Source organism: Somniosus microcephalus, chromosome 10 (assembly GCF_052327205.1).
Source record: "Somniosus microcephalus isolate GS21.2 chromosome 10, FLI_Smic_1.0, whole genome shotgun sequence".
NCBI lineage: Eukaryota > Metazoa > Chordata > Chondrichthyes > Squaliformes > Somniosidae > Somniosus > Somniosus microcephalus.
The window spans coordinates 203,336,165-203,480,343 of NC_140996.1; the positions used below are offsets into that span (position 1 = coordinate 203,336,165).

Here is a 144,179-nt window from a genome sequence, read left to right on the forward strand (position 1 = left end):
GACCTGGGCTCGAATGATATGCACCACTCGCTCCTCCAGGTCTGTAAGGGGGTGCAGGTTCACCTCACCTCCTCCCGTTCATAGCTGCTCCCTCCTGTTGTGAGCAAGTTTGGCCTCCAAGAAAAAGAAAACATAGAAAAATAGGAGTAGGAGTAGGCCATTCGGCTCTTCGAGCCTGCTCCGCCATTCAATATGATCATGGCTGATCCTCTATCTCAATACCATATTCCCGTTCTCTCCCCATACCTCTTGATGTCTTTTGTGTCTAGAAATCTATCTATCTCCCTCTTAAATATATTCAGTGACTTGGCCTCCACAGACTTCTGTGGTAGAGAATTCCACAGGTTCACCACCCTCTGAGTGAAGAAATTTCTCCTCATCTCAGTCCTAAATGTCCTACCCCGTATCCTGAGACTGTGACCTCTCGTTCTAGACCCCCCAGCCAGGGGAAATATCCTCCCTGCATCCAGTCTGTCTAGCCCTGTCAGAATTTTATATGTTTCAATGAGATCCCCTCTCATTCTTCTAAACTCTAGTGAATACAGGCCTAGTCGACCCAATCTCTCCTCATACAACAGTCCTGCCATCCCAGGAATCAGTCTGGTGAACCTTCGTGGCACTCCCTCTATGGCAAGTATATCCTTTCTTAGGTAAGGAGACCAAAACTGCACACAGTACTCCAGATGTGGTCTCACCAAGGCCCGGTATAACTGTAGTAAGACATCCTTGCTCCTGTACTCAAATCCTCTTGTAATGAAGGCCAACACACCATTTGCCTTCCTAACTGCTTGCTGCACCTGCATGTTTGCTTTCAGTGACTGGTGTACAAGGACACCCAGGTCCCTTTGTACATCAACATTTCCCAATCTATCAGCATTTAAATAATACTCTGCCTTTCTGTTTTTCCTACCGAAGTAGATAACTTCACATTTATCCACGTTATACTGCATCTGCCATGTATTTGCCCACTCACTCAACTTGTCTAAATCGCCTTGAAGCCTCTTTGCATCCTCCTCACAACTCACAATCCCACCAAGTTTCGTGTCGTCAGCAAACTTGGAAATATTACAGTTGGTTCCCTCATCCAAATTATTGATATATATTATGAATAGCTGGGGCCCAAGCACTGATCCCTGCGGTACCCCACTAGTCACCGCCTGCCACCTCGAAAAAGATCCATTTATTCCTACTCTCTGTTTCCTGTCTGTTAACCAATTTTCAGTCCATGCCAGTATATTACCCCCAATTCCATGTGCAGTAATTTTGCACACTAACCTCATATGTTGGACTTTATCAAAGGCCTTCTGAAAATCCAAATACACAACATCCACTGGTTCTTCCTTATATATTCTACCAGTTACATCCTCAAAAAACTCCAGTAGGTTTGTCAAACACGATTTCCCTTTCAGAAATCCATGTTAACTTTGTCTAATCTCGTTGATATTTTCTAAGTGTCCCGTTATCACATCCTTTATAATAGACTCTAGCATTTTCACTACTATTGATGTTAGGCTAACCAGTCTGTAGTTCCCTGTTTTCTCTCTCCCTCCTTTTTTAAATAGTGGGGTTACATTTGCCACCCTCCAATCTGCAGGAACTGTTCCATAATCTATAGAATTTTGGAAGATGACAACTAATGCATCCACTATTTCCATGGCTACCTCTTTTAGTACTCTGGGATGCAGATTATCAGGCCCTGGGGATTTATCGGCTTTCAGTCCCATTAATTTCTCCAGCACTTTTTTTTACTAATACTAATTTCCTTTAATTCCTCCTCCTCACTAGGCCCTTGGTTCCCTAGCATTTCTGGGAAGTTATTTATGTCCTTTTCCGTGAAGACAGAACCAAAGTATTTGTTTAATTGCTCTGCCATTTCCTTGTTCTCCATTATAAATTCTCCTGTTTCTGACTGAAAGGGACCTACATTTGTCTTCACTAGTCTTTTTCTTTTTACATACTTGTAGAAGCTTTTACAGTCCGCTTTTATGTTCCTTGCAAGTTTACTCTCGTACTCTATTTTTCCCCTCTTAATCAACCTCTTGGTCCTTTTTTGCTGAACTCTAAACTGCTCCCAATCCTCAGGCTTGCTACTTTTTCTAGCAACTTTATATGACTCCTCTTTTAATCTAATACTATCCTTAATTTCTTTTGTTAGCCATGGTTGGGCCGCTTTTCCTTTTGTGTTTTTGCGCCAGAAAGGAATTTATAACTGTTGCAATTCATGCATTCGTTCCTTAAATGTTAGCCATTGCCTATCCACCATCATGCCTTTTAATGAAGCTCCCCAATCTATCATAGCCAATTCACTCCTCATACCTTCATAGTTTCCTTTGTTTAGATTTAGGACCCTAGTTTCGGATTGGACTTCTTCACTTTCCATCTTAAAGGAAAGCGTGTGAGTGAGTGTGCAGCTATGTGTTTGGCAGATGTGCCCACCATAGTTGAATAGCTGTTAATGTATGCAAGGCGTGAGATGTGGATGTAACTTTTAGTAGGTGGGCAAAGTTGGTGGGTGATTGTTGGGGATGTGGCGGTTTGTACAGTGCGTGTACAGAGTGAGGCTGAGATGGTGGCATGTAGAGGTTTTTGAAGCATGTACTCACCCTGGCCATTTGAGTGAGGGCGTTGAATTTCTTCCGGCACTGGGTGAGATTTCTGCAGACCACACTTCTGGCCGATACCTCCTGGCCAATCTCCCTCCACATCCTCCTAAAGGCCAGTGGCAATGGCCGCCTGCCAGTGTCCAGGAAGAGCACTGCCCGTCGGTGTTCCACGGCCGTGACCAGAACCTCCAAAGCGTGGTCGCTGAACCGGCTCTCTCTCTCTCTGGGCCTCTGATCAGCCATGACTTCTTTGAGTGAAGGCTTGCAGCTCCTTGCAGGCCCAGTTCACAAGCAGCAATGATCAGAGTGAGGCTGTGCAGTATGATTAAACCTTCCCTTAAAGAACTGGAAGGCGCCAGTCTGTCTGACGACTTTCTAATTGACAGCGCCAGAATTTGATTAGCGCTCTGAAGGTAACGCCCTGCTCTCCGACGTTAGTGCCCTAAGAGAAGTGCATAGCGCTTGATTTAGCGCTCCACTTCCTCCTTGGGGTGCGAAAACTCAATTCCGCGGCTTCCAGCGCTAATTAAAGTTAGCGCCCAGGCGATGTTAGCGACCCAAAATGGTCGATACCAAATGTTTCCACCTTATAATGTGTTCTTATCACAATATTCCATTGTTCACTATTTTAGCAGAGATATTAACCATTTAAAAAGGAGCATCATGCTAATATTCACACAGGGTAATTTCAAGGTCAACGGCACTAATGTAACAATTTTCAGCAGGTTGATATGTCTGATCTATAAGTGAGAATTGGGAGAACCGGGTACTTTTGTTTTTCCTTTCAGTTCCTATCTTACATAAGAAATAGGAGCAGGAGTAGGCCATTTGGCCCTTCGAGCCTGCTCTGCCATTCAATAAGATCATGGCTGACCTATCTCATCTCCACTTTCCTGCACAATCCCCATATCCCTTGTTGATTCCCTTAATATTCAAAAATCTATTGATCTCTGTCTTGAATATACTCAATGACAGAGCCTCCACAGCCCTCTGGGGTAGAGAATTCCAAAGATTCACCACCCTCTGTGTGAAGAAATTTCCCCTCATCTCAGTCCTAAATAGCCGACCCCTGAGATTGTAACCCCTGGTTCTAGACTCCCCAGCCAGGGGAAATATCCTCCCTGCATCTATCCTGTCAAGTGCTGGAAGAATTTAGCATGTTTCAATGAGATCACCTCTCATTCTTCTAAACTCTAGAGAATATAGGCCTAGTCTACTCAATCTGTTCTCCACCTTTCACTCAGCGAGTTTAGTTCCAGTGCCGGTCTCCAGCTCAGGCCCAGCTGCTATGTCACCTGATCACACTGAAGGAGGGATGGGTTGCCATTTTAGTGACAAGAAATTTGCCAATTGTTGCACAACCATGAGTCTCTTAAGATCCAGATGTGAGGAAGTCTTACTAATCAGCTTGAGTTTGAGTGAGTGAGTGAGACGGCTCAATGTGCATATTTGACCTCTTCTTGCCAGCTTCCCAAGCTTCACCCTTTACATAAACGCCACCTTGTTTAAAACTGCATTGTGCATATCCTATCGTGCAAGAAATCTTGCTCACCTTCTCACCAACTTGCATTCATTCCTCATCCCGCCCCGCCACAATACCGATCAAAGTCACAAATGACGAGTGACTGTAACCATGGTGCACTCTCCCTCCTCTTTCTTCTTGACCTCCCTACACTCTTAGACATGCCTGACCACACCATCCTCCTCCAAGTCCCTCCTCCATTGTCCAACTGAGTGGGACTGCCCCTGCTTGGTTCCACTCGTACCCATCCAGTCGTAGTCCTGAGATGAAGGGGTTGTCTTATGAAGAAAGGTTGAGCAGGTTGGGCCTATACTCATTGGAGTTTAGAAGAATGAGAGGTGATCTTATTGAAATATACAAGATTCTGAGGGGGCTTGACAGGGTGGACGCAGGGAGGATGTTTCCCCTCGTGGGGGAATCTAGAACTAGGGGGCACAGTTTCAGGATAAGGGGTCACCCATTTAAAACGGAGATGAGGAGGAATTTCTTCTCTCAGAGGGTCGTGAATCTTTGAAATTCTCTACCCCAGAGAGCTGTGGAGGCGGAGTCATTGAATATATTCAAGATGGAGATAGACAGACATTTGAGCTACAGGGGAGTCGAGGGTTATGGGGAGCGGGCGGGAAAGTGGCATTGAGACCAAGATCAGATCAGCCATGATCTTGTTGAATGGCGGGGCAGGCTCGAGGGGCCGAGTGGCCTTCTCCTGCTCCTATTTCTTATGTTCTTATGTCAGAGAATCTCCTGCAACGGCTTCTCTTCCTGCCCCCCACATCGTTACCTCTGATGTCCCCCAAGGATCTATCCTTGGCCCCCTCCTGTTTCTCATCTACAAGCTGCCCCTCGATGATATAATTCGAAGACATGGGCCTGGACTTTGAGGTCAGTGGCGAAATGACGGCGCTTGCCACTGACCTCGAAAAAAGCTGCCCACAAAGATTTAGCGGGCCCTACAGCGTTGATTTCCTCTATTCCAACGTGACTTTGAATTTGGCGCCATCTGTGGCATCTAGCAACGGTGCAGGCAGCAGGCAGGCTGATCAGAAAATCAGATTGAAGAATTCTCACGGACAGCAATTCACCTTTTAATCATTTTACAGAAAGCAAAATAAAGATTGTGACATACACATGGGATTAAGGTAGAAACTGAAATATTTTTTAAAAATTAATTTTTATTATTTTTAAAATAATGGAATTTTTATATGTTCTTCTGAAGGAATGACACTCCACACTTGTAAAATTAGCTTTTCAGGGCCAGAGAGGTTGTTCAGCAGTAATTATGACATAGTATGCCATTAAAACTCAGTTACACCTCATTCAACAAGGCTTAATGTTTTCAGTTTTTTACAGCAAGAACAGTGCGTAAAATGCTGAAGTTCATGTCAATTGACTGATTCTGTGTTGATTGCATCTGCAAGGACTGCAACAGCGCACCCTATGGAGGAGCAGGATATCCGTGAACTGTGCATGTGCAAACGCCAGAAGTTGCTATCAGTTTTACACAGTAATGATGGTGAGCGCTGACAGTTTTGCCATCATTACAACCACAAATTCTGGGCCATTATTTCAAGTTCCACATGTATGCTGATGAGACCTCTCTTGACCTCTCCACTGTCTCTGCGTTGTCAGACTACTTGTCTGATTTCCAGTCCTGGAAAAGCCTCAATTTCCCAGTTAAACATTCGGAAAAAAGAATAATAACTTGGATTTATATAGCACCTTTCACGACCTCAGGATCTCCCAAAGCGCTTTACAGCTGATTAAGTACTTTTGAAGTGTAGTCGCTATTGTAATGTAGGAAGAGCGGCAGCCAATTTGCACACAACAAACTCCCACAAGCAGCAATGTGATAATGACCGGATAATCTGTTTTTTTCAGTGATGTTGATTGAGAGATAAATATTGGCCAGGACACCAGGGATAACTCCCCTGCTCTTCTTCAAAATAGTGCCATGCGATCTTTTACGTGCACCTAAGAGAGCAGACGGGACCTCGGTTTAACATCTCATCCATAAGATGGCACCTCCAACAGTGCAGCATTCCCTCAGTACTGTACTGGAGTATCAACCTAGATTTTTGCTGTTAAGCCGCTAGACTGGGACTTGAACCCACAACCTTCTGACTCAGAGGCAAGACACAACTGAGACTGAAGCCCTTGTCTGTAACCCCTGCCACAAACTCCAACAGCCTCAGGCTGAACCAGACTGTTAGCAACCTCTGTGTCCTATTTGATAATACACATTATATATGAAAATGCATTTTATTTCATTAATACATGATGCATAGTTATCAAAATTGGAGAAATCCCAGGCATTGGTACAACAACTTGCACTGAGAATATATATAAAATATATTGTTGGTAAAATGTTATTAATTTAATATAGAACATACCGTAACACGGTAGCTTCTTTTCCCAGTGCCTGCTTCAGCGCTTCAACTCACGTCAACGCGCGGCGCTGATAAAGCCCCTTGATTTGCAGGCATGCTGGGAAATGTAGTTCTGAGCCTGCGCGGAGTGATGTGGAATCAGCGCAGAAAGACTACAACTCCCAGGGTACATTTCGAGAATAGCCGCAACAAAGCTGGCAAAAAAGTATCAACTAAAGGAAGAGTTTTTGGAAGAGCCCAGCGTTCGGGAACCTCCTGTGATACACTGTACCAAACTTATCACCCGGTTTAGGATTTTAAAATGTGATCTATGTTGAAGCTTTTCAATAAAGGGCTTCCAATATAATCTTACTTCTTTGCGATTATAACTTTCACCTTAAAATATACCGTGAGATGCATAATTCAGATTTCCAGCAGTATTTTGCTTTTGTGAAATGCATAGTTACTTTTGGGGGAAAAAAGCTTTTTAAAATCGCAAATGCAATAGTATTGGTTCACTTTTAATTGTAGACTTTTAATATATTTCTTCATATATTTGAGACTGTTGAAAAGAGTGTAAATGGAGTGTGATTAAAAATGAGTTAGAATCGCACTCATTTCAAGTTAGAAATGAAAAGTTATCATAATATTTTTATAGTGAATTCATGGTGGTTGGATCTTACACGGGACATCACCTCAGTTCGGGAATCCGGGAAGGAATACTACGAAAGACAAAAAATCGTTGAGTGAGTTGTATAAACTACATTTAAAACAAAATGTTTTTTAAAAAAATATTGAGGGCGTCTGTTCAGGAAGGACAGCTCGTCGAACATTTCGCTGGTTAATGTGCGGGATTGAAAAGCGACTGTGACCTGTTTTCTGGAACCTTCTTGACTTTCCTATTTAGGAGACGGATCATCCGGTGACAATAAATCCTAATCCGGTAAATTCGGATCAGGATTAAAAGGAGAGTCCGCCTTTTGCTACGGGTTGAAGCGCCGAGACCGAGTTGTGTAATCGTGCGAATTCAGTCCTGGCCTGGGTGGAAGTGGAGTTCCCGAGGAATCGGCTCCGGATCGAAGACATCTGTGCAGAAATGGCCCTGGTGAAGAGTGGCTGGCTGTGGAGACAAAGTGAGTTTTTCTTTTAATTCTTTATTCAAGTACAACAGTACTTATACAACTCATCAATTACAAAGTAAATCCATTACATCCATTGACCACAATAAGAAAAGAATAAAGCCTTAAAAAACAGCTTTATGGTTAACAATATAAATGCAATGATAATTTTTTACCAATAAATCAATAATATTTACAGTACAAACTACCACTATTTCAATAAACCAAAAAAAAACCATATCACGCCAGTTCTACTGGCATCGTTTACCCATTCAATCGTTCAATCATCCGTTCGTTCGCTCGTTCGTTCGTTCACTCGAACATAAGTAGTGAGCGTTTTTAATGTGTGGAATTCTTTTTTTGGAGGGGGGGGCAGTCTGAAAGGAATTATATTGCATAAATAAATTCTGCTGAATTTAAATTTCATCTAATATCTATGGACGTCTAAAACAAGTATTTAAATCAACCAGTAGTTGCAGTTTACAGTTACATTTTTAATATACAACATTAAAAGTTTTGCTATAAATTCAAAAGTGTTTTTTTTTTGCGAATATAATGTGTCCCCGCCCCCTCCCGTAATTTTTTGTTAAGGGGGGACAGGGATTTAATTTATTAGTCCATTTAAAATGAAGTTATTTATACTGAGCCACTTTTAAAATGCAGTGACAGCATCCAGTGATTTTCTTAAATTGCTCACTAATGTAGGAACACTATGACGGGCGAATAAAATGGGTTAAGAAAATCTGTAACTTTGTTGGTGTGTGTATGCAGGCTCAATACTTCGGCGATGGAAGAAGAACTGGTTTGATTTATGGCTGGACGGTAGCCTTGTGTATTATCAAGATGAAAATCGCCGTCAATTGGAAGATAGTATCCACCTAAAAATAAACTGCATAAATGTAAAGGCAGGATATGAATGCATAGGTAAGTGTTTTCTGTCATTTTGTATCTTTTACAATGTCTTGTTTCAAAAGACTCCAGAGATTTGAGCACAAAAATCTAGGCTGACACTCCAGTGCAGTACTGAGGGAGTGCCGCACTGTCGGAGGTGTCATCTTTCAGATGAGGCATTAAACCGAGGCCCCGTCTGCCCTCTCAGCGATCCCATGGCACTATTTCAAAGAAGAGCAGGGGAGTTATCCCCGTTGTCCTGGCCGCACGGTGGCATAGTGGTTAGCACTGTTGCCTCACAGCGCCAGGGACCCGGGTTCGAATCCGGCCTCGGGTGACTGTCTGTGTGGAGTTTGCACATTCTCCCCGTGTTTGCGTGGGTTTCCTCCGGGTGCTCCGGTTTCCTCCCACAGTCCAAAGATGTGCGGGTTAGGTTGATTGGCTATGATAAATTGACCCTTAGTGTTGGGATTAAATACGTGGGGTTACGGGAATAGGGTGGGATATGTGTTGATGTAGGGGTTACGGGGATCGGGTGGGATATGTGTCGGTGCAGGCTCGATGGGCTGAAATGGCCTCTATCTGCACTGTGGGGTTTCTGTGATTCTGTGATATTTATTCCTCAATCAACATCGCTAAAACAGATTATTTGGCCATTACCACATTACTGTTTGTGGGAGCTTGCTGTGTGCGCAAATTGGCTGCCGCATTTCCTACATTACAACAGTGACTACACTTCAAACGTACTTCGTTGGCTGTAAAGTGCTTTGGGGCGCACTAAGGTCTTGAAAGGCGCTATATAAATGCAAGTGTTTTTCTTTTTCAGTGAGCAAATTGAATACTATGGTGTTTTAGGACACTGGGACGTTGATTTGAATCCATTCAATACTATTAGTAAAAATCTCCTATGCGAAGTTTGGGCAGTCTCAATGCTTTTCCTAATGAGTGATGGCCCATAGCACATAAGTACCTGTAATTCAACACAAATTGTCTGTCTCAGAATAGTTGGTGTGAGAAATGAAAAGATTCACACTGCAGTTTAGGATTCAACAAAGGAGGACAAAGGGATTAATTAAGAAAGGGAAAATAGAATATGAGAGTAAGCTTGCAGGGAACATAAAAACTGACTGTAAAAGCTTTTATAGATATGTGAAGAGAAAAAGACTGGTGAAGTCAAGCGTAGGTCCCTTGCAGTCAGAATCAGGGGAATTTATAATGGGGAACAAAGAAATGGCAGACCAACTAAATACATATTTTGGTTCTGTCTTCACAAAGGAGGACACAAATAACCTCCCAGAGATGCCGGGGAACATAGGGTCTGATGAAAGGGTGGAACTGAAAGAAATCAGTATTTGTAGGGAAATGGTGTTAGGAAAATTGATGGGACTGAAGGCCGATAAATCCCCGGGGCCTGATAATCTACATCCCAGGGTACTTAAGGAAGTGGCCCTAGAAATAGTAGATGCATTGCTGGTCATCTTCCAGAACTCGATAGACTCTGGAACAGTACCCATGGATTGGAGGGTAGCTAAAGTTACCCCACTATTTAAAAAAGGTGGTAGAGAAAAAGCGGGGAATTATAGACCGGTAAGCCTGACATTGGTAGTAGGGAAAATGCTAGAGTCCATTATAAAAGATGTAATAGCAGAGCACTTGGAAAGCAGTGACAGGATCGGACAAAGTCAACATGGATTTACAAAAGGTAAATCATGCTTGACTAATCTACTGGAATTTTTTGAGGATGTAACTGGTAAAATAGATAAGGGAGAACCAGTGGATGTGGTATATTTGGACTTTCAGAAGGCTTTCGATAAGGTCCCACATAAGAGATTAGCATGCAAAATTAAGGCACATGGGATTGGGGGCAAGGTATTGACTTGGATAGAGAACTGGTTGGCGGACAGAAAGCAAAGAGTTGGAATAAACGGGTCGTTTTCCGAGTGGCAGACAGTGACTAGTGGGGTACCGCAAGGATCGGTCCTAGGACCCCAGCTGTTCATGATATATATTAATGATCTGGACGAGGGAATTGGATGTAATATCTCCAAATTTGCAGACGACACAAAGCTGGGTGGGAGGGTATGCTGTGAGGAGGATGTCGTGAAACTCCAGTACGATTTGGACAGGTTGGGTGATTGGGCAAAAACATGGCAAATGCACTATAATGTGGATAAATGTGAGGTTATCCACTTTGGTGGCAAAAACAGGAAGGCAGATTATTATTTGAATGGCAATAGATTGGGAGAAGGGGAAGTGCAAAGAGACCTGGGTGTTCTTGTGCACCAGTCGCTGAAGGTAAGCATGCAGGTGCAGCAGGCGGTTAAGAAGGCAAATGGTATGTTGGCCTTCGTAGCAAGAGGGTTCGAGTACAGGAACAAGGATGTCTTGCTACAGTTGTACAGGGCCTTGGTGAGACCGCACCTTGAGTATTGTGTGCAGTTTTAGTCGCCTTACCTGAGGAAGGGCGTCCTTGCCATGGAAGGAGTGCAGCGAAGATTCACCAGGCTGACACCTGGGATGGCAGGAATGACGTATGAGGAGAGATTGTGTCGATTGGGCTTATACTCACTGGAGTTTAGAAGATTGAGAGGGGATCTCATCGAAACCTATAAAATTCTGTCAGGCCTGGACAGACTAGATGCAGGAAGGATGTTTCTGATGGCCGGGGAGTCCAGAACCAGGGGTCATAGTCTAAGGATAAGGGGTAAGCCATTTAGGACTGAAATGAGGAGGAATTTCTTCACCCAGAGAGTGGTGAACCTGTGGAATTCTCTGCCACAGAGGGCGGTGGAGGCCAGTTCAATAAATATATTCAAGAAAGAGTTGGATATATTTCTTAAGGCTAAAGGGATCAAGGGATATGGGGAGAAGGCAGGGACAGGGTACTGAATTTGGATGATCAGCCATGATCTCATTGCATGGCGGAGCAGGCTCGAAGAGCTGAATGGCCTACTCCTGCTCCTATCTTCTATGTTTCTATGTTTTCTATGATGCAGTAATAGTGACATACTGGCCTACTAGAGTAAGAAAACTCCCAGTAGACTTGCCAACCGAGACAACTTTTCCTCTTCTTTGGGATTAAAGGGTCCTTTTCTCCTATGGTTGCTTTTCTGAGGTTGGCATTCAGGTATGTCATTGGAACAGAGTAGAATAGCCAGTTGTGACCAGTCCAGAAGTAAGGGGATATTTATGTTAAATATTTTTATGTTTATCTGGGGATGGAGGAGATTGAATGGTTCACGGAGCACAATGGAAACATGATAAATAAAAAAAATAATAAAGCTGTAGGAATATAGGCCTGGAGTTTCCCAAATCGGTGAAACAAGCGCAAAAGGTCGCGGAATTTCAAGCGCAAATTACATTCAGCACGAATCGAGTGTCCGCTATCTTTTGAGCAATTTTTTTTTAAATCACCGATTTGCGTGGGTTTCCTCCGGGTGCTCTGGTTTCCTCCCACAGTCCAAAGATGTGCGGGTTAGGTTGATTGGCTATGATAAATTGACCCTTAGTGTTAGGGGGATTAAATACGTGGGGTTACGGGGATAGGGTGGGATATGTGTTGGTGTAGGGGTTATGGGGATCGGGTGGGATATGTGTCGGTGCAGGCTCGATGGGCCGAAATGGCCTCTATCTGCACTGTGGGGTTTCTGTGAAGCCGGTCCTGCTTTGGGGAGTCAGGAAGTGAGCCACTTGCTGCAGAATGCCCAGCCTCTGACATGTTCTAGCAACCATGACATTTATGTGTCTGTTCATGATGAGTTTCTGGTCAGTAGTGTCCCCCAGGATGTTGATGGTGGGGGATTCTGCGATGGGAATACCATGCCATCGAATGTCAAAGGTGGGTGGTTAGGCTCTCTTTTGTTGGAGACTGTCATTGCCTGGGACTTGTGTGGCGCAAATGTTACTTTCCACTTGTCAGCCCAAGCTTGGATGTTGTCCAGGTCTTGCTGCACGCAGGATTGGCCTGCTTCATTATCTGAGGAGTTGCGAATGGAGCTGAACACTATGCGATCATTAGCAAACAGCCCTACTTCTGACCTTTTGATGGAGGGAAGGACATTGATGAAGCAGCTGAAGATAGTTGGGCCGAGGATGCTGCCCTGAGGAATTCCTGCAGGAATATCCTGGCACTGAGATGATTGGCCTCCAGCCACTGGAGTGTTTCCCCTGATCCTCATTGATTTCAATTGTACTATGGCTTGTTGGTGCTACACTTAGTCTAACACTGCCTCGATGTCAAGGGCAGTCATTCTCGCCTCGTCTCTGGAACTCAGCTCCTGTGTCCATGTTTGAATCAAGGCTGTAATGTCTGGAGCCAAGTGGCTTTTGGCCGAACCCAAACTGAGCATCAGTGAGCAGGTTAATAGTGAGTAAGTGATGCTTGATTGCATTGTTGACGACTCCTTTCATCACGTTGCTTATGATTGAGAGTAAGCTGATAGGATGATAATTGGCTGGGTTGCATCTGTGCTGCTTTTTGTGGACAGTACATACCTGGGCAATTTTCCACATTGTCGAGTAGATGCCAGTGTTGTAGCTGTACTGAAACAGCTTGGCTAGATGTATTTTTACAGAGGAACTCAATAATTATCCATTTTTGTGACATTGGAGCTGCTAGGATAACATGAGGCAAGATGATTGTAATGAAATGTGTTTGGCTTGCCTGTATTCGTTTTGCACTCATGTATATTACCCTCCCCCACACGGTGTATAGTTTCACTTCCTCTTTCCTGACTAACCTGGAATGTTCCAGGTCTTGGCTCTTGGCTCCGCCCCTGACTTCTTTTACATAAAGATCCCAGGATCTGTATGACTCATTCCTGCGAGCCAGTCAGTGTGTTGAGATGTTAGCTCTGATCTTAGTGATTAAAAGCCAACTTGTTAAAGTCTATAACTTCTAGTTTTGTGGTTATTGAAGGCACATCAATTTTAATCACTAAAGAATACTAGGATGTATCGACTCCTAAAACCAGAGCGTCTGGACTTGGATCCACATTCTGCTGAAGCATCAAATCAATTTGGACACTGGCTCAAATGCTTCGAACTCTTCGCGAGGGCCTCATCCGCTAGCGAGGTAGATAAACTGAGTCTACTGACTACTCGCGTTAATCATCGGATTTATTCGTTCATCCGGGACGCCACCTCTTACACGGAGGCCATCACTATCCTGAAGGCCCAATACCAGAGGCCAGTAAACGAAGTGTACGCCAGACATCTGCTGGCTACACGCAGGCAGCGACCTGAGGAATCAATGGACGATTTCTTACAGGGCCTAAAGGACTTGGTCCGGGACTGTAACTGCAAGGCCGTGACGGCCAACGCGTACTCTGACGAATTGGTCCGCGATTCCTTCATCACGGGCCTCAAATCGAATTATATCCGGCAGAGACTGCTGGAGAAGGAGGTCCTGGACTTAAAAAAGGCAGTGGCCACTGCGCGATCGCTGGACGTGGCCCAGAAAAACTCTGACTCTTATTCTTCCGGCCATGCGGCCCTCACCGCCTCGTGCGCGCCGAGGGGACCGCCATCTTGGAATCAGCCATCTTCCCCATCCAGGTCTCAGACCAGCTCTACACCGCCGGAGTCCCCACACAGAAGTTCACCCAGGAGTCCTACTACAGCGGCAATGTCTCGAGGCCCGAAATGCTACTTCTGCGGCCAGGCCAAGCACCCCAGACAACGATGCCCAGCAAAGGACGCTACATGCTTCAAATGTAAGAAAAAGGGGCATTTTAGCAAAGTCTGCAGGGGGAATCCGATTTCCAACTCCGTCACCGCCTCGTGCGGGCCGCCATCTTGGGATCCGCCATCTTTTCCCGACTCAACAGCCGTCCAGGGCCCAACAGTGGCTTCGATCACGGTGGATCAATCCAGGCCACACCCGTTGACAAAATCCATGATGGACATACAGGTAAACGGGAATTTAACGAAATGTTTAATTGACTGTGGGAGTACCGAGAGTTTTATCCACCCTAGCCTGGTACGGCAGCACTCATTAACGGTAACCCCTACACGGAGCAGAATTGCTATGGCTGCTAAGCCCCACACTTCGGACATTTTGGGCTACTGTGTGGTAACACTGACTGTAAAAGGCACGGACTACAAGGATTTTAAACTCCTCGTGATGCCAGAATTCTGTGTTAATGTAATCTTGGGCCTGGACTTCCAGTGCCACCACGAAAGTGTCACGCTAGCATATGGCGGGTCCCAGCCGCCACTCAGTCTGTGGCCTATCAACCTTAAAAATCAGCCCGCCCTCTTTATTCGCTAATCTCGCTCCGAACTGTAGGCCCATAGCGACCAAAAGTAGACGGTACAGTCTGGAAGACAGACACTTTATCAAGGCAGAAGTGGACAGACTCCTGCGGGAAGGCATTATTGAATGCAGTACCAGTCCGTGGCGTGCCCAAGTAGTCATAGTTAAAAATAGCGAAAAGAAACGGATGGTAATTGACTACAGCCAGACTGTTAATATTTATACCCAGCTGGACGCCTACCCTTAACCCCGCATATCAGAAATGGTCAAACAGATCGCGCAATACCGAGTCTTCTCGACTATCGACCTCAAATCTGCGTATCACCAGCTCCCCATTAGAACGGAGGACCGCCCATACACCGCCTTTGAGGCAAACGGACGCCTCTACCATTTTCTCAGAGTGCCCTTCGGGGTAACAAATGGGGTCTCGGTCTTCCAACGTGAGATGGACCGCATGGTTGATGAGAATAAACTACAAGCTACCTACCCCTATCTGGACAATGTCACTATCTGCGGGCACAACCAGCAAGACCACGATCTAAATCTTGCGAGATTTTTAAAAACTGCCCTAAAGCTGAATCTAACCTACAACGAAGACAAATGTGTCTTCAACACAACCCGTCTCTGTATCCTCGGCTGTGTGGTGGAAGATGGGGTAATTGGACCGGACCCTGACCGATTACGCCCCCCTAAAGGCCCCTGCCACACAATCCCAAAGCTTTAAAAAGGTGCCTGGGATTTTTTTCGTATTATGCCCAATGGGTGCCCAATTACTCTGATAAGGCCCGACCCCTCATTAAATCGACGTCCTTTCCACTATCAGCTGAAGCTCGGGAGGCTTTCACCAGTATCAAACAGGACATTGAAAGGGCTGCACTGTGTGCAGTGGACAAATGCATTCCCTTTCAAGTCGAAAGCGATGCGTCAGACTTTGCTTTAGCTGCGACCCTCAATCAGGCTGGGAGACCTGTGGCCTTCTTCTCCCGAACCCTTCAGGGACCTGAAATCAGGCACTCTTCTGTCGAGAAGGAGGCACAGGCTATAGTGGAGGCAGTGCGGCACTGGAGACACTACCTAGCCGGCAAACGTTTCACCCTGCTCACCGACCAGCGGTCGGTGGCTTTCATGTTTAATAACAAACAAAGGGGGAAAATCAAGAATGACAAAATACTCAGGTGGAGGATCGAACTATCCACGTTCGACTATGATATTATGTACAGGCCGGGAGCCCTTAATGAACCCCCAGACGCCCTATCGCGGGGAATGTGTGCCAGCATTCATACGGACAAATTACAGGGTCTCCACAACGACCTCTGTCACCCAGGGGTCACCCGACTATACCATTTTATAAAGTCCCGCAATCTGCCCCACTCCATCGAGGAGGTCAGGGCAATGACCAGAGCCTGCCGCACCTGTGCGGAATGCAAGCCTCGTTTCTACAGGCCTGACCGTGCACACCTTATCAAAGCCACACGGCCATTCGAGCGCCTAAGTCTGGACTTCAAGGGACCCCTTCCCTCTGCCGACCGTAACGTATACTTCCTCAATATCATCGATGAATATTCCCGCTTCCCCTTCGCCATTCCCTGCCCAGACATGACCAGTGCCACGGTCATCAAGTGTCTCTGTAATCTATTCTGCATGTTTGGCATGCCGAACTACATACACAGCGATAGGGGGACGTCATTTATGAGTGACGAACTGCGCCAGTTCTTGCTCTCAAAGGGGATAGCCACTAGCAGAACCACTAGCTACAACCCCTGGGGTAATGGGCAAGTGGAAAGGGAGAATACTACTGTTTGGAAGGCTGTCACGTTAGCCTTAAAGTCAAAAGGCCTTCCGACCTCCCGCTGGCAGGAAGTCCTCCCAGACGTGCTCCACTCCATAAGGTCTCTGTTATGTACAGCCACTAACGCTACCCCTCACGAAAAGATGTTCATTTTCCCCCGGAAATCTACCTCGGGCATATCTCTACCCGCGTGGCTGACGTCTCCGGGGACAGTACTATTGCGGAAGCACGTGAGAGGCCATAAAACGGACCCCCTTGTGGAAAAGGTACAGCTCCTCCATGCAAACCCTCAGTACGCCTATATCGAATACTCTGACGGGCAAGAGGACACTGTTTCCATAAAAGACCTCGCTCCCTCGGGGAGCGGAGAGAACGATGAGAGACTACCCGAGGAAGACCTACACCAAAAAGAGACAGGACGCCCAGAGGTATCAATACCCAATTTTAACCTGGAGGACACTGCAGATAACCTGGAAGACACTGCGGAGGCCCGGACAGCGGAGGAACCAGAATCCACTCCCCTAGAGGCACCCCAACCGGCTTTGCGCCGATCACTGAGAACCGCAAAACCTCCTGACAGACTCACTTATACCAACTTTTAAGAAACATCACCCCGATGGACTAAATCTAAAGAAGGGGTGAATGTAATGAAATGTGTTTGGCTTGCCTGTATTCGTTTTGCACTCATGTATATTACCCTCCCCCACACGGTGTATAGTTTCACTTCCTCTTTCCTGACTAACCTGGAATGTTCCAGGTCTTGGCTCTTGGCTCCGCCCCTGACTTCTCTTACATAAAGATCCCAGGATCTGTATGACTCATTCCTGCGAGCCAGTCAGTGTGTTGAGATGTTAGCTCTGATCTTAGTGATTAAAAGCCAACTTGTTTAAGTCTATAACTTCTAGTTTTGTGGTTATTGAAGGCACATCAATGATCCCTTGTACCATTAGCGTCAGTGGCACTGCTAGGTTTGTAGTCTGTTTATAGGACTTTTTTAGTTTAAGTCTTCAAGTATTAGTCAAACATCCAGTGGTTTTGACAACACAGATAAAGATGGTCACTTGGCCTTGAACCTGAGAGAACACCAATATTTCCAATAGCATCCCAACTGTCCATGTTGCCAGACCTATGAAGCTACTAATTGCTGTGGAGGTGACTTTACTATAAATGTAGCTGCAAGTCCTCTATATGTTTGTATTTCATGACTCACATATGCTCAAGATAAAGCCCCCTGTCGACTTTTGAATTAAAAAAAAAAACTTTCCTGATCGTTTAGTGAGCCTCAGGCACTGAACACTACATCCAGATCCTTCATAAAATTCTGCAACAGGACAAAGTAACAGTACTAGTAACCTATAAACATACACTGGCACAAGCAATTCTCCTGAAGCCTTCAGTGCAGATGTAAAATTCTGTCATTTTTCCTTTTTCTTTACTTCATCCCACACACTCAACCAACCTGATTACAGTATTTTCGAATGGAATAGTAAGTGTGTAGCCTAAGAAACAGTGCAGTATCAATTATTCTCAAAATCATGAAGACAATTATGTGACCAAGTATCATACTGCTGCTGTTATTCTGCATTGTTCAAATTTTACAAAATAAAAAAACACAAAACTAAGAACACACAATCCTAGCCAACATCAAAATGTTGAAATTGTAGTTAAACACGAGTTTACATTTTATGAAAAAGCATTTGCTTTTCCTCGCTTGCTCTCTCTTCTGTGTCTAACGCACTTACCTTTTTACCTTTCTCCCTGTCTGTTTCGTTCCTTTCTTTCTTGCCGTGCTTTTTGTTTTTTTCTGTGTTTCTCTCATCGGGGCCAATTTAAATTTTAGGCGCACAACGGGCGGAGTGAGCAATTTGAGGCCCGGGCATCGTTTGCATGCTGCCGGCGAGCTGAGGGCTGCGATAGGTTGCCAGTGTGAGAGGGGAGCAAATCGTCCGGCAGCTGCACAGGTTCAACTGGCAGTCGGAGCCCAAGTTGGGGGGGTGGTGGGGTGGAGGGAAGCAACTCCAGGGATTTGGGGGCAGTGGCCAAACTATATTTGTAGGACCAGGAGGAGCATTCCTGCTCCTACTGGGCCCACAAAATAAAAGTACCTTTGTGAGTGGTCTCCCGTGGTCTTTTTAAGCACCGCTCTTTAGGCCGCTTAACTCCAGTGCAAATGGGCGGATCATTGGCAGCGCACGTTCTGCCCATTTGTACCTCAAAATTGCAAGCGGGGTCCTATGAGCGCCATACTTCCTGCGTGAAGCAGGTGGGCCCCCTTGCCCTTCTCAGGGGCCTACCCGTGATGGTGGCAGTCAGACTGCCAGCGTGAACGGGCTGGTTAAGTGTCTTGTGCCATTTTTCGGGCTGCCGCCGTCATGGAGGCACTTAAAATCAGCTCCACCGATCCTCTTTTTCTTTTCCATTTCTTTCTTTCTCCGTTATCGCTCTTTCACTTTCCCTCATCTGCATTTCTTTTTCTTTTTCTTTCTTCTGCACCTGCACTTTGTTCATTGCTGTCAACATTGAGGACAGAATCACACTGTGTCTCTATGTTATTGCTGAATTGTGATTTGATCCCAACTCCTATGGTAAGCCAAAGAAGCAGAAAATAGATGCTCCAAGTGAACAATATCGGTGTTTTTCCCGCCTTCCCCCCTCCCCCCCCACCACAAGTTTTAGAAAAACCTATAGGCCTGGATTTTGCGGTGGAAATACAGTGAGGCTAACAGCGCTCACCGTTATTAAAGTGTAAATCACACAGCAACTTCCGGCGACCACACATGTGTAGTTAAATGCAGAAATCAGGAAGTTGCAGTCCGAGTTGCCCTGCTCCTCCAGAAGCTTCGCTATAACAGTATTTCGCCGAGATATTCGGCATTGAAATAGATAGAATGGCGTGAAGTTGCTGTACCTACATGATAGGTAAACACTAAACTCACCAGAAAAAGTTAGGGCTTGTCCATTCCAGTGCAAGTACATTTTTAATGGCATGATGAGTCTTAATTACTGGCAAACAACCTCTCTAGCACTGAAAATTAACTTTGACAAGTGTGGCGTCTCATTCCTTCAGATTTTAATTATTGTTGGAGATTTAAACTTAAAAAAAAATTTTTACTTTTTCTTTCTGTCTCTTTTATTGCTCTCTCTCTCTTAATCTCATCTTTATTTCCCTCGCTTTGTTTCGCTTTTTGTACCTGATTTGGTATTGAATTAACTATTCTAACTGACACTTCCTGATTCAGACTCTGCGTGACTCATTAACGATTCTTCAATCTGATTGGTTAAGGAGATATTCTGTTGCTTTCCCTGTTCACACAGGTCCCAGATGCCCTCTAGAGGGAGCTGTGCCAAAATGGCTTTCTAATCACAGCAAGTCCCAGTGCAAAAGCCTGTAGAAAGTCTGTGGGCAAGTGTAGTTGTAATGGACGGCTGGCGCCATTCGTTCGTTGCCAAGAGCAAAATCCGGCCCATTGTATAAATAGGATGTTGCACTTTGGCATCCAATGTAACACTAACAATTGTTAGGTAGATATTTCAGATTGAAGTTCCTTCTACTCTATCTGAACCTCAGTAGAAAGCCTCAAGTCACGCATGTGAATTTTCCCATTTTCCATGCTCCATATTCCCGTGACCGCTACTGAGATCGCCAATTTAGAGATTTGAGATTTAATTGAGAATGTATTGAATTATGAGCAGAGTTTTGCTGTGGTCTCATGCCAACTAGGAACTGGATGAGCTTTCCTGAACTGGTTTCACCAACAGCTCTTACCGTTTTCTCTCCCTCCGCACATCACCCATACTCAGTCCGATCCTGACAGTCTGACTGAAAATTAAAGATATTTTTGCTAGCCAAACATTGTGACTTTTGTTCTTTTCGCATCTTCGTTATATCCTTATGAATAATTGTCATTTTTTTTGCAAAGTGCTGTATGAGCCATCTATAAAAGCAACAATAAATTTCTGAGACTAGTAGTAATTTTCAATTGTGCTTTACCCCTACTTACCAAAATCTCATTTTCATAGAAGAGTTCTTCCAGGTTTCACTCTGGGGGGGTACAAATTCAAAGGAATTTATGTAATAAAATAATTTTCTTCCCCGAAGTTACCTCTGTTCTATAGCGGCATACGTTTGATGGGCGGATCCTAGGGCTGATAATGTTGTCTGCGAGGGTTAAATCCATCATTTGCAGGGCTGCACCTTAGCTAAGGTGTGTGCATCTTCACTTCTGGCAGAATTTAGCGCAGAACGTAAATGGGGTGTAAAACCGATGAATCCTTTTTCTTTAAATTATTGAAATAGTGCAAGCTCTGAATAATATTTTTGTAAAAGCTAATTTTGCAAACTGTTTTCCATGGAAACAATTAAGAGGCAACAGAGCACGCATTCCACTGTCTTTCACCTGTTTATTATTATTTTTTAATCATTATTATATCTTTTCTTCCGCAGAGGGCTTGCCACCTGAAGCAAGCAGTAGGGAATGTATGCTGATGATTTACCTAAGAGATGGGACAAAACTGGCACTGAGTGCAGACAGTGCTGATGATGCGTTGTAAGTATATCAGTCCCGTTCCCTTTCTGCATACGGATTATTGATGTACCAAACCTAATAAAATAACTTGTCCAGTGAAGTGTTGTGAACAAGTGGTAAATCTATTGAGCAGACTCCCCAGGGAAACAGAGGAAACAGATAGCGTTGATTCATTCAAAAGCAGATTAGATAGATTTCTTTTAGAAAATAATATTTTGGGATGCACTATGAGTAATTTGAGACATGACGTGGTAAGTTCAGCATGTTTAGGAGGAACAGATTACTTTGTATTTATGGTTCCCAAAGCTTTCCACCATTTGGGGTTTTCCTCGCCTCCTGTCTGGGTCTGTTGTAGACTAATTGATAGAGATTGATTGCCATGATTAGTCAACAGCTCCCATTATTGTTGTATCATGCGACTACCAGGATGGTAGAAAGTAAACTAGATGGACCATGGTTTTTTTCCGCCTAGCAGTTCCAATATTAATTATCAGCAGACTACCATACCATGTTTGCTGATGGTTGAAATTGCATGAAATCAAGGAGTTATAATAATAGGATAAGACCCTACAGTGGCCATTTGGTTACAAAAATACTAACTTTAAGAAGGAATACTGGGTGCAGTAGTGGAACCTTTGTCAACACTTCAAAGGGGGTGGCTCTGATCAAGAGTCCTGCAACCTACTGAGTGCAAAACTGAATACGGGGTTGCTCTAGAAAAAAAATGAATCTAAAATAATTGTAACGCATTAAGTTGTAGTATTTCTTCAAATTGTTTTTTCTTTATACTACAATGCAAGATAACATACAAAAAATGAATCTACTATTTAATCACTTGATTTTATTAACTATCTTAATTTTAAAACCACTTCTGTGCTGACATTTATAGTTTCCTTATATATCTTAGCCAGCAGTAGTAGGGAATGACATTGTCTGGCGAGAAAAGTTTGATCACAATCTCTCCGAAGCAATCAATGGCTGCCCTCAGTAGCTGGAAAACGTTTGCCTTGAAACTCATCTTTCTTGTGTAGGTGAAGGGATAAATTGAATTAGTGCTGGGAACTCCATGGTCCATTGAGCAACGAATGCTTTTTTTGAGGGCTCACCTGGTGACCGCAGCGTATAGTTAAGCCATACAAACAAATCAGAAAGCCCTGTGTTTGGTTCCTGATCAGTGTTGAGTTAGCTGATCTCTGCCAAGCTGAAGTGCTAAAATTAGACTCAGTGTCCCAGGCTAGGAAGGTTTAAAAAAAAAAAAGTCAACCATGATTCCCACTCCCGAACACTATACTCTGGCCCTTGCTAGAAACTGCACCCATGGGGATGTCAGGTGGGGGCAGGATCAGGCTTGGCTGCGAGACCTACACAACTGAATAGCCTGACCGTACCTATGCTCACACACGAAGAATGGGCGATTTACTGTAGGGTGCTTGTGAGCTGTGCGCTAAACCGTTCCTTTAGGAGAGGAGCAGGGACAATTGGCAATTGAAGGGAAATTTAAAATGAAGTGATTTTTGGAGCCTGGAATTTTATTTTTCTTCTCTCTTCCTCTCCTGAAGTCACTGACTCCTTATTGGTGTACGATTCCATACCTCTCCTAATTGGCCATTTTTCGTGTGTAAGCCTAGACAGTGTCTAGAATTTTAATTTGGAGGCAAGTAGGGAGCGGCGGGGCTGGAAAGCGGTCGGGAAACCTGGGAGAACAGGTTACCCGCAGGCCCTGCCGAATTTAACGGCAGGGCCTGATTAGCATTTTCAAAGCTCTGTTTCTCGCCTGCAGCCAGGGAAGCTGGCCGGCATGTTGGGCGGGTGGGCCTGTGGCACTAGGCCGCAAGGAAAAGGGAGGGAGGAATCGGGGGGAGGCCGGAGGAGGATCGGGGTTGGAGTGGCGCGGTCGGGAAGATGATCGGGTCTGGAGGGGGAGGCCAGAAGGTAATCGGGAGTGGGGGGCCGGAGGGGGGGATCGCATGCCAGATGGGGGGAGATCGCAGGCTGGAGGGGGGATTGGGGGCCGAGGATCGAAGGCCATAGGGGGTGTAATGATCAATAACATGTCATTCTATAGTGGACACTAGGTGGAGCCGTAGAGCTGTATATAGCTGTATGTATAAGACTACACTACCCAGCTGTATGTATATTAAGACTACATTACCCATGAGGCACTAGGCCACCCACAAGGCAGCAGTCAAGATGGAAGCCTCTACAGATACTGTACCTAGTCCACATGTGCTCAATAAAAGTGTCTAGCAAAAGCTAGCTGTGTTCATAATAAGTATGTCTATTTATTAATGAACATAAGATGGTACCAGGATGGCGAAGATCTGCTGAAAATTGTGAAAAGCAACATGGAGAATTTGAAGCCACCAGAGCGTTTGAAACTCACAGAAAAAATCGACTACAATTGGCAGACTTTTAAACAACAATTCGAACTCTACATTGCAGCCATCGGATTCAGTACGAAGCCAAACGCAAGGAAGATAGCGTTGCTGCTTACGGTTGCAGGCCCACAGGCGATAGAGGTATTTAATACATTTGTATTTAATCCAGAGGAGAACAGAGAAAAATTAGAATATGTGCTAAAAAAATTTGATGCACATTGCTCTCCCAAAAAGAATGAGACCTATGAAAGATACATGTTCTGTTCAAGGACACAGCAGCAAAATGAGACTTTTGATAGCTTTATAACTGATCTGAAACTGAAAGCACAGACATGTAATTTCTCTGAGCTGAAATCATCCATGATTCGTGACCAGATTGTGTTTGGTATTCATGATAAAAAAGTCAGGGAACGTCTATTGAGAGAAACCGAACTAAATTTGGAAAATGCAGTGAAAATATGCCAAGCCAGCGAGCTAGCTCGAAAGCACGCGAAGATTTTCAGTGAAATCAATAATGATGCGATTGGAATGAGTAATAATGCTGCTGTCGGTGCTGTGTCCTACAAGGCGAAGAAACGTGGGCAGAACAGAAATGAAAAGCAATCAGAGGATGAAATTTTTAATTGTAAACGCTGTGGTTACAAACACCAGTTAAGACAATGCCCAGCGTTTGGAAAAATGTGCACAAAGTGTAATGGAAAGAATCACTTTGCCAAACAATGCTTTTCAAAAGTAAAAACTAAGAAAGGGCAACGAGTTAATGTAATTGAGGACACTGATTTAAGTGAGACATTTTTTGTAGGAATGGTGTCAAGTGACAATATCAAAAAGGATACAGAAAATGTGCAGCCCTCAGAAATGGACAATGCTGAACATAAAGTTAATGCAGTAAAAGAGGACAAATGGATGATCCCACTGCAGGTAAATGGAGCATTAGTTACCTTGAAACTAGACACTGGGGCAAAAGCAAACTTAATCAGTATGAGTGACATTAACAATATGAAAGAAAAGCCCAAAATACAGAAAAAGTCAGTACTACTGAAGAGCTGTAATGGACAGAAAATAGATAGCTTAGGTGTATGCAGACTCAAAGTGACAGTCAAAGACAAAGTGCGTCATCTCATGTTTTCTGTTGTGGTTGAAAGACTTGATTCACTACTGGGTGACAAAGCTTGTGAGGACTTAGAACTGGTCAAGAGAGTCTACCGTATAAACTGTGCCATAAGCAGACCAGATGACTCGGTGGATTCTGTAGTGAATAATTTCCAGGATGTGTTCAAAGGATTTGGAGTTCTACCATTCACTTACAAGATCCAGCTAAAGGAGGATGCTCAGCCAGTGGTACATGCTCCACGAAGAGTTCCAGCACCCCTGCGTGACCGGCTCAAGAATGAACTGGACAGAATGACCACACTAGGAGTCATCAGGAAAGTCGAAGAGCCAACAGACTGGGTTAACTCCATGGTATGTGTAAAGAAAAAGAACAATGATCTAAGAATACGCATGGATCCAAAGGACTTAAATGCAAACATAAAACATGAACACTACCAGATTCCCAAGCGAGAAGAAATCACCAGTGAAATGTCAGGTGCCAGATACTTCACAAAGCTCGATGCCTCACAAGGATTTTGGCAACTAAAACTGGATGAAGAGAGCACCAAATACTGTACCTTCCACACACCATTTGGCAGGTATTGTTTCCTCAGAATGCCTTTCGGGATAATATCTGCATCTGAAATCTTTCATAGAGCGATGGAACACATAATTGAAGGTCTGGAAGGAGTTCGGGTCTATGTTGATGACATCATCATCTGGGGCTCCACACTGAAAGAACACAATGAGAGACTGACTAAAGTGCTACAGAGCATACGCCGGAATGGACTGAAGCTCAACAAAGCCAAGTGTCAGTTTGGCGTCCAGGAAGTCACTTTCCTAGGAGATAATCTATCTGGTAAAGGAATAGAGCCAGATATGGAAAAAGTAAACGCCATACTCAAAATGCCCCGACCCACTGACAAAAAAGGAGTGCTACGCATCATGGGGATGATAAACTTCATTGGAAAGTTCATTCCTAACTTGTCAGCCAAGACAGCCTGTCTGCGAGACCTGCTACATAAAACAAATGAGTTCGCATGGACAGAAAGACATGAACAAGAGTGGATAAACCTCAAAACAGTGCTGACAACCACACCTGTACTCACCTTCTTTGACCCAACAAAAAGAATCAAAGTGTCAACGGATGCATCAAAAGATGGCCTAGGTGCGGTCTTGCTACAAGCAGAGGGTGAAGATTGGAAGCCTCTACAGATACAGTACCTAGTCCACATGTGCTCAATAAAAGTGTCTAGCAAAAGCTAGCTGTGTTCATAATAAGAATGTCTATTTATTAATGAACATAAGAGGGGGGATCGGAGGCCTCCGGGATCGGGAGGTGTCCAATCGCGGGAGATTGGCAAGGCAGGGACGCTGGAGCCAGCAGCTAAGTGTAAAGGCACTTAACCTCCTGGATCCAGCAGTCCTCACTTCCCTTTAGCTGGCGGGTTCTCCGAGGCCTGGGAAACCCGGCCAGCCAGAGTTAAGTTTGAACTGATGGATCACCATGAGGCACGGAGTCTCATTATAATATTTAAATGAGCGGCTCGCCTTCTGCAAGTGGGTGGTCTGCCCACCCCTGTTCCACTTTCATTATAACCGGAAGTAGGCGGGTTGGGGCCGGGATTCCGTTTTTTATAACTCTGTAACCTCCCACCTGACCCAAACCCACCTGTTTTTTGGGGTTAAAATCACCTCCCCGTGAGTGTCAACAGCAGAGGCATCATGACTGAGACTGATCCTATTCTTAGATGATGCCTGTTTGTACGCTTTTCCAACAGGAGCCATTGCTGAGACATCAGGAGCAGGTCCATGCCCAATGTTCCTCTCCTCATCCCAGAGGCATTGATGCCGATTGTAGAATCCCTACTGAGATCAGCTACCTCATCAAACCTGGGACCTTCATGGTCTGTCAGTCTCTCCTACTCACTTGCTTAACTAGCTGAGCCATCAAGGGAGCCCATAGTTTTAATTTTTAAAACCAATTTGTAGGAAATGATGCAAGATGGACAAGACGGGGAGCATAACGTGAGCATCAGTGACCGAAACACCGCAACGTTTTGGCCATCTTCGTCCGGCAATGTTTTCAGATGCTGAGGCTTATTCAGCGCCTGATGTGCACAATGCCCCATAATGTGCAAATGCTTTAAGCGTGTGGAGCCTGTGCACTGACTGTTCCAAGGCTTATCGAGGTTACAAATTCTGTTCAAGTTAAAGGAGCTCTTGATTAATGCGGCTGGATCATCTGAAAATTGCCTCAATCACTCAATGCCTGTTTCAAATGAATGCTTTGAAGGAGGGTTGTAAAAATAATTTTATTCCCCCCCCCCCCCCCAACCACCACTGGATGATCCTCTCTTTGAAATAGGGCAACCCTTCATTGCAACACATCCTCTCACTTGGCTGCCAGAGGTTGATCGGTGAATGAGCTGTTCTGGCCTGTGTCATTTTTCTCCCTTCAAAGATGTTTCAGCATCAAGGGCAGCCCTTTGATTGCTGCTGGTGCCTGATAATGCAATTCCTGACCCCCATAGTGCTTCCAGCAAGTCAATTTCAAACACTAGGTGGACAATATATGCAGCATTGTCGGTGTCGCCCACATCCCATGAACAAGCAAAATTAAACGGCAGAAAATCACTCCCAGCATAGAATGCTCTGCGCCAGCAGTGCAAGTTCGTCAAATCTATCACATAATACCTTCCTCACAATTTAACCATTCAATATCTGATTCCCAAAATTCACAACCAACTTTCTAACATGTTCTCAGCACTTCACTGAATAACAAACCCAAGAAACAAAAGATTAAAAATCAGTGTCCCAAAGGTTTGGGCTCTGGGATGTACTTGCAGTGTTTAAATGTAAATGTCGTTGGCCGCAAATTTGCTGACCTCCGCGGGTCCAGGTCAGGCAATGTCGGTGGTGGGTCGCGACCCCGCTGCTGGCTCCATCCCGTTGTGTAGAATGAATTTTCCTTGATGGGGCTTGTTATGCCCTGATATACCTATCAATTCGTCCAATAAAAAGCGACGAGTTAGGAACGTAACTAAAGGTTTTTATTGACTAAATAACAGAGCCCACCCTCGTGGGTGATCGGGTCCAACAAGGAGGAATACCAGCCAGTCGACTACCTTTATACCTGGGCAGGTAGGTGGAGCCATGGGCGGAGTCGGAGGTGGTCAGCCCAGGTATAACAGCGCGACAAGAGGCGACCTCGTATCGTGATACAACAGTGATAACGGTGATAACAATACAACAGTGATAACTATAGTGTAACGATAAAAGTGGTTTACCACATTCACCCCTTGTTTAGATTTGAGTCCGGCGGGGTGAAGTGTACTACCAGTTCTGGTATGTCAGTCTGTCCGGAGGCCTCGTAAGCCTCTCCGATCGTCGCAGCGGCGGTGCTGCATTATCCGGTGTTAGTGCTGGTGTCTGCGTGGTCGGCGAAGGCTCGTGGGGTTCCGGCATGCCGTCTACCTGGGCTGGAATTGGGGGGGGGTGGTGGGGGGGGGTAAAGGTGGTGTCTCCGGAGTGCCCGAGGGTGCGAGGTCTCGTAAGGAGACAGTGTCCTCCCGCCCGTCTGGGTAAGCCACGTAGGCGTACTGGGGGTTGGCGTGCAGGAGGTTCACCCTCTCGACCAGGGGGTCTGTTTTATGGGCCCTCACGTGCTTTCGCAGCAAGACGGGCCCCGGAGAGGTCAGCCAGGTTGGTAGAGTGGTTCCCGTAGTCGACTTCCTGGGGAAAACAAACATTCGTTCATGGGGGGTGGCGTTAACGGCAGTGCAAAGTAGTGACCGGATGGAGTGCAGCGCTGTCGGGAGGACTTCCTGCCAGCGGGAGGTTGGGAGGCCCTTAGACTTTAAGGCTAAGAGGACGGCCTTCCATACCGTCGCGTTCTCTCTTTCCACCTGGCCGTTCCCTCGGGGGTTGTAGCTGGTGGTCCTACTTGCTGCAATACCTCTCGCTAGTAGGAACTGACGGAGTTCCTCGCTCATGAAAGAGGAGCCCCGGTCACTATGTATATAGTTTGGGAACCCAAACAAGGCGAAGAGGTCGTTCAGGCATTTAATGACCGTGGTACTGGTCATGTCTGGGCAGGGGAAGGCAAAGGGGAAACGGGAGTACTCATCGACAATGTTGAGGAAGTACACATTACGGTCAGAGGACGGGAGGGGCCCCTTAAAGTCGATGCTCAGGCGCTCGAAGGGGCGGGTGGCCTTGATCAGGCTTGCTCTGTCCGGCCTAAAGAAGTGCGGTTTGCACTCGGCGCAGGTCTGGCAGTTCCTGGTTATGGTCCTGACCGCCTCGATGGAGTAGGGCAGGTTGCGGGCCTTAATGAAGTGGTAAAGTCTGGTGACCCCGGGGTGGCAGAGGTCGTTGTGGAGGGTCTGAAGTCTATCACTTTGCGCGCTGGCGCATGTAATTCGTGACAGAGCATCGGGGGGTTCGTTCAGCTTACCTGGCCGGTACAAGATATCATAATCGTAGGTGGAGAGCTCGATTCTCCACCTCAAGATCTTGTCGTTCTTGATTTTGCCCCTCAGCTTGTTATTAAACATAAAAGCGACCGAACGTTGGTCGGTAAGGAGGGTAAATCGTTTGCCTGCCAGGTAGTGCCTCCAGCGTCGTACCGCCTCCACAATCGCCTGGGCCTCCTTCTCGACCGACGAGTGTCGGATCTCAGGGCCCTGTAGGGTCCTTGAGAAGAAGGCCACCGGTCTCCCCTCCTGGTTAAGGGTGGCGGCTAGGGCGAAGTCGGATGCATCGCTCTCGACTTGGAAGGGGATGGACTCATCCACTGCGTGCATAGTGGCCTTGGCAATGTCTCCCTTAATGAGGGAGAAGGCTGCGCACGCTTCCTCCGTAAGGGGGAAGGATGTGGACTTCATGAGGGGTCTGGCTTTGTCCGCATAATTGGGCACCCATTGGGCATAGTAGGCGAAGAGCCCCAGGGTTCTCTTAAGTGCCTTAGGGCAGTGGGGGAGGGGTAGCTCCATGAGGGGGCGCATTCTTTCGGGGTCGGGGCCGATGAGTCCGTTCTCTACTACACAGCCAAGGATGGCAAGGCGCGAGGTGTTAAACACACATTTCTCCTTATTGTAGGTGAGGTTCAGCCGTTGGGCTGTACGGAGGAATTTCTCCAGATTCACGTCGTGGTCCTGCCGGTCGCGGCCGCAGATGGTGACGTTATCTAGGTAGGGGAATGTGGCCTGCAGTCCGTTCTGGTCAACCATCCGGTCCATCTCCCTTTGGAAGACCGAGACCCCGTTGGTGACACCGAAGGGGACCCTAAGGAAGTGGTATAGGCGCCCATTCGCCTCGAAGGCGGTGTACTGGCGGTCCTCGGGGTGGATAGGGAGTTGGTGGTAGGCCGACTTAAGGTCGATGGTCGAGAATACGCGGTATTGTGCAATCTGATTGACCATGTCAGATATGCGGGGAAGGGGGTATGCGTCCAGCTGGGTGTATCTGTTTATGGTCTGGCTGTAGTCGATGACCAGGCGATTTTTATCGCCGGTCTTAACGACCACGACCTGGGCACGCCAGGGGCTGTTGCTCCCCTCGATGATGCCCTCCTTCAGGAGACGCTGCACCTCAGAGCTAATGAAAGCTCTGTCCCCAGCGCTGTACCGCCTGCTCTTGGTAGCGACGGGTTTGCAGTCGGGGGTGAGGTTAGCGAACAGGGAAGGTGGCGGCACCTTGAGGGTGGATAGGCTGCAGGTGTTACGCGGTGGGCGGTTTAACCTTCGCTGGTTGTCGACTGTGAGTGGGGGGAGGGGTCCACCGTATGCTAGGGTTACACTTTGGAGGTGGGATTGGAAGTCCAGCCCTAGTAGGACGGCAGCGCAGAGCTGGGGGAGGACGAGGAGTTTAAAGTTTTTATACTCTGTACCCTTAACCGACAAGGTCACAGCACAGTAGCCGCTAATGTCCGTGGCGTGGGACCTCGATGCCATCGAGATTCGGTTGCGCGTTGGCAGGACAGGGAGGGAGTAGTGGCTCACCGTGTCTGGGTGGATGAAGCTCTCCGTGCTTCCGCTGTCGAACAGGCAGGTCGTGGCGTGGCCGTTTACTTTGATGTCCATCATCGACTTGGACAGGTGGTGTGGGCGGGCTTGATCCAGAGTGACGGAGGCTAGCGTGTAGGTAAGCGAGTCGTTGTCGTCTGCGGGCGAGGCGGTCGTCGGGTCCGGGGGCCCGGTGGCAGTCGGGCGTGGTGGGTAAAATGGCGTCTCCCACGAGGTAGGACAAAATGGCGGAGAAGATGGCTGCCCCCATAACTCACATGAGGCACTATTGGGGTCGGTTGCCTTGATCAAAGATGGCCGCCCCCATGACTCACGTGTGGGGATACTGGCCTCAGTTGCTGTGAAAGAAGATGGCCGCCCCCACAGTTCGCATGAGGCACTGCTGGCCTCTGAAGATCCGCTCCTGCAGGCCTTAGAGAAGTGGCCTTTCTTCCTGCAGGTTGTGCAGGTAGAGTTCCTGGCTGGGCAGCGCGACCTCGGGTGCTTCTCCTGGCCGCAAAAGAAGCAGCCGGCGGCCCGATCGCGGGTGCCCGATGTCGGAGCTGGTACCGGGGGTGGCGGGCCCGGTCGGGTCCGGGACGCCGACGCTGAGGTAGGTCCCGGGGGCGGCGCTGCGAAGGGTATTGCGGTAGGGGTCGGGCCCGAGTCCCAGGGTCGCGAGCAGTACCTGGAAAACGCCTCCTGGTCCTGATGGGCCACCTCCAGGGAGAGAGCGAGGGCTTCAGCTTTGTCCAGGTCGAGGTCTTTAGCTTCAAGCAGTCTTTGCCGTGAGTAGTCGGACCGTAGGCCTTTCACAAAGGCATCGCGGATATTATCTTCCGTATTTTCAACAGCCGTCACCGCTTTAAAGTCACAGTTCCTGCCGAGTGCTCTTAGCGCCCGTAAAAATTCAGCTACAGACTCTCCTGGCTGTTGCGGGCGGGATCTTAGGAGGTGCCTGGTGTACATGTAATTTACCGGGCTGCGGTACTGCTGTTTCAGTAGGTTGATAGCGGCCTCGTACGTAGTCGTGTCCTGTATGAGTGCGTATACTCTCGGGCTCGCTTGGGCGTTCAGAAGTCTTAGTTTGGATCTCTGCGGGGCGCCGGATTCTTCCAGGTAGGATTCGAAGCAGTCCAGCCAGTGTTTGAAGTTGAGGGCTGCGTTTGCTGCCTGTGGGTTTAGATCCAGGTACGGTGGTTTGAGGGCTTGCAGCCAAGCCGGCTGGTGTGGCTGTGCTTCTGGGAGGGCTTCTGGCTGGCCAGTAGTAGACATCTTTAAAATTTAGTCAATAAAATTGATATACCTATCAATTCGTCCAATAAAAAGCGACGAGTTAGGAACGTAACTAAAGGTTTTTATTGACTAAATAACAGAGCCCACCCTCGTGGGTGATCGGGTCCAACAAGGAGGAATACCAGCCAGTCGACTACCTTTATACCTGGGCAGGTAGGTGGAGCCATGGGCGGAGTCGGAGGTGGTCAGCCCAGGTATAACAGCGCGACAAGAGGCGACCTCGTATCGTGATACAACAGTGATAACGGTGATAACAATACAACAGTGATAACTATAGTGTAACGATAAAAGTGGTTTACCACATGCCCGCCCAGTGCATTTCCTGGCCAATTAGAGAAAGCGGGTCTGGTGACGTCATCAGCCAGTTTCCTTAAAGGGACCATGTCCAAATTTATTTTGACATTTGTGCTGTCAGTGTTCTACAGCATTGAGGTGCTGCAAACACTAACAGTGACTGCACAGAGGCACAGGGCTGCACCCAAGCTCTCCCATGACTCCCTCCGAGTCACAGCATGCAGGGAGGTCCTCTTCCCTTCCAATGGGCAGAAGAGACCGCCCCAGGAGATCACCACAGCTCGGTTGCACATTGCATAGGAGGGCACTAGTAGGGATGTGGTTAGGAGGACCTGGGTGCAGTGCCACAAATGTTTCAATGATCTCAATAGATCAATAGATGTAAAAGCTTCTATAGATATGTGAAGAGAAAAAGATTGGTGAAGTCAAGCGTAGGTCCCTTGCAGACAGAATCAGGGGAATTTATAATGGGAAACAAAGAAATGGCAGCCCAATTAAATACATACTTTGGTTCTGTCTTCACAAAGGAGGACACAAGTAACCTCCCAGAGATTTCGGGGAACATAGCGTCTAATGAGAGGGAGGAACTGAATGAAATCAGTATTTGTAGGGAAATGGTGTTAGGGAAATTGACGGGATTGAAGGCCGATAAATCCCCAGGGCCTGATAATCTACATCCTAGGGTACTTAAGGAAGTGGCCCTAGAAATAGTAGATGCATTGCTGGTCATCTTCCAAAATTCTATAGACTCTGGAACAGTTCCCATGGATTGGAGGGTAGCTAATGTTACCCCACTATTCAAAAAAGTTGGTAGAGAGAAAACAGGGAATTATAGACCGGTAAGCCTGACATCGGTAGTGGGGAAAATGCTAGAGTCCATTATAAAAGATGTAATAGCAGAGCATTTGGAAAACAGTGACAGGATCGGAGAAAGTCAACATGGATTTACAAAAGGTAAATCGTGCTTGACTAATCTACTGGAATTTTTTGAGGATGTAACTGGTAGAATAGATAAGGGAGAACCAGTGGATGTAGTGTATTTGGACTTTCAGAAGGCTTTCGATAAGGTCCCACATAAGAGATTAGCGTGTAAAGTTCAAGCACATGGGATTGGGGGCAAGGTGGATAGAGAACTGGTTGGCAGACAGGAAACAAAGAGTTGGAATAAACGGGTCTTTTTCCGAGTGGCAGGCAGTGACTAGTGGTGTACTGCAGGGATCGGTGCTAGGACCCCAGCTATTCACAATATATATTAATGATCTAGACGAGGGAACTAGATGTAATATCTCCAAGTTTGCAGACAACACAAAGCTGGGTGGGTGTGTGTGCTGTGAGGAGGATGCCGAGAAACTCCAGTATGATTTGGACAGGTTGGGTGATTTGGCAGATGCAGTATAATGTGGATAAATGCGAGGTTATACACTTTGGTGGCAAAAACAGGAAGGCAGGTTATTATCTGAGCAGCAATAGATTGGGAGAAGGGGAAGTGCAACGAGACCTGGGTGTCCTTGTGCACCAGTCGCTGAAGGTAAGCATGCAGGTGCAGCAGGCGGTTAAGAAGGGAAATGGTATGTTGGCCTTCGTAGCGAGAGGGTTCGAGTACAGGAACAAGGATGTCTTGCTGCAGTTGTACAGGGCCTTGGTGAGACCACACCTTGAGTATTGTGTGCAGTTTTGTTCGCCTTATCTGAGGAAGGACGATCTTGCCATGGAGGGAGTGCAGCGAAGATTCACCAGACTGATACCTGGGATGGCAGGAATGACGTATGAGGAGAGATTGGGTCGCCTATACTCGCTGGAGTTTAGAAGAATGAGAGGGGATCTCATTGAAACTTATTAAATTCTAACAGGACTAGACAGACTAGATGCAGGAAGGATGTTCCCGATGGTGGGGGAGTCCAGAACTAGAGGTCACAGTCTAAAGATAAGGGGTAAGCCATTTAGGACAGAGATGAGGAGGAATTTCTTCACCCAGAGAGTGGTGAACCTGTGGAATTCTCTACCACAGAAAAAAGTTGAGGCCAATTCATTAAATATATTCAAGGAGTTAGATATATTTCTTAAAGCTAAAGGGATGAAGGGATATGGGGAGAAGGCAGGGACAGGGTACTGAATTTGGTTGATCAGCCATGATGTCATTGAATGGCGGAGCAGGCTCGAGGGGCCGAATGGCCTACTCCTGCTCCTATCTTCTATGTTTCTATGTTTAAGAAACATTCGTACAAAGCCACACTCAACCTCACCCTACTGTGTCTTTCATCACATCCCCATCACTCTGCCTTCCCTACACTATTCCTGCACATTCTTACTCACACCAACTTAACTTACACCTCCACCCATCCCTCTCTATCTATATTATCACATCCCCATCTCACTAGCCACCCCTCACACTCCATGTAAAGTTTCTGTTAATGTGGTGTCAAACATTGAAACCTTCATTTTCAACACTTTGTGTTCTTGGACAGATTTGTGTGTACCTTTGGAAGTGGCTTAGTGAGTTGCAGTGAATGGTGAGACATGACGTTCCCTCCCCCCCCCATCCTGCAATAGTGTGAGTGAAAGGAATGGAATGGCTTGGGCATTGTAGGGATGCTTTACGGTGTTGGTGTGGGGTGGTGCCAATCTGGCGCATCATGTGGCAGACAGGGTGTACAGCGTCAACTGAAATAAATCTGGCCATGGTGAGGCCATCCTTGGCCTGTGGTTGGGTGCTGGTGCCCTCTGTCCTGTGCAGTATCAGTTGATTGCAGAGAAGGTTCGTGTTGTTGTTGGTGCTGCTGGTGTGCCTGGTGCTGCTGTTGTTGGGGCTCATCGTGGTGGGATTCTGAGGACCAAGGTGAAAGAGTATAAAGGGCACCCATGCTGATGGCAGGTGAAGTGGAGATGACAGAAGCGATCTGTCAATGGTGAGAGGTAATGAGGTCAGACTGGATGGAGACTTGTATAAAGACTTGCAGCATGGTGAATCTCTTGTGGAAATTCAGTGAGGAAGAGCTTGTGGTTGAGGGAAGATATCTCTGTAAGGTGGGAGCTTTTACTTGACATTTGAAGCTGTCAACTCATCAGCTGATTCAATGGCCACTGACCTCCCACCTCAGCTTCACAGACGTGGTCTAGGAACAGCGTGAAATCCGTGGAAGAGCTGTCAAATTCAAAAGGTAAGTTGTTAAGTGGCAGTAAACTAGCCACTAATCATTTAAATTGGATCCCCTGCTGCTGCCTGTTGGGTCTGCTCAGCGCTGGCAGACCCGACATTGGGAAAATAGTGTGCGTGATTTAACAGCGGGTTCTTGACCCGCTGTCAATCAATTCACATTTAACTGCCGATCCGCCACCGATTCTCGTCTGCTGAGCACCAGCAAAATTCCGGCCAATGTTTTATTAAGGAATCAACAAAGGAGTCCGTTTAAACAAGGCCTGTTTGACATCTCACCAGTCTTTGTCCCGGTGCGGTCACTTTGCTGGTTAACGTCTGCATCCTTTAGAAAGGTGTAAAGAGGACAGATTGTAATGGCATTGCATGATGTTAATCAGCTGATTTTTACTTAATTGAAAGATAATCTTCTATACAGTGGGAGATTGCAAAAACGTGTCACAGCTTCAGCAGCAAAAATAGAAATTACACTGAATGTATTTCCATTCCAAAGGAGGTTATTGGATACCTAGTTTGATGCCTGGTTATTTACCTGTCTGCAGTTGATCAAATGCAGAACGCCTATTTATAACCTTCTTAAATGTAACCAGACTGCAATACAGCTGCTTCTTTGCTGTTTTAAAGCCTTCACTGACCTTATTCACATAAATGTGTCAGTCTCCTAATATTTTATTCCACAATGAGGTATTGCTTTTTATTAGATTACACCTTTCCCAAGTGTTGCTCTAGATACATCTGATATTTTTTCCAGACATGTGTTACAGTGGCTGATAGTTTTGAAATTGACATTGAATGTATTCACATATCTTGGAACTCACCTTGTCAAAATATAACTCAAATTGCAACCTATTACTACTGGAATATATGTAAATGCTCGCAACATGTGGAAGTGGTATTTTTCTGTTAAATTGTTTGCAGCTTGATGTCTAAGTGAGGTTCAGTAATAATAAAATTAGCAAACCACCGCTGCTGTGTCAAAAATGTTACTCAACCAAATTACATAAACCTGACAGCCCACATGCCAGAATAAGAAGCTGTTTTTTGAAATCCCCATGTTAGGAGAGCCACACACTGTTTTTTGCCCCTCTATCTCTTTTCTGTTGGAGAATTGTTTATAAATCATGATATCAGTTTACTATTATACTGTAAGATGTGTGTCACTGTGTGTATGCTGTAGAACTGATGTGCCATATAGTCGTGGGCAGAGTCACCAAGGGATTACACTGCTCATTTAATTTCCTTTTACATCTAGCTGTAACGTTTTGTTGCTCCAGGCACTGACTTACTTTCAGGCGATGCCAAAATGTAGAATAATGGATACTTGTAACACAACTCAAAAGATTCACTTTGGTGCAACGGCAGCAGCTCGGAGGAAATTCTGAGCCTCATAAACTGCACCTGAATCTTAAAACTGCATTATAATCTTTAAATCGCTCCCTCTTCTCCCCAAAAGCTTATCTGAGATTCGAAGACCTGTTAGAGGGGATCCCGCGTGTGAATCTTAACATTTGGTAGTAGAGCATTTGTTGCTGCAGTGCCATTCCCAAATTACACACAGGACCCCGCATGTAGTAAGAATTCAGAGTAGAAACATGCAAGAAATGATTGAGTTTTTAATTTCCGCATAGATAAACCCAATCTGAAAGGAAATGACAAGAAAGGGAATAGGCATATTTGCGTCATAATAGGATTTTTTGTTGTTTCTAAAAAAGGCACAATTTAAATCTGCCCAGAATATGAGGCCAAAATTCCACAAGGGATTCAGCGAGTCGCTCAACAGCAGAAGACTGGTGGAAAACAACGGAGACCCAATTGCACCAGGTCTCTATACCGTGTCCTGGAGTTTTCAACTTACCTTGGAAGGGTCCAGGGTTGCTAGTCCAATAACGTAGCCACTCGCCCACCATTCCCATTCAAACACGACGAGAGGAAAATCTGCTCCATTGTATTTTCACAAGTGTCGACATTTGTCATGCTGTACAGCCTTAGCTTCTATGACTGTACTCTGTAAAAGCAGTGGTGGAACTTTAACATTTTACCAATGTCAGGCTGAATCTGGAGCTACTTACTCAGTGTTTCATTACCTTCTCTCCACCCTCCTCCCGTGTAATTCTGCATGAGTTACCCTTGATTACCCTTTTAACATGTCTGCATTGTCTTTGCTGATTTCTCTGAATCCATATTTTGGACGGGAGCAGAACTCAGTAGCTGTACAGACAAATGAATAGTCCACTACCACTTTCTTTCACTATTGTAACCCGATTACACATCAGCTTTTTGTGAAAATTAATGCACAGAGGAAAATACAGTGCTTAATTTGTAATTACAAATATTTTGGAGGCAATTTCATTTTCTCATATTGGGGTAGAAATTCTTTTAGGCCTACTGTCGGAGCTTGCATCCAAAACCGGTTGAATTTAGGTCTTGGGGCCTCATTATTATTATTTGGACAAGCTGCCAGTGCCTGGGACGTACCTCCACAGAGCAGCTGGTCCATTTTAAGAAGACGAATATAGGGCCGCTTGCCTTGCTGGCATTAGCCCAAAGGTACGTCCCAGGAGGGGAGAGAGGTGGAGCGGCAATGAGGGAGGGGGGGGGGGACGATTAGTAATACTATGGAGTTGGGGAGAGTTCTCTTTGCTTCTCCTAGCTCCACAGGAGCGATTTTTCAAAAGTTTTTAAAAAGAAAACCTACCGACTGCCGAAGGATTGTGAGCGGAGCAGGCTGGCTTTTACTCGGCTCGTTGCTATCGAAGTTCCCAAAGGGGACCTAAAACAGGCGTTAAGCTCCCCATTTATATATGTAAGTGACTGAACGCCTGTTTTAGGTGACTGCCAGGGACGCCTGAAAAATAGCCCAGCCCAATATTGGGTCGTAATGAGGTCCAGTTTCTACCCCATTAGCCACTAAATGTTTTTCAGCATATGATATGCAACACTTCAATAAAATGATCATCACTGATTATATATTGTATAAATTTGCAGGTCTATCAGGAATTTCTTGCAGCTAGAGGCAGAAAGAGAGCCGTAGATTGTAGGCCTATATTCGTAATATGAATAATTTTCACACTTTGCCATCCCCATGTTTAAAATATTCCTCGCTGCAGTGCCTGAGGAGCACTTAGTTCCCTGGCGCTATAGAGAGAAAAAGTGGGTGGAGTCCTGTTATATACTGGGTCTCCGCCCCCTTTACAGTGTCCCAGGCTTTCCCCAATGATCAGAGCTTGTGGAATGTTAATGGGAGAGGAGAGGAGAGGGGTGTGTTCTTTCTATTATGACCAAGGAGTGCCCACTTCCAGTGTAGATTGGCGTGGGGGGTGGGTGGGTGGTAGGTGTGTGTGACCTAGTGCAGAATAGAATGCCCACGGTGATTTTTGGGAGAGTCGGAGGGTACTTTGATTCCCGAATTCCAATCAAGCCAAAAGACAGTGGTCAACAATTTGTGCTGGTGGGTGAAATGCCAGCTGGGAAATAAATCCAGTTAAGTCACTTTTCATGTTCTAGTTAATTACATGGTGTACTCCATCAGCAATATAAGTTGCAGTTATGCATTAACAATCTTTCATATGATAGCTTGAAAAGCAGCATTAAATGTTGATGTCCAAGTTCGTCATCCACTCTATAATCTATGGGGCTGGTTTTTGCCAGCCCTGGGGAGGCAGGTTTGGAGGCGGGACTGCTGGGAAAATGGCAGAATTTGGGGGCAGGTGCCGTCCCACGCCAGATCCCGTCTCCTTGGAGGCGGGAAACGATTACAGACACTTAACTGCCTGTTAACCGGTAGTTAACAGGCAGAAAATAGGATTATCCCGTTTTTGTCCTCATGTGCGCGCTTCCCGAAGGCTCCGAAACCTGCCAAAGTCACCGAGGCGAGTAGTGGGTCTGCAGGGGCCTGCGGGGCCCAAAAGTGTGCTGTGGAGGTGAGTGATGGGTGCAAGTGTGGAGAGGTGAGAGTATCTGAGGTAAGTGGAAAGTCTTAGAAAAAGTGTACTTACCTTTGTTTCTTCCTGCAGGCTTCAATTGGTGGGTATGCAGAGAGTCTCACACCTCCACGGTAGAGATGACAGATGGCCGTTGCATTCTCCAATACAGCAACCATCTAATTTCTACAAAAGAAAGAGGTTTGATTAGGTCTTGAATTCAAGACCTCATCAAACTACAAAGAATGTCAGTGTTTGACAGCTTCATAGAGCTGTCAAACGATTACAATTTTTGACAGATGAAACGTCATACGTTGACGTTCTCTGTAACCGGCTTTCCCATAATTGGCCTGCTAAAGCCGCTGGGCGGGCTCAACAAGGTCAATCAAGGGAAAATAGCGTGGGTTGGCCAGAAGTTGATGGAGGCGGGACTGAAACCCGACAAGTGGGAGTCCCGCCTCCAAAAGCTCCCCATTGGCAAAATCCAGCCCCATATGGTGATAGAGTGAATAGAAGCTATTCCACCAGGGAAGGATCTTAGCGAGAAAAGTTTCAGAAAGCGCTCCATGGTCTCATTTCATTTGTGCAAGATTAGTACACTGCACGTGCGATGCATGAAGACAAATTCTGCAAGATCTCCCCTTAAGTGCCTATAATCCGTCCAATTTGCAAGATAAATAGTGCTGACATTCAGTCAGTGTGCTAAACCATCTGCTGAGAAACACTCCTGCAATTTTATGACAGATGCTCAGTGGACTGGAAGATTAGAAATTTCAGAATAGCCCAAGTTTTGCTAGCTAGTATCACACAATTGCCACGAGCATAATGCTTAACACCAACAGCAATATCTAGGTTGTAGTCATCTTTACATCTTTACGTCCTCCTGTATGCCTCAGAGACGTGGACCGTGTGCAGCGGGCACCTCAAAGCACTGGAGAGGTACCACCAACGCTGCCTCCGCAAGATCCTGCAAATCCATTGGCAGGCTAGGTGCATCAACGTCAGTGTTCTCGCTCAGGCCAACATCCCCAGCATCGAAGCTTTGACCACGCTCGATCAGCTCCGATGGACGGGCCACATCGTCCGCATGCCCGATACGAGACTCCCAAGACAAGCGCTCTACTCAGAGCTCCGATACAGCAAGAGAGCCCCAGCTGGGCAGAGGAAACGCTTCAAGGACACCCTCAAAGCCTCCTTGGAAAAAGTGCTACATCTCCACCGACACCTGGGAATCCCGGGACCGCACAAAGTGGAGGAGAAGCATCCGGGAAGGCGCCGAACACCTCGAGCCTCTTCGCCGGGAGCAAGCAGAAGCCAAGCGCAAACAGCGGAAGGAGTGCACGTCAACCCAAGCACCCCACCCACCCGCCCCTTCAACCACTGTCTGCTCCACCTGTGACAGAGACTGTAGGTCCCACATTGGACTCATCAGTCACCTGAGAACTCATTTTTAGCATGGAAGCAAGTCATCCTCGGTTCCGAGGGACTGCCTAAGAAAAGAAACATCTTAACTTTGTACTCCATTTCCTTCCTTTATTAACAGTGTATGACATCACATTTAACATCACACATCAAGTACCTTGTTCATGCTTGCTGAGGTGGTACATTTAAATAGTATCAACTAACAGTGGAGGCTAGAAATTCCTGGCGCGTCACTGGAGGACTTCTGCCATTCTGTCCCCATCCTGACCCTGTCCCAAAATCAGGGGAGGAGGCTATTAGCATAAGAGGTGCCTGCACCTTTCACCGCCCCCCCCCCGCCGCCACTGTCTGAATTCTGCAGCGGGTGAGAAAGGAGTTGACCCCAAACAAACTCCTCCCCCAACCCAGATTGCACAATTTTTGCACTAAAAATTGGGTCGGAATTTCAGTTCAAAAATGGCCTTTATTTTTGCTGTTAATATATCACCAGATCATCGTTATAAGGTCTGCAGAAATCTTATGTGTGTATTCTTGATATATGTGGACAAATTCACAATCCAAATCCATGAAACAACTTCTGAAAATGAATTTGTTCTTGTGTGTGACAGGGCATGGAAGCTGGCTTTCCTGGAAACTAAATCCAACCTGGTAAGAATTGTTTTAAAAAAAATACTTAGTTTGCTATTTTATAACAAGGCTGGGTTTTTTTCAGATTGTACTGAGTATTCAGTACATTCAGTAGTCAAGTAGAGGTGAATGAAAATGTACATCTTTGAATTAATCCAAATTTGGATGGCCTGATCAGGGAGGTCAAAACCAGAATGCGGCTCATTTTGGGCTAGGATAAGGGTGGATTCAAATCTATCTTCTATCTACTTTTTTATTTATCTATATATATAAAGCGGCTCTTCTGTCTGTCATTCCGTCTGTCTGTCTGTCTGTATTGTATAAACTCGAAAGCTATAGAGCATACCTACACGTGTGTTACATCGAAAGAAAGCTTACGATTCCAGAACCGTCATAAGCGTATTTCCGTTTCAGCGAGACAAAAATTGCGCCCGCGGTATCCAAAAAACGTTCAACATTCTGCTCATTATCCGCTCATTAGCATCGAGTGACGTTGAGGTCGACCAATCGTACGGTCGAGCGACCCGACGGTCGACCAATCGCTGCGTGGTGGGGGCGAGTTCCTGGCGCGTGCGGGCGGGCCCCTCCTAGAGTCGAGTGACGGGACGATTGACCAATCCTACGCGTCGGTGACCTGACGGTCGACCAATCGGTGCGTGTGTGGGCGGGCCTTATCGTTCTGAACCGAGGTGAGTCCGCCGCCATCTTGATTCCAAACTTTTCATTTCTTTTTTCCCGCTTTCTGGGTCTTTAAAAAAAAAAGTTGCTTTTAAAAACACATATTGTTTTTAAAAAAAAAGTTTATTACTTTCTAAATCTTTTATCTAATCTCATTAATTTTCCTACCTTTCCCCCGTTTTTTGCAGGTAGGCCTCGAAGCCTGGGCGTCTGTTGCCAGCCATGCTGCATCCTAGGCAATTGTTTTGTGGCAAGCTCCTCCCACCCCCTCACCCCCCACCCCCCCCCGCTGGGCCCCGATTCCGAACCAGCAGCCAGCCATCTTGGTAAAGGCTGGCTGGGGCTTTCATTCGCGCTTGCGCTGCACGGCGCACGCGCACCTCCACACAGAGCGCGGCCAGAGGGAAGCGAGCAGGTTAGCGGGGGGGGGGGGGGTGCGGGAGCGGAGAGGGTTACCCCCGGCAACCGGGCTCGCCAGCCGCCATCAGCCGTCCTCAAGCCGCTCAGGCCCAGTCCCCGGAGATCGGGAGGCGGAGAGGGGAGGAGGCTTACCAAGGCAAACCGGGCCCGGCCCAGCCGCAATCGGCCCGTCTCAAGCCGCCTCAGGAGGGCGGGGCTCGGGCTGACCGGGGCGCTGCGCTTGGCATGTCTGTGCGTGGGGCGGCACGGAGCTCAGCGGAGCCATCGCCGGCAGAGGGGAGCGGGTCTGCTGGCTCCCCCCCTCCCTTTCCTCCCCCCCTCCCCTCCCCTTTCTCCCCCCCCTCCCCTCCCCCTTTCTCCCCCCCCTCCCCTCCCCCTTTCTCCCCCCTCTCCCCTCCCCCTTTCTCCCCTCCCCTCCCCTTTCTCCCCCCCTCCCCCTCCCCTTTCTTCCCCCCCTCCCCTTTCTTCCCCCCCTCCCCCTCCCCTCCCCTTTCTCCCCCCCTCCCCTTTCTCCCCCCCTCCCCCCTCCCCTTTCTCCCGTCCCCCTCCCCTCCCCTTTCTCCCCCCCCTCCCCTTTCTCCCCCCCCTCCCCTTTCTCCCCCCCTCCCCTTTCTCCCCCCTCTCCCCTCCTCTTTCCTCCCCCCCCTTCCCCCCCCTCCCCTTTCCCCCCCTTCCTTCCCCCCCTCCCCTTTCCCCCCCTCCCCTTCCCCCCCAGTCGTTTTTCCTCTCTTCCCCCCCCAGTCCGCTCTCTCTCTTCCCCCCTCAGTCGCTCTCTCTCTTCCCCCTCAGTCGCTCTCTCCTCTTCCCCCCCAGTCGCTCTCTCTCTTCCCCCCCCAGTCGTTCTCTCTCTTCCCCCCCCAGTCGCTCTCTCTCTTCCCCCCCCAGTCGCTCTCTCTCTTTCCCCCCCCCCCAGGTCCGCTCTCTCTCTTCCCCCCCAGTCGCTCTCTCTCTTCCAACAACAACATGCCCTCGAAAAAGCCTCGGCACCGCCAGGCACTCCAGCTAGCAGCTTATATTCCAGGCACATACAGTTACTTTTTGATAGGTACAACCCCACGTGATTATGAGACTGTGGCTGCAGTTAATGGTTTCTATGGAGTTTAATGCACAACCACCAGACCCCCGAGTTATACTGCCAATTTCCCATCCCTGTCCCAGTGCAGTGCTGAGGGAGTGCTGCGCTGTCAGAGGTGCCATTTTTCGGATGAGTCGTTAAACCGAGGCCCCCTTTATCCCTTAACATAACAAAAACAGATTATCTGGTCGTTATCACATTGTTGTTTGTGGGAGCTTGCTGTGTGCAAATTGGCTGCCGTGTTTCCCACATTACAACAGTGACTACACTCCAAAAGTACTTCATTGGCTGTAAAGCATTTTGAGACATTCGGTGGTCGTGAAAGGCGCTATATAAATGAAAGTCTTTGTTTCTTTCTTCCTGTGGATTGAACTGAAGTTATTAATAAAGGAGCTCTTTGAATATGGGCACTCGGCTTTGCTCACCAGCGGCTGATTTTTCATATTTGTAGACTGTAGTTGGGAGTGTCTGCTTTTTTCTAAGATTGAAAATACATTTTTGTTATCCTGGCTTGTGTGTTTAATGCAAGCCTTGTATTTTGCAATGTGTACAGTGGCGCGCCAGGAATTTCTAACTCCCAGTGTTACCTTCTGAACTGTCATGTAGATTGGATTGTTCCCCGCTCCTGTGTCAAATTCTGTTTTGTATTCTTGTTCCTCCAAAATGTTGCAGATAATGACCAAGACCACTGATCTGTAGTTTTCATGGAAAAATTGATGGAATTGTAAAATGTGATCCCTGAAAAATCCCATAATCTCATGTAATTAAAAAATGGCATTTTTCTTCTATCAGTCAACATAATTATAAACAGCTGATGGTTATTTCAGTTGTTTAGTTTCTGCGGTGCTCAATTTTTCCATTCAACAATAAAAGTGGACATTGGTTGAGATGTCATCCCCTGCAAAAAATTAAAACCCACTTGGGCTAGAAATTCGGCTCCTTTGCGCCTGCCGTTAGCGCCTCCAGGGGGCACTAACGGGGCGCAAAAGGCTTATTGCCCGGGGTGGGGGGTCAAAAAAAGCACCTCCCGAGAAATTGAGCACGGTGTTGCTGAGGTGCTACTTGACAGTGCCGGGCCGCCGCGCCACCGGCGATAATGTCCTCACCGTGCGCTGCGACCACTTAGCGCCCCGCCGTGTCCCCATACCGCCTCGCGGCAGAAATGTGGCTGCACCCTGCGAGGCTGCTGCAGCTGATGACAGCGCCAGCCTCGCGGGTCGCGAACCGGGCCGACCTCCGCTCGCTGGCCGGTATTTAAAGGGGAGGTGCGACCCGCGACACCATTTAATTTTTTTGGCCGACCTCTAGGTCAGCCCTCCGTGGCGTGCCATGGCGTGGTCTGTGGCCGCCATCGTGCAGCCTGGCACTGCGTCTCGACGCCAGGCTGCTGCCATGGCACCATGCCGCCCTGGTGGACTAGTGTGGGCCATCGGAGGCCCTGCAGAGTGCGCAGCGGCCCTCCCCTTTAACTGAAGAGGAGGGGTGTTGAAACGCGTCAGCGCTCCACCGAGTGCTGCCGATCGCACCCCGACATCGCCCGTTACCGCCCCAACAGGAAGTGGAGTGCCTGAGATTGCGCTCCACTTCTTGTGCAGGGCATTAAGCCGAATTTAGCGGCCGAGTCGGTACTTCCGCACCAGGCGCTAAATGTCCGGCCTTAACTCGGTTACCGCCCCCAAACCAGGTCCCTTGCAGTCAAAATCAGGGGAATTTATAATGGGGAACAAAGACATGGCAGACCAATTAAATACATACTTTGGTTCTGTCTTCACAAAGGAGGACACAAATAAACGCCCAGAGATGTTGGGAACATAGGGTCTAATGAGAGAGAGGAACTGAATGAAATCAGTATTTGTAGGGAAGTGGTGTTAGGGAAATTGACAGGATTGAAGGCCAATAAATCCCCAGGGCCTGATAATCTACATCCTAGGGTACTTAAGGAAGTGGCCCTAGAAATAGTAGATGCATTGCTGGTCATCTTCCAAAATTCTATAGACTCTGGAACAGTTCCCATGGATTGGAGGGTAGCTAATGTTACCCCACTATTCAAAAAAGTTGGTAGAGAGAAAACAGGGAATTATAGACCGGTAAGCCTGACATCGGTAGTGGGGAAAATGCTAGAGTCCATTATAAAAGATGTAATAGCAGAGCATTTGGAAAACAGTGACAGGATCGGAGAAAGTCAACATGGATTTACAAAAGGTAAATCGTGCTTGACTAATCTACTGGAATTTTTTGAGGATGTAACTGGTAGAATAGATAAGGGAGAACCAGTGGATGTAGTGTATTTGGACTTTCAGAAGGCTTTCGATAAGGTCCCACATAAGAGATTAGCGTGTAAAGTTCAAGCACATGGGATTGGGGGCAAGGTGGATAGAGAACTGGTTGGCAGACAGGAAACAAAGAGTTGGAATAAACGGGTCTTTTTCCGAGTGGCAGGCAGTGACTAGTGGTGTACTGCAGGGATCGGTGCTAGGACCCCAGCTATTCACAATATATATTAATGATCTAGACGAGGGAACTAGATGTAATATCTCCAAGTTTGCAGACAACACAAAGCTGGGTGGGTGTGTGTGCTGTGAGGAGGATGCCGAGAAACTCCAGTATGATTTGGACAGGTTGGGTGATTTGGCAGATGCAGTATAATGTGGATAAATGCGAGGTTATACACTTTGGTGGCAAAAACAGGAAGGCAGGTTATTATCTGAGCAGCAATAGATTGGGAGAAGGGGAAGTGCAACGAGACCTGGGTGTCCTTGTGCACCAGTCGCTGAAGGTAAGCATGCAGGTGCAGCAGGCGGTTAAGAAGGGAAATGGTATGTTGGCCTTCGTAGCGAGAGGGTTCGAGTACAGGAACAAGGATGTCTTGCTGCAGTTGTACAGGGCCTTGGTGAGACCACACCTTGAGTATTGTGTGCAGTTTTGTTCGCCTTATCTGAGGAAGGACGATCTTGCCATGGAGGGAGTGCAGCGAAGATTCACCAGACTGATACCTGGGATGGCAGGAATGACGTATGAGGAGAGATTGGGTCGCCTATACTCGCTGGAGTTTAGAAGAATGAGAGGGGATCTCATTGAAACTTATTAAATTCTAACAGGACTAGACAGACTAGATGTGTCCCTGATTTCCCACATAGTGCAGGAGGAGCATTTCACAGGGCCGAGCTGTGCTGCCATGACTTACCCTTTAATTAATTCAAATTAAATTAAATCCAATCAATACCACCAATTACACTACAATTAAACGATATACTCAAGGGCCCTTGTTTACTAGCACTCCCCGCTACACAACAGAGACCTTAGAAACTATAAACCACAAAAATGAAGTTTGAAAAAAGCGAGAAAGGGAGAAATACTCACCAACCAATCACTTACCTGCTTTCTGGTGATGTCACACTTCGATTACTTTTTACTTCTTTACACTCACCGGTCCGTTGTAGCCCCGGCTCACCTTTGAAATCTCCTGAGGTTTGGCGCTCTCTAGCCGCTCTCGCTCACCTCTGAAATCTCCTGAGGTTTGGCGCTCTCCAGCCGCTCTCGCTCACCTTTGAAATCTCCCGAGGTTTGGCGCTCTCCAGCCGCTCTCGCTCACCTTTGAAATCTCCCGAGGTTTGGCGCTCTCCAGCCGCTCTCGCTCACCTTTGAAATCTCCCGAGGTTTGGCGCTCTCCAGCCGCTCTCGCTCACCTTTGAAATCTCCCGAGGTTTGGCGCTCTCCAGCCGCTCTTGCTCACCTCCCAATTTTTGTTTCAGTTGAAGTCAATGGACATTAAAATCAGGGGAGATGTAAAACGGGCTGCCGATTTGCTGTCATCCATTTTACGCTATCGCACAAAGTCAAAATGACCCCTCTTGTCTCTCAGCTTAAGAAGGTCTCACATTCGATACTTGTTCTGTGCTGAGAGAGATAGTTGATCACAGCTAGGGCAACTGTAAGGGCATTATAATTGGCTGCACTGCCACTCTGTTAAGGTGAGCGAAACAGACAAGATTTCTGCTTGTAATCTCTCCAGGGGCCCCAGTTGGATGTGCATTTGTGTGGACACTGGGCAAAGGCAGGACTGGGTTTGGGTCTGATGCCCCTTTGTGGTCAAATAGCCTACCACGCTCATGGTCAAAGCTCACAAATGAAAGGCCTCTTGGGTGAGGCACCTGTGGGTTATTAATAACTGTAGAACTGTACCCTAGTGAGGAAGTCCCCATAAATAAAAGTCACCTTATATGAAAGCATAGAAAACCAGCGCAAAATAATCAGTGGCTCTATGTTTGATTTCCTCAATGCAAGCCTGGATGTTCCTTGAGGAATCTAATACTAATTAATATAAACCTTAAAAACCTGAAGGTTTTACACAGAATCTTTAATGAAGAGCTTTGGCACTACAATAGCAAGTAGACACTAGGTTCGTCTAGGTGACAACATTTTAATAATGGAATAATCATTAATCTAATTTCTTCCTCTCCCTCTGTTTTTCCCCTTTGGAACCTTGACACCTCTCTGGTGAGAGTGTGAATGGGAAATTTGCTGTCAAGCTTTTGCCATTGTTAAACTATAACTGGTTGCTCAGTCTTACACAAGAACAGAGAAGTCACCTGGCCTTCTGATTTTTCCTTTTTGCTCATTGCTCCTCCATGATACAACAGCTTAGAATGTAACATTTTCCACCTGGGAATCATGTGTGTTGCTCTATCGTGTTGTTCCACATCTAAATATTGTTTTATAATAACAGGAGCTATAAAAGCTGTCTTCTGCCGCTCCTAGTTAATTTATTATAAATTTGCCCAAATAAAGCAGTTCATTCATACAATAATAACATTTGATAAAAGAAGGCAGCTGTTTTCAGATTTTTTTTACTTCAGAGGCCTAAAAATTCAGAAATTGAAAAGCTAATCATTGATTCTAGTTATTAGGCTTGTGAAGACTTGGCACTACATGCTGTCACAGGACACTGGTGCATGCTTTCCTTCCACCCCACTGTACCCCAGGACGCACCAACATGTTTGACCAGACTGCTGCAGGAAAAATTAATTATGAAATAAAAACAGAAAATTGCTGGAAATACTCAGCAGGTCAGGCAGCATCTGTGGAGAGAGAAACAGAGTTACACGTTTCAGGTCGATGACCCTTCGTCAGAACTGGAAAATGTTAGAGATGTAACCGATTTTTAAGCAAGCGCAGGGGCAGGGAGAGGGGGGAGGGGAGGAAAGAACAAAAGGGAAGGTCTGTGATAGGGTGGAAGGCAGGAGAGATTAAGAGACAAGCAGATGACCATCAGAGAGAAGCGCAGAACTTCTTCAAGGTGGGCATTGTTGGTCTATGGTTAAATACACTGTAATGCTATAAGTCACCACTACATAAATTTTAGATGTTGTCAAATCACCTTTCTCTCTATAAATTTACTTTGGATGTCTGGAAATGTTAGTAGATTATGTAATATTGCCAGTAAATGATTTAAATGCATAATGTTCACTGACAAATCTGGACATGGCAGAAGAAATTTCCTTTGCCTAGAAAATTAACATCATAATGGGGCAGTAATTCGGGTCGGTGGCTTGCCGCGCGTGCAAGCCCCCGATATGCACTTACCCGACGCGCCTGCCGTTCACCTCCAGGGACGCCTGGAATTCCATTTTGAAACAGAAGAATCCCGGGCAGCGTTTGACGTCACGCCGCCCAGGAGTGCAGCCAGCGCGAAGCCTGGAGCGCACTGTGCAAGTGAGACACGCTCCTTAAGGTCTCATTGTAGTAGGACACGCCCCCAATCTCTCCAAGCAGCTGCAGAGGACTTTGTATTTACACAGCTGCAGGGAAAGTAAGTTATCTGCTATTTTATGAATGTTTTGTGAACTTTTATAAAATTTTTAAAATGTTTACATTATTTTGAAGAATCTGAAGTAGTTTTAAACAGAATTAAAGCAATTTAAAGACTTTTAAAAGCCCTAAAAGAATTTTTTTAATTCCATTTATTTATTTAGCAATGTCGTCGTCATACGTGTCTTCACACTGTTCCCTTTGGGGAACTGTATGAAGTGGTGGAAGGATTTATGGCCGATATTAACGCTCATTCCGTGACCGTAACCATCTTTGAACCAGCCATTAGGGTGGTTAGTCCTATGGCGGGAGGGTTTTACGGGCTCCCACAAGCTATACAAGGAGGGGGGCCACCCACACCCATGGACGCAAATATCCCGCTGGATGTCAACCCAGAATTTAGAGCCGGAGCTCCGACTCCACTTGCCGGGACTGTGTGGAGCGGGGTTCGAAACCCTACCCCGTCTGGCCCAGCGGCGGGGATCCTACCGCTACGCCAAAGGCCCAATCCGATTAGCAACGTGAAATGGCTGGAATGAGCACAATTCACGGCATTAAAAGAACTCACAATTGAACTGATGATGACCTCAGCAATCTCCTCAACGAGGTGGAGGCGCAGCGCCTGCTCATCATTGGTAATGAGAAGTCCAAGGCGCCGCAAAAAGGACAGATGATAGCTTGGTCTTTCAAGTGGCAGCATAGGGCTCCAGTCACGGGGAGGGAAAAGGCGCAGGAAACGTATGGGTGTCACCTTTTGCGCGGAGTGGGCCTTTTGCGTAGCGGTAAGCATCCCCGCCGCTGGGCCAGAAGGAGTAGGGTTTCGAACCCCGCTCCAGACAGTCCCGGCAAGTGGAGTCGGAGCTCCAACTATAAATTCTGGGTGGACATCCAGCGGGATACTTGCGTCCGCGGGTGTGGGTGGCCCCCCCCCCCCCCCTCAGATGGGTTGTGGGAGCCCGTAAAACCCTCACGCCATAGGACTAACCACCCTAATGGCTGGTATGAAGATGGTTATGGTCACGGAAGGAGTGTTAACGTGGCCAGAAATCCTTCCACCACTTCATACAGTTCCCGAAAGGGAACAGTGTGAGGATATGTACGACGATGACCTCTTGCGCAATGCACCTCCTTGGACCCTCAGTCGCAGATGCGAGGGGGCAAATCGTGCAATTGTTAAATTTTTCATTTTATTGACATGTAAAATGTTGGCCCAGTAATTCCCTTCCAAACGCGCGAGTACGGTCGGGGTACTTACGCGTCTGTCCGGAGGAAATGCCGGTTTTCAGCATGCACAGCGCATGCGGGGAAAACGGGCATTTCCTGTCCTCTGAACGAAGGGGTTCAGAGGCAGAACGCGTGCGACTGTACAGGCAGCGCATGCGCAGTAAAATTCGCCGCTTTCATTCATGCTTTCAGTGAGGTCAAGTCCTTACAACTTACACATGAAAAAAGCATGAGTACAGTTGCTCCAGAGGCTGCGGAGGAAGATATTTCTTATCGTGGAGCTTCTGAAAGGCAATATTTTTGTTTGGGAAAGGGAGGAAAGTTATTTTAAGAAATGCTGAGGTAAGTTTTAAAGTTTATTTTTGTTTTTTAAAACGGGTTTTCAGTACTGTAGGTAGAAGGATCAATTGTGGCTATGTGAATTGGATTTGCTGTGTTTATTAAATGTAAAAATGACTCCAACATTTTTAAGAAAGAAACTTTTCATCAGTAATATATTTTAAGTAATTATGCATGTATGTCTGTATATATTCCTTTGCGTGTATGTATATATTCCTTTACTTATGTGTATGAATGTATGTATTTAATTATGACTTTCAGAGAAAGTAACTTATTGGAAAATCATAATTAAAATTATACATTCATACACATAAGTAAAGGAATATAAAACATACATACATATACGTAAAGGAATATATGCGGACATACATACATTATTACTGATGAAAAGTTTCTTTCTTAAAAGTGTTGGAAATGTTACATTACTCATTTTAGAACACCCATTTTCACATTCAATTCACACAGCCACAATTGCTCCTTCTACCTACCGTACTGAAAACCCGTTTAAAAAAAAAAAATTTAAACTTTAAAACTTACCTCAGCATTTCTTAAAATAACTTTCCTCCCTTTCCCAAACAAAAATATTGCCTTTCAGAAGCTCCACAATAAAATATATCTTCCTCCGCAGCCTTGGAGCAACTTTACACATGCTTTTTTCAAGTGTAACTTGTAAGGACTTACCCTCACTGAATCCATGAATGAAATCGACGAAGTTCACTGCGCAAGCGCTGCCTGTGCAGTCGCACGCGCTGTGCCTCTGAACCCCTTCGTTCAGAGGACTGGAAATGCCGGTTTTCTCCGCATGCGCTGTGCATGCTGAACGCCGGCATTTCCTCCGGCCAGACGCGTGAGTACACCGACCATACTCACGCGTTCAGAGAGGAATTACTGAGCCAATATAAATATCCACCTCACTGAAAGGAAATGGAATTTCCATGCCCTCTACCCCATGCCAAAGCATTGGACAGGCAAAGCATACCTGAGGTGTGCTCGCTCTGTCCAGGCTTCAGTGTATCTGAATTTGGTGGACTGGGCCATTAACAAAGCCCGCTCCCAGGTAGGGCCTCGCAGTGCTAAACGGGTGGAAACAGAAGCCCAGCTGCAGGATTGAGAGGCCTCCAGCTGCAGGACTGGCCACTGGTCTTGGGGCCTTCTGGCTGCTCTTCTCCAAAACCAAAGAACGGTTTGGATGGTGCGAGGAAAAGGCAGCACTTACCTTTTCAGCCTCTCTTGCCTTGCTGCCTGGACGCCCTCAGATCCTCCACTATAAAGGGGTCCCGGGTGCAAGTCCTCACGACTATTTGGGGAATCCTTAGAAATGGGAGTCACTGGCCTCTGCCCCATTTTCTGTCATTAGCACCTTGGAAATAAGTGTTTTGTGTTCCCATAGATTTTTCCACTTGACCACTCGGAATCAACTTTATAAAAAGCACATGTTCCCAAAACTGTCTACCTTTAGGCACCGTGTTTTTATCTCTCTCTCTCCTTAGATCCCTCTGTGTTGTGCACCATTCCCAGTTAAGAATATAAGAACATAAGAAATAGAAGCAGGAGTAGGCCATTCGGTCCTTCGAGCCTGCTCCGCCATTCAATGAGATCATGGCTGATCTTCTGCCTCAACTCCATTCACCGGCCCTATCGCCATATTCCTTGATGCCTTTACTAGTCAGAAATCTAGCGACTTCTGTTTTGAATATACCCAATGACTGAGTCTCCACAGTCCTCTGGGGTAGAGAATTCCAAAGATTCACCACCCTCTGTGAAGAAATTTCTTCTCATCTCAGTCCTGAATGGCCTACCCTTTATCCTGAGGCTGTGGCCCCTGCTTCTAGACTCCCCAGCCAAGGGAAACATTCGCCCAGCATCCACCCTATCAAGCCCTGTAATAATTTTGTATGCTTCAATGAGATCCCCTCTCATTCTTCTGAATTCAAGAGAATACAGGCCTAGTTTACTCAATCTCTTCTCATACGACAGTCTCGTCATCCCAGGAATCAATCTCGTGAACCTTCGTTGCACTCCCTCTATGGCAAGTATATCCTTCCTTAGGTAAGGAGACCAAAATTGTACACAGTACTCCAGGTGTGGTCTCACCAAGGTCCTATATAATTAGAGTAAGACTTCTTTACTCCTGTACTCAAATCCTCTTGTAATGAAAGCCAGCATACCATTTGCCTTCCCAATGGCTTGCTGCACCTGCACATTCACTTTCAGTAACTCATGTACAAGGACACCCAGGTCCCTTTGAGCATCTGCATTCCCCAATCTTTCTCCATCTAGGAAATACTCTGCCTTTCTTTTATCCACATTATATTCGATCTGCCATGTTCTCGCCCACTCACTGAGCCTGTCGCGATCCCCTTCAAGCCTCTTCACATCCTCTTCACAACTGCCACCTAGCTTTGTATCATCAGCAAATTTGGAAATGTTACATTTAGTCCCCTCATCCAAATCATTGATATAGATTGTGAATAGCTGGGGCCCAAGCACCGATCTTTGCGGTACCCCATCCAGGACAAAGCAGCCCACTTGATTGGCACCCCATCCACCACCTTAAACATTCACTCCCTCCACCACCGGCGTACTGTGACTGCAGTGTGTACCATCTACAAGATGCACTGCAGCAACTCGCCAAGGCTTCTTCGGCAGCACCTCCCAAATCCACAACCTCTTCCACCTAGAAGGACAAGGGCAGCAGGCGCATGGGAACACCACCACCTCCAAGTTCCTCTCCAAGTCACACACCATCCTGTCTTAGAAGTATATCGCTGATCCTTCATCGTCGCTGGGTAAAAGTCCTGGAACTCCCTACCTAACAGCACCGTGGGAGTACCATCACCACACAGACTGCAGCGGTTCAAGAAGGCGGCTCACCACCACCTTCTCAAGGGCAACTAGGCATTTCCAGCGACGCCCTGATCACATAAACGAATAAAAAAAAAGTCACAGCCTGCCATCCTGAAAAAGACCCGTTTATCCCTACTCTTTGTTTTCTGTCTGTTAACTAATTCTCAATCCATGCTAGTATATTACCCCCAATTCCATGTGCCCTAACTTTGTTCACCAACCTCTTGTGTGGGACCTTATCGAAGGCCTTCTGAAAATCCAGATACACCACATCTACCGGTTCCCCTTTGTCTACTCCACTAGTTACATCCTCAAAGAACTCCAATAGGTTTGTCAAACAGGATTTCCCTTTCATAAATCCATGTTGACTCTGCCCAATCTTACTATTAGTTTCTAAGTGCCCAGTTATTGCATCCTTTATAATAGATTCCAGCATTTTCACAACAACTGATGTGAGGCTAACAGGTCTGGAGTTCCCCGTTTTCTCTCTCCCTCCTTTCTTAAATAGTGGGGTTACATTTGATATCCTCCAATCTGCAGGAACCGTTTCAGAATCTATAGAATTTTGGAAGATGACAACCAATGTGTCCACTATCCCAATGGCCACCTCTTTCAAAACCCTAGGATGTAGGTCATCCGGTCCTTGGGATTTATCGACTTTTAGTCCCATTAATTTTGCTAGTACTGTTTTTTTACTAATTATAATTTCTTTTAAGTTTCTCGCCACATCCTTGGTTTTCTCGTACTTCTGGGAGGTTTTTTGTGTCTTCCTCCGTGAAGACAGAAACAAAGTATTTATTTAATTTCGCTGCCATTTCCTCATTCCCCATTATAAATTCTCCCGTCTCTGACTGTAAAGGACCTACATTTACCTTCACCAGTCTTTTCTTTTACACACAGTTGAAAGTCACGTAGGCCTTTTCACTCAGGAATAGTGCACGGTATAGAGTGATCTAATGAGTGAGGAACAATACGTTTGAAACATAGAAGATAGGAGCAGTAGTAGGCCATTCGGCCCCTTGAGCCTGCTCCGCCATTCAATGCAATCATGGCTGATCATCCAAATTCAGTACCCGGTCCCTGCTTTCTCCCCATACCCCTTGATCTCTTTAGCCTTAAGAAATATATCCAACTCCTTCTTGAATATATTTAATGTATTGGCCTCTACTGCCTTCTGTGGTAGAGAATTCCACAGGTTCACCACTCTCTGGGTGAAGAAATTCCTCCTCATTTCTGTCCTAAATGGCCTACCCCTTATCCTTAGACTGTGACCCCTGGTTCTGGACTCCCTGACCATCGGGAACATCCTTCCTGCATCTAGTCTGTCCAGTCCTGTTAGAATTTTATAAGTTTCAATGAGATCCCCTCTCATTCTTCTAAACTCCAGCGAGTACAAGCCCAATCGCCCCAATCTCTCCTCATACGTCATTCCTGCCATCCCAGGTATCAGTCTGGTGAATTTTCACTGAACTCCTTCCATGGCAAGAACATCCCTCCTCAGATAAGGCGACCAAAACTGCACACAATACTCAAGATGTGGTCTCACCAAGGCCCTGTACAACTGCAGCAAGACATCCCTGTTCCTGTACTCAAACCCTCTCGCTACGAAGGCCAACATACCATTTGCCTTCTTAACCGCCTGCTGCACCTGCATGCTTACCTTCAGCGACTGGTGCACAAGGACAGCCAGGTCTCGTTGCACTTTCCCTTCTCCCAATCTATTGCCATTCAGATAATAATCTGCCTTCCTGTTTTTGCCACCAAAGTGGATAACCTCACATTTATCCACGTTATATTGCATCTGCCATGCTTCTGCCCAATCACCCAACCTGTCCAAATCATCCTGTAGTTTCTCGGCATCCTCCTCACAGCACACACGCCCACCTAGTTTTGTGTCGTCTGCAAATTTGGAGATATTACATCTAGTTCCCTTGTCTAGATCATTAATATATATTGTGAATAGCTGGGGTCCAAGGACCGATCCCTGCGGTACCCCACTAGTCACTGCCTGCCATTCGGAAAAAGACCTGTTTATTCCAACTCTTTGCTTTCTGTCTGCCAACCAGTTCTCTATCCAAGTCAATACCTTGCCCCCAATCCCATGTGCCTTAACTTTACAATATGTCAATATGGCTTTTTCAATGAAAAAGGGACAGGCTTGTTGAGCCTAAAAAGTTGTGATCGGGGGTGAATCATCCTATGATTTTTCCTTCTGTCCTTGTGAGGAACCATGTGGGCTCCATTTGTCAGTTCTACTGGCAGGAGGGTTGAAATTACAGAATCACAGGCATGATCAGTTGTTCCAATGGGGCATTGTGCCTTTAAAGGTCTGGTGGATCTTTTAGGGCATTGCTAACAGTAAGTCAGAGGCGTCACTGTTTTATAATGCCAGAGTCCTATAATATGTAATGCACAATGTATTATTATATTTATAATAAGGGGACTGTTGCTATCTTAATACCCTTTCCTAACAGGCATAAAAGAACTGCTTGAGGAAAGCTATCTGCAGCTAAGGTGTTTAACTTGGCCTGCCCTGTTAAGGTCACAAAGTATAACTGGCTCAGTGGTAACATTCACAGCTCTGAGTCAGAAGCCATGGATTCAAGCCTCACTTCAGATCTAGATCACATAATCTTAGCTGAGAATTCATTGCATTACAGAGGGGAGTGCTGCATTGTCAGAGGCCCCATCTTTCCGATGAGACGTTAAACTGCGACCCCCCCCCCCCCCACCACCATCTGCCTGTTCAGGTGGACGTAACTGTTCCTACATAATCACTATTTGAAGAAAAGCAGAGGCTTTCTCCCTGTGTCCTGGCCAACATTCATCCCTCAGCTGACACTATTTAAAAAAATAATAATCTGGCCATTTATCTCATTGTTGTTTGTGAGACTTTCCTGTGCATTAATTGGCTGCCGTTTCTGCCCACATAACAACAGTGCCTAAACTTCAGAATTTGTTTTTAAATTTAAGTGCTTTGTGACATAAAAGGCCCTATATAAATGCAAGTTCTTCTCTCTGCTCAACTTCTCCTGAATAAGCTCGCCATGAAGTTATTTGGAGATTAATTACTTTTGCTAAGGGAAGTTTCTCTGGCAAAAAACACTTCCTCATGAGACTTAGAAGGTAATGGTTCCTTGGCCTAATGATGCTCCAGATTAGCAGCTGCTTGTAAATCCTTGGCCCCTCCATTTGGAGAGAGGCCATTTTATCAAGGTCAGTAGAAACTTACAGGAAACGGCTAACTTTCTCTTTTAAAAAAATCTTTTGTTTAAGATTGGTCAGTTGTAATTTATTGCTGTTTTGTAAGTATGAGAGTTGAGCCAATCAGCTGCCAATGTGACATATAGTTTGCATGTGTGGCACATTCAAGTGTGACCAGAATAACACTGAGTTGTGATGGATGCGGCAGATGTCGGGCGGCCGGCCAAAGCTCAGATTTGCAAGGCAACAGATGGATTGAGATGTAGAGGAGGCTATTGCCAAGATGCTGTCAATGTTTGGAAATGGAATGAATTCTGAAACCTATAAAGCAAGAAAGGGGTGGCCTAGGAGGAGATTACTCCCTGTGTCCCTGAATCCAAATTTTACCCACGGGTCTCTATATGTGGCTTGGTATTTTTGGTTGCTGTCATGAGCTGATGTAGTAGGGTTGAGCCTTTGAAGCCACCATCCTGGTCTGCAAAAGCCTACCTCTGTTATCTGACTCAAATAAATCAGGCACACAAGTCTGACTAAGAAGCCTTGTGTTGATCTTATATTTGGCAGCTACCAAGATGGTAATTTTCTTGACTACACACACTAGCTGCAAAATGAAGAAATAGGAAATCTTCTGATTGATGGACGCCACTGAATTATCTCCATTTGGCTACAGTCTACCATGCCCAGTACTCTGCGAAAGTCAGTAAAGGCATACAATTTTGTTGTCTGACCAGATGTTTCTTTATAATTTAATGGAACATGGCAGCTTTCTGGAGCAATGAATCCGTCACCTTCTGCAAGTGGATGCATATGGTGCCACTGTAATTTTCTTCCTAGTGTGTGGGAAGACCCAGTAGCTAAAAAAAAACCTGATAACTGCTGTGATCTATAGAGCCACTGGCTCACTGAAGATACCCCCGGATCTGCAGCCAGCATTTCACATATCTCAGTAATTATCTCCCTGGTGACCATAAATCTCCAAATGCACTACTCGTCTGATAAGACCACATAGTTCATTTCATGCCTGTAGGTTATGGCCAGTAAGTATGGCCTTCTCCTTGCTGCTGCCTGTGTGACGTTTCATTCCACTCCTGAAACAGCAGAGAGGCTGCTGAGAATTTTAAATGAAATTACAGCACTGTGTAACACTACATTTATTTTGTCAGTGTTATTAAAATCTAGCCCAATTGCAACTTATAGCACCATTGTAGTACATCTTTTAAAAGACCAGAATATGAAGAGCTACTTAAACTAATTGAATCTGCCCTTGAATATGTGGCTAAATTAGTCTTTTAGCTTTTTTTAATAATTTACTGCTGTGCTAAACCTGTATCTAATTCTGTGGAGTGGCATTAAGATCACACAAAGTATCCCCTCATGCATGGTGGTAATTGGATGATAAAATTACTGACATAATATCTGCTTGAAATATTTTACCAACACTTGTTCCAAATAGTGATACCTGGTCTGTATCAAGATGTGATTTATTTCCTCAGCAGTTTTAGAGAACACTGAATTACATATTGTGCACATGTATGTCTTCATCCAGAGAATCCTGGCTCACACTTCAGCGCAGCACTGAGGATGTGCTGCACTGTCGGAGGTGCCATTTTTCGGATGAGATGTCTCGGGTGGACGTAAAAGATCCCATGTCGCTATTCAAAGAAGAGCTGGGTCCTGACCAATACTTATACCTCAACCAACATCACTAAAACAGATGATCTGGTCATTATCTCATTGCCATTTGTGGGACCTTGCTGTGTGCAAATTGGCTGCTGTGTTTCCTACATTATAACAGTGACTACATTCCAAAAATACTTCATTGGTTTTAAAGCGCTTTGGGATGTCCTGAGATTGTGAAAGATCCTATATAAATGTAAGTCTTTCTTATAACGAATTTTACCATTCTGCAATTTCTACTTGTTTCTAGTGGTTAATACTTTCATAATGACTTTTAAATGTGTCTCTAGATTTCCTTAATTGGGCCAGTTTTAATATTAGAAATGTTCTTTACTGCAAGCAAATGCCTTATAGAACATACATAATTAAAGTACTTGCAAGAGTTGCTGCATGCAAATGTGATAATATTAGACATAAATAGGTATTCAGATTTCTTTCCTTAATTTGGATCAAAGGATCAGTTGGAATCAGCTGCAAGCAAATATGTGCTTTTTAGGTCAAAAAATAAAACAATATGTTCATAATCAGAAAATAACAGGTGATGAAATGAATCACAATCTATTTGCAAAGGGTCTTGAAGATGAAATTTTTGTTTTAGGGCATTTATCGGGATTAACCTCAATTACATGATTCATCTTCTGGGGGAAGATGATTGCATTAAACTTGAAAATCAGAACGGCTTAATTATACATACAAAAAGGAAGAGCGAGAGTAAGAAACCAGGAAGTAACTTCTTTCCCTGGTGTGAGGAAAGGCTGTGTTCTAGCGGGCTTCAGCCTAGATCACTGTAAGGCCAAAACATTCAAGAAAGAATTTTGTAAAAGCCTAGGCTTTGGGTGGGTGGCCAGGTGGCACAGTTTACTCACTAATGTCACATAGTGGAAGCCCAGCCTCACTGTGCACCATGCTTCCTCATTTCCACATTTCACAAACTCCAACTCATCCAAACTTCACCGCCTACTCGTCAATCACTACTGCCCTCAACTTGCTTCCCCAATACTTTGACCTCAAATTCTTGTCCTCACTTACAAATCCTTTTGTGGTCTCGCCTTGCCCTACTTCTGGAATCTCTTCCAGCCCTTACACCCAGATTGCATTCTCTGCTCGTCTGACTCTGGCCTACTAAACCTCCCTCCCCTCTTTCCACAACATGGCCTTCATCTATCACAACTCTGCACTTTGGTATTGTTTTCTAAAATTTCCACCTTACTGCATCTCTGCCCACATCAGAATTCTCTTTGACTATCTCGCTCATAATTCTTTTCTTTTTCTAACTCTTGCTCGATGTCCATTGCTCTGCCCCTTTGTGAAGCACCTTGGGATGTTCTACTACCTTAAAGGTTGTTGTAAAGAGAATAACTTAAGTTTTTTTTAAAAAAACCTTTCATAAATTCATATCTGAAATGAAACGATGAATGTCTTTGATTTCATCACCCGGAGGAGCAGGCATAACAATGTGATGTAAACCAAGGGAACTCCATCCATTATTATTGGAACTTGGTTGATCAAAATGTTTCAAGAACATTTTGTATCTTTTATTCCCTCAGTCTTTACCGACTGTTTGCTGTGGTTTAAACATCTGTCTGATTCCTGGCAATCTGGCAGTTAAAGGAGTATGGGGGAAAAATTTGGTTGTTTGCGTCTCCCATTAGCGCCTTAAGAGGGCACTAATGGGGTGCAAAGCAACTAGTGCCCGGGCACGGCGATGTTTGTGCCGCTCGCGAAATTAACTAGACATTTTGCGGCGGCGCTAAACACTACCGCCACGATCTCCTGCGCCGGCAGTTTGTGACATCAGTCGAGTGCGCAACGCCCCGGAAGCGTCCCGGACCGGATATTGAGTGGTGCCCCCTGCCGCTAGCAACGACAGGTTGAGGGGAGCGTTTTGCAGTCAGAAAGGGACTAGGGGAGCGCTATTTAAAGGTGACTGCTTCCTGCCTTTTTTTGTTGGTGACATTTTTGCACCACGCATTCTGAGAGAGAGAGAGAGAGAGAGACTTCTGGAGAGATTCAACGCTGTGTGAAGGGGTTTTGGGTACTGAGCAGCACTATGCAGGTTTATTTTGATTGGCCCTTCCTTGCTTCACCAGCGCTCTGAGGTAGCGCCTCGCTCCTCGGCCTTTGCGCCTTAAGACAGGTGTGAAATGCCTGATTTAGTGCTTCAATCACCTCCAGGGGCGATAAAAGCCAAGTTTGCCATTGGAGGCGATAATTAGTGCCAGGCGCTAAACTTTGCGCACGGCCGATAATGGCGCCCCAAAAGAGGCGATACTGAATTTTTCCCCCTAGGTGTCTATTTACTGACTAGCAGCCCATTGGGAAGGGATTATACAGTCACATAAGGATCCAGCTGCTTGATCTCTATAAAAGGTCTTTTAGTATAGGTGAATTAGCTCTATTAAACTTGTTTCCTTTGTACTAATAGTCCAGGAGTTCCAATGATGGAACATGCTGTCTTGAAGCTTCATCTGCACTAGTGTTGTCCAAAATGCTAGCCACTAGCCAAATGGGGCTAATTGGGAATCCAGATGTGGCTGATTGCATTTATCATTAATAAATTAAAAAATGAGTAATAGATACTGTTGGGCCTGTGGGAAATAGGCAAAATTATTGCAAGTCTGAGCTGTATTACAGATCCTCACTCCTTGGAGATAGAGGTGGGAGGACTCAATGATGGGTAAGTACAATAAATGGGTGCAGGTACGTTTGTGCATGGAAGAAACAGTGTGATGGAAGTGAATGAGACATTCAGAGGAAATGTACATTGAGTGCCTGTCACACTTCTTGTATCACACCTTTTGACATTAAACTTCGGGCATTGCACCTGTGCAAATGCAAATTTCTTGCAGCCGATTGACTCAAATTTTGTATCCATAAACCACAACTGAGTAAGTAAGGATTTTACAAATCAAAAGGGAAGAAAGTCCCCAGAAATTTGCCAACGAGGATCTACTGGGGACACATGAAAGCAACAAGTCAAGCACAATCAGTCAGTAAAATCTACCAATAAAAGAATGAAAGGGAACCAATAAAATTGGTCTAAATATTTTCAGTTGCCATAAGTCGACTTATTTTAAAATCCTTTTAGTGGAAATGTGCACCCCTCCCCAACATCACACACACCAGTCTCACTCCTTGCAATGACCTAACCTCTGACTGAGTGATGCCATGGGAAATCTTAGTTTAAAAAGGTAAAACCTTAAAAGATAACAAGTTACCGTTAAAATACTGAACAGAGGAATGTCATATGAATGTGTTAAACATTCACTTTTATGGGCAACAGTAAGTCCCAAGCTATAGCTCTTTAAAAGGTGAAGTGCCTCACACGTACACGTGTTGTAGGATATGGTAGCCTAGTGGTTATATATAGTACTGGACTAGCAATCCAGCAGTCACTGTCACAAATTTAATAAATCTGATCATTTGTGGACTGGCACCAGGAAAACGACCAAGAAAGCTGCTGGATTGTTATAAAAACGCAACTGGTCCAGGGAAGGGACCTACTACCCCTACCTGGCCTGGCCTATATCTGACTGCAAGTGGCTCTGAGCATTTTAGTTTTTTCTTATATTCATATAAAAAGCACTTGTTTTGGAAAAAAAACTTTCAGTAGGGGCTCTGTACAGGGGGTGTAATATCAGCCTGCAGTGGAAAGGTACAAGAACTGTGGCTCTGTAGTATTAATGAGTACATTTAGTTGTTGAAAATAGTTTAGCAGATTACAATCCAAGGTTTGTAATCTAACTAGTACTCTAAATTACTTGTCACACATAACATATTAAAACCGTTTCCATTCTTTGAAGAGACATGTAATTAATTAACACCGCGTATAAATCACATTGTAAATGTCTTTTTTAGACTCTTATCTGTTTTCTGTATTTCCCAATAAATCTCTAGACTTTCATCCTCAGTCAACTGAAATATATGCATGGCTAAACTTTAATGGCAGTGATAAATTAGAAGAGATAATGTCCTAAATCACAGCTAATAAATAACAAAATGAGATAACCTGAAACTATCTCGCCTTTTCAATGTTTTATGGAATCCTTTCCAGCTTATCAGAAGGAAATCAAATTAAGTATCAGACACGAATAATGATGAAATGAACAATAATAATTTTAATATGCCAGTCCATCAGGATATGTGAAGCAAAGAATGGGTGACAGTTCTGAAAAGAAGCTGCTGTATATTGTATGAGAGCTGCTGTTAGGAATATTTAATGTGCCTTATGGTGTAATTGTTCTCATAAAGGGGTGTTTAAGTGAGCAGCTTCATTAGGGTTTCCCAATTAAAAAGTAAGACGAACTGCTGTGAGTAAGCATGCATATATAAATATTGTTAAATGGCTTTTAATCCATATTCTATGCTTGTGGATGCAGTATACTTTAAAATCTTAGCTCGGCGTCACTGAATTACTACTTTACTTAGCTCGCGTCTTCTACCCTTTTCAACCTTTGTGATGTGCACTATGGGCTTTGTTCCTTCACCCGTTGTCTCAATAAAATAGCTTGTACATCTGTTTTGTGACTCCCAGTTTTGAGAAATCACATTACAACAACTTACATTTATATAGCACCAGTAATGTTAAAAACATTCTGAGGCACATCACAAATGGAAATAGATAAGGAGGTAGAAGCGGAGGGAGGAAGAGACGAGGGGGATGATTGTGAAAAGGATTTTAAAGGAGGAGAGAGGAGGAGAGAGTTTACGCAGGGAATCCAGAGACTATAGCTGAAGACTATACAACAACAACAACTTGTATTTATATAGTGCCTTTAACAGTAAAACATCCCAAGGCGCTGCACAGGAGTATTTTAAGACAAAAAATTTGACACCGAGCCACATTAGGGCAGGTGACCAAAAGCTTGGTAAAAAAGAGGTAGGTTTTAAGGAGCGTCTTAAAGGAGGAAAGAGAGGTAGTGAGGCAGAGAGGTTTAGGCAGGAAATTCCAGAGCTTAGGGTCTAGGCAGCAGAAGGCACGGCCACCAAAGGTTGAGCAATTATAATCAGGGATGCTCAAGGGCGGATAATTAGAGGAGCACAGATATCTCGTGGGGGGGGGGGGTTGTGGGGCTGAAGGAGATTACAGAGATAGGGAGGGGCGAGGCCATGGAGGGATTTGAAAACAAGGATGAGAATTTTGAAATCGAGGCACTGCTTAACTGGGAGCCAATGTAGGTCAGCGAGCACAGGGGTGATGGGTGAACGGGACTTGGTGCGAGTTAGGACACGGGCAGCCGAGTTTTGGATGACCTCAAGCTTACGTAGGGTGGAATGTGGAAGGCCAGCCAGGAGTGTGTTGGAATAGTCAAGTCTAGAGATAACAAAGGCATGGATGAGGGTTTCAGCAGCGGATGAGCTGAGGCAAGGGCGGAGATGGATGATGTTACGGCGGTGGAAGTAGGCGGCCTTTGTTATGCTGCGAATATGTGGTCGGAAGCTTATTTTGGGGTCAAATATGACACCAAGGTTGCGAACAATGTGGTTCAGCCTCAGACAGATGTTAGGGAGAGGGGTGGAGTCAGTGGCTAGGGAACGGAGTTTGTGGTGGGGACTGAAAACAATGGCTTCGGTCCTCCCAATATTTAATTGGAGAACATTTTTGCTCATCCAGAACTGTATGTCGGACAAGCAGTCTGACAATTTAGACACCGTGGAGGAGTCAAGAGCAGAGGTAGTGAGGTAGAGCTGGGTGTCGTCAGTGTACATGTGGAAACTGACAGCAGTGTTTTCGGATGATGTCACCAAGGGGCAACATGTAGATGAGAAATAGGAGGGGGCAAAGGATAGATCCTTGGGGGACGCCAGGAGTAACGATGTGGGAGCGGGAAGAGAAGCCGTTGCAGGTGATTCTCTGGTTACCATTAGATAGCTAAGAATGGAACCAGACAAGTGCAGTCCCACCCAGCTGGATGATGGTGGAGAGGCGTTGGAGAAGGATGGAGTGGTCAACCGTGTCAAAGGCTGCAGACAAGTCAAGAAGGACGAGGAATGATAGTTTATCTTTGTCACAGTCACAAAGGATGTCCTTTGTGACTTTGATGAGAGCCATTTCGGTACTGTGACAAGGGCGGAAACCTGATTGGAGGGATTCAAACATGGAATTGCGGAAAGATGGCACGGATTTGAGAGGCAACAACACGTTCAAGGACTTTGGAGAGGAAAGGGAGGTTGGTGATGGGACGGTAGTTTGCAAGGATGGAGGGATCAAGGTTTGGTTTTTTGAGAGGGGTGATGACGGCAGATTTGAGGGAGAGGGGGATAGTACCTGAGGAGAGAGAACCGTTAACAATATCAGCTAACATGGGAGCCAGAAAAGGAGGTTGGGTGGTTAGTAGTTTGGTGAGAATAGGGTCGAGGGAGCAGGAGGTGGGTCTCATGGACAAGATGAGCGCAGAGAGGTCATGAGGGGAGATCGGAGAGAAACTGGAGAAAGATGTGAGTTCAGGGCTAGGGCAGGGGGGAATCTTAGAGGAAGTTTGGCCCAGTGGGCTAGGGGAAGGAAGGGAAGTGGCAGAGGCAGCTGAACGGATGGTCTCAATGTTAGAGACAAAGAAGTCCATGAGCTCCTCACACTTGTTATCGGAGGTGAGGGTGGAGGAGACAGGGGAGAGGGGTTTAAGAAGATGATTAGCAGTAGAGAATAGAAGCCGGGGTTTATCTTTGCATTCCAGAATGATTCTGGAATAGTGAGCAATTTTGGCAGACGAGAGCAGGGCCCGATAATGCTTTATTTGGTCCAGCCAGATCTGGCGGTGAATGACTAAACCAGTTGTCCGCCATATCCTTTCGAGTCTGCGTCCCTTAGACTTAAGGGAGTGAAGATGAGAGCTGTACCGGGGGAACGGCCAGGGTGAGAGAGGGTAATTGTTTTAGTAGGGACTAGAGCATCAAAGGTGGTGGTGAGGGTGTGGTTGAGCAGATCATTATCTGCAGAAATGTCATTGTGAATGGAGGGCCAGAGGCTGGACAGTGGGGAATTCATAAGTGCAGTTGGGAGAGAGTTTTTCCCAGGGACGGACACAGAAGGAAGTTGGGGACGGGGTGGGTGGTGGAAGGGGGATGTGGGTGGAGACCGATACAAGGAAATGGTCAAAGATGGCCTTATCTGCAATTGACACATTGGGAGTAGCGAGGCCACGAGAGATGGCAAGGTCGAGGGGGTGGCTGTGAATATGGGTTGGGGAGTTTACATGGAGGGAGAGATAGGAGGCTAGTGAACTCAGAGGAGAGACAGCATGATGAATTGAGATGGAGGTTGAAATCACCAAGGATGAGAAGTCGCTCGGTGCAGATGCTGAGGGAGGAGATATCTCAGTAATAACATTTTTATGGTACTTGGGTGGGCGGTATAGAACAATAATTTTAAATGAGAGGCGAGACGGGTGGAATAAGGTGAGATGCTCAAAGGAGGAGAAACTGCCAGAGGGCAGCACGGTGGCATAGTGGTTAGCACTGTTGCCTCACAGCGCCAGGGACCCGGGTTCGAATCCGGCCTCGGGCGACTGTGTGGAGTTTGCACATTCTCCCCGTGTTTGCGTGGGTTTCCTCCGGGTGCTCCGGTTTCCTCCCACAGTCCAAAGATGTGCAGGTTAGGTTGATTGGCTATGATAAATTGACCCTTAGTGTTAGGGGGATTAAATACGTGGGGTTACAGGGATAGGGTGGGATATGTGTTGGTGTGGGGGTTGCGGGGATCGGGTGGGATGTGTGTCGGTGCAGGCTCGATGGGCCGAGGTGGCCTCTATCTGCACTGTGGGGTTTCTGTGATTCTGTGAATAGGGGGACAGACCAAGGTGTGATTTGGTGATGAGAGCCACACCGCCACCACAGCGGTCTGAGCAGGGCAAGTGTTGGAAGATATAGCCAGGCGGGAAGTCTTCATTTAAGGGTAAGGTGTCATCACCCCTCAACCAAGATTCTGTCAGAGCCATGATATCGATACAGTCATCCACGATAAGCTCATGGATGGGCCTTGTTCGCAAGTGAACGGACATTCTGTAGGGAGATGCGGAGAGAGTCGGTGATGGCTGCCCCACTGCCAGCGTCCTCGGGGTCAGCGCTGGGGGGGATGAGTTGGATGGGGAGGAAATTGGCAAGATTTGCCCCCAGTGGGTGCGCTGGGTGGGAAGGTCGGCAAGAGAGTAAGATGGGACATTTGGAGTTGCTACTCATAAGGCGGCAGCGACGAGTGCCTCGATAGGCCCTTCATAGGATGCCAAGAGAGGCACAGAGGAAAGCTGTGGGCTTTTCTAAGAGGTAGTCAAGCCTGGGATATACCACCAACAGTGGGGCAAAGGGAGGAGGGGAATGCACAAAAGGCCAATGTCGGAGGTTGCTGTGATAGGATGGGACAAGGTCTGAGCAATTTGTGAATGAAGAGTTTAAATTTAATGGGGTAGAGTTTCTGCTTTGGGCGTAATCAGCGATTCTGGTGCAAATTGCGCCGGTTTTTAAGTGTTTTTTTCCCCCCTGCATATCGCCGAACGCAAAATCTGCCGTGAACCAGCGCAATCAGGCAGTGTTGTAAAACACCATTAAAAAAAAATAGCTTTAAAAAATATTCCTAGATATATTTAACAACAGCAAGAACATGCAGTTACATAGCGCCGTTAACATAGTAAAATGTCCCAAGGCACTTCACAGGAATGTTGTAAAATGTTCCAAGGCGCTTCACAGGAACATTATCAAACAAAATTTGACACCGAGCCACATAAGGAAATATTAGGTGCTGGTGACCAAAAGCTAGGTCAAAGAGGTGGGTTTAAAGGAGGAAAGAGAGATAGAGAGGCGGAGAGGTTTAGGAGGGAATTCCAGCGCTTCAGACCTTGACAGCTGAAGGCACGGCTGCCAATAATAATAATAATAATAATCAACTTTATTGCCATTGTTAGTGCACAAGTGCAGTACAACGAAATGTAAGCTTGCGGCTCCCAAGAGTGTACATTTTGATTAAGACATTTAACATACATTTGGCTTGTAACATAAACATAAACATAATAAAGTGCATTGACAGATGTGCAGGCTTTAGAGTTTATTAGCAGAGTTCAGTAGGATGACAGCCCTGGGAAAGAAGCTGTTCCTAAATCTGGTCGTGCGGGTGCGAATGCATCTGTAGCATCTCCCAGATGGCAGGGGGGCGAACAAACTGTGGCTGGGGTGGGTAGGGTCTTTGATGATGGTCAATGACCTCCGTAGACAGCGTTTCTGGTAGATGTTCTCAATGGTCGGTAGCCGGGTGCCGGTAATGCGTTGGGCGGTGGTGGAGCGATTATAATTCGGGGATGAGCAAGAGGCCAGAATTGGAGGAGCACAGATATCTCAGAGGGTTGTAGGGCTGGAGACGATTACAGAGATGGGGCGGGGTGAGGCCATGGAGGGATTTGAAAACAAGGATGAGAATTATAAAATTGACGCTGCTTAATTGCACTGGTTCACGGCAGATTTTGCGTTCGGCGATGTGCAAATGAGTTTGAGCGGAAACTCGGGGACCAATATAGGTCAGCGAGCACAGGATTGATGGGTGAACGGAACATGGTGCGAGTTAGGACACGGGCAGCGGAGTTTTGGATGACCTCACGTTTACGGAGGGTGGAAGATGGGAGGCCAGCCAGAGTGGTAACTTGGTAAAGTTTGATTAATACAGCTGAAAATGGGTTTAGCACAAAAAATAAGCATTTTAAATCACAGTGTCAATCCATCGCCTGTGAGTAACCTGATTTTTAAGTGACTGAAACTGACGTAAAAATTATTTTAAAAAACTATTTTCTAGTTAGATTGGGGTACAGTAGTCAGTTCCTTAGTAAATAAAAAAAAAATCATTCTAAACGTTTCAAAACATACCTATTAGCGTCCTTGCGCTCAAAAGATCCAGCTTAATTTTTGGAGCCTCCTTGAAGGCCTGCGAACGAGCGCAATTAGCGGAAACTCCCGATGGTGATTAATCACCCTGGGGCCATGGCCAGTTTTGTGGGCGGGGCCTGCTTCTAGCATGATGCTTGTAAAAATAGCGTAAAAGATTGCGGTAACTTGACTTGTGCTGAACGCATTTTCCCTTAAAATTCCGCGATCTTTTGCGCCGGTTACGCTGATATCGGGCGAATTGCACCGAAAAAAACATAAGAACATAAGACGTAGGAGCAGGAGTAGGTCATTTGGCCCCTCGAGCCTGGTCCACCATGAAATAAGATCATGGCTGATCTGATCTTGGCCTCAACTCCACCTCCCTGCCTGCTCCCCATAACCCTTGACTCCCTTACCTTTCAAACATCTGTCCATCTCCACCTTAAATATATTCAATGACCCAGCCTCCACAGCTCTCTGGGGAAGAGAATTCCAAAGATTCATGACCCTCAGAGAGAAGAAATTCCTCTTCATTTCCGATTTAAATGGGTGCCCCCTTATTCTGAAATTATGCCCCCTAGTTCTAGATTCCCCCATGAGGGGAAACATCTTCTCTGCATCTACCCTGTGAAGCCCCTTCAGAATCTTATATGTTTCAATAAGATCCCCTCTCATTCTTCTAAACTCCAATGAGTATAGGCCCAACCTGCTCAACCTTTCTTCATAAGACAACCCTTTCATCTCCAGAATCAACCTCGTGAACCTTCTCTGAACTGCCTCCAATGCAAGTATATCCCTCCTTAAATAAGGAGGCCAAAACTGTACGCAGTACTCCAGGTGTGGTCTCACCAATGCCCTGTACAGTTGTAACAGGACTTCCCTACTTTTATACTCCATTCCCTTTGCAATAAGGGCCAACACTTCATTTGCCTTCCTAATTACTTGCTGTACCTGTATGCTAACTTGTGATTCATGTACAAGGACCCCTAGATCCCTCTGTACCTCAGCATTTTGTAATCTCTCCCCATTTAAATAATAATTTGCTTTTTTATTTTTCCTACCAAAGTGGATAACCTCGCATTTTCCCACATTAAACTCCATCTGCCAGATTTTTGCCCACTCACTTAGCCTATCTATATCCCTCTGGAGATTCTTTGCGTCCTCCACACAATTTGCTTTCCCACCTATCTTTGTATCATCAGCAAATTTGGCTACAGTACACTCGGCCCCTTCATCCAAGTCATTAATATAGATTGTAAATACTTGAGGCCCCAGCACTGATCCCTGTGGCACCCCACTAGTTACATTTTGCGAACCTGAAAATGACCCATTTATCCCGACTCTCTGTTTTCTGTTAGTTAGCCAATCCTCTATCCATGCTAATATATTACCCCCAACCCCGTGAGCTCTTATCTTGTGTAGCAACCTTTTATGTGGCACCTTATCGAATGCCTTCTGGAAATCCAAATACATTACATCTACTGGTTCCCCTTTATCCACCCTGCTCGTTACATCCTCAAAGAACTCCAGCAAATTTGTCAAACATGATTTCCCTTTCATAAAACCATGCTGACTCTGCTTGACTATATTATGATTTTCTAAATATCCTGCTACCACTTCCTTAATGATGGACTCCAGCATTTTCCCAATGACAAATGTTAGGCTAACTGGTCGATAGTTGCCTGCTTTCTGTTTCCCTCCTTTCTTAAATAGGGGTGTTACATTTGCGGTTTTCTAGTCTGCTGGGACCTCTCCAGAATCCAGGGAATTTTGGTAGATTACAACCAACGCATCCACTATCTCAGCAGCCACCTCTTTTAAGACTCTAGGATGCAGGCCATCGGGTCCAGGGGACTTGTCCACCTTTAGTCCCATTAGTTTGCCTAGTACTTTCTCTCTAGTGATAGTGATTGTTTTAAGTTCCCCCCCCACACCCCAATAACCCCTTGATTATCCATTATTGGGATGCTTTTAGTGTCTTCTACCGTGAAGACTGATACAAAATATTTGTTCAAAGTCTCTGCCATTTCCCTGTTTCCCATTATTAATTCCCCAGGCTCATCCTCTAGGGGACCAACGTTTACTTTAGCTACTCTCTTCCTTTTTACATACCTGTAGAAGCTCTTACTGTCTGTTTTTATATTTCTTGCTAGCTTACTCTAACAAGCTATCTTTTCTCTATCAATTTTTTAGTCGTCTTTTGCTGGTTTTTAAAAATTTCCCAATCCTCTGGCCTTCCACTATTCTTCGCAACATTGTATGCTTTTGTTTTCAATTTGATACCATCCTTTACTTCCTTAGTTAGCCGCAGATGGTTCGTCCTTCTCTTAGAGTCTTTCTTTCTCACTGGAATATATCTTTGCTGAGAGTTATGAAATATCTCCTTAAATGTTTGCCACTGCTTTTCTACAGTCTTACCCTGTAATATATTTTTCCCAGTCCACTTTAACCAAGTCTGCCGTCATACCTTTGTAATTACCTTTTGTTTAAGTTCAGGACACTAGTTTGAGTGCAATCGAGTGGAAACTCCAGGCCAATTTACATTTCATATTTAGCTGATTTTATGTTTTTATGAAATTTTAAAGAGCTTTTATGTGATACAAACAGTACTCCACTGCTAACATAGGATGTAGCTTTCACAGAATGCCACACTAATTCTCAATTATCCTACTTTAAACATGTGACATCAACCTCAATTAAATAGTCGCCTAAGATTTCTGCTCCTTCCCTCGATTGGGGCCGCATCTCTGGCGGGGCAGTGCCCGAACATGGTGTGCCACTCACCCCAGAGCTGTATTCTTAGGAAACCTGCTGCAGGTGAAAAAGAGGTGGCCAGAAAGCTGAATGTGTATAAAATATGTTTTAATCATAAAGACATTGATGGTGCCAGTGTATGATCGCTCTCTGAGAGCACTTGAGTAGGCCCCTCTTTGGTTTTTGCCCCGAGGCTCCCTCCACTGATCTCTCTCCACTGATCTCTGATGTGCCCCTGTGTCCAAATGGTAAGAAACGTGGCATGGACTGGCCACCAGAAAATCGCAGGGATGTGGTGGAGCATGCCCCAAGTTGCTTCCCACTCTGCCTGCCTCAGGTTGGCTTCAAAGTCATTAGAGAAAAACGTATAGCCTAAGTCAGTGTGTGTATACAGAATTCATGTTGGAAAAGTTTTGTCTATGATATACCATCCGTGGACCCAACAGGTGGACCTGACAATTTGTATGTTGTCACTATAAGACCACAGCAGTCGCAAGATCCATGTCTTCCTTACCACAAAATATCCTCTCTGTAGTTCTGCTTTATTGGAACTGGCAGATTCACAGTGCATCTCTATTACAATTAAACTCACCTAGTGTTCCCAATTAGTGAAATTCGAGGTGGACTGCTTAAAGAACAAGGCTAAAAATACATGCTTAAATATTGTATTACAGCTTATATAGTTATAATGCTCGTCGGTTGTAATAGTAATTCAGATGTAGTGCTCAAATGTCAAATATTATATTGCTTTAAACAATGGGAGAACCTTGCCCAATGCCAGTACATAGCCTGAAAGTTACGCCCACTATGTTTAACACACATTTGCAGTGCTTACTACAAGTTGAATATACTGCTCAGAGTTGGAGACTTTGGCCCTGAAATTCCAATCAGGGTCAAGGCAGAGAACTATGGCAGATCTCTGGTTGGGGGAAGCAGAAAATGGGGGGTGGAACCTGGTTTTGGCGTGATTCCACCCCATTTGTGCCGCATAGGGAAATTATAGCAGGGCGGCCTGACTGAATCTTCCGCCTGCTTGCTCTATGCCAAGGGGCTTGTCTGGGGCAATTCACAGGCTATCCCAGAAATTCACCCTGTTTACCTCTGAGAGCTCGTGTGGATTCAACTGAGGGCATTCGGAAGACGCCAACACTCAACTAGGGGATGCTAGTTGATACTAGAGGGCCTAATTTCTGTCATTGGAGCGGCATGGCATTGTTCCAACTTTGCTGCAGGCTGAGTGCTACTAACATAGAAACATAGAAAAATAGGAGCAGGAGTAGGCCATTCGGCCCTTCGAGCCTGCTCCGCCGTTCAATATGATCATGGCTGATCCTCTATCTCAATACCATATTCCTGCTCTCTCCCCATACCCATGATGCCTTTTGTGTCTAGAAATCTATCTCCTTCTTAAATATATTCAGTGACTTGGCCTCCACAGCTCTCTGGGATAGAGAATTCCACAGGTTCACCGCCCTCTGAGTGAAGAAATTTCTCAGTCCTAAATGTCCTACACCGTATCTTGAGACTGTGACCCCGAGATTGTGACCCCCTTGTTCTAGAATAATAGAAAGATTGACATTTAATAGCGCCTTTCATTACCTCAGGAAATCCCAAAGCCCTTCACAGCCAATGAAGTACTTTTTTCAGGTTGGGTCACTGTTGTACTATAGGGAAATGCAGCAGTCAATTTGCACACAGCAAGGTTGACAAGCAGCAATGAGATGAATGACCAGATAATCGATTATAGTGATGTTGGTTGAGAGATAAATATTGACCAGGACACCAGGAGGGACTCCCCTGCTCTTCTTCAAATAGTGCTATGGGATATTTTACTCTACCTGAGAGGGCAAACAGGGCCTCGGTTTAACATCTCATTCAAAAGGTGGCACCTCTGACAATGCAGCGCTCCCTCAGCACGGCACTGGAATGTCAGCTTAGATTATGTGCTCAAATCTCTGGAGTGGGGCTTGAACCCACAACCTCTTATTCAGAGGCGAGAGTGCTAGTGCTAAACCTAGGTGGCACTTTAATGGGCGCAGGTTGCCTGCCCTGAGCGTGCAAATGACCGTGTACCCACATCGTGGGGCGGGTTCTGTGCCTCTTAGCTGGAGCAGACAGGATCTGCTCTGTTATTCTTCCATCAGCAGTGCAGTGTTATCTGAAACTTCAGGGCATTTGAACTTATTAGGGTAAATTTTGTGAGGCACAGGGCCTTGCTCACAGCCAGTGCTTATCCGAAAATTAGAGCATGCTGACGTCCCTGTCCCTGTCGCAGGACCTCACAAAATGAATTCAATCTTGCCTACAAGAAATTAAAGGTGATGTACAGACCTACAACTTTCAAAAAAGTGTTTCTTTCTCACTACACCCTACTCTTTCTCTCTGTACTTGCTGTGCATATGAGGTTGTCATCCCTACATGAACTCCCCTCTCTGTAAGGGTTCCACATTGACAGGAACCCTCATCTTGAAGATGCTGTTGTGATAAAAATGTAGTATTTTTGACTATATAGCTTTGACTTGCTGTTCTGTCCCGTTAAATCCATTCATAATATCCAGCTGCAGTGAAAAAAATAACATCACAGAGCTGAATTTAATGCATTTGTTACAAAGTCAGTTGAAGCTTCTTTCAAAAAAAAATTTCCCACCCGATCCACTCCCCCCCTCCCCTGAAAAATTCCCCCCAGAGAGTCAGTTATGAAAACTCAAAATAAACTATGGCAACTGTTGAAAAGCTATATAAGTGGCTGGATCTATTCATTCACTGAGTTAATAGAAGATTGTTGAACCGATTGGAATCTTCATAGTAAAAGATAAGGTAGACTACCTAGCTTTCATGTGTATGAATTGAGAGGACCAATTCATCAGAAGATAAAATCCACAGGTCTTAACGACAGTAGGTAAGTTTACTGCCGTCAATACCCAAGGACCCATAGAAGTGCCAAAGGTTTTCCCATCCTCCCAACTTTGTTAGTTGTAACTTGTACTGCAACAGCAATTGCCAACAGTTCAGGAAAGTTTTGCTTATTGAACTGAAGGATTACAGACCACACCTGGATATGTCAGAGGAAGTCTTCACTTCCCCTTCACTAAGGAGGCTTTGAGTAAGCTATGCCACGTGCTGCAGGTTGACCTACAAAAACCTCAAGGCTGTTTCAGTGGCTGTGAAAGTCACAACAGCATTAAGCTTCTAAGCAACAGGCCACCGTAGGGGACATCTGCTAGATTTGCTAGTCTGCAGCTCAGACCTAATATAAAACAAGTGGCAAATGCCATGTTTGCCAGGGAAACATCTTTATCACTTTCTTAGTGGAAAGGGGACACCAATTGGAGAGGGCACAGAATTTGTACTGCTTGGCATGCTTTCCAGGGATCCAGCGCATTATAGATAGGACCCATGTGGCTATCAGGGCCCTACCATTGCCAAGGCCCCACCACCAATATCTTGGGGGCCACGGCTGACCAGAAGCTTAATAGGACTAGTCATATCAACACCATGGCTCCAAGAGCAGAGAAGAGGTTGGCTGCTCTATGATGAGTGGCTCAACTCCTAATCTCTCCACCATCTACAAAGCTCAAATCAGGAATGTGATATAATGCTCACCACTCATGTGGATAGTGCAGCTGCAATAACGCCCAAGAATCTCACCATCCAGAATCAAATGCATACTTGAAGAGGAGGTGACACTATTGCATTAACATGACCGCAGAAATATTATCCTGTACATTAATGTATGTTATCCAGGACCATCCATGATGCTTTTATCACGTCCATGGTGCCTACATTATTTGAAGGTACCAAAGAAATGGCTACTGAGAGATGAGGGCATGGCTCATGACCCCAATTAGAAATGTCCCCACACAACAGCATAGCACAAATACAATGAGGCCCATGCCATTACCTGGGATACTGTTGAGCATACTGATGCTGAACCAACAATTCCATTGTTGGACTGATTAGTTAGGATGCTACTATACAGTCCAGCCAAAGTCCCCAGATCATCATCCTCTGCTGCATGCTGCACAATCCATCCAAAGATAAGTGATCTTGAAGTAGGATGATTAGGAAGTCCATGGACTGGCACAAGGACTGGAAAAGGACAATGTCAAAGGAAGTGATGTACAGTCAGGGAGATTGATGTGGGACTTTATTTATTAATTTAATATTCCCTCCAAGAACAAACCACACATTCCTTCTACTGAAGCTGAACTGCCATTTTCAGTCCCCTCCCAGCATTTTATAACCTCTCCACTGCCCTACCCAACAAAGTGACAATGATAAAATAAAACGATCAATATTTATTATGCCATATGCACTCTTACGTGCTCTATTTCCTGCCACCATGCTTCCACTTGGTAGCCCTGTAAGTTATGCTTATTATGCTACCTAACCTAAGGCTGTGTTTAAGTGCTCCCTGAGTGGGTGTAGCAAGTGTAGTGGCAGGCTGCTCTTGGGTTTATGTCCCTTTTGGGATGGTGTGACTTTGAACCTGTGGGTGCAGGGTCATGAAGTGTTCTTGCAACAGCTGGCGCCTTGTCCGACATGTCATTAATCCTTTGTAGGGCCAAGCTGGAGTGGGAGAATATGCAGCCAACTTGTGACTGAGCTGTCTCTTCTTGCCCTTCTCCTGTGACACCACTGGTGCTGGGCATCCCAGGTGGGTGATTTGCATGAGAGTAGTCTGTATGATAGCACGGATATGGGTTAAGTCTGCTGTCTTTGCTCTTTCCAAGCGTTGACTTAGTCTGTCAAACCCAGCATCAACAGAGCCCTGCAGGAGGGGACCCAAGGTTGTCAGTGGCATCACTCACAATGTCTGTGAGAGAAAGCTGCTCTGCTTTGTGCTTTGGAATCCCCTGCAGCTGGCTATAAGATGATATTCTCTCCATGGTATTCTGCATTTCTGAAATCCCCTCACGCATTACTACAGTGAATGAAGAGATGCACTGCTGCACATTCTCTGCCTGTTACAGTAGACTGCTTGTGACAGATTCAAAGCATGCAGGAAAGGCCTTCTGCTTCTACATTAACTCATTTTTGAAGGCAGGTATGGTATAATATCAGTGCCAATAAATGTATGTTTGAGAATATCACACTCGTCTGATCTTTCCCGCTCCTCTTCTGCCACATCTACTTGCTCCTTCTCACTTGTAAACTGTGAATCACCCAGTGCACCCTCCTCAAACTACCTAGATTCTCCAGTGTGCTAAGCATCTATTGTCAGTGCTTGGGAGGTGAAGTGCTTGACACAATCTGCATGAAGTGCCAGGGTCTGTGGCACCACTTGTTCCACCCGCCTCATCTGGGCAAGAACCTACAGGAAGAGGACAAGAGTAGGATTTATAATGCATCCCCCAACAACAGCTTCAAAGACACGTAAATTCATCAGGCATTTTAGCCAGGATCTTCATCTTCAGGGCAGCACTGTGGCATAGTGGTTAGCACTGTTGCCTCACAGCGCCAGGGGCCCGGGTTCAAATCCGGCCTCGGGTGACTGTCTGTGTGGAGTTTGCACATTCTCCCCGTGTTTGCGTGGGTTTCCTCCGGGTGCTCCGGTTTCCTCCCACAGTCCAAAGATGTGCAGGTTTAGGTTGATTGGCTATGATAAATTGACCCTTAGTGTTAGGGGGATTAAATACGTGGGGTTACGGGGATAGGGTGGGATATGTGTTGGTGTAGGGGTTACGGGGATTGGGTGGGATATGTGTCGGTGCAGGCTCGATGGGCCGAAATGGCCTCTATCTGCACTGTGGGGTTTCTGTGATCTGGATACCACCCGACTTTCAGGCAGGGGCAGAAAATAAGGTGGGGGGCCCACGACACCAGATTCCCTCTTTTTTAAGAGTCTTAGGCCTAGAAATTCAGTTGGTAGCGCCAGCCGCTAGCACCTTAAGAGGGCAATAAGTGGGGCGCGAAGCGGCTAGCGCCCGGGCGCGGTGCGATCTGCGCCTCTCGCGAACTTGAGTGACGATTTCTCGGCGGCGCAAAACCGCAACGCCCGCTCAGCTGCGCGCACAGATCCTGATGTCATTTCATGGTGCAACGCCCTTGGTGCGCCCCGAACCGCAACTTCAGTGGCGCCCCCCTTCTTTCCGCCTGGCACGCCCAGCGACCGGTTGAGTGGAACAGTTCCCTGGGGCTGGGGGGGCGCTATTTAAAGGGGGCTCTTCCTGCATTCTTTGTGGTAGCCATTTTTGGACCACTCCTGTGTGAGAGAGAGAGACAAAGGGAGAGAGCTTTCTGCTTTGACTCAGCGCTCGCACAGGTACTTCTGGCTTCAGCCCAGAGCTTTGCAGTTGGATTGATTTTTCAGTGCCATAGCCTTGAGTGGCCACATATAATGGGGGCTGCAATGGGTGGAAACGTTGGGTTTCTCCATTGCATTGAGCGGACTCAGAGACGCTGAGAGAGAGTGTGCCAATCATGGCCAGACGGAGGAGGGCCAACAGGCGTCGGCACAGGAGGCCTTACCCTCCCAGGGTATACTGCCAGCACTTCTCCTACCTCAACATGTCTGAGGAGCAGTGCATTCGGAGGCTTCGATTCAGAAGGGAGGTGGTCACTGAGATCTGCCACCTGCTTCAGAGAGATCTGCAGCCTCAGCTGAGGAGCAGGACGTCTCTGTCGGTGACAGTGAAGGTGACAGTGGCTCTCAACTTCTATGCCACAGCGCCTTCCAATCCGCTACTGGGGACATTGCCAATGTCTCTCAGTTCGCGGTGCATTGCTGCATCCGCCAGGTCACGAATGCCCTCTTCAAAAGGAGACGTCAGTACATTTCCTTCCCCGTGACCCTGGACAAGCAGCAAGAGCAGGCAATGGGATTTGCAAGAATAGCGGGCTTCCCCATGGTCCAGGGCGCCATTGACTGCACGCATGTGGCTTTGCGGGCGCCTCTAGAGAATGCGGAGGATTACCACAACTGGAAGGGGTTCCATTCGTTGAACGTGCAGTTGGTGTGTGGCCACAGGCAGCTAATACTAGCTGTCAATGCCCGCTTTCCAGGCAGCAGCCACGACGCCTTCATCCTGCGCCAGACTTCTGTGGCAGACATTTTCGAAGCCCCGGCTCACCCAGGAGGCTGGCTTCTCGGGGACAAGGGCTATCCTTTGTGCACCTGGCTGATGACCCTGCTCCATGCGCCCAGCACCCCTGCTGAAGAGCGATACAATGACAGCCATCAAGCGACCACGAACATCATTGAGCACACAATCGGCATGCTAAAGCAATGGTTCTGCTGTCTGGACCATTCCGGGGGAGCCCTTCAGTACTCGCCTGAGCGAGTCTCCCATTTCGTTGTAGTGTGCTGCATGCTGCACAACCTGGCTATCCTCAGGACTCAGCCACTGCCAGCAGACATTGGAGGACCGCCAGAGGAGGAGGAGGAGGAGCACCAAGATGGGAGGGAGGCACAAAGTACAAGGGCCGTCCGTCAGCGGCTTATTGCAAGTCGGTTCTAGGCCCCCTCTCAGGGAATAGCTTGTGCCATTGAAACAACATGAATGGACTCGCTCCGCAAACCCTGAGCCGGTCAAGGCAACAAATAGTTCAAAGTGCAAACATGCACAATCTGAATAAAGACAAATATTTATTTAACAAACTCTGTGCCCTTCCCGCATGACAAACAAATACAGAGAAACCCCCAAAAAAACAGTCAGATACATAACTGGCTCTCACAACCTGGAGACAATGAACAAAAGAGTTAAACAAAAATGACCATGATCCTCGGGCTTCACAAAAAATAAACACAACATTTTGCCACACCTCCTACTTTTTGGCCTGCGAGGGTGATTGATATACCTATCAATTCCTCCAATAAAAGGCGAAGAGTTACGAAGGTGACTAAAGGTTTTTATTGACTAAATAACAGAGCCCACTCTCGTGGGTGATCCGATCCAAGCAGGAGGAATACCAGCCAGTCGCTCACCTTTATACCTGGCCTGGTGGGTGGAGCCAAGGCGGAGTCGGCAGTGGTCATCCCAGGTATAGCAGTGTGGCAAGAGGCGACCTCGTACCGTGATACAATAGTGGTCAGTGATACAGTTATAACGAACAGTGGTGAACAGTGCTAACTACTAACAGTGATACGATAGTGAACGTGGTTTACCACATTCACCCCTTGTTTAGAATTAAGTCCGGCGGGGTGAAGTGTACTACCAATTCTGGTAGGTCAGTCTGTCCGGAGGCTTCGTAAGCCTCTCCGATCGCCGCAGCGGTGGTGTTGCCTTATCCGGTGCTGGTGCCTTATCCGGTGTTGATGCTGGTGTTTGCGTGGTCGGCGAGGGCTCGTGGGGTTCCGGCATGCCGTCTACCTGGACTGAGGTTGGGGGGGGTGGTGGCGGTGTTTCCGGATCGGCTGAGGGTGCGAGGTCTCGTAGGGAGACAGTGTCCTCCCGCCCGTCTGGGTACGCCACGTAGGCGTACTGGGGGTTGGCGTGCAGGAGGTTCACCCTCTCGACCAGGGGGTCCGTTTTATGGGTCCTCACGTGTTTCCGCAGCCAGACCGGCCCCGGGGCGGTCAGCCAGGTTGGTAGAGTGGTTCCCGTAGTCGACTTCCTGGGGAAAACGAACATTCGTTCATGGGGGGTGGTGTTAGTGGCCGTGCAAAGTAATGACCGGATGGAGTGCAGCGCTGTCGGGAGGACTTCTTGCCAGCGGGAGGTTGGGAGGCCCTTAGACTTTAAGGCTAAGAGGACGGCCTTCCATACCGTCGCGTTCTCTCTTTCCACCTGACCGTTACCTCTGGGGTTGTAGCTGGTGGTCCTGCTTGCTGCAATACCTCTCTCTAGGAGGAATTGCCGGAGTTCCTCGCTCATGAAGGAGGAGCCCCGGTCGCTGTGTATATAGTTCGGGAACCCGAACAAGGCGAAGAGGGCATTCAGGCACTTAATGACCGTGCTACTGGTCATGTCGGGGCAGGGGAAGGCAAAGGGGAAACGGGAGTACTCATCAACGATGTTGAGGAAGTACACATTACGGTCAGAGGACGGGAGGGGCCCCTTAAAGTCGATGCTCAGGCGCTCGAAGGGGCGGGTGGCCTTGATCAGGCTTGCTCGGTCCGGCCTATAGAAGTGCGGTTTGCACTCCGCACAGGTCTGGCAGTTCCTGGTCATGGTCCTGACCTCCTCGATGGAGTAGGTCAGGTTGCGGGCCTTAATGAAATGGTAGAGTCTGGTGACTCCGGGGTGGCAGAGCTGGTCGTGGAGGGTCTGAAGCCTATCGATATGCGCGCTGGCGCATGTCATTCGTGAAAGGGCATCAGGGGATTCGTTCAGCTTGCCTGGCCGGTACAAGATCTCATAATCGTAGGTGGAGAGCTCGATTCTCCATCTCAAAATCTTGTCATTCTTGATTTTGCCCTTCAGCTTGTTATTAAACATGAAAGCCACCGAACGCTGGTCGGTGAGGAGGGTAAATCGTTTGCCTGCCAGGTAGTGCCTCCAGCGCCGTACTGCCTCCACGATCGCCTGGGCCTCTTTCTCGACCGACGAATGTCGGATCTCGGGGCCCTGTAGGGTCCTTGAGAAGAAGGCCACTGGCCTCCCCTCCTGGTTTAGGGTGGCGGCTAAGGCGAAGTCGGATGCGTCGCTCTCCACCTGAAAGGGGATGGACTCGTCCACTGCGTGCATCGTGGCCTTGGCTATGTCTCCCTTAATGAGGGAGAAGGCCGCACACGCCTCCTCCGTGAGGGGGAAGGAAGTGGCTTTCAGGAGGGGTCTGGCTTTGTCCGCGTAATTGGGTACCCATTGGGCATAGTAGGCGAAAAGCCCCAGGGTTCTCCTAAGTGCTTTAGGGCAGTGGGGGAGGGGTAGCTCCATGAGGGGGCGCATTCTTTCTGGGTCGGGGCCGATGATTCCGTTCTCCACTACGCAGCCGAGGATGGCAAGGCGCGTGGTGTTAAACACGCATTTCTCCTTATTGTAGGTGAGGTTCAGCCGTTGGGCCGTACGGAGGAATTTCTCCAGATTCGCGTCATGTTCCTGCCGGTCGCGGCCGCAGATAGTGACGATATCTAGGTAGGGGAATGTAGCCTGCAGTTCGTTCTGGTCAACCATCTGGTCCATCTCCCTTTGGAAGACCGAGACCCCATTAGTGACACCGAAGGGGACCCTAAGGAAGTGGTATAGGCGCCCATTCGCCTCGAAGGCGGTATACTGGCGGTCCTCAGGGTGGATAGGGAGTTGGTGGTAGGCCGACTTCAGGTCGATGGTCGAGAATACTTTATACTGTGCAATCTGATTGACCATGTCAGATATGCGGGGGAGGGGGTATGTGTCCAGCTGGGTATATCTGTTTATGGTCTGGCTGTAGTCGATGACCAGGCGGTTTTTATCGCCGGTCTTTACGACTACGACCTGGGCACGCCAGGGGCTGCTGCTCCCCTCGATAATGCCCTCTTTCAGGAGGCGCCGCACCTCAGAGCTAATGAAGGCTCTGTCCCCGGCGCTATACCGCCTGCTCTTGGTAGCGACGGGTTTGCAGTCAGGGGTAAGGTTAGCAAACAGAGAGGGTGGCGGGACCTTGAGGGTGGAGAGGCTGCAGGTGTTACGCGGTGGGCGGTTTAACGTTTGCTGGTTGTTGACTGTGAGTGGGGGGAGAGGTCCACCGTATGCTAGGGTTACGCTTTGGAGGTGGGATTGGAAGTCCAGCCCTAGTAGGACGGCAGCGCAGAGATGGGGGAGGACGAGGAGTTTAAAGTTTTTATACTCCGTGCCCTTAACCGACAGGGTCACGACACAGTAGCCGCTGATGTCCGTGGCGTGGGACCTCGATGCCATCGAGATTCGGCTGCGCGTTGGTAGGACAGAGAGGGAGTAGTGGCTCACCGTGTCTGGGTGGATGAAGCTCTCCGTGCTTCCGCTGTCGAACAGGCAGGTCGTGGCGTGGCCGTTCACTTTGATGTCCATCATTGACTTGGACAGATGGTGCGGGCGGGCTTGGTCCAGGGTGACGGAAGCTAGTGTGTAGCAGAGCGAGTCGTTGTCATCTGCGGGCGAGGCGGTCGGGCGTGGTGAGTAAAATGGCGTCTCCCACGAGGTAGGGCCCCATGAGGCACTATTGGGGTCGGTTGCCTTAATCAAAGATGGCCGCCCCCATGACTCATGTGTGGGGATGCTGGCCTCAGTTGCCCTAAACAAAGATGGCCGCCCCCATGACTTGTGTGGGGATGCTGGCCTCAGTTGCCCTAAACGAAGATGGCCGCCCCCATAGTTCGCATGCGGCACTGCTGGCCTCTGAGGATCCGCTCCTGCAGGCCTTGGAGAAGTGGCCTTTCTTCAGGCAGGTTTTGCATATGGAGTTCTTGGCTGGGCAGCGCGACCTCGGGTGCTTCTCCTGGCCACAAAAAAAACAGCCGGCGGCCCGATCGCGGATGCCCGATGTCGGGGCCGGTGCCGGGGGTGGCGGGGCCGGTCGGGTCCGGGACGCCGACGCAGAGGTAGGTCCCGGGGGCGGCGCTGGGAAGGGTGCTGTGGTAGGGGTCGGGCCCGAGTCCCAGGGTCGCGAGCAGTACCTGGTGAATGCTTCCTGATCTTGGTGGGCCACTTCCAGGGAGATAGCGAGGGCTTCAGCTTTTTCCATGCTGAGGTCTTTAGCTTCCAGCAGTCTTTGCCGTGAGTACTCGGACCGTAGGCCTTTCAGGAATGCGTCGCGGATATTATCTTCAGTATTTTCGGCTGCCGACACCGATTTAAAGTCACAGTTCCTGGCGAGTGCATATAGCGCCTGTGAGAATTCGGCTACTGATTCTCCTGGCTGTTGCGGCCGTGATCTTAGGAGGTGCCTAGCGTACATGTAGTTTACCGGGGTCCGGTACTTCTGTTTCAGCAGGTTGATGGCGGTCTCGTAGGTAGTCATGTCCTCGATGAGAGTGTATACTCTCGGGCTCAGTTGTGCCTGCAGGACACTTAGTTTGGATGCCTGAGGGACGCTGGATTCTCTCAGGTATGATTCGAAGCAGACCAGCCAGTGTTTAAAGTCTGCGGCTGAGTTTGCTGCTCGTGGGTTCAGGTCCAGGTACGGCGGTCTGAGGGCTCGCAGCCAAGCTGGCTGGTGTGGCTGTGCTCCTGGGAGCTGCGCTGGTGGCTCCTCCGCCGGTTGTGACTCGTTGTCGGACATCATTAAATTTAGTCAATAAAATTGATATACCTATCAATTCCTCCAATAAAAGGCGAAGAGTTACGAAGGTGACTAAAGGTTTTTATTGACTAAATAACAGAGCCCACTCTCGTGGGTGATCCGATCCAAGCAGGAGGAATACCAGCCAGTCGCTCACCTTTATACCTGGCCTGGTGGGTGGAGCCAAGGCGGAGTCGGCAGTGGTCATCCCAGGTATAGCAGTGTGGCAAGAGGCGACCTCGTACCGTGATACAATAGTGGTCAGTGATACAGTTATAACGAACAGTGGTGAACAGTGCTAACTACTAACAGTGATACGATAGTGAACGTGGTTTACCACAGTGATCTGCCTCACTTGCGAGATTGGCCTCTTCCCGCCTTGCAGCTTCTCCGCAATGGGACCCCAGTGGCTGCAGCAAGGCTGGGGGAAGGCTGCTGAGGGTCAGATAGTGAGTCAGCAGATGCCCTTGGGGGACGGCCTGGAATGCTGCCAACCTGACAGAGCACAGGCACTCCCTGGTCGGACGAGACACTGGCACTCGCAAGGGGCAGCACTGAAGCATGCGCAGCAATCTGCTGAAGCACAGACTGCTGGCCTGCTGCGGCGCGGCGAGGGCCCCAGCGAATCCTGCCCAATCCAGCGAGGGTGGCAGCAGTTAGTGCTCGTGTGGCCCTGATCTGTGTCTGCATCAGACCAGCCAGTGACTGCATGGCACGACTAAGCACTTGGCTGGAAGCCGCGTGTGCTGCACCAAAGTCTTGCAGACTCCTTGCCTGTGCTGCACCGACGTCCTGCTGACTCCTTGCCTGTGCTGCCCCAAAGTCCTGCAGACTCCTTGCCTGTGTTGCCCCGAATTCCTGTACACTCCTTGCCAGTGACTCTATGGAGTCAGGCATCCTTGGCGCTGCAGCCATGAGCTCAGTGTGCCTGCGCTCTGCCTGGGCGCCCATTTCAGCAAGGAGCCGCACCTCCTCTGTGCTCACTGTAGCAGGGCTGGAGGCCACACTCTCCCTCCGGGGAGAAGGCCGCTGAGCTTCCCTACCACACCCACCCCCCCCCCCCACCACGTTGCTGCAGCCCACTGGGCCCCGGAGCTTCACCCTCCTCAGACCCTTCCCCTCGCTCCCCTCCAGGGAAGACGTGTCCCCATCATGGCCATGGGCTGCCTCGGCTGAGGGGGCACTGATGTTCCGGCTTCCTCTTCCTCCTCCTCGCCTTCCAATTCACTCCCTGATGGGCCTTCAATAACCACAAAGCTAGAAGTTATAGACTTAAACAAGTTGGCTTTTAATCACTAAGATCAGAGCTAACATCTCAACACGCCAACTGGTTCACAGGAATGAGTCATACAGATCCTGGGATCTTTATGTAAGAGAAGTCAGGGGCGGAGCCAAGAGCCAAGACCTGGAACCTCCCAGGTTAGTCGGGAAAGAGGAAGTGAAACTATACACAGTGGGGGAGGGTAATATACATGAGTGCAAAACGAATACAGGATCAAGACAAACAGATTTCATTACATTCACCCCTTCTATAGATTTAGTCCATCGGGGTGATGTTTCTTAAAAGTTGGTATAAGTGAGTCTGTCAGGAGGTTTTGCAGTTCTCAGTGATCGGTGCAAAGCCGGTTGAGGTGCCTCTAGGGGAGTGGATTCTGGTTCCTCCGCTGTCCGGGCCTCCGCAGTGTCTTCCAGGTTATCTGCAGTGTCCTCCAGGTTAAAGTTGGGTATTGATACCTCTGGGCGTCCTGTCTCTTTGTAGTGTAGGTCTTCATCGGGTAGTCTCCCATCATTCTCTCCGCTCCCCGAGGGAGCGAGGTCTTTTATGGAAACAGTGTCCTCTCGCCCGTATTCGATATAGGCGTACTGAGGGTTTGCATGGAGGAGCTGTACCTTTTCCACAAGGGGGTCCGTTTTATGGCCTCTCACGTGCTTCCGCAATAGTACTGTCCCCGGAGACGTCAGCCACGCGGGTAGAGATATGCCCGAGGTGGATTTCCGGGGGAAAACTAACATCTTTTCGTGAGGGGTAGCGTTAGTGGCAGTACATAACAGGGACCTTATGGAGTGGAGCACGACTGGGAGGACTTCCTGCCAGCGGGAGGTCGGAAGGCCTTTTGACTTTAAGGCTAATGTGACAGCCTTCCAAACAGTAGCATTCTCCCTTTCCACTTGCCCATTACCCCGGGGGTTGTAGCTAGTGGTTCTGCTAGTGACTATCCCCTTCGAGAGCAAGAACTGGCGCAGCTCGTCACTCATGAATGACGTCCCCCTATCGCTGTGTATGTAGTTCGGCATGCCAAACATGCAGAATAGATTACAGAGACACTTGATGACCGTGGCACTGGTCATGTCTGGGCAGGGAATGGTGAAGGGGAAGCGGGAATATTCATCAATGATATTGAGGAAGTATACGTTACGGTCGGCAGAGGGAAGGGGTCCCTTGAAGTCCAGACTTAGGCGCTCGAATGGCCATGTGGCTTTGATAAGGTGTGCACGGTCAGGCCTGTAGAAACGAGGCTTGCATTCCGCACAGATGCGGCAGGCTCTGGTCATCGCCCTGACCTCCTCGATGGAGTGGGGCAGATTGCGGGACTTTGTAAAATGGTATAGTTGGGTGACCCCTGGGTGACAGAGGTCGTTGTGGAGACCCTGTAATTTGTCCGTATGAATGCTGGCACACATTCCCCGCGATAGGGCGTCTGGGGGTTCATTAAGGGCTCCCGGCCTGTACATAATATCATAGTCAAACGTGGATAGTTCGATCCTCCACCTGAGTATTTTGTCATTCTTGATTTTCCCCCTTTGTTTGTTATTAAACATGAAAGCCACCGACCACTGGTCGGTGAGCAGGGTGAAACGTTTGCCGGCTAGGTAGTGTCTCCAGTGCCGCACTGCCTCCACTATAGCCTGTGCCTCCTTCTCGACAGAAGAGTGCCTGATTTCAGGTCCCTGAAGGGTTCGGGAGAAGAAGGCCACAGGTCTCCCAGCCTGATTGAGGGTCGCAGCTAAGGCAAAGTCTGACGCATCGCTTTCGACTTGAAAGGGAATGCATTTGTCCACTGCACACACTGCAGCCCTTTCAATGTCCTGTTTAATACTGGTGAAAGCCTCCCGAGCTTCAGCTGATAGTGGGAAGGACGTCGATTTAATGAGGGGTCGGGCCTTATCAGAGTAATTGGGCACCCATTGGGCATAAAACGAAAAAAATCCCAGGCACCTTTTTAAAGCTTTGGGATTGTGTGGCAGGGGCAGTTCCTTTAGGGGGCGTAATCGGTCAGGGTCCGGTCCAATTACCCCATCTTCCACCACACAGCCGAGGATACAGAGACGGGTTGTGTTGAAGACACATTTGTCTTCGTTGTAGGTTAGATTCAGCTTTAGGGCAGTTTTTAAAAATCTCGCAAGATTTAGATCGTGGTCTTGCTGGTTGTGCCCGCAGATAGTGACATTGTCCAGATAGGGGTAGGTAGCTTGTAGTTTATTCTCGTCAACCATGCGGTCCATCTCACGTTGGAAGACCGAGACCCCATTTGTTACCCCGAAGGGCACTCTGAGAAAATGGTAGAGGCGCCCGTTCGCCTCGAAGGCGGTGTATGGGCGGTCCTTCGTTCTAATGGGGAGCTGGTGATACGCGGATTTGAGGTCGATAGTCGAGAAGACTCGGTATTGCGCAATCTGGTTGACCATTTCTGATATGCGGGGTAAAGGGTAGGCGTCCAGCTGGGTATAAATATTAACAGTCTGGCTGTAGTCAATTACCATCCGTTTCTTTTCGCTATTTTTAACTATGACTACTTGGGCACGCCACGGGCTGGTACTGCATTCAATAATGCCTTCCCGCAGGAGTCTGTCCACTTCCGCCTTGATAAAGTGTCTGTCTTCCAGACTGTACCGTCTACTTTTGGTCGCTATGCGCCTACAGTTCGGAGCGAGATTAGCGAATAAAGAGGGCGGGCTGATTTTTAAGGTTGATAGGCCACAGACTGTGAGTGGCGGCTGGGACCCGCCATATGCTAGCGTGACACTTTCGTGGTGGCACTGGAAGTCCAGGCCCAAGATTACATTAACAGAGAGTTCTGGCATCACGAGGAGTTTAAAATCCTTGTAGTCCGTGCCTTTTACAGTCAGTGTTACCACACAGTAGCCTAAAATGTCCGAAGTGTGGGGCTTAGCAGCCATAGCAATTCTGCTCCGTGTAGGGGTTACCGTTAATGAGTGCCGCCGTACCAGGCTAGGGTGGATAAAACTCTCGGTACTCCCACAGTCAATTAAACATTTCGTTAAATTCCCGTTTACCTGTATGTCCATCAAGGATTTTGTCAACGGGTGTGGCCTGGATTGATCCACTGTGATCGAAGCCACTGTTGGGCCCTGGGCGGCCGTTGAGTCGGGAAAAGATGGCGGATCCCAAGATGGCGGCCCGCACAGCACGCACGAGGCAGTGACGGAGTTGGAAATCGGATTCCCCCTGCAGACTTTGCTAAAATGCCCCTTTTTCTTACATTTGAAGCATGTAGCGTCCTTCGCTGGGCATCGTTGTCTGGGGTGCTTGGCCTGGCCGCAGAAGTAGCATTTCGGGCCTCGAGACATTGCCGCTGTAGTAGGACTCCTGGGTGAACTTCTGTGTGGGGACTCCGGCGGCGTAGAGCTGGTCTGAGACCTGGATGGGGAAGATGGCTAATTCCAAGATGACGGCCCCCTCGGCGCGCACGAGGCGGTGAGGGCCGCATGGCCGGAAGAATAAGAGTCAGAGTTTCTCTGGGCCATGTCCAGCGATCGCGCAGTGGCCACTGCCTTTTTTAAGTCCAGGACCACCTTCTCCAGCAGTCTCTGCCGGATATAATTCGATTTGAGGCCCGTGATGAAGGAATCGCGGACCAATTCGTCAGAGTACGCGTTGGCCGTCACGGCCTTGCAGTTACAGTCCCGGACCAGGTCCTTTAGGCCCTGTAAGGAATCGTCCATTGATTCCTCTGGTCGTTGCCTGCGTGTAGCCAGCAGATGTCTGGCATACACTTCGTTTACCGGCCTCTGGTATTGGGCCTTCAGGATAGTGATGGCCTCTGTGTAAGAGGTGGCGTCCCGGATGAACGAATAAATCCGATGACTTACGCGAGTAGTCAGTAGACTCAGTTTATCTACCTCGCTAGCGGATGAGGCCCCCGCGAAGAGTTCAAAGCATTTGAGTCAGTGTCCAAATTGATTTGATGCTTCAGCAGAATGTGGATCCAAGTCCAGACGCTCTGGTTTTAGGAGTCGATCCATCCTAGTATTCTTTAGTGATTAAAATTGATGGGCCTTCAATAACCACAAAACTAGAAGTTATAGACTTAAACAAGTTGGCTTTTATCACTAAGATCAGAGCTAACATCTCAACACGCCGACTGGTTCACAGGAATGAGTCATACAGATCCTGGGATCTTTATGTAAGAGAAGTCAGGGGCGGAGCCAAGAGCCAAGACCTGGAACCTCCCAGGTTAGTCGGGAAAGAGGAAGTGAAACTATACACAGTGGGGGAGGGTAATATACATGAGTGCAAAAGGAATACAGGATCAAGACAAACAGATTTCATTACACTCCCAGTGGCAGCTTGAGGGCCCGCCTCCTCATCTGGCGAATCAGCATCTGAAAGCAGGGAGGTACAAGAGTTGCTTTAGCATGAGGACAGGGCAGCAGCGAGGGAGGCATGAGTGCTGCAATGCACTGCATTGGTTCGATAGTGGCAAAGGATGCTGGTGTGAGGCACAAGTGGAAAGAGAGAGGTCAAAAAGGTGATGACCTTACCATTGCTATCCAGAACGGGGTCGGCATCTCCAGTGGCGACGGGGCCAATCAGCCGGCCTGCCATTGTCCGTTCCACTCGCTGCTCCAGATCGCTGCGGTCTTTATGTTCAGGACAGCCTCCCCCGGTCCGTTGCTGCTGCCTCCTATTGTGGGCCAGCTTGCCCTGCAAGAGAAAGGACGGGCTCTGAGTACAGAGTGAAGCCCTGACCTTGGCTGCACTGCCTCCCATGGTGGAATAGCCCTGACAGTGTCAAGCCCTGATCTTGGCTGCACTGCCTCTCATGATGGAATAGCCCTGACAATGTCAAGCCCTGATCTTGGCTGCACTGCCTCCCATGGTCGAATAGCCCTTACTGTGTGTAAAGTGGTGAAGGTGCATGTGATTTTCATGAGAGGCCCATAGGTGTTGGATGAGGGCTGGGCATTGGGGCTTTCAGGACCCTTTGGCCATAAAGTGAGGTGCACATGCAGGGATGAAAAGGATACTGGAAAGGGTACTCACCCTGACAACCCGAGTGAGGTCGTTGAACTTCTTCCTGCATTGCGTTGGGGTCCTGGGTACCATGCTGCTGGAGGTCACTCTGTGTGCCGCCTCCCTCCAAGCTTTTCTATATTCGTTGGGCAGCGTCCTCCTGCCACTGTCAGGAAAGAGGATAGGTCGCCTGCGCTCCACTGCGCCAACCAGAGCCTTCAGGGTCCCCTCACTGAAGCGCTGCGCTTGCTCCCTGACCCTCTCCATGGTCGTAGGCATAACGATGTCGCAGCAGGTCTGTCCAGGCCTAGAATCAGGGCTCCAATGTGCAGGGCGTGGCTGCAAGCCAAATCGACCCCCCCAGCTTTAAGAGGTGACCGGCGCCAGCGTGTCTGCCTACATTCGCTAACTGGCCGCACCTGTGCTGTGCCCGCCCTCGGTGGTAGCGCCTCGGCTCGCCAGCTTAGCGCCTTAGGATAGTCGTGCACTGCCTGCTTTAGCGCAGCAACAACCTCTTGGGGCGATGCAACTCAATTTCGCTGAAGGTGGCGCTAAGTTGCGCCGGGCGCTATATTTAGCGCACGCTCGACTGTAGCGCCCCAAACGTGGCGATACTGAATTTCTACGGCTTAAGCTTCTGGTGCCACCTCTGCCGGATGCTAAAAGTGACCTCCCACATTTATATTAAGATGAAGTAATGATGTCTTACGTTGTGTTTCCTGTCATTAACACCTCAGTAATGGTGGATGCAACTTACACCTGTGTATAACCGGCATCCAGCATTGCTAAGTGATGGGAAATGCTAAAGGTTTAAATAGACACAGCTGGCACTTTAAGGGAGAAAAGGATATTGGATCTTAACTATTGCTGGCCACATTTCTGCCAGCAATCACGCCAGTGAGGAAAATCTAGGCTTTTGTGAGTCAAGCAGTTGCTTTATAAATATAGTGTGGAGATGCCGGTGTTGGACTGGGGTGGACAAATGTAAGCAGTCACACAACACCAGGTTATAGTCCAACAGTTTTATTTGAAATCACAAGCTTTCGGAGCGCTGCTCCTTCGTCAGGTGAAGTGGAGAGATGCATAAAGACACAGTTTATATAGTCAGAGAGTACTGCCAGATGATTACAGGTAATCTTTCTAACTGCCATTTATCACACCTCGGCAGAGAGATAATCACAGCAATCAAAGGTGTGAATGGTGTCCAAACAGGTTAGTCAGGAAAAAATTACATCAAAGAACAATGAGGTGGGGTCACAAGGGGTCAAATGTTGCAGATGCTGGAGTCTGTATGAAAAGCAAAAAACAGACAAAAAAACATTTTTTTTCCCTGGAAATCACAGCAGGTCCGGCCGCACATCTACACAGATGCGGCCGGACTTGCTGTGATTTCCAGCAAAAGGGGATTTAAATCTCCAATGTTGGTAGGCCCAGGCCCTCATCTTTGTTCTCTGCGTAAAGTATTCTGACAGTGATGTCGTTAGGGAGGTGGAGTATCTCCTTTACTGACTTTTTGGTTAACCTGTCTAATTCCGTAAGTGTATTTTATGAAGCTTCAGTCAGGACTAGGTGGTAATTCAAGATTCAAGATTCAAGATTATTTTATTGCCATATGTAACTGGTACAATGGAATGCTTATTCCCCACTCACTCCCACAATATAAGTATAAATATAAAAAGCAAAAGTAAAAACAAGTATAAATATAAAAACAATAAGCAAATAAGTATAGCAATGACAGTCCAAGTTGCAGGATATGATGAATAGTGCAAAAAGCCTCTATTACCACTGGAAGTAATAGTAATATAATATGATAAGTATATGGTAGTATAAGTATATAATATATATATTTATATATAAATAAGTATAAGCTAAAATGCAGTGTGCAATGAACAAATGAGTTATAAGTTATATAAGTTATAAGTTAAGGTTGAGGTACAAGAGTCCTATGTGCACACAGTCCAGTGATCAAGAATGTTCTTGTGTGCTCACGGTTCAAGTGATATACAGTTCCAGGGTGGGAGGGGAGAATGTGACTATGATATGTGGGGCAGTGCGGTTAGCAGTTCAGTAGGTGCAGATAGGGTGATTTGGGTGCTGTCCTTTGGTATTTTTCTGCTCTGATAACCATAGTTAAGGTAAAAGACAGCTCAACTGAGCCACTTGGAAAGATTGCAATGGAGTGATGAAGAGACTTGTATGGATCTTGTAAGCCCCGTGGACAGCAACATTGGCATCAAAGTCTTGGAGAAACCTGTAACTCAACTTTTCCATTTTCCTTGTAGAGAGATGAGATAACAAATGTGTACAGAGGACAGAATTTTCTTCTTTTCACCAGAATTCAGGTTCTAATGAAAGGTCATCGACCTGAAACATTAACTCTGTTTCCCTCTCTCTGCAGATGCTGCCTGACCTGCTGACTGCTTCCAACATTTTTCTGTTTTTATTTCAGGAGTAGACACAACCTGGTTGAACAGCAGTTTTTTAAACATGATCGTGTATGATGTGAAAAAATTTAGATTTTAATAGAATTACTGAGAACTTAGGGCTTCATTAGGCATTTATCAAGAAACAAGTTGACCTAACTGTCACCAAAGTACTGGGATTTTAAATAAAATTTAAAACAGCCATTCAACATTTATTGGATACAATCGAGCGATATTTTCAGTTATTTTTGCGCTTACTCTAGTAGGCCTATAAAAACTATTTCAGATGAAATAATTAATTCAATTAGAAATGGTTATAAGTGTGATAAGTGAGGTTCTGTAAAAGAGTCATGTAAATTTTAATTTACCCATCTTATTTGACTCCAGCAGAGCCTCTAATTAAATCATTGTGATGAATAATTTATAAATCTGTGCTTTTGCTATACTATGATTCCTGAAGGTAATAAAAAAATGATATGAATTGTTCATTTCTCACCGCTTCAATATTGATGATTATCTTGTTGATTTTTTTCCCCCCCACGTTGTACATAATTTAAACATTATCTGACATGAACTTGCCATTCAAATTCCTGAAGCCTGACAGTTCACGTAATAATGGTGTAAGTATTTCTTTCAGCAGCCAGTCTCATTAAATGCAGGGTGATGAGCACTGCTGAAATAGTGGAATGTAATGCAGTGAACTTGCTTGTTATAAAGCACAGACAGAAACCATCACGGCCCAACGCTAGAGCTTGTGTCCTGTTTAAATAATTATCTAATGATAATGCATAAAAACTCGAGTGCATAGCGACATGAAACGTAAAATTGTTTTGAAGAGATTGAACACATTGTTTCATTGTGTCCTCGCTCTTAATGTTAAAATAAATACTGATGGGTAGACATCATTATCCATAATATAGTAAAAATTCTTGTGTCAGGGCGCACTTCTAGTCAACTTTCTTCATTGTAAATTTCTATGTCCACATTTATAATGCATACTGCTCATTTAAACTTGTCACATTGTAATTATGCCCACACCACAGTAGAGGTGATGTATAAATGTGGGCATAGGAATTTATAATAAAAATGTAAAAATGAGAACAGAATGTAAGACTTTGACTGAATTACGTCTGCATGCCCTGGTCCAAATAGCCACTGGCCTCTATCCCCTTAACTGAAGCCCACAGTCTTAACTTCCTGTGTGCAACACCTCGGAAGATCAACTAATAGTTATTTATATATATATATATTGGTGGATGCAAGTGTGCTTTACTGAGTAAAAATAAATTAAATTGGCAGTTGCCAATAATGAACCAGGAAAAAAGTGCAGGCCTTTAAAATAATAATGGGCCGTATTTTCCGATGCCTACGGGTGTGCATGCGCTGTGTACACACCAATAGGGACATCAGAAATGCCGGTTTCAGGCATGCCAAGCGCATGCGCTGAAAACCGGTATTTCCGATCTGTCAAGAATGCTCCTGACAGATCGGACGCCTGCCCTGGAGAAGGGCCTCTGCGGGTGGAAAGTTCCGCTTTCTGCAGAACCTCTGCCCGCTGAAAACCCTTAGAAATCTTACGCCTGGCAAGCGTAAGGCCTGCTTTTACCAGCATAAGAGTTGAAAAAAGTTAAAAAAAATGTTTTCACTCATTTATAATTTAAAAATACTTTAAAAAAAGGTACATTTATTTTTAGCTCTGTAAAAAACTTTAATTATTTTTTTCAAAAAATTAAATTTTTGTTTAAAATATTTAATTTAATGTAATTTTTAACTCATTTTAAAACCGTGATGGTTTTTAAAAATGTATTTAATGTTTTTATGTGTTTTGGAGGTGATCTCCATTCATACTTTTGACGGGTCTATCTGTCAAAAGTATGAAGGGAGATTTCCTTCTGCTATAGAAGATAGGATAGGAGCAGGAGTAGGCCATTCGGCCCCTCGAGCCTGCTCCGCCATTTAATGAGATCTTGGCTGATCATCCAAATTCAGTACCCTGTCCCTACTTTCTCCCCATATCCCTTGATCCCTTTAGCCTTAAGAAATATATCTAACTCCTTCTTGAATATATTTAATGAATTGGCCTCAACTGCCTTCTGTGGTAGAGAATTCCACAGGTTCACCACTCTCTGGGTGAAGAACTTCCTCCTCATCTCTGTCCTAAATGGCTTACCCCTTATCTTTAGACTGTGACCCCTGGTTCTGGACTACCCCGCCATCGGGAACATCCTTCCTGCATCTAGTCTGTCTAGTCCTGTTAGAATTTTATAAGTTTCAATGAGATCTCCTCTCATTCTTCTAAACTCCAGCGAATATAAGCCCAATTGACCCAATCTCTCCTCATACATCATTCCTGCCATCCCAGGTATCAGTCTGGTGAATCTTCGCTGCACTCCCTCCATGGCAAGAACATCCTTCCTCAGATAAGGCGACCAAAACTGCACACAATACTCAAGGTGTGGTCTCACTGTGTACAACTACAGCAAGACATCCTTGCTCCTGTACGCGAATCCTCTCGCTATGAAGGCCAACATACCAGTTGCCTTCTTAACTGCCTGCTGCACCTGCATTCTTACCTTCAGCGACTGGTGCACAAGGACACCCAGGTCTCGTTGCACTTCCCCTTCTCCCAATCTATTGCCGTTCAGATAATAATCTGCCTTCCTGTTTTTGCCACCAAAGTGGATAACCTCGCATTTATCCACATTATACTGCATCTGCCATGCATCTGCCCAATCACCCAACCTGTCCAAATCATACTGGAGTTTCTCGGCATCCTCCTCACAGCACACACGCCCACCCAGCTTTGTGTCGTCTGCAAACTTGGAGATATTACATCTAGTTCCCTCGTCTAGATCATTAATATATATTGTGAATAGCTGGGGTCCTAGCACCGATCCCTGCGGTACCCCACTAGTTACTGCCTGCCACTCAGAAAAAGACCCATTTATTCCAACTCTTTGCTTCCTGTTTGCCAACCAGTTCTCTATCCAAGTCAGTACCTTACCCCCAAACCCATGTGCTTTAACTTTACACGCTAATCTCTTATGCGGGACCTTATCGAAAGCCTTCTGAAAGTCCAAATACACCACATCCACTGGTTCTCCCTTTTCTATTCTACCAGTTACATCCTCAAAAAATTCCAGATTAGTCAAGCATGATTTACCTTTTGTAAATCCATGTTGACTTTAGAGTCATAGAGTCATAGAGTAATACAGCACGGATAGAGGCCCTTCGGCCCATCGTGTCCGCGCCGGCCATCAAGCCCTGTCTAATCTAATCCCATATTCCAGCATTTGGCCCGTAGCCTTGTATGCTATGGCATTTCAAGTGCACATCCAAATGCTTCTTAAATGTTGTGAGGGTTTCTGCCTCCACAACCCTTTCAGGCAGTGAGTTCCAGACTCCAACCACCCTCTGGGTGAAAAAGTTCTTTCTCAAATCCCCTCTAAACCTCCCGCCCTTTACCTTGAATCTATGCCCCCTAGTTATTGACCCCTCTACTAAGGGAAAAAGCTCCTCAGCATCCATCCTATCTATGCCCCTCATAATTTTGTACACCTCAATCATGTCCCCCCTCAGCCTCCTCAGCTCCAAGGAAAACAAACCCAATCTGCCCAGTCTCTCTTCATAGCTGAAGCGCTCCAGCCCTGGTAACATCCTGGTGAACCTCCTCTGCACCCTCTCTAACGCGATCACATCCTTCCTGTAGTGTGGCGACCAGAACTGCACACAGTATTCCAGCTGTGGCCTAACCAGTGTTTTATACAGCTCCATCATAACCTCCTTGCTCTTATATTCAATGCCTCGGCTAATGAAGGCAAGTATCCCATATGCCTTTTTTACCACCTTATCCACCTGTTCCGCCGCCTTCAGGGATCTGTGTACTTGCACACCCAGATCCCTCTGACCCTCCGTCTTGCCTAGGGTCTTTCCATTCATTGTGTATTCCTTTGCCTTGTTAGTCCCCCCAAAGTGCATCACCTCGCACTTTTCCGGGTTAAATTCCATTTGCCACTGTTCCGCCCATCTGACCAACCCATCTATATCGTCCTGCAGACTGAGGCTACCCTCCTCGCTATTTACCACCCTACCAATTTTTGTATCATCCGCGAACTTACTGATCATACCCTTTACATTCATATCCAAGTCATTAATGTAGACCACAAACAGCAAGGGACCCAGCACCGATCCCTGTGGTACCCCACTGGCCACAGGCTTCCAGTCACAAAAACAACCTTCGACCATCACCCTCTGCCTTCTGCCACTAAGCCAGTTTTGTATCCAATGTGCCAAGGCACCCTGGATTCCATGGGCTCTTACCTTCTTGACCAGTCTCCTGTGCGGGACTTTATCGAAGGCCTTACTGAAATCCATGTATACCACATCCACTGCGTTACCCTCATCCACACACCTAGTCACCCCCTCAAAAAATTCAATCAAATTAGTCAGACATGATCTTCCCTTGACAAAGCCATGTTGACTATCCCTGATTAATCCTTGCCTCTCCAAGTGGAGACAAATTTTGTCCCTCAGGATTTTTTCCAATAATTTTCCTACCACTGATGTTAGGCTCACTGGCCTGTAGTTCCCCGGTTTTTCCCTACTACCCTTCTTGAATAATGGTACTACATTAGCGGTTCTCCAGTCCTCTGGCACATCCCCTGTGGCCAGAGAGGTCCTGAATATATGTGTTAGAGCCCCCGCAATCTCCTCCTTTGCCTCACACAGCAGCCTGGGATACATTTCATCCGGGCCTGGGGATTTATCCATTTTTAGGCCAGCTAAAACCGCCAATACCTCCTCCCTCTCGATGTTAATATGCTCGAGCATATCACAGTCCCCCCGCCCTATTTCTATGTCTACATCGTCCTTCTCCATAGTGAAAACAGATGCAAAAAATTCATTTAGAACCCCTCCTACATCTTCCGGCTCCACACACAGATTGCCACTTTTGTCCCTAATGGGCCCTATTTTTTCCCTAGTTATCCTCTTACCCTTAATATACTTATAAAACATCTTCGGATTTTCCTTTATTTTGCTCGCCAGTGTTATTTCATGGCCCCTCCTTGATCTCCTAATTTCTTTTTTAAGTATCCCCCTGCACTTTTTGTACTCCTCTAGGGCTTCCTCCGTCTTTAGCCTTTTGTATCTACCAAAAGCCCTCCTTTTTTTCCTAATCCATTCTCGTATATCCCCTGACATCCAAGGTTCCCTGTGGTTTTTGGAACCACCCTTGACCTTTACGGGAACATGTTGCCATTGTATGATCTCAATCTCCCTTCTGAAAGCCTCCCATTGCTCCGATGCGGATTTTCCTACAAGTAGCTGATCCCAGTCCATTTTGGCCAGATCCTGCCTTATCCTATTAAAATCGGCCTTCCCCCAATTTAGAACCTTTATTTCCGGCCCATCCCTGTCCTTTTCCATGGCCACCTTAAATCTTACCATATTATGGTCACTATCACCAAAGTGCTCACCTACTAGCACTTTTTCCACTTGGCCGGCCACATTCCCTAGAATTAGGTCCAGTACCGCCCCCTCTCTTGTAGGACTTTCTACATGCTGGCTCAAAAAGCTCTCCTGGATGCACTTTAAGAATTCTACACCCTCTGAGCCTTTCACACTCTGACTATCCCAGTTAATATTGGGGAAGTTGAAATCCCCCATTATTATTACCCTATTATTTGCACATTTCTCTGAGATTTGCCTACATATCTGTTCCTCTATCTCCCCCTGACTGTTTGGAGGCCTATAGTACACTCCCAGCAAAGTGCTTGCCCCCTTTTTGTTTTTAAGCTCCACCCATATGGCCTCATTAGGACTTTGTCCGATCCTGTCACTGTTTTCCACGTGCTCTGCTATTACATCTTTTATAATGGACTCCAGCATTTTCCCCACTACCGATGTCAGGCTTACCGGTCTATAATTCCCCATTTTCTCTCTACCACCTTTTTTAAATAGTGGGGTTACATTAGCTACCCTCCAATCCATGGGAACTGTGCCAGAGTCTATAGAATTTTGGAAGATGACCAGCAATGCATCTACTATTTCTAGGGCCACTTCCTTAAGTACCCTAGGATGTAGATTATTAGACCCTGGGGATTTATCAGCCTTCAATCCCGTCAATTTCCCTAACACCATTCCCCTACAAATACTGATTTCATTCAATTCCTCCCTCTCATTAGACTCTATGTTCCCCGACATCTCTGGGAGGTTATTTGTGTCCTACTTTGTGAAGACAGAACCAAACTACAGGAAACTTTGGTTTATCCAGAGGTTGTATGTCCGGAAACCTCGATCTAACGGCAGAAATCAGCAGCATTTTGGTTAAGTTTTTTTTCTCCTCCTAGCATTTTTTTAACAGCCAGGCTCTGGAAAGCATCTCTGTAGCTTAGCAACAGCTTCAGAGACGCTTCCAAGGTACGGGCCGAGTGTTTACAAGCTGTTTGTTGTCAGATACGGAGATGAAAACCTCCGTATCCTTCAACATTGGCGCTGGTCTATCCGGAAGTTTTGATAGATCGGCAGCAGCTCAGTCCCGTCGGTGCCGGATATCGCAAAGTTTCCTGTATGTATTTAATTGGTCAGTCATTTCTTTGTTCCCCATTATAAATTCCCCTGATTCTGACTGCAAGGGACCTACGCTTGACTGGCTGGACTGGCCCACATGATCCCAGGGATGCTTGCGAACCGCATGCGCCTCTGGGATACGTGGGCCCTGCGCGTTTCGACTGTGGAGAGGCCCAGGATCGGAAGTGTCCGGCCCTCGGGTAAGAGCGTAGATTTTTTTCCGATAGGAGGCATCTGCACGCAGGAAGCCTCCTATCGGAAATGACGGGCCATTGTGTTTGAAATAAAGGCTCGCAATTTCAAAATGACCAAAGTTCATTGTGCAGTACTTATTTTTGAAATCTCCTTTAAAGGAATATTTGAGCAGGGAGAATAGTGGTTTCGTGCATAAGCAGTGCAGTCACTTTATTGAGGCACGATGAGGTGTTTTGATGCAAACACCTTCATTGTATCTGAGCAGGTGGAAAGCGAAGCTTTTCCAAAGAGGTTTTCCATGAAGACCCAGCATATTAAATAGCAATTGTGCGTAGGTGTCTCTTGTCACAAATCTTTTCACTACTGCTTAACACTTGAATAGAGCATCCCAGGGTTACAATACCCTGCACAAGTATCAATTATCACAGTATCCCAGAAAATTCCCAATTTGGAATAATAATATCAGTAATGTATATGGAATTCATTTTGGCAGCTATCTCTCTCTGTGCACTATTCTGGCAGCCTTCCCCAAAAACAGCAGGCAGCTATCGCTATGGTAACAAGAAGTCTTTTGGCAGCCCTGCCCACTATTCTGTTCTCACTGGCTGCATGCTTTGCTATGTGTGCTTGTAGTTGCAGTCTGGGCCTGAAACACCAGGCTCCGTCAGAGTAAATGGCATAGAAATTCCGAGTGAAATTCTTTACATTAAAAATATTAGGAGAAATCAACTTAATTTTAAACAATTTTTCTTTAAAAATTCGTTCTCAGGTTGTGGGTATCGCTGGCAAGGCCGGCATATAATGCCCCATCCCGCGTTGCCCTAAGATGGTGTTCGTCAGTGTTCCCTCTAATTTTTTTCTTCCCGCACGGGCCCTTTAAATTAGCTGCACGGCCGCACGTGCGCAGTATCGTTTCCAACAGCAGCAGCCGGTGGGTGGCCTGCGCGGGACCTCAGCCGCACACCTTAGTTGGAACATGGTGGTGGGCCCTCTTCTTAAACCACTGTGATCTCACACAACGTAATGGGCTGCTAAGCCACTTCAGTGGGCAGTTAAGAGTCAACCACATTTTTGTGGGACAAGAGTCACATTATAGGCCAGACTGAGTAAGGACAGCAGGTTTCCTTCCCTAACTGTTACAATTTTAAAGGGGTTACAGAGAGACCTGGGGGGGGGGATGTACGTTACACAAATCTTTGAAGGTGGCAGGACAAGTTGAGAAGGCTGTTAAAAAGGTATACGGGATCCTTGGCTTTATAAATAGAGGCATAGGGCTCGAATTTCCAAGCCCCGTGGAGACAGAAGTGGGGGGAAAATTGCAGAATCGGGGGGCATGAATCCTTCCCGCCCCCAACCCGCCTCCATGCCCGTTTCCCAGGAGGGGAAGGGGATTAGTGCCAGTTAACTACCTGTTAAAAGGTAGTTAACAGGCAGTTTTTGGCCTAATCCCTATTTTTAGCCCTGAAGTGTGGGCTGCCCGACGGCTCCAAACCACGCCAAGTTAGCGAGGCGGACCGTCGGGCTGAAAGGCTTGGAGGGTTCGAGATTTCCGGTGTTCAGGTGAGTGATGGGTGCATGAGTGCAGAGGTAAGTGTGTTTGGTGTGTGTAAAGTGTTTAAATAAGTTTTACTTACCTTTATTTACTAATGCAGGCTTCCTTCCTTCAGGTCTCGGGAGTCCCTCATCTCACCGGCACAGAAAGCAGAATGGCCACGAGCTGTCAAAAGTTGCAGCATTCTGCTTTCTGTTCTGGAGAGATTTCTAACGGAGTCTGTGGAGAAGGACTCAAGTTAGAAGTCAGATTGTCAGTGTTTGACAGCTTCACAGAGCTGTCAAACGCTGATATTTCATCTGTCAAAAGCTCTTGACAGATGAAGTGTCAATCCCTGACGTCACCTGTAACTGGGTGTCCCTTAATTGGCCTGCTGAGCCCGCTGGGCGGGCTCAACAAGGTCAATCAAGGGAAAATCGTGTGGGTTGGCCACAGCTCGATGGAGGCGGGACTACAACCCAAAAAGTGGGAGTCCCACCTCCATCACGTCCCCATTGACAAAATCCAGCCCATAGAGTACAAAAGCAAGGAAGTTATGTTAAAACTTTATGAAACACAGGTTATGTCCCAGCTGGAATATTGTGGCCAATTCTGAGCACCACACTTTAGGAAGGATGCCAAGGACTTAGAGAGGGTGCAGAGGAGAATTACTAGAATTGGTACCAGGGATAAAAGACTTAAGTTACGTGGAGAGACTAGAGAAACTGGGGTTGTTCTCCTTAGAGCAGAGAAGGTTAAGAGGAGATTTGATAGAGGTGTTCAAAATCATGAAGGGTTTTGATAGAGTAAATAAAGAGAAACTGTTTCCAGTGGCAGAAGGGTTGATAACCAGAGGACACAGATTTAAGGTTATTGGCAAAAGAACCAGAGGTGACATGAGGGAAACATTTATTTTTACACAGTGAGCCTGAAAGGGTGGTGAAAGCAGATTCAATAATAACTTTCAAAAGGGACTTGGAGAAATACTTGAAGGGAGAAAATTTGCAGGGCTATGGGGAAAGAGTAGGTGGGACTAATTGGAGAGCTCTTTCAAAGAGCCGGCACAGGCACGATGGGCTGAATGGCCTCCTTCTGTGCTGTATCATTCTATGATTCCTTGTCTGGAAATTCAGTACAAAAAATTTAAATTCAGTTAAATATTGGAAAACTGTAGACTTTTTGCACGAAACAGCTTCTTGCAATCTTTAGGTTTCTCCTCAAGTGCCTTTGCCTACACACTATCTCCTTTATCTGGGAGGGCGAGGGAGCTCTAGATTTTTCACAGTATTGATAGCACTGCTCATGTATCAGACGATGCATGTGACAAAGAAGCATTTTTATCTAGTTTTAGTTTGATAGCAGTCTCTTTTAATTCAGTCACAACACTAGGGAGTTTAAAAGAAACAGCTGCCATCAAATCATGTCCCCAGCCTGACCTGGTACAATGTTGCAAGCATTTTGGTTTGATCTCTGACCAGATAGCTTGAGGGGGAGGAGCCAATCCATATTGAAGCAATAACATGCTGTGTGATTAGCTCCGTTATGTGTATAACTAGCAATTGCTTTTGAATTTAATTGAATGATTGAAATCCATAACTGCATTTAAGTGTGGAGACCGTTCAAATCACTGAGTCAGTCCATAAGACTATATGAAGAAGAGAGTAACTAGTGATATAAAGGTTGAAAGAAAGAAAAAGACTTGCATTTATATAGCGCCTTTCATGTCCACCGGACATCCCAAAGCGCTTTACAGCCAATGAAGTACTTTTTTTGAAGTGTAGTCACTGTTGTAACATAGGAAAATCAGCAGCAAATTTGTGCACAGCAAGCTCCCACAAAAGGCAATGTGATAATGACCAGACCATCTGTTTTAGTGATGTTGGTTGAGGGATAAATATTGGCCAGGACACCGGGGATAACTCCCCTGATCTTCTTCAGAATAGTGCCATGGGATCGTTTACATCCACCTGAGAGAGTAGACAGGGGGCCTCGGTTTAACATCTCATTCGAAAGACGGCACCACCGACAGTGCAGCACTCCCTCAGCACTGCACTGAATTGTCAGCCTACATGTTTTGTGCTCAAGTCTCTGGAGTGGGACTATGAACCCACAACCTTCTGACTCAGAGGCGAGAGTGCTGCCCACTGAGCCACAGCTGACACTAAACTCTATTAATAGTTTAGTGTAAAGATTTTGAACATTTCTTTTCCCATTAAAGACATTAATTTATCTATCTACAGTAAATATATACATTATTGTTACAAATTCCGGTCGGCCGTAGATAGCTACTTGAGTTCAGTGGCTTCCGTAAGCGTTCAGAGTGTCTTACTTTTACAGGAGTCGACTCACAATGCCCAATATCTACTGTGGCAATAATGTAACCTGGGAGTATAACAGCAGTACCCCCTTGTGACCTGAACCGAATATTTGTGTAGTTTGCATGTGCCCTCACGTACCTCCCCAATCTTTCCCAAAGCGGACCAAGTAAACACTTAGTAAGATAAAGCCAGGTGTGAATCGTTAAGCTGCTTTATTTTCCACGCAGCACATGAACTTACAGAGAGCCAGTAGTAATCTAAATCCACTTAGCCTCACATTGTTTCCTGTATGTAAAGAGAATAATGAACTCACAACACTATTCCATATTGGTGGACTGTCTTACTCGTAATTTCAAAATCATCTTACAGCCAATAGTTGTACAGAATGTAAGAAACTAAATACATTTTGACTTTCAGCTCCTCTCCAGCCTTTTGTCTTTTTTTCATTGGCTAGAAAGCATTTTAAGATGTCCTGAGGTCATGAACTGCGCTATATAAATGCAGTTCTTTCTTTTCTTTTTCTTCCATCAGCCTGTTTACAGCATGAGCTTTTAGTCAAACTGACCACCCAACATCAGAATCCACCGGCAATGACCTCTGTTGAGTTCAGATGCATAAAGTTGCCTCAGCAGAAATTAGTGTAATTATTGGAATGTTTAACTATCTTTCATTTTCTTCACCACGCTGTCCAGACACCCCATCTGGGGCCGGAATTTTCCCATTGCAGAGCGTGCGAGTTTGGGAGCAGGTCAGCGGTTAAAAGCGCTGAAATTGGCAACGCGTCGGGAACTCGCCGACTTCCACGTTTAACTGGGGCATGTTGCGAAGCGCGCCACGGACCCGCTCAGGAAAGATGGACGAGCTCATTGAGCTGCTTAACTGCTCGTTTAGAGACCCTTAACAGCCTTTTTGGGAGGTTTCAACTTTAACTGCGCAAAGGATTCATGGATCTCGGGAAGCTCGCCTGTGAAGGAGAGGTGGATGCTGCTGGTGTTGTTGTTGCTGCTGCTGGTGTGACCATTGTGCTACTTCATAAGTGCCAGCTGGAAAAAGCACACAAAGACACACAGATTACACCTGCGTCCTTGCCTAATGGAAAGGCTCTTACTGATACCACTTTGTGCAGAGATTTTGCTTTCAGAGTTTGCAGCTGATTTCTGCAACCTCGGAAGCCACTCTCACCACATTGCTAGTCACTATCACAGCATTGAGGGATTGTGACTCTGATCTTCACATTACCTACCGTCTATCATATCAACATGGGTGCCGCTTATGCTGTCTCACCCTGGACCTCAGATTCGGACCAAGATGACCCCTAGCACCAACAACACCAGCCACACCAGCAGCAGCAACAACAACACCAGCAGCATCCTCCTCAGCGACCTGATGCTCCACAGGAGAGAGGGGATCAGCACAGGGGCGCACCGTGCCGGAGGCAACACCCCCCAAGACAGGGTATACAGGCAGAGGATGAGCTTCCTGGACATGACTGAACAGCAGTGCTTCAGGAGGCTCAGGCTATCACGTCAGGTCATGGCAGATGGGACCAGCGGGAGCAGCGAGGAGGAGCTCGGGAGAAAACCCGGCGACCAGCGAGGCCCGAGACCAGTCGGGAGCAGTGTGGTGAGACCGGTATAAAAACCGGAGCGAGGCGAGGCCCGAGACCAGTCGGGACCAGCGGGAGCAGCGAGGAGGAGCTCGGGAGAAAACCCGGCGACCAGCGAGGCCCGAGACCAGTCGGGAGCAGTGTGGTGAGACCGGTATAAAGACCGGAGAGAGGCGAGGCCCGAGACCAGTCGGGAGCAGCGAGGAGGAGCTCGGGAGAAAACCCGGCGACCAGCGAGGCCCGAGACCAGTCGGGAGCAGTGTGGTGAGACCGGTATAAAAACCGGAGAGAGGCGAGGCCCGAGACCAGTCGGGACCAGCGGGAGCAGCGAGGAGGAGCTCGGGAGAAAACCCGGCGACCAGCGATGCCCGAGACCAGTCGGGAGCAGTGTGGTGAGACCGGTATAAAAACCGGAGAGAGGCGAGGCCCGAGACCAGTCGGGACCAGCGGGAGCAGCGAGGAGCAGCTCGGGAGAAAACCCGGCGACCAGCGAGGCCCGAGACCAGTCGGGAGCAGTGTGGTGAGACCGGTATAAAAACCGGAGAGAGGCGAGGCCCGAGACCAGTCGGGACCAGCGGGAGCAGCGAGGAGGAGCTCGGGAGAAAACCCGGTGACCAGCGAGGCCCGAGACCAGTCGGGAGCTGTGTGGTGAGACCGGTATAAAAACCGGAGAGAGGCGAGGCATACCAACTCAGCAGCGGGGAGAGAGGTAAAAAGTAATCAGTGTGTGACGTCACCAGGGAGCAGGTAGGTGATTGGTTGGTGAGTATTTCTCTTTTTTCAATACAAGCTTGAATTCTGTGGTGTTAAATTTCTGTGGTGTAGTGGGGATAGTTGGTAAATAAAGCGCCCTAGAGCATACCTGTAACTGGGGTATTGAATAAATTTTTTAAGTAATTAAAGGGGTAAGTCATGGCAGGAGAGTTCAGACCCGTGCTCTGCTCCTCCTGCTCTATGTGGGAAGTCAGGGATGCTGCCAGTGTCCCTGATGACCATGTGTGCGGGAAATGCATCCAGCTGCAGCTACTTGTAGACCGCATTGCGGCGCTCGAGCTGCGGGTGGATGAATTTTGGAGCATGCGCGATGCTGAAAGGCTCGTGGATAACACGTTTAGCGAGTTGTGCACGCCTCAGGGTAGGGCAGCACAGGGGGTGACCATCAGGCAGAGCAACAAAGGCAGGCAGGTAGTGCAGGGAACCCCTGCGGCCATCCCCCTTTCAAACAAGTATACCGCTTTGGATACTGTTGAGGGGGATGACTCACCAGGGGAAGGCAGCAGCGGCCAACTTCCTGGCACTGGGGGTGCTCCTGCTGCCCAGGAAGGGGGGAAAAAGAGTGGGAGAGCAATAGTGGTAGGGGATTCTATAGTAAGGGGAACAGATAGGCGTTTCTGTGGCCGTAGACGTGAATCCAGGATGGTTTGTTGCCTCCCTGGTGCCAGGGTCAAGGATGTCACTGAGCGGCTGCAGGGCATTCTGGAGGGGGAGGGAGAACAGCCAGTGGTCGTGGTCCACATTGGTACCAACGACATAGGTAAAAAGAGGGATGAGGTCCTGCAGCAAGAATTTAGGGAGCTAGGTGAAGGATTAAGGAGCAGGACCTCAAAGGTTGTAATCTCTGGATTACTCCCGGTGCCACGTGCTAGTGAGTATAGGAATAGGAAGATAGAACAGATGAATGCGTGGCTAAAGGGATGGTGCAGGGGGGAGGGCTTTAGTTTCCTGGATCACTGGGTCTGCTTCTGGGAAAGGTGGGACTTGTACAAGTCGGACGGTTTACACCTGAACCAGGGGGGAACCAATATCCTTGCGGGGAGGTTTGCTAGCACTGCTGGGGAGGGTTTAAACTAACTTGGCAGGGGGTTGGGGTACAGAGTGGAGCTATAGTAGGGGGTGATTTACGGCCAAATACAGAGGGAAAAACAAGTCAGCTGGGAAGGCAGAGCAAATATGTGAAGGCAAAAGAGAATATGGCAGGGCTGGAAGGCATTTATTTTAATGCAAGGAGTCTTGCAAATAAGGTGGATGAGCTGAAGTTGTTGTTGAACACATGGGAGTACGATATTGTTGCTATCACGGAGACATGGTTGAGGGAGGGTCAGGACTGGCAGCTCAATATTCCGGGGTATAGAATCTTCAGGCGAGACAGAGGGGGGTGTAAAAGGGGAGGGGGTGTTGCAATATTAATTAAGGAGTCAATTACTGCTGTAAGGAGGGATGATATATTAGCGGGTTCCTCTAATGAGGCCATATGGGTAGAACTTAAAAACAAAAAGGGGGCAAGCACTTTGCTGGGAGTGTACTATAGGCCCCCAAACAGTCAGGGGGAGATAGAGGAACAGATATGTAGGCAAATCTCAGAGAAGTGCGAAAATAATAGGGTAATAATAGTGGGGGATTTCAACTTCCCCAATATAAATTGGGACAGTCAGAGTGTGAAAGGCTTAGAGGGTGCAGAATTCTTAAAGTGCATCCAGGAGAGCTTTTTGAGCCAACATGTAGAAAGTCCTACAAGAGAGGGGGCGGTACTGGACCTAATTCTGGGGAATGTAGCCGGGCAAGTGGTGGAAGTGTCAGTAGGAGAGCATTTTGGCGACAGTGACCATAATTCGGTGAGATTTAAGGTGGTCATGGAAAAAGACAAAGACGGCCCGGAAATAAGGGTTCTAAATTGGGGGAAGGCCGATTTTAATATGATAAGGCAGGATCTGGCCAAAGTGGACTGGGAGCAGCTGCTTATAGGAAAATCCACATCAAAACAGTGGGAGACTTTCAGAAGGGAAATAGAGAGAGTACAACGCCAACATGTTCCTGTAAAGGTCAAGGGTGGGACCAACAAGCAAAGGGAACCTTGGATGACAAGGGATGTACAAAAATGCATTAGAAATAAAAGGGGGGCTTTTGGCAGTTACAAAAGACTAAAGACAGAAGAAGCCCGAGAGGAGTATAAAAAGTGCAGGGGCATACTTAAAAAAGAAATTAGGAGGGCGAGGAGGGGCCATGAAATAACACTGGCGAGCAAAATAAAGGAAAATCCTAAGATGTTTTATAAGTATATTAAGGGCAAGAGGATAACCAGGGAAAGGGTAGGGCCCATTAGGGACCAAAGTGGCAATCTGTGTGTAGAGCCAGAGGATGTAGGCGGGGTTTTAAATGAATTTTTTGCATCTGTGTTCACTATGGAGAAAGACGATGCAGACATAGAAAACGGGCAAGGGGACTGTGACATACTTGAACATATTAGCATCGAGAGGGAGGAGGTGCTAGCGGTTTTAGCGGGCCAGAAAGTGGATAAATCCCCAGGCCCGGACGAGATGTATCCCAGGCTGCTGTGGGAGGCAAGGGAGGAGATTGCAGGGGCTCTGACACTAATTTTCAGAACCTCTCTGGCCACAGGGGATGTACCAGAGGACTGGAGAACAGCTAACGTAGTACCATTATTCAAGAAGGGTAGCAGGGATAAACCAGGGAATTACAGGCCAGTGAGTCTAACATCTGTGGTGGGGAAATTATTGGAAAAAGTTCTGAGGGACAAAATTAATCTCCACTTGGAGAGGCAAGGATTAATCGGGGATAGTCAGCATGGCTTTGTCAAGGGTAAATCATGTCTAACAAATCTGATCGAATTTTTCGAGGGGGTGACTAGTGGGGTGGATGAGGGAAATGCTGTGGATGTGGTTTACATGGACTTCAGTAAAGCTTTTGACAAAGTCCCGCATAGGAGACTGGTCAAGAAGGTAAGAGCCCATGGGATCCAGGGTGCCTTGGCGCGTTGGATCCTAAACTGGCTGAGTGGCAGGAGGCAGAGGGTGATGGTCAAAGGTTGCTTTTGTGACTGGAAGCCTGTGTCCAGTGGGGTACCTCAGGGATCGGTGCTGGGTCCCTTATTGTTTGTGATCTACATAAATGATTTGGATGAGAATGTAAAAGGTATGATCAGTAAGTTCGCAGATGACACGAAAATTGGTGGGGTGGTAAATTGCGAGGAGGAAAGCCTCCGGCTACAGGACGATATAAACGGGTTGGTCAGATGGGCGGAAAAGTGGCAAATGGAATTTAACCCTGAAAAGTGCGAGGTGATGCATTTTGGACGGACAAATAAGGCAAGGGAATACACAATGAGTGGTAGGACCCTAGGAAGTACAGAGGGTCAGAGGGACCTTGGTGTACATGTACATAGATCCCTGAAGGCAGCGGAGCAGGTAGATAAGGTGGTTAAAAAGGCATATGGGATACTTGCCTTCATTAGCCGAGGCATAGAATATAAGAGCAGGGAGGTTATGATGGAGCTGTACAAAACGCTGGTGAGGCCACAGCTGGAGTACTGTGTGCAGTTCTGGTCGCCTCACTATAGGAAGGATGTGATTGCTTGGAGAGGGTGCAGAGAAGATTCACCAGGATGTTACCTGGGATGGAGCGCCTCAGCTATGAAGAGAGGCTGGACAGGCTGGAGTTGTTTTCCTTGGAGCAGAGAAGGCTGAGGGGGGACCTGATTGAGGTGTACAAAATAATGAGGGGCATAGATAGGGTAGATAAAGAGGAACTTTTCCCCTTAGTGGGGGGGTCAATAACAAGGGGGCATAGATTCAGGGTAAGGGGCAGGAGATTTAGAGGGGATTTGAGGAGGAACTTTTTCACCCAGAGGGTGGTTGGAATGTGGAACTCAATGCCTGAAAGGGTGGTGGAGGCAGGAACCCTCACAACATTCAAGAAGCATTTGGATGAGCACTTGAAATGCCATTGCATACAAGGCTATGGACCAAATGCTGGAAAATGGGATTAGACTGGACAGGGATGGATGGGCGGCGCAGACACGATGGGCCGAAGGGCCTCTTTCTGTGCTGTAAAACTCTATGACTCTATGACTCTATTTGTAGCTTGCTGGAAGAAGACCTGCTGCCCAGAGGACCTGGTGGAGGCACCTTACCAGTGGCTGTCAAAGTCACCACTGCCCTCAACTTCTTAGCCTCAGGCTCCTTCCAGGGATCTGCAGCCGATATTTGTAGGATCTCGCAATCGGCCGCCCACAAATACATCACCCAAGTGACTGATGCCATGTTTCACAAGTCAGCCACTTATGTAAACTTTGTCACTGATGACACCAGTGTTACTGAGCGGCCGCTCGGCTTTGCAGCTCTGGCTGGCTTCCCACAGGTGCAGGGCATCATCGACTGCACACACATGGCCATCAAGGCACCCCCACATCACCCAGGAGTTTTTGTGAACCAGAAAGGCTTCCACTCCCTCAATGTGCAGCTCCTCTGCATCCATAAAAAAACATCATCCACATGTGCGCCAGATTCCCTGGGAGCTGGCATGACTCATTCTGCACCAGTCCACCCTCCCTCAGCTCTTCGCAACTCCAAACAGACTTACCGGCTGGCTGCTTGGGAGACAAGAATTATCCACTGAAGACGTGGCTGAAGACACCCTTGAGGACGCCAAGCAATGAGGTCGAGGAGCGCTATAATGAGAGCCACATGTCCACCCGATGTGTCATAGAGCAAGCAATCGGCATGCTGAAGATGCGCTTCAGATGCCTTGACAGATCTGGAGGAGCTCTTCATTACGCACCAGCCAGGGTCTCCAGAATCATCATCATATGCTGCGCGCTGCAGCAGCAAGGATTGGAGCTGCAGGAGGAGCAAGGTGCAGAGCACACAGCCTCTTCGGAAGAGGAGGAGAGGGAGGAGGAACAGGTGGAACACGAGCAGGGGGAGGAGGAGGAACCTGAGGTGGTGACGGCACCAGCAGCAGCGCACGTTGCTGCTCGGGAGGCCCGGGATGGCCTCATAATGGCCCGGTTTACTTAAGTTGCACCAGTGCACCTATATGACTCCCAGATGCTGTACCAAATCACTCCCCCCCAAAAAAAACACCACAAAGCAGTCCTAAAATGACCAACCTATTCCTGTCAACCCCCAAACACCCATTGCTTGAGATTAAGTAATGTCTCACCATTCACTCCAAGTGACAAAGCCACTTCCCAGGTAGCAGGCAAAAATGGACAAGACGGGAAAGTAGTGCCAAGAAATAAATTTATGTGCGTCATAAACAGAACTAAAACTTAACACTAACATTTTGGCAAACACCCATGTGCACATCCTTGTGCATCAACGATTGTGGAGTTTTTTTCCGCGCGCTTCTACGAGGTGCAACCCCTGTGGCTTCAACAGGGGTAGAGGCAGGCTGCTCACTTCACTGCTGCAACTGCTTAGACACTTTTGGCGGACATCCTCTGGGTTTCAGGGCCAGTGAGGGCCCTGCCAAAGACTGCTCCTCCTGCAACTGTGCAGGGGCAGACTCGGCCATTGGGATCCGAGGCAGCATGTAGGGCTCTGACTGAGGGGAAGGCAATGGGGAAGACTTCTGTGTCCCCTCTCACCGTCATCCCTCTCATGGGCCACCCGTACTTCTCTGCTAGCAAGGAGCTGAACAGTACCTTGCCGTACATCAGTGGGGCAATGAAAGCCCAAGCCTATGTTGGTATCCCTCCTAGAGATGAGGTCAATGAGAGTCTGCAATCTGTTGCTCACGGCAAGCATGTTCTCGTTCGACTGGCGCATTAGCTGCTCCATGCAGCTGGCCATCCTTTCCCCGGAACAGCCCATCGTCGCCATCACCTGTGATATGGTGCTGCTCATGTTGGAGATGGACCCCTCCATTCTCTGGACAATTGCGCACATCGCGGCTGGAAAAGCTGCCAGAGCCTCACGCATTTGTTACTGCTCCTCCAAGATCAACCTCTTTGTCGACGGCCCCCGAGGTTCAGCATCAGCATCCAGCTGAGCAGAGCTTGGAGCGTCCTGCACCCTCCGGTGAGGACTCTCCACTGCTGTCCCTGTCTCCACCATCTGCTCTTGCTCTCTTGTGATGTGTGAGGCACCAAGTGACAACACTACTCTATGTCTCGCTGGACCCACTGTCGTGCGCATATCTGCACTGGTGCTGGGTGCGCATGGGTCTGGTGACGGTGCACCCTCAGAGAATGGAGCTTCCTCTGAGGAATCGTCTTCCTCCTCCGGCTGGACAGGGGAGGGGGGACACTTAATGGACCTGTGGGAGAGTAAAGACATGAATTAAACCTCTTATGATAAGAATGTGTAGCGTTACCATTATGCACATGATGATATTTGACTGGCTGCTGCCATCAGTCACCATGAGTGACTGTGGTACGCCATGTGGGATATTTAATTCTGTCACCAGGTTGCTGGGAGGTCCCCCTCTCTCCGTCTCCCACCACCATCAGCTCAGTCACTCCACTTATTTCGAGAGCCTCCTCCTCTGCAGGCATCAAATTTGTATAGGAGGGCCACCTCCGGTTCACTCTCTTTCTCTCCTGTTCTGCGCTTTTTTCTCCTGCAAGGAGGGAAAGAAGAGAACTTTGAGTGAGAGTGATGGAATGAGTATAAGGGATGAATGGGCAACATCTGTAGAGGGTGACTATGAGGGGGTGGTATGACATTGCCAAATCGCCTCCTTCTGTGGTGCTACTTTGTGGGATTGCATTAGGCTGAGGGTGAGTGTCAGTGGAGGATGGTCAGATGGGGATGTGAGTGGGTGCATAGACAGTGAGGAATGGGTGCACCTGCAAGGTTGGCTGGTGTGAGGAGTGGCGTACAGGAGTAGGCTTGTGAATGCAGAGTGATGGGGTAGGGGTGACACGCACATCAGGATGTAGTTGAATGTGGCATTGCACTCACCTTTCCTGACCTCATGAGATCATTAAATCTCTTCCGGCACTGAATCCAGGAGCGGCTGACAACACCTCTGACATGAATCAGTCATTCGTGAAAGAAAGACTTATGAAATAATACTGAGCGGCCTACGGGTGGCGCTGTCCAGGGAGAGTTTAAATACTCGGGCACGGGCCCAGCTTGCGCAGGATATTCTTAACAGGAACTAGTGAAGGACACAACTAGACCTCCATGTTGTAAAACAGTTGATTAAAGCTTTGTTTAACGCTTAGACCAAGTTTTCTTACGTCAACCCCTACTGCTCACTTCTTGGGCAATCTCCAGCCAGGCCATCTTGGTTTCTCTGGCTGCTCTTTTTCTGCCGCTGGCAGGGAATAATACCTCCCCGCGTGGACCAGGACTTCAGGGAGGCATCTAAGAACCTGGGTGCAGCCTTCTGACTTTGTGACTCCATGTTTGCTTCCATCCATACAAATCTCTTTGATCTAGACCAATAGCCACCTCTCCCAACCACCTTTATGCTCCAACAACCTTCAACTGAGATTGTGTGCTTTAAATATCCGAGCTGAAAATTAGTCATCGGTGACGTCATCAGACCCGCTCCATTTAATTGGCCGGGAAACCCGCATGACTGTTTCAATTGATGTAATTGGGTTAAACGCGCAGTGCAGAACGCTCTGTTCAAAGGTGTGGGATGGTGATCTGCTACGTGGCCCGCACGCACCCGCCCCGACTCCAAGGTAAAGATTCCGGCGCTGGATTCTAATCTATATCTCCAAGACCTTCTGCCCTTTGAACTTAACTCAATAGTAGCATTTTTAACATATCTTACATAAAGGTTCCCCTCCGCCAGCATTGTCAGAAATCCTCTTTAATAGTTAAAAATCTAAAACAATGTTGTTGTGATGCTCTGCATTTTTTCCAAAGATGTGAGGAATAGGATAGATCTAATAGCCAAAGGATCTTTTAAAGAAAGGTTTCCTGTTTTATTTATTATTTATTCTCGGGATGTGAGCAATGGTGTTAAGGCCGCATTTATTGCCCATCCCTAGTTTCCTTGAGAAGATGGTGATGCGCCTTCTTGAACCGCTGCAGTCCTTGATGATGATGATGCTCCCACAATGGTGTTAAGTCAGAAATTTCAGGATACTGACCCACGATAATGAAGGAATGGCAAAACATGTCCAAGTAAGATGATGTGTGACTTGGAGGTGATGATGTACCCATGACATTGCTGATCTTGTCATTCTTGGTGGCAGAGGTTGCAGGACAAGGAGGTGTTGCTGAAGTAGCCTTGGTGAGTTGCTGCAGTGCATCATGTCGATCATACATACGGCAGCACAGTGTGCCAGTGGTGGAGGCAGTGAATATTTGGTCCAGTGGCAGGGGCGTCAATTTGTTCTAGATAGTGTTGAACGTCTTGAGTGTTGTTGTAGCTATACCCATCCAGGCAAGTGGTGAGTATTCCATTACACTCTACCTGAGCCTGGTACATGAATGGGTCAGGAGGTGAGCCACTCGATGCAGAATATCCAGCTTCTGCCCTGCTGTTATAGCCATGGTGTTGATATGGCTGGTCCAGTGAAGCTTCTGGTCGCTGGTTTTCTGTTTGCTATCTTGGGTACATTACTGAAACTTACCTAAGTATCAGGGCCAATGAAGATACTGTCAAGGCCACGAGGATTTAAAAAACCCAACGATGAGGGTAACACAAATTATAGAAGCTGATGAGAATGCCAGAAAAGACCCCATACATTAACAATGTATTTACAGCCAGTCAACATGTGTCATCTTTAGCTCTCGCCTAGTGAATATTCAGCAATTCTGGTACTTATACTTGAAACTGCTATGTGTTTAAAGATAGCATCTTGAATCTTATATTTTAGGCTCAGTAAGTCAACAAATATAGTGTCCTGCTGCTCAATTATCAGCAGGAAAACATTTTTCACCCTTGATGGGATAACTGCATACGGGCATTGAAGATAAAATCCTCTTGCTCCTTTAGTATTGTAATGCCTTCTAATGTTTCATTTATTGTTCTTTTTAAAAGGTATCAGTGTATGATCCTGCTGATGATCATTATCAGACTGTTGCCCCAGATGCTTTTAACACCATCTACATTAACCCAAGAAACTGTGACCATCAGTATTCAGGTATAGTTATGTTACACAACATCACAATTCCTTTAGGTTATAAGTCCATCAGTAAATTGGTTTAATTTTTATTTTTTCAAGCCATCTGGTCCTATGCTGAAAACCTTCATTATCTTTCATAGCTAGCTGCTACACCCATATTGCTTACTGGTGCTGTATTGCACATAGCACTGCAGAATGACTGCAAGGGGGTACAGGAAACTTTGCGATATCCGGCACCGATGGGACCGGCGTGATGCCGATCTATGAAAACTTCCGGACAGACCAGCGCTAATGTTGAAGGATACAGAGGTTTTCATCTCCGTATCTGACAACAAACACTGTTGCTTAGCAACAGCTTGTAAACAGTCGGCCCGTACCTTGGAAGCGTCTCTGTAGCTTAGCAACAGCTTCAGAGAGGCTTTCCAGAGACTGACTGTTTAAAAAAAATGCTAGGAGAAGAAAAAAAACCTAACAAAACGGCTGCTGATTTCTGCCGTTAGATCGAGGTTTCCGGCCATACAACCTCCGGATAAACCAAAGTTTCCTGTATAGACAAGTTTCAGGTGACAACTGACCAATACTGTCACTGTGTGTGACAACCTCATGCTGCACGGTAGGTCGAAATGTCCTTGCAGCAAATGGCACAGCTCTCAATCTACCGCTCTGCTGACCCAGATCCTGAGAAGTCAAGTTCCCCATGGCCATTTCCAGTTAGGTGTGCCAGGGCTGCAGAAATGGTTGGTTGTATCTTGAAGGATCAGGTTGCACTGGCTGTTATCTTGGCATGCCTTTTTCATGTAGTGCCACTGAAAGCAAGATATACTGTGATTGGAGTGCTTTGAAGGAAGCATTCAGCGTTATGGTTAGTCAGGCATTCATATATCTTAGTGGTGACATTAAATTTGCCATCCCAACTTCCTTTGAGAAAAGGAGCCTTCATCTGCTCTAATCATGTGTTACAGTAGGGTATATTCACCTCCATCTACAGATACAGCTGTGCTGGTACCCAGGAGTGGATACATAGCATTTCTCATGCAGTCTGGTACCCCTCCTCAAGTCCTTCTCTTTTAAACATGTCAGATAGAGGAATTCCCATTTGGAAATCCATTGGTGCTAGTAATGGTACTGGCGGTGGCCGGTGGGGGGGGGACATTACAACAATTGGCACAAAGGCTTATTAGAACCTAAGTGCCAGCAGGAAAAAACAAAATAGAAATGGTTTAGAAATGACTAAATACACTTACCTTTGATAGTACTGTGCCCTTCCCATGACCCTCCGTATACTTCCCACCACTTGGCAATCCAGGATGCCCACTTCACGTGGGCATGTCTTACCTTGGACATCCAGCATACCTGAACGGCGGACAGAACAGACAGGCGCCCAAATGAATATTCAAATGAGACATCCACTTGTTTGAGGCGGGCCCTTCCAATGCTGCTTAGCCAGTCCATCGGAAAATGATCGGGTGCAAAGTGGGTGCAGTTCTGGTGGGGCAGCCCTTCTGCTACCCAAATAGCATCTGAAAATTGGGTGTTTCCCATGGGAAAATCCAGGTTTCCAACTCTATTAGGAGGTCTGATTATAGACAAAATAGTGAAAGAAATGGTTAGATACTCATGCATGTGATAACTATACATTAATAATGCACTTTCCTTCTTTCTCAGGGCCGAGGATGACCCGTGTATGTGTCCATCGGGATCCACGTTGCAGCACAGGAGAACAAATTGCACTAGGGATACTTGCCGGGGCTGTCACAGGCACTATGCTGAGGTCACTTATGTGGCTACCATGTTGGCTCTAAAATAACGTTGCTGTTAAGGCAATAACCTGCCCATTGTTGCATAAACTTAGGGGCCTTTAGTTATACAATTATGTTGCTGTCTAGGCTTCTGTTTCCTACTTGGAAAAATGATGTTGAATATGGGCACCATTAGAAATGAAATGATTAGTTTGGACTTTGGTTTTTAACTGAGCTAGGATGAATAACTAATGCTTAATGCACAGAAGGAATGTTATTTTTGGAATTTTACTATAAGACATTACACTTACACATGGTGTATTAGGGCAGCATTGTTGACATAGTAGAAGCTAAAGCATATTCTTTACACAAAATTTGGTTACTATTCTATTAAAATGCAAATAACAGTTTCCATTTAAAATGTATGATAATATAAAGCAGATTCACAGAGGGACACAGAGACAGGCCCGAAAGCCTGGGACTCGATTTAAACCACCCGGCCCAAGGCAGCCCTGGCAACGCGGGGCCCCCCCAGCTAGTGATAATATAAAGCAGAATCACTTTTTTTGTTGCATTGTTTAGTGAAGCTACATGCAATATTTTTTGACCAATTTATTTTTCTACCCCCTTTCTTAGTTTCTGCAGGCTATGGACCAACTTTGGTGGTTTGCTCCAGAACTTGAGCCAGGCGTTAAGAGGAGCCTGGGATTTTTCATTGGCTGCCTCTATGGCTGAGCATTTGCCCTCTGCTTGGCAATTCTCCACATTGGGATGGCTGAGATTGGCAGCTCAGCATTGTGAGAGGCCACAGACATAAATGCCTGAGCCATCAATCCAGAATACCATCGGTTGAAGTTCCAACCTTTTTACATATTGCGTCACCGTTGGAGGGTGTCCATGTCTGTGTTTGAAGATACAGCAGCAAAACATTTTTTATTTGTTATACACAAGAACTGGATTGAGGTGGTTCAGACGTAAAGAAGGTGACTACCAGCATGAGTGCAAACTCAGTAACACAAATTGATCATTCAAGCTTATTTGGAAATAAAAGAAAGACTTGCATTTATATAGAGCCTTTCATGACCGCCGGACGTCCCAATGCACTTTACAGCCAATGAAGTACTTTTTGAAGTGTTGTAATGTAGGAAACACTTGAATTTGTCCCAATACAGCTTTGGTTTTAGCTGTGTTTGTTCCTTAAAATAAAATGTCAGCAGAAGTGCTTACAGGACTAATCATTCCTCTGTGCAAGCAAAGCATCATTTTCCATTTTCAAGCATAGGTTTCTCTGCATCCTGACTATTAGAGGGTGGGGACTTGTCATCTCCATTCACAGCCAGAACAGCTAATGCATGTGTAGTGGTGATAGGGAAAGTGAGTCATTGGGGCCAGTTTATCCTCGTGGCTGCTGCCACTGGAATCGATGGTAGGAGGGGGGCAGGGTTTAAAGAATACCTAATACAAAAGCAAAATACTGCGAATGCTGGAAATCTGAAATAAAAACAGAAAATTCTGGAAATTCTCAGCAGGTCAGGCAGCATCTGTAGAGAGAGGAACAGAGTTAACTTTTCAGGTTGATGACCCTTTATCAGAACTGGAAAAAGTTAGAGATGTACCAGGTTTTTAAGCAAGTGGAGGGGCAGGGAAAGGGGGGGGGGGGAAGGAACAAGAGGGAAGGTCTGTGATAGGGTGGAAGGCAGGAGAGATTAAATGACAAAAGGATTAATGGTGCAAGGCAAAAGGAGATGGAAATGGGACAAGTTAAGAAACAAAAGATGAGTCCAGATGAGATGTAAATAGGAATGGCAGAATCATCAACAGCTGCCATGTGAAAAAAATAGGGGCAGAGGTTAGAAACATAGAAGATAGGAGCAGGAGTAGGCCATTCGGCCCCTCGAGCCTGCTCTGCCATTCAATGCGATCATGGCTGATCATCCAAATTCAATACCCTGTCCCTGCCTTCTCTCCATATCCCTTGATCCCTTTAACCTTAAGAAATATATCTAACTCCTTCTTGAATATATTTAATGAATTGGCCTCTGCTGCCTTCTTTGGTAGAGAATTCCACAGGTTCACCACTCTCTGGGTGAAGAAATTCCTCCTCATTTCAGTCCTAAATGGCTTACCCCTTATCCTTAGACTGTGACCCCTGGTTCTGGACTCCCCGGCCATCAGGAACATCCTTCCAGCATCTAGTCTGTCTAGTCCTGTTAGAATTTTATAAGTTTCGATGAGATCACCTCTCATTCTTCTAAACTCCAGCGAGTACAAGCCCAATCGACCCAATCTCTCCTCATACGTCATTCCTGCCATCCCAGGTATCAGCCTGGTGAAACTTCGCTGCACTCCTTCCATGGCAAGAACATCCTTCCTCAGGCAACCAAAACTGCACACAATACTCAAGATCTGGTCTCACCAAGGCCCTGTACAACTGCAGCAAGACATCCTTGTTCCTGTACTCAAACCCTCTTGCTACGAAGGCCAACATACCGTTTGCCTTCTTAACCGCCTGCTGCACCTGCATGCTTACTTTCAGCAACTGGTGCACAAGGACGCCCAGGTCTCACTGCACTTCCCCTTCTCCCAATCTATTGCCATTCAGATAATAATCTGCCTTCCTGTTTTTGACACCAAAGTGGATAATCTCGCATTTATCCACATTATATTGCATATGCCATGCTTCTGCCCAATCACCCAACCTGTCCAAATCATCCTGGAGTTTCTCGGCATCCTCCTCACAGCACACACGCCCACCCAGCTTTGTGTCGTCTGCAAACTTGGAGATATTACATCTAGTTCCCTCGTCCAGATCATTAATATGTATTGTGAATAGCTGGGGTCCAAGGACCAATCCCTGCGGTACCCCACTAGTCACTGCCTGCTACTCGGAAAAAGAGCCGTTTATTCAAACTCTTTGCTTTCTGTCTGCCAACCAGTTCTCTATCCAAGTCGATACCTTGCCCCCAATCCCATGTGCCTTAATTTTACACGCTAATCTCTTATGCGGGACCTTATCGAAAGCCTTTTGAAAATCCAAATACACCACATCCACTGGTTCTCCCTTATCTAGTTTATCAGTTACATCCTCAAAAAATTCCAGTAGCTTAGTCAAGCACGATTTACCTTTGTAAATCCATGTTGACTTTGTCTGATCCTGTCACTTTTTTCCAAGTGCTCTGCTATTACATCCTTTATAATGGACTCTAGCATTTTCCCCACTACCGATGTCAGGCTTTCCCCGTTTTCTCTCTACCACCCTTTTTGAACAGTGGGGTAACATTAGCTACCCGCCAATCCATGGGTACTGTTCCAGACTCTATCGAATTTTGGAAGATGACCAGCAATGCATCTACTATTTCTAGGGCCACTTCCTTAAGTACCCTAGGATGTAGATTATCAGGCCCTGGGGATTTATCGGCCCTCAATGCCATCAATTTTCCTAACACCATTTCTCTACAAATACTGATTTCTATCAGTTCCTCCCTTTCATTAGACCCTATGTTCCTCGACATCTTTGGGAAGTTATTTGTGTCCTCCTTTGTGAAGACAGAACCAAAGTATGTATTTAATTGGTCTGCCATTTCTTTGTTCCCCATTATAAATTCCTCTGATTCTGACTGCAAGGGACCTACGCTTGACTTCACCACTCTTTTTCTCTTCACATATCTATAAAAGCTTTTACAGTCAGTTTTTATGTTCCCTGCAAGCTTACTCTCATATACTATTTTCCCCCTCTTAATTAATCCCTTTGTCCTCCTTTGTTGAATCCTAAACTGCTCCCAATCCTCAGGTTTACTGCTTTTTCTGGCCAATTTATATGTCCTCTCCTTGGATCTTATGCTATCCCTAATTTCCCTTGTTAGCCATGGTTGAGTCACCTTTTTTGTTTTATTGTTATGCCAAACTGGGATGAACAAATTCTGTAGTTCATCCATGCAATCTTTGAATGTTTGCCATTGCCCATCCATGGTTATGGTCTGAAATTGTTGAACTCGATGTTGAGTCCAGAAGACTGTAAAGTGCCTAATCGAAAGATGAGGTGCTGTTTCTGAGCTTATGTTGAACTTCGTTGGAACAGTATAAGAGGCGAGGACAGAGAGGTCAGACTAGGAGTGGAGCGGAGAATTAAAGTGGCAGACGACCGGAAGCTTAGGGTCACGCTTACGGACTGAATGGAGGTGTTCCACAAACGGTCACCCAATCTGCATTTCATCTCCCCAATGTAGAGGAGACCGCATCGTGAGCAGCAAATACAGTATACTAAATTGCAAGAAATATTTTTGAGATATTCAGTGTTCCTCGATCCACTGCTATTGCCGCATCCTGAGATCCACGCTCAACGCTATGCACCGCCACATGCACGCTCTCGACTTCTCTCTTCAGCAGCACCAACTCACTCTATCTCAAAGCTGTCCTGGTCCACAGTTGCATTTCATCTTTTGCCTCATCTTCCTTTCAGGTGTCAAGGATCGTAAGCTTCAACAACTCTTGGACACCAACACCCCTCCGGAACCGTCTTCACCTTCACTTTCCTCTGACCCCATCCCTTCTTCCAATCTCACAACCTGCCGTGTTTTCACTATTCCCTCTGATCTTCCCCTCTCTGACCCCAAATGATCAGTCCTCAGCAAAGGCCTGAGCTTCATCTCCTTACGGCCCCACCTCAATGAATTTCGAGCTCAGCATAACGCTGAGCTCTTTTTCCATCACCTTCATCTTTGTGCCCACTTCTTTGGCCAGGAGTCTACCCCCCTGCACAGCTGACCCTTTCTCCCATTTTCAGAATTTTCCTTTTACCTGGACCCCTCCATCTGGCTTCTCACCCTCTCTAGATCTTTTCATTGCAAACTGCCAACGTGACATCAGCCGTCTCAATTTCTCTGCTTCCCTCACTCACTCCAACCTACCTCCCTCTGAGCTTGCAGCACTCCATTCTCTCAGAACCAACCTCAACATTGTCATTAAACCTGCTGACAAGGGTGGCGCTGTTGTTGTTTGGCGAACTGACTTCTACCTTGCGGAGGCTGTATACCAACTCTCTGATGCCTCCTCCTACCTCCCCCTGGACCATGACCCCACCACCGAATATCAAGACATCATTTCCAAGACTATCACTGACCTCATCTCCTCTGGAGAACTTCCCTTCACGACCGCCAACCCCGCACAGCCCACTTCTACCTCCTTCCCAAGATCCACAAACAGGACTGCCCTGGTAGACCCATCGTTTCAGCCTGTTCTTGCCCCACGGAACTGATTTCTTCCTACCTCAATTCTATTTTTTCTCCCCTTCTCCAGTCTCTTCCCACCTACATCCGCTACTCTTCTGATGCCCTCCACCACTAACAGCTTTCAGTTTCCTGGCCCCAACCGTCTCCTTTTCACTATGGACGTCCAATCCCTCTACGCCTCCATCCCCCACCAGGACAGCAGGACTCCGCTTCTTCCTTGAACAGAGGCCCAACTAGTCCCCATTCCACAACCGCCTGGCTGAACTTGTTCTCACATTGAACAACTTGTTCTCACATTGAACAACTTCTCCTTTGACTCTGCTCACTTCCTCCAAATGAAAGGTGTTGCTATGGGAACCCGCATGGGTCCTAGCTATGCCTGCCTGTTCGTCAACCGAGGATTCCCCTCTACCACGGTTGGCATGACCCTCGACCGTGCCCGTTCTATTTCCCGCACTTCTGCTCTCACCCATTCCCCTCCCTCCCAGAACCACGATAGGGTTTCCCTTGTCCTCACCTTTCACCCCACCAGCCTCCACATTCAATATATCATCTTATGCCATTTCTGCCACCTCCAGCATGATCCCACCACCAAACACATTTTCTCCTCCCCTCCCCTTTCAGCATTTCAAAGGGACTGCTCCCTCCATGACACCCTAGTCCAATCCTCCATCACCCACAACACCTCTTCCCCTTCCCACAGCACCTTCCCGTGCAAGCGCAGGAGATGCAACACCCGCCCTTTTACCTCCTCCCTTCCCACTGTCCAGGGCCCCAAACACTCCTTCCAGGTAAAACAGCAATTTACTTGTACTTCTTGCATTTTAGTATAATGTATTCGCTGCTCACGATGCGGTCTCCTCTGCATTGGAGAGACCAAACGCAATTGAGTGATCGCTTTGCCGAACACCTCCATTCAGTCCGTAAGGGTGACTCTGAGCTTCCAGTCGCCTGTCACTTTAATTCTCTGTTCTACTCCCACTCTGACCTTGGCCTCTTATACAGTTCCATCAAAGCTCAACATAAGCTTGAGGAACAGCACCTCATCTTTTGACCTGAGGATTGGGAGCAGTTTTGGATTCAGCAAAGGAGGACAAAGGGATTCATTAAGAGGGGGGAAATAGAATATGAGAGTAAGCTTTCAGGGAACATAAAAACTGACTGTAAAAGCTTCTATAGATATGAGAAGAGAAAAAGATTGGTGAAATCAAGCGTATGTCCCTTGCAGTCAGAATCAAGGGAATTTATATTGGGGAACAAAGAAATGGCAGACCAATTAAATACATACTTTGGTCCTGTCTTCACAAAGGAGGACACAAATAACCTTCCAGAGATGTCGGGGAACATAAGGTCTAATGAGAGGGAGGAATTGAATGAAATCAGTATTTGAAGGGAAATGGTGTTAGGGAAATTGACGGCATTGACCTCCGATAAATCCCCAGGGTCTAATAATCTACATCCTGGGTATTTAAGGAAGTAGCCCTAGAAATAGTAGATGCATTGCTGGTCATCTTCCAAAATTCTATAGACTCTGGAATAGTTCCCATGGATTGGAGGGTAGCTAATGTGAACCCACTATTTAAAAAAGGTGGTAGAGAGAAAACGGGGAATTATAGACCGGTAAGCCTGACATCAGTAGTGGGGAAAATGCTAGAGTCCATTATAAAAGATGTAATAGCAGAGCACTTGGAAAACAGTGACAGGATCGGACAAAGTCAACATGGATTTACAAAAGGTAAATCATGCTTGACTAATCTACTGGAATTTTTTGAGGATGTAACTGGTAGAATAGATAAGGGAGAACCAGTGGATGTGGTGTATTTGGATTTTCAGAAGGCTTTCGATAAGGTTCCGAATAAGAGATTGGCGTGCAAAGTTAAAGCACATGGGATTGGGGGTAAGGTACTGACTTGGATAGAGAACTGGTTGGCATACAGGAAGCAAAGAGGTGGAATAAACGGGTCTTTTTCCGAGTGGTAGGCAGTGACTAGTGGGGTACCGCTAGGACCCCAGCTATTCACAATATATATTAATGATCTAGACGAGGGAACTAGATGTACTATCTCCAAGTTTGCAGATGACACAAAGCTGGGTGGGCGTTTGTGCTGTGAGGAGATGCAGAGAAACTCCAGTATGATTTGGACAGGTTGGGTGATTGGGCAGATGCATGGCAGATGCAGTATAATGTGGATAAATGCGAGGTTATCCACTTTGGTGGCAAAAACTGGAAGACAGATTATTATCTGAACGGCAATAGATTGGGAAAAGGGGAAGTGCAACGAGACCTGGGTGTCCTTGTGCACCAGTTGCTGAAGGTAAGCATGCAGGTGCAGCAGGTGGTTAAGAAGGCAAATGGTATGTTGGCCTTCATAGTGAGAGGATTCGAGGACAGGAGGAAGGATGTCTTGCTGCAGTTGTACAAGGCCTTGGTGAGACCACACCTTGAGTATTGTGTGCAGTTTTGGTCGCCTTACCTGAGGAAGGATGTTCTTGCCATGGAGAGAGTGCAGCTAAGATTCACCAGACTGATACCTGGGATGGCAGGAATGACGTATGAAGAGAGATTGGGTCGATTAGGCTTATATTCGCTAGAGTTTAGAAGAATGAAAGGGGATCTCATTGAAACTTATAAAATTCTAACAGGACTAGACAGACTAGATGCAGGAAGGATGTTCCCGATAGCGGGGGAGTCCAGAACCAGGCGTCACCGTCTAAGGATAAGGGGTAAGCCATTTAGGACTGAGATGAGGAGGAATTTCTTCACCCAGAGAGTGGTGAACCTGTGGAATTTTTTACTACAGAAGGCAGTTGAGGTCAACTTATTAAATATATTCAAGAAGGAGTTAGATATATTTCTTAAGGGACATGGGGAGAAAGCAGGGACAGGGTACTGAATTTGGATGATCAGCCATGATCTTATTAAATGGTGCAACAGGCTCGAGGAGCCGAATGGCCTAATCCTGCTCCTATCTTCTATGTTTCTAGGCACTTTACAGACTTCTGGACTCACCACGAGTTGAACAATTTCAGACCGTAACCTCTGCTGCTATTTTCTTTCCACATGGCAGCTGTTGGTGATTCTGCCATTCCCATTTACACCTCATCTAGACTCACCTTTTGTTTCTTAACTTGTCCCATTACCATCTCCTTTTGTCTTGCACCATCATCCCCTTTGTCATTTAATCTCTCCTGCCTTCCGTCCTATCACAGACCTTCCCTTTTGTTCTTTCCTCCCCTCCCCCGTTTCCCTGCCCCTGCACTTAGAGTCATAGGGAGGAAAATTCAGTTAGTTTGCGCCTCCCGTTAGCGCCTTAAGAGGGCGCTAATGGGCCGCAAAGCAACTAGCACCTGTGCGTGGCGATGTTTGCGCCGCTCACGAAATTAACTAGACATTTTGCGGCGGCGCTAAACACTACTGCCACGATCTCCTGCACCGGCAGATCGTGACATCAGTCGAGTGTGCAACGCCCCGGACCGGATATTGAGTGGCGCCCCCTGTCTTACCGCCTGCTACTAGCAACGACAGGTTGAGAGGAGCGTTTTGCAGTCGGGAAGGGACTAGGGGAGCGCTATTTAAAGGCGACCGCTTCCTGCCTTTTTTTGTCGGCAAAAATTTTGCAGCACGCATTCTGAGTGAGAGAGAGACTTCTGGAGAGATTCAACGCTGTGTTGAGGAGTTTTGGGTACTGAGCAGCACTTTGCAGATTCTTTCTGATTTGCTCTTGTATCGATTTAGAAGAGACTGTGGGGGCTGCACGCTGAGCTCTTTCCCTGGGCCTCTCCTTTGTTCTTTCCAACAGATTTGATGTACAGGTCTCTCCAGGCCGAGATTCAAGGCTGCAATGAGCAGGGTGTGGATGGAGAGCAAGATCGACTCACCCCTTTAAGAACTGGCCGGCGCCAGTGTGTCTCTGTTCCATTGCTGACTGACATCACATGTGCTTCGCCAGCGCTCTGAGGTAGCGCCGCGCTCCTCGGCCTTTGCGCCTTAAGACAGGTGTGTAGCGCCTGATTTAGTGCTCCAATCACCTCCAGAGGCGATGAAAGCCAAGTTTGCAGTCGGAGGCGATAATTAGCACCAGGCGCTAATCTTTGCGCCCGGCCGATAATTGCACCCCAAACAGGGCAATACTGAATTTTTCCCCCATAGAGTTATACAGCACAGAAAGAGGCCCTTTGGCCCATCGTGTCCACGCCAGCCATCAAGCCCTGTCTACTCTAATCCCATTTTCCAGCACTTGGTCCGTAGCCTTGTATGCTATGGCGTTTCAAGTGCTCATCTAAATGCTTCTTGAATGTTGTGAGGGTTCCTGCCTCCAGCATCCTTTCAGGCAGTGAGTTCCAGATTCCAACCACCCGCTGGGTGAGAAAGTTTTTCCTCAAATCCCCTCTAAACCTCCTGCCCCTTATCTTGAAACTATGCCCCCTGGTTATTGACCCCTCTACTAAGGGGAAAAGTTCCTTTCTATCCACCCTATCTATGCCCCTCATAATTTTGTACACCTCAATCAGAGTCTCTGCTCTAAGGAAAACAACCCCAGCCTGTCCAGTCTCTCTTCATAGCTGAAGCACTCCAGCCCAGGTAACATCCTAGTGAATCTCCTCTGCACCCTCTCCAATGCAAGCACATCCCTCCTATAGTGCTTAAAAACCTGTTACATCTCTAACTTTTTCCAGTTCTGATGAAGCATCATCAACCTGAAACGTTAACTCTGTTTCTCTCTCTCCATGGATGCTGCCTGACCTGCTGAGTGTTTCAAGCGTTTTCGGTTTTTATTTAAAGAATATCTGCCGCTTGCCTGCAAAGTCTTTGGCCTGCTTCTTGATTCCTACTCTCCAATCCTCAGAGGTCCTGTGGCAGGTCTTTGGACCAGGTTTCTGAAGGTGCCCCTCCTCTGGGCCTGCAATAGTCATAGGCAGAGTAAATTGAGGCAGAAGACCAGGAATGCTCTTCTGCATCAATGAAATGCACCTACTTCAGTTAGTCCATGAGGGACCACATAATCTGTTTTTTAATAGTTATGTTGGTTGAGGGATAAATATTGGCCTCGACACGGAAAACTCCCCTACTCTTGGATAGTGCCACGTGATGGTTTATGCCATCCTAAGTGGGTTTAATGTTGTATCTGACAGACAGCACCTCTGACAGCCTCTTTCAGTACTGATACTGATAAGATGGTGCAATGTGAGACGGCACATTTCAGTAAAAAAAATAATTCCCACAGTGCATTTCCTGTGTTGGCAACATGGCAGTGTGGAATTGGCCTTCTGATTTATATTGGGACAAACAAATGGCAAATGTAGCTGGAAAATCTGGTAAAAGGAAGGAACCCTTAAGAAGCCCATCTTGTCACAATGAACAACTTCTATTTGGCAAGGTATAGAGAAACCCATTGAAACAGTCATGAATTCGATCGGTCAGGAGGTGGTCACCTGGACGATAAGAGCTGACATTTCCCCCCCCCCCCCCCCAGATTTGGAACAAAAAAAGTTTGCAAAAGTGGAAGTGGCTGTCAGTTTGCAAGACTTGAAGCAAAAGGGTAAGAGACACAACTCACTAGGACCAGGGCTGCGAGGGCGAGAGCCGCCAGGATCTGTAGCACTTTGAGTAGCTCGGGCTACTGGACTCAGTACAGTTCAAATTCACGTAAACAGCCGGGAATGGTAGCATAGTGGTTATGTCACTGGACTAGTAGTCCAAATGTCTGGACTAATGATCCGGTAGACATGAGTTCAAATCCCACCACAGCAACTGGGGAATTTAAATTCAATTAGTTAAATAAATCTGGAATAAAAAGCCATGAAATTATGGTTTACTAATGCCCTTTAGGGAAGGAACTCTGCCGTAAGGTCTGGCCTATATGTGACTCCAGACCCACAGCAATGTGGTTGACTCTTAACTGCCCTCTGAAATGGCCTAGCGAGCCACTGAGTTGTACCAAACCGCTACAGAAAAGAGCGGACGGATCACTCGGCCTCGGCAGCGGCTTCGGACACGACAGAGGCACATCCAGCCCAGTCGACCCTGTAAAAGTCCTCCACACTAACATCTGCAGACTTGTGCCAAAATTGGGAGAGCTGTCCCACAGACTAGTCAAGCAACAGCCTAACATAGTCACAGAATTATACCTTTCAGCCAGCATCCCAGACTCCTCCATCACCATCCCTGGGTATGTCCTGTCCCACTGGCAGGACAGACCCACCAAAGGTGGCAATACAGTCGGGAGGGAGTGGTCCTGGCAGTCCTCAACATTGATTCTGGACACCATGACCCCAGGCCAAGCATGAGCAAGGAAACCTCCTGCTGATTACCACCTACCGCCCTCCCTCAGCTGATGAATCGGTACACCTCCATGTTGATCACCACTTGGAAGAAGCACGGAGAGTAGCAAGGGCACAGAATGTACACTGGGTGGGGGACTTCAATGTCCATCACCAAGAGTGGCTCAGTAGCACCACTACTGGCCGAGTCCTGAAGAACATAACTGCCAGTCTGGGCCTCTGGCAGGTGGTGAGGGCAACACCTACTTGACCTCCTCCTCACCAATCTACCTGTCGCAGATGCATCTGTCCATGACAGTATTGGTAGCAGTGACCACCGCACAGTCCTTGTGGAGACGAAGTCCCGTCTTCACACTGAGGACACCCTCCATCGTGTTGTGTGGCACTACCACCGTGCTAAATGGGATAGATTCAGAACAGATCTAGCAGCTCAAAACTGGGCATCCATGAGGTGCTGTGGGCCATCAGCAGCAGCAGAATTTGTATTCCACCACAATCTGTAACCTTTTGACCCACATATCACTCTACCATTACCATCAAGCCAGAGGACCAACCCTGGTTCAATGAAGAGTGTAGAAGAGGATGCCAGGAGCAGCACCAGGCATACCTAAAAATGAAGTGCCAACCTGGGGGTGCTGCAACACAGGACTACATGCATGCTAAACAACAGAAGTAGCATGCTATAGACAGGGCTAAGCGATTCCACAATCAACAGATCAGATCAAAGCTCTGCAGTTCTGCCACATCCAGTCGGGAATGGTGGTGGAAAATTAAACAACTAACAGGAGGAGGAGGCTCCATGAATATCCCCATCCTCAATGATGGTGGAGCTCAGCACGTGAGTGCAAAAGACGAGGCTGAAGCATTTGCAACTATCTTCATCCAGAAGTGCCAAGTGGATGATTCATCTCAGCCTTCTCCTGAGGTCCCCACCATCACAGAAGACAGTCTTCAGCCAATTCGATATCAACAAATGGCTAGTGGACTGGATACAGCAAAGGCTATGGGCCCGGACAACATCCCCAGCTGTCGCGCTGAAGACTGGTGCTCCAGAACTAGCCGCGCCTCTAGCCAAGCTGTTCCAGTACAGCTACAACACTGGCATCTATCCGATAATGTGGAAAACTGCCCAGATATGACCTGTCCACAAAAAACAGGACAAATCCAATCGGCCAATTACTGCCCCATCAGTCTACTCTCAATCATCAGCAAATTGATGGAAGGTGTCGTTGAAAGTGCAATCAAGCGACACTTACCAATAACTCGCACACTGATGCCCAGTTTGAGTTCTGCCATGACCACTCATCTCCAGACCACATTACAGCCTTGGTCCAAACATGGATAAAAAAGTTAAATTCCAGAGGTGAGGTGAGAGTGACTGCCCTTGACATCAAGGCAGCATTTGACCAAGTGTGGCATCAAGGAACCCTAGTAAAATAGAAGTCAATGGGAATCGGGGAATACTCTCCACTAGCTGGAGTTTTACCTGGCACAAAGGAAGATGGTTGTGGTTGTTGGAGGCCAATCATCACAGCCCCAGGACATCGCTGCAGGAGTTCCTCAGGACATTGTCCTAGGTCCAACCATCTTCAGCTGCTTCATCAATGACCTTCCTTCCATCATAAGGTCAGAAGTGGGGATGTTCGCTGATGACTGCACAGTGTTCAGCGCCATTCGCAACTCTTCAGATAATGAAGCAGTCCATGCCTGCATGCAACAAGACCTGGACGACATTCAGGCCTGGGCTGATAAGTGGCAAGTAACATTTGTGCCACACAAGGGCCAGGGAATGACTTTCGCCAACAAGCGAGAGTCTAACCACCACCCCTTGACATTCAATGGCATTACCATCGCCAAATCCCCCACCTAAACATCCTGGGGGCTCACCATTGACCAGAAACTTAACTAGACCAGCCACATAAATACTGTGGCTACAAGAGCAGGTCAGAGGCTGGGTATTCTGTGGCGAGTGTCTCACCTTCTGACTCCCCAATACCTTTCCACCATTTACAAGGCACAAGTCAGGAGTATGATGGAATACTCTCCACTTGCCTGGATGAGTGCAGCTCCAACAACACTCAAGAAGCTCGACACCATCCAGGACAAAGCCCGCTTGATTGGCACCCCATCCGCCACCTTAAACATTCACTCCCTCCACCACCGCTGCACCGTGACTGCAGTGTGTACCATCTACAAGATGCATTGCAGCAACTCGCCAAGGCTTCTTCGGCAGCACCTCCCAAACCCGCGACTTCTTCCACAAGAAGGACAAGGGCAGCAGGCGCATGGGAACACCATCACCTCCAAGTTCCCCTCCAAGTCTCACACCATCCTGACTTGGAAGTATATCGCCATTCCTTCGTTGTCGCTGGGTCAAAATCCTGGAACTCCCTAACAGCACTGTGGGAGTACCTTCACCACACGGACTGCAGTGGTTGAAGAAGGCAGCTCACCACCACCTTCTCAAGGGCAACTAGGGATGGGCAATAAATGCTGGCCTTGCCAGTGATGCCTCTTATGTTCATTAATAAATAGACATTCTTATTATGAACACAGCTAGCTTTTGCTAGTTTCTTTATTGAGCACATGTGGACTAGGTACAGTATCTGTAGAGGCTTCCATCTTGACTGCCGCCTTGTGGGTAGCCTAGTGCCTCATGGGTAATGTAGTCTTAATATATATACAGCTGGGTAGTGTAGTCTTATACATACAGCTATATACAGCTCTACACAGCTCTACGGCTCCACCTAGTGTCCACTATAGAATGACATGTTATTGATCATTACATCCTCCTTTCTTTGAGGTTTAACAAAATCAATATCAATCAACTTTCAAGAAAACAATAAAGATAATATCAGTAACACTTTTGTTAGTGCTCTATGAACATAAACATTTTCAAAACAGTCAACACATTTTCAAAGCTTTACATTGTACTCAAAGATTAAGTCTATCAGGCTTTTTTACTTCACGTGTGGACCTTCTCAACACGGGTAAGTCTGATGTGTCTTCATGAGATTGTTCTGGCGGTGAATGACAAGATGCAGTTGCGGCATTGTCATCAATCTGCTCTTGTATAGATCGAGGTCTCCTTGCGATCTTTGCTTGGAGAGGGTTTCAGTGTTTCCTTCACTCTTCATGCCATAACTCTCAATGTAGTCAATGCACTCTCGAAAAACTGCTGGCAGCTGGATCCCATCATACAGCATAGTCCTCTCAGCAGCCTCGGCTAATGGAACACCAAAGATTGGCCTGAGGGAAGAAGGAGTATCCACCGGAACTGCTTCCTGCTCTGGTGCAGGCTTCTTCTTTTTCTTTTTCTCTTTCCACTGCTTAACAACATCTGCTGCGGTTATATCTTTGGACTTTTTCTCCTTGTGTTTTTCCTCTTTGTGCTTTTCTTCCTTTGGCTTCTCTTTGACCTTAAAGTCTTTTTCTTTCTTCTTGGAGAAACTAGGCTTTTTGAAGACATGGATACCCTTTGGCCTTTTCATCCTTGATGGGCTCTCTGCTTCATCACCTGAGTCATCTGGTCTGCTTTTGGCACAGTTTATACGGTAGCCTCTCTTGACCAGTTCTAAGTCTTCACAAGTTTTGTCATCTAGTATCGAATCAAGTCTTTCAGCCACAACAGAAAACATGAGATGATGCACTTTGCCTTTGACTGTCACTTTAAGTCTGCATACACCTAAGCTATCTATTTTCTGTCCATTATAGCTCTTCAGTAGTACTGACTTTTTCTGTATTTTGGGCTTTTCTTTCATATTTTTTATGTCACTCATACTGATTAAGTTTGCTTTTGCCCCAGTGTCCAGTTTCAATGTAACTAATGCTCCATTTATCTGCAGTGGGATCATCCATTTGTCCTCTTTTACTGCATTAACTTTATGTTCAGCATTGTCCATTTCTGAGGGCTGCACATTTTCTGTATCTTTTTTGATATCGTCACATGACACCATTTCTACAAAAAATGTCTCACTTAAATCAGTGTCCTCAATCACATTAACTTGTTGCCCTTTCGTTGTTTTTACTTTTGAAAAGCATTGTTTGGCAAAGTGATTCTTTCCATTACACTTTGTGCACATTTTTCCAAACGCTGGGCATTGTCTTAACTGGGGTTTGTAACCACAGCGTTTACAATGAAAAATTTCATCCTCCGATTGCTTTTCATTTCTGTTCTGCCCACGTTTCTTCCCCTTATAGGACACAGCACCGACAGCAGCATTATCACTCATTACAATCGCATCATTATTGATTTCACTGAAAGTCTTCGCGTGCTTTTGAGCTAGCTCGCTGGCTTGGCATATTTTCACCGCATTTTCCAAATTTAGTTCGGTTTCTCTCAACAGACGTTCCCTGACTTTTTTATCATGAATACCAAACACAATCTGGTCACGAATCATGGATGCTTTGAGCTCAGAGAAATTACATGTCTGTGCTTTCAGTTTCAGATCAGTTATAAAGCTATCAAAAGTCTCATTTTGCTGCTGTGTCTGAGAACAGAAGATGTATCTTTCATAGGTCTCATTCTTTTTGGGAGAGCAATGTGCATCAAATTTTTTTAGCACATCTTCTAATTTTTCTCTGTTCTCCACTGGATTAAATACAAATGTATTAAATACCTCTATCGCCTGTGGGCCTGCAACCGTAAGCAGCAACGCTATCTTCCTTGCGTCTGGCTTTGTACCGAATCCGATGGCTGCAATGTAGAGTTCGAATTGTTGTTTAAGAGTCTGACAATTGTAGTCGATGTTTCCTGTGAGTTTCAAACGCTCTGGTGGCTTCAAATTCTCCATGTCGCTTTTCACAATTTTCAGCAGATCTTCACCACCCTGGTACCATCTTATGTTCATTAATAAATAGACATTCTTATTATGAACACAGCTAGCTTTTGCTAGTTACTTTATTGAGCACATGTGGACTAGGTACAGTATCTGTAGAGGCTTCCATCTTGACTGCCGCCTTGTGGGTAGCCTAGTGCCTCATGGGTAATGTAGTCTTAATATACATACAGCTGGGTAGTGTAGTCTTATACATACAGCTATAAACAGCTCTACACAGCTCTACGGCTCCACCTAGTGTCCACTATAGAATGACATGTTATTGATCATTACAATGCCCACATCCCAAGAACAAATTTTTTAAAAATCCTCAACCGTAGAACTTGAATACAGCCTTGCTTTTTAGAATCTTCAAGTTTTTATAAGTGGTCTTAAAAGCTAGTAACAGGTAAAGGTATCAACATCTGTTGGCTGCAACAACGGGGGTCTGAAACCTCCTTCTTAAAGTTGTCTGTTGGACATGAAAATACGTCCACAATGCAGGAAGATTTGATTAAAAAAAGTACATTTCAATTTTTTGCAGGAATGGATGGAAGTGTATACGGCCATTAATCTAAAAGAGCACAGCAATTTGAAAATGACTTAAGTCCAACATAATAACTAGATGACACAATGTTTTAGAATACTGTGCTTTTATCTTGGAGACCCAGTTATGGGAGAAGGTGAGGGGATCCTTGCCTTGATGGCTGTCAGGGGTTAAAAAGGAAATCAGTGCAGATCTTGACTGAGTTATCCTATTCTCATTCCATGGCAACATCATTAATCTTACTGCCTAACAGATCAATAATTCATCCAAGTGCAAACAGAAATAATTCACAGAAGTAAATAAATTTTTGATGTTTAGCCATCGTGTAAAAGAAAGGAATTTCATGCAAAGGCAGGTTACAGGTGCACTTCCACTTGTATAAAGGTGTGTTGTCAATCATACCTGAAGTGAGCTATGGGTCTTTTACACTTCCAAACACCTTTCTCACACTCTTGCACAGGATACAGGGAAAAGCTCACCAGCTGATACATGATCATTCTCTCAATTCCAGCCTCCGACCTCTCTCCGGCACATTCATTCTTGGCTCACTATTCTATTGAAACTATTACGGCTGATATTCCTCAGAACATTTCCACGATTTCCTCCTAATCTCCCTATACCCTGTCTTACGTGCCTTTCTGCTGCTCTGTATCCTCAATATATTGAAATCATCACTCATTGCTCAATCTCCCATCAAAATTCTGGAACTAAAAACAGAAAATGCTGGAAATACTCAGCAGGTCTGGCAGCATCTGTGGAGAGAGATACAGAGTCAATGTTTCAGGTCGATGACCTTTCGTCAGAAACTCACTGCTCTCTCATGCCTTGAAATTGGGCTCTTCAAATATTAGCTAAGGACCCTTAATGAGTTTGCATGAAATTCCTTTCTTTTAATACAGTTGTAGCCCATTTAAAATATACAGGTTAACTGCTGTTAAAATACCAAACAAGGGAATTTCAGATGAAAGCGTTAATGGTTCCTACGTTAATATTTGAAGAGCCCAATTTCAAGCCACCAGTCTGCTGCTTACAATCTCCAGGCTTTTAAAACGAAAGCTTGATCTCACGAACCACTATTTCTGTTTTGTCTACTGTCCTTTTTTTTTAGCATTGTCTTGAATTATTAACCTTAGCTCTTCACTGCAGTTTCTTCAAAAAAAAACAGATGAATGTAATTTACTTTCACAGGTAGAGCATCCCAAGTTAGTAACAGGTAATGCTGAACCTATATAAATCATTTGTTAGGCTGCAGGTTTGGGTGCCCTACTTTAGGAAGGATGTCAAAGCCATGGAGAGGGTACAGAAAGGTTCTTAGAATTTTACAGCACAGAAGGAGGCTGTTCAGCTCATTACACCTACACCGACTCTCTGAAAGAGCTTTCCACTTAATTCCATTCCGATGCCCTTTAAAATTTTCCTATTTCAAATATTCATTCACTGTCGTTTCAGAAGCTATTATGGGTTCTGGTTTCACCACTGTTTCTGGGAGGGCATTCCATGTCCTAACAACATCCCAGAAAACCTGTGCACCAGAGCTAGCTGTTCCCTGAGCCATGCTGTTTTCCAGTACAGCTTTAACACTGCCATCTACCTGACAATTTGGAAGATTGTCCATGTTTGTCCTATCTACAAAAAACAGGATAAATCTTGTCAATTACCACCCTATTAAGCCTCCTCCCAATCATCAGTAAATTGATGGAAAGATTCACCAATAGTGCCATCAAGCAAAGCCTATTCACAAATAACCTGCTCACCGATGCTCAGTTCGGGTTCCACCAGAACCATTTGGCTCCAGGTTTCATCACAGCCTTGATCCAGACATGGATGCAAGTGCTAAATTCAAGAGGAGAGGTGAGAGTAGCTGCAGTTAACTTGAGTGTGGCACCAAGGAGCCCTAGCAAAACTTAACTCAATGGGGGGCAAAGGGAAGACCCTACAGTGACTGAAGTCATACCTGATGCAAATGAAGATGATTGTGCTGTGTCAGCTGTGGCTCAGTTAGTAGCACTCTCGAGTCAGACGGTTGTGGGTTCCACTCCAGAGACTTGAGCACAAAATTCTAGGCTGACACTCCAGTGCAGTGCTGAGGGAGTGCTGCACTGTCAGAGGTGCCGTCTTTCAGATGAGACGTTAAAGCAAGGCCCCGTCTTCTCTCTCAGGTGGACATAAAAGATCCCGTGGCACTATTTCGAAGAAGAGCAGGGGAGTTATCCTGTGTGTCCTGGCCAATATTTATCCCTCAACCAACATCACTAAAAACAGATTACAAAAGCAAAATACTGCAGATGCTGGAACTCTGAAATAAAAACAGAAAATGCTGGAAATACTCAGCAGGTCAGGCAGCATCTGTGGAGAGAGAAATAGTTAATGTTTCAGGTCAAGAACTGTTCTGATGAAATGTTCATCGACCTGAAACATTAACTCTATTTCTCTTTCCACAGATGCTGCCTGACCTGCTGAGTATTTCCAGCATTTTCTGTTTTTATTTCACTAAAACAGATTATCTGGTCATTATCATATTGCTGTTTGTGGGAGCTTGCAGTGCACAAATTGGCTGCCGCGTTTCCTGCATTACAACAGTGACTACACTTCAAAAAGTAGTTAATTGGCTGTAAAGCGCTTTGGGATGTCCTGAGATCGTGAAAGGACTTACAGAAGTGCAAATCTTTCTTTCTTTGTCAGAGGCCAGTAATCACATACACAGGACATCACAGCACGAGTTCGTCAGGGAAGCGACCTCAGCCCAATCATCATCCCTCCATCCGAAGGTTAGGAGTGGGGCTGTTCACTGACGATTCCACAGTGCTCAGCTACATTCATAATTCCTCCAATAATGAAACAGTCCATGCCGGCCTACAGCAGGATTTGGATAACATTCAGGCTTGGGCTGACAAGTAGCAGGAAACATTTGCGCAACGCAAGTATCAGGTAATGACCGTCTCAAGCAAGAGAAATTCCAGCCATCTTCCCATGACCTTTAATAGCATCACCATTGCTGAGTCCCTCACCATCAATATTTGCAGGTCGTCTTTTAACCAAAAGCTGACCTGGACCAGCCATATCAATAACTTGGCACAAAAGCAGTGCAGGGACTGGGTAATCTGCGACAAATGGCTCATCTCCTGATCCCTCAAAACCTCTCCACCATCTACAAGGCTCAAGAATAGAATATTCATCACTCACCTGGCTGGGTGCAGCTGCAACATCACTCAAGAAACTTTATGGGTCCCTAATCAATATCCACCCCCTCCATCACTGATGCACTATGACTTCAGTATGTATAATCTACAGGATGCACTGCAGCAACTCACTAAGGTTACATTGCTGCACCTCCTTTCTCTACGACCTCTACCACCGAGAAAGTGGAAACATCATCACCTCCCAAGCAATGTTCCCGCTAAGCTGCAGCGTTCTGGAGCTCCCTCACAGGCCGCTTACCGGCTTTTCAATGGAAATAACCGCGCATGCGCAAAAATTTGAATGGGCCGCGCAGCCAGCTAAAGGGACAATGCATGAAAAAAAATTAGAGGGAACATTGCTCCCAAGTTCCCTCCAAGTCACACACCATCCTGATTTGGATATATATCACCATTCCTTCATCATTGCTGGGTCAATATCTTAGAATTCCTCACTTAACACCATTGTGGAAGTATCATCATCACAAGGACTGTAGCGGTTCAAGGAGATGGCCCATCACCACCTTCTCAGGGCAACTAGGAATGGGCAATAAACATGGGCTTGCCAGCAGCGCCCACATCCCAAGAACAAATAATTAAAAAATTGAACAACCATCTCCAAAACAAAAACATCTCCTAACCTCTCCCTTTGTTCCTCTGGTGATGATCTTCAATTTATGGCGAGAGTTGGCTGGGAAGTGATCATTGACTGCATGATCCTGTCATAGATGCTCATAGACCGGCTTTACTTTGGTGAAATGATAGCCCTTGGTAGTTCCTGACAGGAGCAAGTAAGGCTACATGGATGCAACTGGGGGAATCTCATTGAAACTTATAAAATTCTAACAGGACTAGATGCAGGAAGGATGTTCCCGATGGCCGGGGAGTCCAGAACCAGGGGTCACAGTCTAAGGATAAGGGGTAAGCCATTTAGGACTGAGATGAGGAGGAATTTCTTCACCCAGAGAGTGGTGAACCTGTGGAATTCTCTACCACAGAAGGCAGTTGAGGCCAATTCATTAAATATATTCAAGAAGGACTTAGATATATTTCTTAAGGGTAAAGGGATATGGGGAGAAAGCAGGGACAGGGTACTGAATTTGGATGATCAGCCATGATCTCATTAAATTGTGGAATAGGCTCGAGGGGCCGAATGGCCTACTCCTGCTCCTATCTTCTATGTTTCCATGTTTCCTGTAATTTGTAAAAACTGCTGTTGCCAGTTAGCCATAGGGAAAGTGAGCAAGTCGCTGACTCTGGAAAATAACTCATCAGTCACCTGCTTGACACACTTACACACTGCAGAGTGACTAATCTTGCTGATGCTCCATGGAATAAACTCGAGACAAAGGTTCAGGGCTGAAATTACAGTCATTGCCGGTGGTGTGACTGACTTGGTATTTGGCGGCAGGCCTGTTATCAGAATGCAGCATAAATCTGTCCAGGCTCCCCTTTTGAATCTTAGTCTGTAGATACACTGTTCCTTTGCCTATAGATGCAGTTTGGTGAGTAACAGCAGGTGGTTGCAACCCTACTCTGTTGTAATCTGACTGTGATAAATCCATGTAGTGGAACAAGAACTCGAAGAGGCGATATCTTGGAACTAGTACGAGTATTTTATTAAACAAACAGAGTTACAAACATCATGCCTGCATCCTGGCATTTTACCTTTGCTGACCTTGACAGGAAGCAAACCTCTGGCCTTAACAGGAAGCAAACCTCTGACCTTAGCAGCAGCATTGGCTACAGCACCACCTGGTGGATAACCTTAATCATAACATCCCAAATTACTATATCCCTCCCCCGTTAAGATTTCAGTATGAATTTCTTAACAACCAACCATTCCTGAGGGTCATATAAGGAGTCTCCATTCATCATGTTCCATACTTGACGAATCTAACAGTTCAGTATGAATCTCTCTGGTGGCTTGCGAGTCCTTTGTGAACGTCTAACAGTAAAGTCCCTGCTTGTTTGTGGTGAAGCCACCAGCTGCTCCTGAGCAGTGCTCAGAGTATCTGACTCTGCAACGATGGTTTCCTCTTGACAAATAGGTTCCTGTGGCATTGTCTCTGTCCCTGGTGGTGGCACCACAGATGCACTTGGATAACTGGGGGCAACCCTGTCTTCAGTCATTGCATCTGGAACCTTCATTTCAATTTCCCCTTGTCTGGGAAGTATCTGATCTACATGTCTGCGTACTACCCTACCATCTCCCAACATGACCTTGTATGATACTGGACCGGTCATTGAGTCTATGAAGCCAGGAATCCACTTTGGTCCATAACTGAAATTCTTGGTAAAGACCGCATCTCCTTCTCCAAAACTTCAGCTCTTTGTTCTTTTGTCATGGTTTTCTTTTTGTTTGTTTTGTCTGTTTTCCATTTTCCTTTTTAGGTCTGGGTGGACAAGGTCAAGAGTGGAGCGTAGTCTACGACCTAATAACATCTCAGCAGGAGAGAGTCCTGTGGTGGATTGAGGTGTTATTCTGTAGCTGAACAGAACCCGTGACACTTTGGCTGCTAAACTCCCTTCTGCACTTTTTTTCATCATCTCCTTAAATGTTTGTACGGCTCTCTCTGCAAGCCCATTCGAGGACGGATGATATGGAGCCGAGGTCACCTGCACTATGCCATTTTTTCTCAAGAACTCTTTTGTCTCTGTACTCACAAAACAAGTGGCATTGTCACTCACCACGATCTCCGGTAGCCCTTGATTACTGAAGCTCTGATGCAGGCAGTCTATAGTAGTAGTGGTGGAAGCAGAATTTACAGGATAAACATCCATCCATTTGGAATGTGCATCAATGATTATGAGGAACATCTTCCCCATGAATGGACCCGCATAATCTAAGTGCAATCTTCTCCATGGTTTATCTGGCCACTCCCAGGGGTGGAGAGAAGCCGCTGCTGGTGCCTTCCGGTGCTCCTGACAAGTGCTGCATGTCTTGACTAGATTTTCTATCTCCTCATCTAGCTTTGGCCACCACAAGTAACTCCTAGCCAAGGCTTTCATACGCGAGACCCCAGGATGACACTGATGTAGTTGCTCTAGGAAAGACTGTCGTGCTGGCTGTGGAATAATCACTCGTGCTCCCCACAACACGCAACCATCCTGCACACTCAGCTCTGTTTTCCTGACACTGTAGGGTGTGAAGTCAGACCCTTCCGGATGCTGTGGCCATCCCCTCACCACATATTCTCGAACTCTAGACAGTACTGGATCTTTACCTGTCCATGTTCTTACTTGCTCTGCAGTCACAAGTGCCGTGTCAGTGTCCTCCAACATCAACACTCTGTCCTCTGGAGCTGCACGGATAGGTGTGCCTGGCAGTGGAAGACAGCTCAAGGCATCTGCGTTCCCATGGTACTTGCCCGCCTTGTAGACGATGACATACTCATATGCCCTCAACGTCACTGCCCACCTCTGGATCCGGGGTGACACCATCTGTGGAACTGCTTTCATTTCATTGAAAAGAGAGAGAAGAGGTTTATGATCGGTGCATATGGTGAACTTCCTGCCATATATGTACTTGTGGAACCTCTGTAACCCAAACATTACTGCTAACCCCTCTTTGTCTAACTGGGAATAGTTTTTTTCCGCTTGTGTTAGAGTTCGGGACATAAACCCTATTGGTCTTTCAGTTCCATCTTCCATGCAGTGTGAAAGAATTGCCCCCACCCCGTAAGGTGAAGCGTCACAAGAGAGAATGATGTCTTTCTCTGCATTGTAGTGAACCAGCACATCTGACAACAGCATCAGTTTCTTGGACTGTTCAAATGAAACCCCCTGCTCCTCTCCCCACTGCCACTGTGTCTCCTTGTGCAGTAGTTTGTGAAGAGATGCTAACACAGTTGACAAGTTTGGTAAAAACCTGTTATAATAGTTCAGCAGTCCCAGGTAAGCTTTTAACTCAGCCACATTTGTAGGAGCAGGGGCGTCCTGCAGTGCTTGTATCTTCTCCTTGAGTGGATGGAGCCCGGTGGCATCCACTCTGTGTCCCAGGAACACTGCCTCATTCCCCAGGAAAGTGCACTTACTCCTCTTGAGCCGGAACCCTGCCCTCTCCAATCTCTGCAGTACCTCTCTCAGAGTGCTCAGATGCTCCTGGTCAGTTCTTCCCATCACCAGAATGTCATCCAGATAGATGGAAACATGTGGAATCCCTTGCAGTACACCTTCGATTGTCCTCTGGAAGATAGCTGGACTAGATGAGACACCAAACGGTAAGCGGTTATATGTAAACAAGCCCTTGTGTGTATTTATGGTGACATACTTCTTTGATTCGTCATCCAGTGTAATCTGCAAGTAAGCATGGCTCATATCCCACTTTGTGAATTTCTTTCCTCCAGCCAGGTTTGCAAAGAGATCCTCTGTTTTGGGAATCGGATACTGCTCTAGTTTGGACACCCGATTGACTGTCAATTTATAGTCTCCACAGAGTCTTACCGAATTGTCTGGTTTTAAAACAGGTACTATGGGAGCTGCCCATTCCGAACATTTCACTGGCTCCAGTATGTTCTCTCTCAATAGACGGTCAAGCTCAGCCTCTACCTTTGGCTTCATGGCATAAGGCACAGGTCGTTGTTTAAAAAACCTTGGCGGTGCCTCCTTGTCTACATAAATCTTAGCTGGGGGGCCATTAAATGTGCTAAGTTCCTCCTTGAACACATTCTTATGTTCACTCAACACTTCTTGCAAAGTCAACTGTTTGCCCACATCTATTTGATTTACTGCTCCCCAGTCTAATTTAAGTTCTTTTATCCAGCCCCGACCTAACAGGTTTGGTCCGGTACCCGATACTATAACTACAGGTAGCTGTTCCACTGTGTCCCTGTGTTGCACAGTTACATTAGCTGTACCTAATGTCGCTACTCGTTCACCTGTATATGTTTTAAGATGCAGGGAGCAAGGCTTTAACTCTGGAACTTTTGCACGGTTCCACAATTTTGAGTACTCTGCCTTGTTCATTATGGTCACGTCGCACCCTGTATCCACTTCAAAGTTCACCTTAGAGTCATTTACTGTCAGTTGCAATGTGATAGGAGCCACTTTTGGAATGTTCTGTAACATGCCATATATTATGAACATGTCCTCTTCTTCCTCAGTTTCCCCGCTGATGTGGTGTGCTCCATGTTTTTTCACTTCTCTCCCTTGGTTTTGCTGTCCTCCCCCTTTTGGTTTGGATTCCTCCGCAGGTGATTTCGCCCTGCAAGCTCGTTTTATGTGTTCTTGTTTCCCACACTTGTAGCACTTTTCCTCCAGAAACCGGCATTCACTCGCCAGGTGGTCGCCCTTGCATCTATAACATGCCTTCACATGCTCACGTTGTGGTTTCTGATGCATGTTCAACTTGTGCACACAACCTGACCTGCAACTTGCGTAGCATTAGCCCTGTCTGAACCCTGTATTTCTTTGACATCTCGGTTCGCTGTCTCTATGGCTTGAGCAAGTTCCAATGCTTTTTCATAAGTAAGCCCAGTCTCGCATTATAATCTACGCTGCATTCGGTCATCCATAATTCTGCAAACTAGCCTATCTCACAGCATTTCCTTCAGGTTGTTCCCATAATTGTAATCTTGTGCTAATTTACGCAACATCGCTACATAGTCCATTACACTCTCGTCCTCTTTCCTGTTCCTTGAATTAAACTTGAACCGCTGTACAATCTCACTAGGCTTAGGGTTGAAATGTTCTTTTAGCAAAGCCACTAATTCAACAAATGGTTTGTCTCCAGGCTTTTCAGAACCGAGCAAATTCCTCATCAAACTGTAGGTCTGGCTTCCCACTGAACTAAGCAGAATGGCTTTCCTTTTTCCGGCATCATTTATTTCATTTGCTTTGAAAAAATAACCCAACACTTCACAGTATTCCTCCCAGGTTTGTGCTTGACTATGAAAAGCGGAAACCGTTCCTACCGTGGCAGCCATGCTCTCTTCCAACGGGTAGCTAACTTCAGCTCGTGATTTTGTTGTTTAAAAGTCCTGGAAGACTTCTCTTCTTTATCCAGGGTCCTTTTTACCTCGTCGCCAAATGTGATAAATCCATGTAGTGGAAAAGAACTCGAAGAGGCGATATCTTGGAACTAGTACGAGTATTTTATTAAACAAACAGAGTAACAAACATCATGCCTGCATCCTGGCATTTCACCTTTGCTGACCTTGACAGGAAGCAAACCTCTGACCTTAACAGGAAGCAAACCTCTGACCTTAGCAGCAGCATTGGCTACAGCACCACCTGGTGGATAACCTTAATCATAACATCCCAGATTACTATACTGACACTAAGGCTTCCTCTATTCTTTCCCCCATAAATAAAGAGGAATCCCCATATAAACATCCATATGAGCCAAAATCTCATGAAAAGGGCTCGTGAAAGCCTTAGTGTCAACTGGGGGGGGGGGGGGGTGCTTTAAAAGGCCTAATGCCTATTTTATAGGCCATCCCGCCTGCAGGTCCACCCGAGGCTACCTGGGTCAGAAAATAGCATGCCACCCTTCCCTGCCTCCTTTTACAATGGAAACAATGCTCCTGCCTCCTTTAGACAGGAGCTTCAGACATCCACCCCCAGGCACAAACAGAAGAAAGAACAGGACCTAAAAACCAGCAAGAATCCGCCGGAACTTATTTTTGCCAGGTTTCCCAATATCTTCTGCCCCACTACTACCCCTAATCAGAACGCTACGAAGATGAAAATTGACCCTGTTTTCTCTTAACAAGTCACAGATGCCATCTTGATTTTTTTTTTTTGCACTGATTTTTTTTTTTAATTCTCTCTCGAGATGTGGGCATCACTGGCAAGGCCAGCATTTATTGCCCATCGCTAATTTCCCTTGAGAAGGTGGTGATGGGCCGCCTTCTTGAACCGCTGCAGTCCGTGTGGTGAAGGTGCTGCCTCAGTGCTACTCAGTCGGGGGTTCTGGGATTTTGACCAGCGACAATGGAATTATTCCCCTTAGAATTTCTCTTTAGATGCAGAGCAAGATAGTTACAGATGAGGAAGACTGTTCAACTCACATAAATTCATCCATCCAGAAACATTCTAAAATTTCTCCATTGCAGCAATCCATTGTTTCTTAAATGTTGCCACAGTTTTTGCCTCAACTAGTTTATCTGAAAGAAAAGGAAGACTTGCATTTATATAGCACCTGTCACAAACCCAGAACATCACAAAGCGCTTTACAGACAATCAAGTACTTTTGAAGTGTAGTCAGTGTTGTGAACTGGAAGTCTATTCCACACACTGATCTCTCTGCATGAAGAATTTCCTATAAACAGTCGCAAATTTACCTTTAACTAGTTTAAACCTGTGTTCCTTGCCTTTCTTTTGCAATTTTATTTAAAGTAATATTTCAGATTTACTTCTTCTAGTCCCTTAACTATCTTACATACCTCTAAGATCACCACTCTGATGCCACCATGCCAGCCTACATTTCTCCAGTCCAGGCTTGTACATAATATTCAAGATGCAGTCTGATCAAGCACTGTACAATTTGTTCATGTTATGTATTGTGTGTTCTCCTCCCACCTGTGGTGGCGCTGTCACAGCAGATAAATGGTTGGGTGTTCTCTTGGTTAAGTTTAGCTCTCTTTGTTTGGAACTCTCCAGAACTTTCCTTTCCTTTCGAATAAAGCACTTCATGTTTGAATCTCTGGGTTCTGAGTTCTAATTGTGTCTAGGTAGAAAGGTACCGACACAACAAAGTGCCGACGAGGATCGGATGAATCTGCGTTGTGGGAACTTTCTTGTTTTCGACTACAAAACACTCGGAACAGAGATTGCAGCATCACGTTAACGTTACGGGTGCAGTGAGTAAACAGAAATTTAAATTTGAAATGTGAGATGGCTACTATATTAGGAAACATCGGTGATTTTGATGAAAATGTGGAGCAATGGAGCGCTTATACGGAACGTTTTGACTATTTTGTCTTGGCGAATGCGGTGGCAAACGAAAAGGTCGTGTCTACCTTTTTGAGTGTAATGGGGTCGAAGACATTCAATTTACTTCGCAGCCTTGTGCAGCCAGATAAGCCAGGAACCAAAACATATAAGCAACTAGTGGAAATTCTTGGAGCACATTTTTCATCAAAACCTCTGGTTATTGCTGAGAGATTTAGATTTCACAAACGGAATCAAGAGGAGGGGGAATCAGTGACGATGTTTATTGCTGCTTTAAAAAGGTTGTCAGAACACTGCGAGTTCAAGGAGGTGCTGAATGATACCATTAGAGACAGACTTGTGTGTGGTCTGCAAAGTGCAGCCACACAGAAGCGCCTTCTTACTGAGGACAACCTTACTTTTGAAAAGGCCATTGAAGTTAGTGTCTCCATGGAGATGGCGGAAAAGGAGGCTCACCAGTTGAGTTCAACAGGGAGAGTTCACAAGGTGTCGTCTGAGCCTAAAGGTGCGCGCAA

General features: G+C 46.7%; 1 protein-coding gene across 1 annotated transcript; it reads left to right on the top strand.

Annotated features, from left to right (window-relative positions):
* The first annotated feature begins 7,094 nt into the window (after positions 1–7,094).
* plekhb1 (pleckstrin homology domain containing B1) lies at positions 7,095–116,942 on the top strand. The gene is made up of 6 exons (XM_085999458.1): positions 7,095–7,624; positions 8,381–8,533; positions 20,990–21,092; positions 41,244–41,283; positions 113,895–113,997; positions 115,645–116,942. The coding sequence occupies exons 1-6, from the start codon at positions 7,588–7,590 to the stop codon at positions 115,779–115,781; spliced, it is 573 nt and encodes a 190-aa protein (XP_085855584.1). The 5' UTR covers positions 7,095–7,587; the 3' UTR covers positions 115,782–116,942.
* Positions 116,943–144,179: the final 27,237 nt, after the last annotated feature.

Bases quoted from the DNA above. Each gene is read 5' to 3' on its own strand.
- plekhb1 (XM_085999458.1), top strand. From the start codon at position 7,588: ATGGCCCTGGTGAAGAGTGGCTGGCTGTGGAGACAAA. The intron at 21,093-41,243 runs GTAAGTATATCA...TGTGTGTGACAG, and splicing joins GACAGTGCTGATGATGCGTT to GGCATGGAAGCTGGCTTTCC. The intron at 113,998-115,644 runs GTATAGTTATGT...CTTCTTTCTCAG, and splicing joins CTGTGACCATCAGTATTCAG to GGCCGAGGATGACCCGTGTA.